Source organism: Carettochelys insculpta, chromosome 3 (assembly GCF_033958435.1).
Source record: "Carettochelys insculpta isolate YL-2023 chromosome 3, ASM3395843v1, whole genome shotgun sequence".
Taxonomy (NCBI): Eukaryota; Metazoa; Chordata; order Testudines; family Carettochelyidae; genus Carettochelys; species Carettochelys insculpta.
In genome coordinates this window covers 107,765,625-107,890,778 of record NC_134139.1, presented here as the reverse complement: position 1 = coordinate 107,890,778, position 125,154 = coordinate 107,765,625, and the positions used below count along the sequence as shown (strand labels likewise).

The 125,154-nt window shown below is 44.3% G+C and overlaps 1 protein-coding gene across 1 annotated transcript; it reads left to right on the top strand.

The window, feature by feature from the left end:
• Positions 1-3,502: 3,502 nt before the first annotated feature.
• On the top strand, positions 3,503-108,037 carry ENPP1 (ectonucleotide pyrophosphatase/phosphodiesterase 1). The gene is made up of 25 exons (XM_074990556.1): positions 3,503-3,694; positions 29,935-30,007; positions 33,500-33,616; positions 34,128-34,253; positions 34,968-35,028; positions 46,320-46,417; positions 57,587-57,666; positions 59,697-59,816; positions 61,053-61,162; positions 63,534-63,599; positions 65,823-65,895; positions 67,931-68,039; positions 70,376-70,507; positions 72,764-72,795; positions 76,146-76,273; positions 78,860-78,929; positions 85,163-85,250; positions 86,867-87,039; positions 87,786-87,837; positions 96,386-96,540; positions 98,623-98,758; positions 101,254-101,334; positions 102,144-102,276; positions 103,207-103,363; positions 104,962-108,037. Exons 1-25 carry the CDS (start codon positions 3,533-3,535, stop codon positions 105,127-105,129), a joined length of 2,700 nt encoding a protein of 899 aa, XP_074846657.1. The 5' UTR covers positions 3,503-3,532; the 3' UTR covers positions 105,130-108,037.
• The last annotated feature ends 17,117 nt before the right edge of the window (positions 108,038-125,154 follow it).

Genomic DNA, 125,154 nt, shown 5'->3' with positions numbered 1-125,154 from the left:
GTGTAGCCCTAGCCTTAGTGTATTAAGCTGAACTGGCACATTTTATTTTTGATTGGTAAACTTATTTTAATCTATCCACTATCACTTACAATCACTTAAATACTACTTTTTATAATTAATAAAATTGCATTATTTAACACAGTGGCTGCTATCTCAAGTCCTTTTGACCGAGCCCTCCCACAACTGAGGGGATCATGGTTCTGTATTGTTGTGCTGTGGGCTGTGACCTCCAGTTCTGTGTGATCACTGCGGGGAAACCAGAATTTCTGGCTCAGCAGGATGGAGTGATGGGGTACCCCAGAATGCAGGCAGACAGGCAGGCTCAGTGATATTTTCTGCACAGCAGGTGTTGGTTTCAGGGGGATCTCTGTGGCCCAACCAACCATATGGAATATTGGGGAACAATGGATTTCCTTATAATTTAACTGGTGTTGGATTACAAATCACTTGACTATTGAATGCCTGGGTAGTGTAATGCTGTTATCAATGTATTTATCATTATTGTATAGAAGAAGGGGATCAGAACTGTGCTTAACTGTCCCTAATATGGGGTCACCTTCAGCAAAAAGGACTGTGTTGAGCAAGGGGCTTGAATGGCAGAGGTCTGTGGAAGCAAGAAGGTGGGGACAGACATCCTAGCCAAGCGGTGTGGACTCTCCCTAGTGGTCCCCAGACTGGTTTAACTTGTTTTCCTCCAGTGTTCCAAGCACTAAATACTTCATTAGAGGCATCTGTTGTTTTAAATGTTATGGGACAGTGTTTCTGTCCAACCTTCCAAGAGCTGAAGATTACTAAGACTGATGTGTAGAGGTCACAGCAAGAGAGGCAGGTGCTAGCAGAAGGTGGTTGATAATCAGCTGCGGAATAAGTAACTTGTGACACCATGAGCACAACAAGCATCTGGCACGATAGCCAGATAAAGCACATGCTCAGATGGCGGAGGAACGAAGGTGTCTTCTTCTCTGTGCCGGAGGTGAATTCACACAGATGTGCCTCTGAATTCTGGGTCCTTTCTGACCAAGGACAACCACTGTGAGTGGAGTATGGTGAGGCAGCAGAGATGGATACAGAAACAGAACTTTTATTTGAAGAACATCTGCTCTGGAATGGGTGTCCTGCTCACAGTTCTGTTGTTATGAATCCTGGTTGTGGTATTTTCCTTAATTAATGTTGGACAACTTCCCTAATTCATTAGAAGTTTCTTTTCTACACTCAGACTCTGTGTTTGCATGTGGGTAAGTATTGCTTCTCAGAGATGCCTAGGGAAGTATGTAATTTTTCCAGGTCACTGGGTGGTAGGCTTGAGTAGATTCTATGCTTCAGTGGAAAGGAACCCTATATATTGAACCTGGCTCTAGTTGTTGTTGGATCCATCTGGCAGAAGGGTTACTTTACCTACCACTGTAAGTGTCATTTACACAGATACTCACAGCTGACAAACCTAACATTTCACACTGGGCTGCTTCTGTATTGAGTACTGGTCCATCTCCCTTTGGGTTTTCAGGGTGGGGGAAAGTGCTCGTGAAGGTGTCTGAGCGCGGAGCCGGTACTAGGCATAGAGACTGCCAGAAGTAGAAACTAAAGTGTTGGCAGACATTGATGCTGACCCTGTGGCATTGGAACACTGTAGTGGAAGGGCTGAAAACTACTGAACAAAACTATAAGCCCTGTACATGATGGAAATCACTTCAAGACAAGGGATGCTCTGCACTCCTAGGTTCATCCTTCCTGCACTGACCCATAGGTTGGGTTGTGAGGTTGGATGGAACTGGCATTCCCTTCCTACCCCCTTTAGTCTCCAGCCCCCTCCTGCCACTCAGGGCTGGCATGAGTTGCCTGGTGTTACTGCTCAATTTCCCCCACCCCCAAATTTACCCCATGTGCCCTAGGTGTGTACACCCCATCTCTTTTCCTTGGCACTATAGCAAGGCAGAAAAGTGGTCCTGTAGCTCTTTAAAGGTTAACAAAATGATTTGTTAGGTGATGAGCTTTCATGGGACAGACCCACTTCTTCAGATCTGGAAATTCTCTCTGTGACTGTAGCAAGCGTTAGCAGAGAATATCTCAGAAGAATTGCTCCTAGGACAAGGGTGGGGAAGCTCCTGTCCATGAATCGGATCTGCCCCAGTTTAATTTTATCCACCCCACATGGCAAGTCTCTGCACTAGAGCCTGGAAGACCTGAGCCTTGGTTTCTCCTACCCTGAAAGAGCTGGAAATGTACCACGGGCAACTCATAGTGATCTGGAAAGCTCAGCACTTGGCTTGCAGGCTCTGTCCCCACAGCTCCCATTGGCCAGGACTGTGGCCAGTGGGAACTGTGAGGGTGGTGCCTGCAGGAGAGGGTAGCATGTAGAGCCACTGGCCCAGACCTCCAGGGTCCACAGAGAGGTGCTGGCCATGGTCTTCTGGGAACCAGTATGGGGCCAGGGCATGCAAGGAGCAGCCTGCCTTAGCTCCTGTGCACCACTGAACAAGAGCTGCCCAAGACAGTGCCCCCATCGCCTTCTGAACCTCAATGCCCTGCCCCAGTCGAGAGCCTCATCCTGCACCCCAACTCCCTCCTAAAGCTTGCACACCCACAACCCAGCCCCCTCTCACCCAGACCGCACATATCACCCCCGCCAGCTGCTTGGAGCTCCCTCTCCCTCCCCAAACGCCCCAGCCCCAGCCCAGAGCCTGCACCCCCAGTCAGAGCCCTCAACCTCTGTCCCAGCCCTCCGTCCCGTCTTACACCCAGACTCCCTCCTGGAGCTTCCGCCCTCCGCTCCAGCACCCTGACTCCCACCCAGACCATGCACTACCCCCTCCAAAGCCTCCTGTCTGGAGTCCCCTCCTCCACCCCAATGCCATCCCCAGCCCCACCCCACAGCCTGCACCCCCAGTCGGCGCCCTCATCCTCCCTCCCACCCCAGCCCTCTGCCCCAGCCTGGAGCCCCCGCCTGTACCCCGAGCCCCTCAATCGTGACCGCCCTCCTCCCGCCGCATGTGGCCCGCACTGGCTCTGACAGGACAGAGGGGCCGGGTCGCTGCGAGCAAAGCAAAGCCAAGCCCGTCTCCAAAGCCTGGGAGGCTGGCGCTGAACCCCGCTCCCCGCCTCCCGGTAGGGTGGACCCGCAGCGCCAGCGGGGTCCTGGGCCAGGCCGGGCCGGGCCGGAGGAGGCGCCCCGCGAGGCTGCCGCCTGAGGGAAGCGGGTTGCCCTCCCCACGCCTCTGCTCCCGGGCGGGCCGCGGAGACCTTTGCGCGCGACGCTACAGCCGGGCAGCGCGCGCCGCCTTATCTCACCCTCGCGGGCACCTGCCTGGGGCGGCCCCGCCCCCCGCTGGGGCGGCGGTGCCAAGCGGGCCGCGGGGGGAGGGAAGCGCTGCCCCCGAACGCGCCTGCGAGGCGGCAGAGCGGTGTCAGCTGCTCCTGCTGCCGCCGCCCGGGCCGCGAGGAGGGAGGCGGGGCCGGCCGGCCCCAGCTGCTCGCTCGCCCTATGAATAGCGGCGGCCGGAGGCAACACGGCTGGGGAGAGCTGCCCGCGGGGACGATGGAGAGGGACGGGCACGCCAAGGGGAGCCTGGGCCAGGGCGGGGAGCGGCAGGCGGCGGCCGTGCCTATGATCCCAGCCATGGAGCTGGCCCAGGAGCCGGGAGCAGCGCCCCGGGCCGGCGGCAGCCGGGATTCCAACACCTATAAAGTGCTCTCCCTGGTAAGAGGCGAGCGAGGGCAGCAGGTGCTGGGGGCTCAGGGCCAGGCGCCTCCAGGGCCGGGCCCAGCTGCCCTACAGCAGGGCCACGAGTAGCCCGAGCTAAGCCCTGGGTGCCCGGCTTCCCGGGGCTCCCCGACCGCCCTGGCCTTAAGCGGCAGCGGCCCTGCACGTGCTGGGCCGGGGAGTGCGGCGGTGGTGCCCGGGAGCGATGGGGGAGAAGAGGCGTCACGCGGCAGTGTGAGGGAGTAGCAATTGCACGGCGCGTTAAATGTCCAACATGTGCTTGGCACGTGCGCGGCACCCGGGGAGACGGGCCAAGGGACGTGACCTGGGGGTACCTCTGTGAGGCTGTCGCTTTAAAACGCAGCTGTCCCGCAGCACCTTGCCGACTAACGTCGTTATTGGGTGATGGGCTTTCGTGGGGAAGACCCATCTGAGGCGTCTGGCTCGTGTGAAGGGCTGTGCCCTGTGTTCCCTCGGGGCATTCAAACCAGCCTTCTGGCCCACGTTGAGAGCCCTGTATTTGGAGAGCAGGAGGGGGAGTCCTGAACTGGAGTTCTCCTCCTCTGGCTTCAGAGAGCCAGAGGCACTTCTCTAGCGGTGCGGGAGATCGACCCGCTGTTGGCAATCCTTATCTGACTGCGGAGATCATCCTGTTCTGTAAAAGGTGTAAGCTGTCCTGTGTGAGTCATGGAACAATTTTCAGCCTTACCCACTCCTCAAGAACCCTCTGAAGGGTGGTGCTGACTCTACCATCCTGCTTCAGTTAGCAATTCCGAGAGCGTCTGAAAGTATTTTATCTCTTCTTTCTATAATACCCTATCTGAAAGAGTTTAGAGGGGGATTTTTTTGTCCCCATATAATATTCTTTGTGCATTTAATATCATTCATCTTGCTGCTTCCCTTCTTCAAAAACTGTTGGTTTTTCCCTGCTGTGGGTATTTAGCACTGCAAAGAGGGGGAGGAAATAGCCAAAAATATGATTGGAAAATTTTCAGTGGACAAGAAGAATAGGTGAAGTTTAAAGAAACTGCTTTACTTTAAATTTATTTAAGATTATGGTTGTTAAAAGTTAATGGTATTCCTTGAAACCATTTTCAGCCCTGTTTTAGGGAGATGCATTGCTGACTGTGGTTCTTACTAATGGGTCAATTTCCTAGTATAAAAACAACAAGAAGTCTTGCGTTGCCTGATAGACTAACAGATATTTTGGAGCATAAGCTTCCATGGGCAAAGACCCGCTTTCATCAGAAAGCTTATCTTCCAAAATATCTGTTAGTCTATAAGGTGACACAGGACTTTTTGTTGTTTTTGAAGATACAGACTAACATGGCTACCTCTCTGATACTTGTTTCCTAGTATAGCTGCACCTGCTGTGCTCTTGCTTTTGTCATGAGTGCAATGCAGATAGTAATAACTTTCATATCTCACAGGGTTAAAATGATTAGTGTATAAAAAGAGATTTGGTGTCTTGGGCGGAAGGCACTTTAGAAATACAAATTACTGGTTTTGCTTGTATGGCCTAAAGCAGTAATTTTTAAATATGTTAATGCCTGTGGCTTTGCAATATCTTCTCAGGTTTGAACTTGCAATCTGTTTGATAATTAGTACCAACATACACTGCTTACATTTCTAAATGAACTGTGCATCACTTCCCAATTGCTTTTAAACATCTGTAATTATACATTGATCATATGCACACCTGTCTGATGTGAGAACTGTGCATAATGTGCACATAACTGTGTATAACTGTGTTTTGGAGGATAGTGTCATAACTCGAAAAGGTCTGAGGTAAGTAGGATGAAGCTTAATAAGGACAAATGTAAAGTTCCGTATTTATGAAGGAACAATCAGTGTTGCATATACAGAATAGGAAGTCACTGTCTAGAATGGAGTACTACAGAGAAGGGTCTCAGGGTCATAGTGGACCACAAACTGAATATGGGTCAACAATGTGAACCTATTGCAAAATCAGATTCTGGGATGCACTAACAGGAGTGTTGTGAGCAGGACATGAGAAGTAATTCTTTTGCTCTGCTCTGACTAGACCTCAGAGTTTTGTGTCTAGTTCTGAACACCCCATTTGAAGAAAGATGTGGAGAAATTCGAGGGGTCCAGAGACGTACAACAAAAATGATTAAAGGTCTAAAAATCATGACCTATGAGGGAAGACTGAAAGATCTGGGTTTGTTTGGACTGGAAAAGAGAAGACTGAGAGGGGACAGGACAGCAGTTTTCAAGCACCTGAAAGGGTGTTACGAAGAGGAGGGAGAAAAATTGTTAGGCCAAGAAGCAATGGGCTTAAATTGCGGCAAGGGAGGTTTAGGTTGTACATTAGGAAGAAGTTTCCTAACTGTCAGGATCATTAACCATTGGGATAAATTGCCAGAGGAGGTTCTGGATTCTCCATTATTGGAGATATTGGTAACAGGTTAGATAAATATCTATCAGGGATGATCTAAATGGTGCTTGGTCCTCCTGTGAGGGCAGGGACTGGACTTGATGGCGTCTTGAGATCCCTACCAGTTGCAGTATCCAATGATTCTGTAATCACTTGTGAGCCATTTTAAGTCGTTTCGTAGCTAGTATAACTATATTACATGCTAAATTCACCCAAATCTGTGGCATTTTTTTCGGGTGCAGAACTTACTGGCAAGTCCACTAGAGAAAAGCCTTCTGTGTGGTTGTTAGATGGGGGGTGGGAGATGAAGGTGGTTACATCATGTTCTGGGTTTGTTTATGGAAGGGCAGCATATCCCCCAAATTGTTTGGTGCTTGTTGGAAAGGGCTGATGGTGAAAACCTGCTCACTTTTTAAAGGCTCCTGACTTGAGGCAGATTCTAGCTCTTCCGCATCTCACGCCCTCCACCCCCAGTAAGTTGAGAGGTTCACTTTTTAAATGATCACACACAATTTACAAAACTTTCCAAAAAAATAAGGGGTGATGTTGGACTGAGGAAAAATAAGAGTATTTGTAGCTCAAGGGTCCTGCAGTTAGAAAGTTACAGTGGCTGAAAAGTGAGATTAGGAGTGAGTGTCTCACTTGAACATGACTGTAATGGAGAGATTGTGACTCTCCAGTGCTTTTAAGGAGAATATTTCTAGTTGTAAAAAGTTGTGTTCCTATGAGCTGTAGAGAAGCACTTAGCAAAGGCTCTGTACAGTGACTAGGGATATACAATCCCTGTTTAATCAATCAGTTAACCAGTTAAACAATGTTGAACCACTTAATTAAATGGGGGAACTCTCCAACCCTCCTGGGGTGGAGTGTCCCCACTGCCCACCATGGACACGCTGGCATGGTCCTCCTCCTTCTCAATGGCTGGGGGTTGTTCAGGACAGGTTGGATCTCCCCAGGCCATAGTGTACTGCAGACTTACTGTGGATGAGGGTTGGTCTGGCCATGCTGGAGTGCTCCTGCCCACAGTGCCAAGGGGCAGGGCCTGCCATGGGCAAGGGGATGGTAGAATCTCTTGAGCCAAGATTGCTGGCTGACTGTTCATTTCGGTGGTTTTAAGTTTGAAATAAGCAGAGACTAGTAAATCCAGGTTGTACTGTATTGTATACAGTTCTGCTTTCTGTATTTTTAGTGCTGCACGCTTAATATCAAGTTTCCCCCTCCTGCTTCCAACAAGTGTTAAGGGAAAAAGAAAACCCTCTTCCTTCATGTGCTTTCTTGAGCCTGGTGGAAGAGTCTGGCTCCTCGGTGAGACTAGTGTAACGATTTGAAAAATGCTGATTCTTACGTTAGTTGAACATTCAGTTTTCTTAGTACATTGCTGACTAACATCTGGGGTAAGAAGTGCCTGTTGCACAATTTTTTGAATTTGTATCTTGTGAGCTGGGCATTGTGTACATACCATGCTTCTGCCTGCTTACAATTAGTATCAGTTGTGTCATGACCTTGATTATATTCTTTGACAAATCTTGCTAGTTGGAACTGATTCTCATTTAATACAATATTGTAATTAAATCTTTCAAAAATAACTTCTGTGGGAAAAGGCAGGTGGGGGCAGAACAGGGGTGGGCCAATGGCCTCTGCCAGAATCCTTGCACTGGTCGCCTCTAGTCTTCAGTTCTTGGAATAATCAAGCTAAAAAAATCCAGAAACATAGCCAACATCGCTGCACTATTATGAACAGTTTGTTTCTTTCTGTCAATTTCCAACATGTTTAAATACACTAGCAAGTGCTGGTATCTGTCTTTATCATGTACTAGAAAATTTACATGGACTTGGGACCTTAACTTGACTGATGTTTTGTTTTTTTTTTAGAAAATAAAATGAAAATATATGTGGTTAATTTAAGTAACTGCTGTGAGGTGGGGATGAGGGATTCAATATGCAAACTGTCCTGGGGAGAGGGGGAAGTTATAATGGGACTAGCTCAGCTTGCTCTCACTGTAGCAGCTTGAGACCAGATGAAAAGCAACTTTCCATGGCCACTGCAGCAGGCACAGCCAGGGGAGGGATGCAGGTCCTTGACTGGAGCAGGACTGAGTTCATCTGACCCCTGCACTCCCCAGCCACAGTGAGGAATGCAGCAAATTGTGCACTTTACCCTAGCTCCCTGATGAATGCTGCTGCCTGTTTCCCTTCCTGTATGAATTGGGGAAGGGAGAGGGAAAGAGCAGCAGCCACCTCCCCTAAAGTGCACCTGGGGGTGGGAGGCTAGAGATGAGGCAGAGAGGGGAGTGACCCCCTGCCAGCCCCTTTCATCTGTCTGGCAATTGTCTCTTCTGTATTGTTTTTTGAGAAGCAGTCCTACTCCAGGCATATCCCATTTTCCTGGCACAACCAAACTCTTGCCTTGCTTTAAGTTATGATAAAGGGAAGCTGTGTACCATATTTGGTGGTCCTAGATCTTACCATTTAGGATGAGTTCTTGAACAAACAGACAAATGGACAGATAGACAAACTCTCTCAAATATATGTAGTTTGAACCTCTCTAGTCTGGCACCCTCAGGACCCTACCAGTGCTGACCATAGAACTTGCTGGACCATGGGAGTTCAATATGGTCTAGTAGCATTACCAAAACTTCCGTTGGTTACCTGGGCTCTTAGAAGACATTTAGGGGTAAATTGTAGCTGAATAACAGCACAGAACACTGGGAGCCAGGACTGACGGCTGTAAACAAACTTTATGGTACCACAGGAAACTTGGCCACACCCATGATAAGTGGAGGTTTGGCTAACTAAAATCATGCCACATTACGGATGTTGCTGAATGAGAGTGCAAGACTAGAGACGTTCAACCTGTAGTTCTGTGGGGGAGCAACATGAACCTTGCCTCTCCAGTGGGGGGAAGATCACACAGAAACAAAGTCCAAACTCATGGGTTTTCCAGTCCTGCACCTAAAACTGACCCATGTAATCTTGGCGCTTACTTAGGTTTGGAATTAGAAAAAAAACATGGTTGTGAGGAATCATGTCTTTGAGCCAAAAGACCTTTGAAGTCATTTGGAATAGATCCACTGATTTTAGTGGGCTTTGCATTATGACCATGTTGTGTAACTGTCAATTCTGCTGAAGTGGGTCTGATTAGAAGATTCAACGAAAGCAATCTAGAGGCAGTGTGGAACAAGATCTGCCAATGGCCTTCTGTGTGATCCAAGCAAAGGGAAAGCCTGTGCCAGGAGTCTTAAGGTGCTTGGCTTGTTGAGGGGAGATAAGATTGACATCTATAAATATATCAGAGGGATAAATACTAGTGAGTGAGAGTAGTTATTGAAGTTAAATTCCACTATGGACAGAAGAACAAATGGCCATCAACAAATTTAGTCTCAAAATTAGATGAAGTTTTCTAATCAAAAAGAGAGGTTCTGGAACAGCCTTCCAAGGGGTGCAGTGTGGTAACAAAAAGCCTAACTGGCTCCACAAATGAGCTTGATAAGGTTTTAGAGTTGATGGTATGATGACTACCTACAATGGCATGTGATCCGTCAGCAACTGCCAGTAGAAGGGAAAAAAAATCCCCAGCTGCTGGATTTGGGACACTACATGGGGAGAGCTTGAAGTTACCACAGAGAGTTCTTTCCCAGGTGTTTGGTGAGTGGGTCTTGTCTCCGTGTTCATAGTCCAGCTGATTGCCATGTTTGGATTTAGGAAGAAATTTTCTCTCAAATCAGAACATCTGAGATCCTGTGGTTTTGTCGCCTTCCTCTACAGTGCAAGGCCTGGGTCATAAACTGGTGTCAGTGGTGAATTCTCTGCAACTTAAAGATTTTTAAACCATGATTGGAGGACTTCATTAACTCAGCCAGGTGCGAGGGGTCTAGTGTAGCAGTGGGTGAGGTTTGGTGGCCTAAAATTTACAGGATGTCTGACTAGATGGTCACAATCTCTTCTGGCTTTAAATTCTCTGAGTGAGTCTGTGAATCTTCACTTTCCCTCTGAGGAGCAGAAACAGATTCTGTCCTTTGTTTGTTCCTTTTTTAATTTTAAGTTTGCTGGGACAAGTACATTCATATTCTGTATTTGTACAGCACTAATCACAATGGGGCTTTGCTTTCTGGTGGGGCTTTTAGGTGCTATTTCAATACAATAAATAATAATAGTTATGTGTTTGGTCTCTACAAAAGGATGCCCCGATAAGTAATAAGTAGGCAAAACAGAATGTCAGAGTAGCTAATGCGGGGGTACGAAGTGGCATTTCAAATTGCTGTTTCCAACTACTCATTAAATCTCAGTGATATGCTGAATTGTGAATTACTGTGTTCTTATTGAAGGAGTCTCCATTTTAAAAATATTGCTGATCTTCCTGAAGTATTCTTTTGTTTTTTCATGTGAGTTGAATAGCAAGATGTGGGGGAAAAGGACATGTAGTAATTTTTTTCTTTGTTTTTGTTTTTGCAACATGACAACTTTATTGCCTCAACAATAATTTCATGTTTGCGTTTTAATGATGTTCATTTTTACTGGAAAAAAAAAAAAGGTACTAGTTTGAAATGGAATGGATCCTCTGATTCCTTTTTTTGTTATATCCCTCAACATGTCCACATACAATATTACCCTTTAGGAGTTTTAAGAACATGGTCACTTTTTTTTGTTTTTCTAGTAATCTCATTTTCCAAAGGTGGCTTTGAATGTAACACAACCTACAAAATGTGTTGTAGCTTCTCTGTCTAAATTTACAGAAATCGTGTGTGTGTACAATTCTGTACTTTGGGATGGAAGATATGTGAGTTGGATGTTGGAGGCACAAAGTTAAAAAACAAGTAATCGTTCTCCTTTGGAGTAGAGAAAGTCTCGGAAAGCTAATTGTTTCTCTAAGTTATGACTGCTTTTCAGCTTTGTATTTATTTTTCAGTGTTTACTTGCTCAAACGAAATAGCTTTCCCATATATCTGATGGTAGAGGGCAAATGCTGATATGAAGCTGAAACATTGGTTGAAGGAATATTGATAGGAGCTGACACTTTATGTTCAGTACGTTGACTGGTTCCATTTCCTGGTCTACCACAGCCTTCATGTATGACTTTGGGCAAGTTAGTCACCTTAGGGTATGCCTACATTGTGAAATTAGGTTGAATGTATTGAGATGAATATTGAGCACCCAGTTTATAAACTTGAAGGTGAATGTCCTCACTAAGCATATTCAGTCAACGGAATGCATTCCCGCAACCATATCAACCTTCAACTCAGACAGTGGTGCATTGTGAGTAGCTGTCCTACAGTTCCTGCTGCCCATTTGAATTCTGGGTTAGGTTCCCAATGCCTGATGGGACAGAAACCTTGTAATGGATGGTTGAGTACATCTTGTCAGCCTCACATGATGCATTTACCTGCTCCCTTCCTCCCTGCTTGAAAACAATGGCTAAGAATCATTTTGTGCCTTTTTCACTGCCCTTTTCTGCTGGTTATTTATGCAGATGCCCTAGCACGGTATGCATGGACTCTGCTCTAATGCACGCTTCTGTGCCAAGCATTGCTAACATCTTGCACATTATCCTCTGGGTTGTCCACAATCTTGCTAGGAGCTGCCTGCGCAGGGAAGAATGTGAGGAGGACATGCATACAGACATGCAGGAACCCACTGAGTGGAGCAGTTGGTATATACTGGTGGCATTTGGGCATGTAGGGAGAGTGGAAGCCCAATTCTGGTCCCAGAAATTAATCACAGACTGGTGAGACAGCATAGTTATTCAGCTATGGGACAAGGACCAATGTCTACAAAACCTTTCACAGGTGTAAGGCCGCTTCAGGCAGGGGAAAACAGTTTGCAGAGTTCCATGGAAGTACTGCAATACCAAAATGAGACCCACTGTTGATGGTTAATAAATGAGTGGCATTTGCCCAGTGGAAGCTTGCAATAACTGACAGGTAGGAGTCTCGCAGGAATCAATTCAGAGTGAGCAAAACTACTGGGATCACAGCAGCCCCCACTGTAGCCAGAGCAGTTAACTCCCTTCTGCTAGGAAGGACAGCGATTCTGGGAAACGTGCAGGATATAGCAGGTGGCTTTTCCATGAGGGGGTCCCTAGCTGTGGTTAGGTGATAGATGGAATGCACATTCCTATCTTGGCACCATACCACCTTGCCAAAGAGCTCATGAATCATGAATGGGTAATTCTCAATGATATTGTAAGCACTGGTGGATCACAAGGGCCATTTCACTGACATGAACATGAGGAGGTTGGGAAAGGTACAGGATGTGTGCATCTTCAGGAACTCCGGTCTCTTCAGAGAGCTGAAAGGTGAAACTTTCTTCTCAGATTGGAAAATTACTACTGGTGACATTGAAATGCCAATAGTTATCCTTGGAGACCCAGCCTACCCCCTGCTCCCATGGTTCACAAAGCCATACACAGGCAACCTGGACAGCAATAAGGAGCAGTTCAATTACAGGATAAGGATTTGCAGAATGAACGACGAACGAAAAGTCAAGACCCTGGTATTCGGCATAATGGACGGCTCGAATAGGAGAGGCAGACCACACACAGAATGGTACAGAACTACAGAAACTAAGCCACGCCGCACTGGACAGGGAAGGATGGAAAGGAATAGCGAGAGAGGCATCAGACACCAATGGGTGCTGAGCCCACAGTTATTGATGATGGTGAAGTGTAGAATGGTGTTAGAAAGTGCCTTTAGGTGTTTATAGGGATGCTAGTGTAGCTTCTTGACTAGGTTAGGCCTCAGAGAAAACAATATTACCATTGTTGTTTCTTCTTGCTGTGTGCTGCATAATACTGTATCTGAAAATAAAGGAGGAAAAGTTTTTGGCAGCCACTTATGAGCAACTGGAGCAATAAGAAGAGCATATCAAAGTGCACTGCACATGAGAGAGGATTTGAAAACCATTTTCGTGAATGACCAGACACTGATGGGACAGTTGTGTGTTATATATGTATTGCTCTATAAACTGCAGTTATAATGGTGAATAAAGAGCCTATTGTTCTGAAATCATGCTTTTTTTATGTAGGTTACACAGTGAATGCAAAACTGTCTGAATAGAAATAGAAACATGGCAGTAACAAAGGTCTGATAAAACCGTGCTTTTCTCCACACGCAATGTCACAGGGCAAGTTACACTCGCTTTATGTAGTAACCAGAGGCATGGGAATTACGACCTTCTGCTCCATGAGCCATGCCTCAGAGCTGAATGAAAGGCTTCCCAGACACTCCTCCTCTTTCTTTCTCCCTCCCCCACATTACAGGAGATCTGGAAGAGGAGGATATGAACTGCATGAGGATATCGGGGTGGCTTATCAGTGAGTGCAGCAGTGCTCTGTGCTCAAGTTGCTTTTCCTACATCTCTACGAGGTGCCTCCTCAGGTCTGTTAATGCTCATGAGGGAGCAAACATCTTGTCCTGTCTTCTGCTCATGTTTCCTACATCCTTTCCTGTCTTCCTGTAACCTGTGCATGACATCTAACAACATGTGCCTCCATGCATTGAGCGGGTGGATTGCATGAGCTGTTTAAACAAGTCATCGCATACTTATTTGCCTTCTAATCTGAAAGCCTAACTGCTGGAGTAGAGGCAGGTACCACTGACAGGCCTTCAGCAGCACTGCTTATCCTTTCCCTCCCCCAGCCCCCAAAACAAAGGCAAAACAAAAAAAGCAGGGTACACTTTACAGATGATACATTGTTGAAACAGAAAGTTAACTCTTCTATAGCTAGTTAAGCACTTCATAGCGGAAAACACGTTAGATATAAGGCCGAATTTTGCATTTTAAATTGAGTGCTGGCTACTGGTAATGTACAGCGCATAGCAGATCTCTGGGCAGCAGAACTCAGTTTGCAGGCAGACCTGGTAAGCAATATGTTTGGAAGGGTCTTTTTACTTCCATTTTGAGAACATGTGGGAGAGGTGCTTGCAAACTTCATCCCTTGTTTCCCACATCAGTCTGGAAGGGGTGGAGGGCTGCTCCCCTTGATGTGGACAGGCAGCATGGGATCACCTCCCTCTTGCATAGCATGGCTGTTCTCTGGGATGATCCCATCCAAGCAATTGCAAACAGGTCTGCAAACCTGGAGTCGTAATTTTGATGAGGGATCAGCAAACCAAGGCAGACTGCCTCAGTGCTGTCAATTACAAAACTTCCCCCATTTCACCCAGGTCACTGTGCATGATATCAGTTTTCTCCAAATCAGAGTGCAGAATAGGGAGTGGATGGTGCACGAATGTGGACAGAGACCTGGACTTTACGCTGCTCTACTTTGTGTTGTAATGATGCCAGATCACTTGCTGCTGGCTTGCCATGGTAAGGTATTCTACCAGGGAGGACAGAATAAAGCAGCCTTTCCCAGAAACCTGAGTAGAATTGCAGAGTACCTCACTGAGAGCTTTGTAGAGATGTGTAGGGAGGATTCCCACTCCACTTCCAGGCAAGTAAACTTTTTCAGGGAGCACCCTCTGTGTAGCTGGACTGTCCGTCAGTGTTTCTCCATTGTTCAGGTCAGATCAAACAGTAAAGCCAATTGCATTTAACCACTGTTGTGCAATGGCAAAAGTGCACTCACGAGAGGTGCCCTCCCCTCAACAGGGTCTGACAACAATAGGCCTTGGGAGGGGATTTGTTCCAGAGTTAGGAAGAACTCCTGGCTATCCATGAGATTGGATCCTTTACTTAACGGGTTGCACATTCTCTTCCCTCCTCCTCCTCTGCCTGATTCACAATGTCTTCTTTGTTGGTGCTCAAGGCTGCCTGAAGTGTTGCTTGGGTGGTATCCATGGACAACTTTGGGATACTCGTTGGAGCTCCCCCTCGAATCCCATGCAGATGCTCTGAGGAGTGGCATGTCTGTGGCTCTGACCTGGAGTGGCAGTTTGCCTCCTTTTGTGTCTCATATGTTTGTCTGAGCTCCTTTGCTTTCGTGCTGCACTGTAGCCTTTTCCCACCATGCCCTGTGCAATTTTTTTTTTTTTTTTTTTTGGCAAGGATATTAGTGTTTCTTCTGCTGGTTCGGAATTCTGCCTACACAGATTCTTCTCCCCACACAGCAATCGGATCCAGCATCTCCTGCATGCTCAGTGAGGGAGCTTGATTGCGACCCTGGGCATTGGTGGTTTGGTATACTGTTGAGCTCGCTCTTTTGACCAAAGAGGAAATGAAATTTAAGAGTTCACAGAGCTTTCCCTGTGTGCTGGAAGTGTAGCAAAGTCAGGCCTGCCTATGGGAGAAAGTAGAGGAACATGGCAAATGAGGCAGTTGTGCCAAGGTCCTTTTGAAATGCCACTGAGCGCTGTGCTGCCGCTCTGTGCATGGCTCTGAGTGAGATCTGGGAGGGTCCCAGGGGTAACTGCCCTAAGCCCTGCCACTTCCAAAGCACAGAGCTGGGCTGCCTGCTTGCCTCGCTCTGGGGCCCATGGCGGCTGTTGGTGGCACTGAACAGAGTTGAAAGCATTGTTCAGAGCAGTCTCATTGGAGCACTGTGGGACACCTCCTAGATGCCAAAAATGTCTAGTGGGACTGCACTGTGTCTGCACTAGCATCAGTTCCATTCTGGAAAGTTAAATTTAGTGCTACTCTTCTCATCATGGTGGAGATAAGTCAATTTCTGAAAGTCCTTAAGGTCATTGGAAGGGACTTGGTGGTGTAGACACATTCATTATAACGTCATAGTGTAGGCCAGGCATTAGTCTGGGTATGCCCACTGCGATAAAAGTCCCCTACCACAATAATGCCTGGCCTAGGTCAACTTACCCAGACTCTGGGGGGCTTTGAAATGACAGGATAGACATTCAGGCTTGGGCTGGAGCCTGTGTCCTGACACCCTATGACACCAACCCTGAACATCTACACTGCTGTTTTTGGCCCTGCAGCTGGAACCCTGTGAGCCTGAGTCAGCTAACGTTTTTTTGGTCTCAGGGTAGACCAGTGTTCCGTGTCAACTGAGTGCTTGGGTGGCTACCCAGGAGAGACTCAGGCGCTGATCAGCAGAGTTCCTACAGCCACCCACAGTGGGCAGCTTATGTTTCTATTGGTGGTGTGCATCTGCATGTGCCTTAGTTCACATAACAAAGTTTATTCTGTATGTGTATGGAAAATATTAAAGGGAACAATGGTGTAGACTTATACTCTGCCTCAGATCCTTATCTGTAAAATGGGGGCAACAGACGTTTTCTGTCTCGGGTATTTTGAGCCTCTCACATACTACAGTAATGGGGTCCATACAAATATCTTGGTTTGCTATATCTCCACAGGGGAGGGGATTGCAGTTTCTACACTGCTGCAATTTTTCTAACATGGACATGGTCTGAAGAGAGAGAAATCTAGTTCATGCAAGGTTTGCTTCTGGTTTACTGCCAAGTCAAATTCTTCCATGGAGGGACTCCTTGGCATCAGTGGAAACACACCAGGGGTGAATTGTTCCTATTCATTTTGCAATGGAAGAGGGATATCAGCTGAATGACAGTATAGTTGTTGGAGCAAGGTCAAAATTCTTCCAGGTTTTTCAAACCTCCTTGCTGTTGACTTGGCAGTAGAAATTAATGTGTATGTTCTAAATAAACAATATGGATGACATCCTGACCTCAATGAGAAGTTTATCGTTAACTTTGATGGGGCTAGGATTTTTCCCCGTATCTTTAAAGAAGCTTCCCTAACTGTATGTCATGAAGTAAGTTATCAGATCAGTTCCAATATGTATTTAACATTTTGAGTATGTAGAACGCTATGTAAGCATTATAGTTACAAATAGGTTGGGTGAACTTTATAAAGTAGTATTTGTGTATATTAGTTCAAACAAAGAACGTGAAATTTAGTGGGATTTCCAAACCCTTTTATTCACTCTGTGTACATTCAAATGAGTTACCAGACAAAAATTCACAAATACTAATGTAAATACATATTTACGTACTTTGATGGTGGAAACTCACATAGCAATCTTGGACACTGTTGGATTGAAATAATCTATTTAGGAAGCAGAAGCAATAACTTTAGATAATCAGTCATGCAGCATGAAAAGCTAACTCACTATGGGTTCATCTACATTAGGAGCTAACTCTGAAGTTAGGCACTACTTTGAAGTGACCAGCAGACAGTGTACACACACTTACCCCAACTTTGAAGTCATTACGACATACCCTGGACTTCCCAGGAAGTTTAACTTTGAAGTAGGGTGTGTGTAGAAACTCAACTTCGAAGTTGTACTTTGAAGTTATTTTTGTAGTGTAGACACAGCCTATATGTAGCAAATTCTTGAAATAATAGTGACAGTTAATAGCTTCTGAATAATTCAGGGACAGAATTGAGTTCTCATATGCTATTTGCTTAGAGTGGTAGACATGCTAATCTGTAGCTTCACAAATAACAAGCAGTCCTATGGCAATATAAGGACTAACAAATGTATTAGGCCATGATCTTTGTAGGTAAAGCCTACTCCCTTATCTCCATTCAGCAGAGGAAGAGGGTTTTATCCCTGAAAGCTCATGATCTAATAAATCTCTAAGGTGGGGGGAGGGATAGCTCAGTAGTTTGAGCATTGGCCTTTTAAACCCAGGCTTGTGAGTTCAGCCCTCGAGGCGGCTGTTTAAGGGTCTGGGGCAAATAGGTTTTGAAAAAAAAATGGTGCTTGGTCCTGCCAAGAGTTTAGGGGACTGGACTCAATGACCTCTCCAGGTCCCTTCCAGTTCTATGAGATGTTTCTATCCACAGGACTGCTGGTCCTTTGGCCCTTTGTTAGATGGCAGTGATCAAACTGGTTTTTGTTTTTGTTTGTTTTTTTCCCACATTAAGATTCCTATTATTCTTGCTGTCAGTGGAGCTGCACTGATATTAGAAAAGTTATGAAATGTTAGGGAAAAAATGGTAAAGTGAAGAAGACTGCCCTACTACAGAGCACTGTTGTACCATTTGAGTCATTGCCCTAACCATACAAACTCTTTGAAAGAGACAAAACTGGTGAGGTAATATCTTTTCTTGGATCAACTTCTGTTGGTGGAAAGTATAAGCTATTGAGCTATACAGAGCTCTAATTCAGGTCTGGGGAAGGAAGCTGAGCATCTGAGCTAAAAGCAAGTTGGAAGAGATTGTTAGGCAGAAGGGGAAACGCAAACTGGAGGTGAAAAGAAGTGACCAATTGGGGGTTAGAAAAGACAACCCTATGTGTAAAAGGTTTGAAGTGAGCATTTAAGGGTGACAGGCAGTGTGATGTGTTGTAATGAGCCATGAAACCACTGTTTACATTCTTTGAGTAATGCTGTGTCTATACTGCCACTTACGTCAGCAAAACTTATGTCACTCAGGATGTGACATAACACCCACCTGAGTGGGTGTCACTCAGGATGTGAAAAAACACCCACCTGAGTCCGATACGTTTTGCTGGCATGTGTGGTAGTATGCACGGCACTATGTTAGCAAGACAGCTTCTCGTACCAGCATAACACTGTGTGTAGGGGCTGTTTAATTATGCTGATGGGACAGCCTTCTCCCACCTGTAAAGAGTAGTTACAGTGGCACAACTGCCTTATTTCAGCTGTGCCACTGTGAGATCTCTAGCATATACATAGCCCTAATCAAAGAAATAATGGGCAGGGGAAATGAGGGGGGTGGACAATGGTGTGAGGTAATTTATTTTTATTTATTTATTTTTTTTTTTATTGGCCCAACAAATTCCACAGACCTTTGTTTCAGGTCTTCAGGTGTACGCATTTCATCATGTAATCATAAAAAAGAGAAAAAAGCACAATAGCACTCACATTCATAGAGTTGCTAACTATCTCTTTTTACAAGGCATATAGTTTCATCTCTGTGCAACAAGATCAGGAGTTGCTGAGTGCTGGAAAAAAAAAGCAGCAAGTAACAACTGTGAGTATATGTGACTGCTTATTTATTGGGAGGTGGTGGGGGAGCAGTGCTAAGAAAAGTCTGTTTTTGAAGTGCAGGTTGAACCTTTCTAGTTTGGCATATTATTGTCTGGAAACATCCATAATCTGGCATGATTTTAGTTATCCAGACAACCACTTATCATGGATGTGGCCAAGTTTCCCTCAATTCCATTAAAACAAAAAAGCAGTCCAGTAGCACTTTAAAGCGTAACAAAATAATTGATTAGGTGGTGAGCTTTCATGGGATAGACTCACTTCTTCAGACCATAGCCATACCAGAACAGACTAAATATTTAAGGCACAGAGAACCAAAAAAGTAATGAAGGTTGACAAGTCAAAGTTGATAAATCAGACAAATCTCTGATCTGTCAACCTTCATTACTTTTTTGGTTCTCTGTGCCTTAAATATTTGTCTTTTCTGGTATGACTTTGGTCTGAAGAAGTGGGTCTGACCCACGAAAGCTCACCACCTAATAAATTATTTTGTTAGGCTTTAAAGTGCTACTTGACTGCTTTTTTTTGTTTTGATAGTATACAGACTAACATGGCTTTCTCTGTGTTACTAGCAATTTCATAAAGTTTGTTTACAGACATCTGTCTTGTCTTAGAGTTCTGTGCTGTTAATTTAGTTGTAATTTACCTCTAAATGGCTGTGTCTACACTAGCCCCAAACTTCGAAATGGCCACACAAATGGCCGTTTCGAAGTTTACTAATGAAGTGCTGAAATGCATATTCAGTGCTTCATTAGCATGCGGGCGGTCGCGGCGCTTCGAAATTGACGCAGCTGGCTGCCGTGCGGTTCGTCCCGATGGGGCTCCTTTTCGAAAGGACCCCGCCTACTTCGAAGTCCCCTTATTCCCATGAGCAGATGGGAATAAGGGGACTTCGAAGTAGGCGGGGTCCTTTCGAAAAGGAGCCCCGTCGGGACAAGCCGCGCGGCGGCGAGCCTCGTCCATTTCGAAGCGCCGCGGCCGCCCACATGCTAATGAAGCGCTGAATATGCATTTCAGCGCTTCATTAGTAAACTTCGAAACGGCCATTTGTGTGGCCATTTCGTAGTTTGGGGCTAGTGTAGACGTACCCAATGTCTTCTAAGAGCCCAATAAACAATGGAAGTGTTGGTAATGCTGATAGACAATATTGACCTCCTGTGGCCCAGCCCATTCTCTGGTTCAGCACCAGTCCTGAGGGTGTTGGACTAGAGAGGTTCAACCTGTGCAATATTGGCAAGCCTACTTACACACAAGACTGTTTCTAGAATATTTTATTTATGTGTGTATAATATAAAGGATCTCAAAATCTTTTAATTGTATATAAACATGGAAAGGCTTTCCTTAGTTTGAATATGCAGGCCAGATCTTAGCCCCTGGTCTGGCTGTTTCATCGTTCCAGGTGTTCCCCACCCCAGGAGTCTATCTTTGACCTTAGTTGATGTAGACCAGCCACAGTGTCTCCTATGCTGTGTCTTTGGGGCTGGGGGCAAGGCCAAAGGCATATGCTGATGCCCTGCTGCCAGAATACACCCTGGGGATTGTGTGCAGCTATGTGTACTCCAAATCAGAACAACTTCCAGGCTTATGCTGGCGAGTGGTTTTAGGACCAGTAGGTTGTAAAGATAGCTTAAAGCCACATTTCCCCTTACTTCCCTCTCCATTCAGGCATAGAATGCCTGCCTGAGTGGCTGGACTAGAGAGTTAGAATCAGCAGCACGTGCTGCTGTGTATTATGTTATTACTATGGAAAAAAGGTGGTGTGCAATGCTTTTTGTTTGTTCTTTGGTTATGATTCACTGTTATTGGAGTTAAGGTTAGCCTTTGAACAGCATATGAATTTTTTTCTGGTACATAAGTCGCTTTTCAGCCCTGTTTTCATTGAAGTTTCACCAGAATGTTCCTCGTGACTAAACAGCACCACTTGCTGCTTTTTCCTTTTTACAATTAGACAGGAAATAAATCTTTTTTCCTTTTCTCAATTTCCACAAGAAGTGGATGTGGGAGAAGAACGGCTGTAATGTACTGCAGGACGTCACTAGCTGTATGGCCAGCACTTTAAATATTGACTTAAGTATTTATTTAACTCTTCTTATTAGCAGTTTGTTTCTTTTCTGCTGAAATCAGTTTGTCACTTCTCCGACTGACAAAGCAGTCTCTGATGTATCTGTGATTAAGTATTTAGAGAGCTCTGTGTCTCCCACAGGTAAATACAAAGAACTTTTCATTTGATGGGGCATTTATCACTCCTTGGTGAGGCTGTTTATAATGGCTGACAATGACTTCCGCTAATTTTTAAGGCTTCTTGCCCCTCAAGTGACCGTGAGTAGAAATAGCGTGTAATAACAGTGTTTCAGTGTTTATTTTAGATGCTAATAACAGTCTTGGGAAAGTTCAGTTGAGATGCTAAGACTAGTACTTCTCCATGTTGCTTTGTGATGAGGAACTAACAACTATGCATCTGTTAAAATATCCCTCCCTTTTCAGTTCAAAGGTGATTTTGGACACGTAAACTTCTGGTTGTGCCTGAGGTTTTTGCATATGGCTATCAGGTAACCCAGCCACTGAAAATGCGTTCCTTTAGGGTAACCAATATCACCAAAGGCACAGCTCCCTCATGTCAGATTGGAAGAGCTTTCTTGTGGTCAGCCTTTAACATCTGGCCTCTCACCTCACACTCTTTCTGTCCCCAAAGAGATATGTTTTAAGGAGGAGGAGGAGTAGTAGTAGGCATCCTTCGATCCCGAGGGATCAGGGGTTTGCGCCCCAGTTGGACTGATTCGAGCAGCGTCTCCTGTGGCTGTGCAGTCCAATGTGGGAGTGGCAGTCCTTTCCGCACTGTGATCAGCAGTAGACAGATGTCGCTCTCGTATCACGGGCACGGATCTTCCTGAGGGCTCTCCTGTCTTCCACTTCCTTCACCAAGGTAGTTTCATACATAACAAGAGCTTCCTTCACTCCCTGTTTCCAGGCATGCCTATCTGAGGCGAGCGAATGCCAGGTGTTCACACTGATAGAGAGAGCGCTGAGGTCACACTTGCACATGTCCTTGTAGCGCAATTTAGGTCGCCCTTTCAGCCTCTTTCCAGACACCAGTTCGCCGAAGAGGAGGTCCTTCAGTATTCAGCCATCCGTCATGCGTGAGACGTGGCCCAGCCAGCGCATACGCCTCTTTTTGAGAAGGGTGAACATGGAGGTGGTGCCTGCCCTCTCAAGTACCGCGCTATTGGGGACCTTGTCCTGCCATGAGATACCAAGTATGCGCCTAAGGCAGCGCATGTGGAATGTGTTGAGCCGCTGCTCTTGTTTTGAGCGCAAAGTCCATGTTTCACTGGCGTACAGCAATGTGCTACTGTTATAAGTAGACAGTTAATATGCACCAACAGTATGAATTTGTCTGAAGATACTTCAAAAACACACAGGATCCTGAATTAAATATTACATTTACATTGGTCTGATACATTAACATAAAGCAAGCATGGGCAACAAGCAGCCCATGGTCTGAACATAGTTCTCCAGGGGCTAACCTTGGAGAACTACATCTGGCCTGTGGGCTGTTTGTTGCCCATCCCTGGTCTAAAGACTGTGTCCAGTGAACTACTCCTTTCTAGCACATTTACAAGACTGCCTCTCCCTACACATCTCTGTGGCACATGTGTCTTTTCACTTAACTTCAATATACTTGGTTGGCATGATGCAGATGTTGCCAAAGCAGAATACAGCACAATCAGGTATCTTCCTGAATGACATATAGAAGTATTGAGCCATCATTCAGTTTTCTTTCGCAAGTTATCATGAAGATAGGCTTTGTCTTGTGTTAAGTGGATGACTCCTCAGCTTCAATAAGATCATAAAAAGCAGCCCATCTTCTATGGCAGGTTGCAGAACAGGTTTTCCTCTTTGACATGACTATCTGACCTTGCTTCTTGTTCATGCATTCAGTTGTGCTATCTCTGTTTACATTTTACTGACAAATAAAAGAAACAGTACCATTCCCAAGGACTCTCTAATCTGACGTTCCAGCTGGCATCTGCTGCACAGAGGCTGTGTCTACACTACTGCCCTACTTCAAAGGGAGGATGGTAAGTAGGGTGTCAGGAGATTATTAATGAAGTGCTGCTGTGTATATGCAGCACTTCATTATGGTAATTCTCTTCCCTGTGGCAACTTTGAAGTGCTGGCGCGTGTGTAGCTGCGGCTAACCCACTGGTACTTTGAAGTGCCTGGGCAAGTTTGAAGTCCCTTTTACTCCTCACAATTTTGAGGAGTAAAGGGACTTTGAAGTTGCCCAGATGCTTCGAAGTACTGGCAGGTTACCTGCAGCTACACGTGAGCCAGCACTTCAAAGTTGCCTCAGGGGAGAACTACCATAATGAAGTGCTGCATATGCACCGCAGCACTTCATTAATAATCTCCTGACACCCTACTTACCATCCTCCCTTCGAAGTAGGGAGGTAGTGTAGACAAGCCTAAATAGCACAAAGCAGTGGAAAAACTAGTCAATCTTCCCTTGTTAGGATTTCACGTGTGTTGGGGAAATTCTCCTACGCCAGCTCTACACCACACAGAGAAAGTGTGAGATTCTCAGGTCTAGCCCATCTGTAGGGATGGCATGACATTTAGGGAAAGTAATCGCTGGAGGACAAGAGCTAAAACAAATGAGCCTGCTTTGTTAGGTATTCAGGTGTGTCTTGATTGGCATTTAAAAATTATTTAAGAAGGCTTGGGGCTGAACTGGGGAGAGGCTGAATTTTGCTGGGAACAAAAATACTAAAAAGGAGGAAAGACCATGCAATAGAGAGTGAGAGAGAGGCCCAGGAAGAAAGGGCAACAGAGGTAGAGTGGAGAGTTGGAAGGGGAGGAACGGAGACATTTGGTTCAAAATGATGATTAGTAGAAATCTCTAAAATCATAGTAAATAAAGAGCTAGCAGTGCCCAAGAAGGGGCTGAAGAGAAAAGTGAAGAGAGAGGAAGAAAGATGAACAGGTAGCGGCAGAACAGGTTAAAAGTTAGATCCTGAAAGAACTAGGAAGCGAAGGAAGGAAGTGCGGCAGGAGGCAAGCAATGGTGAAGAACTTAGTAGATCATCCAGTAAGTAGAACATTGTCAGGAATCGGAATTTGCAGCTGAACCTGAGAGTAGCCAGTTGACCCAAATCAAACCATGATCAGCCAGACTCCCTCAGAAGTACCACCAGCTCTGCTCTTTATCCCAGCAGCAGCCCAGGCCAGTGACTATTCAACATTTACACCTGTATCCATGATGACTTCTGTGCCTTGTTCCTAGCAATACTCCTACCCAGCCTTGGTCTACTCCAGCCCTGCTTGTTTTCGAACTCTGTGTCTAACACTCAGCTCTGACTCCTGGTTCTTGACTCCAGCTTTCATTATTAGGCACGACCACACACAGCTTGGCTCATGATTGTGGTGCTCTGAGTCTAAGCTCTCAGCAATTCCAGGGTGTCACATCTGCAGTTTGAATATTATCCCTATCTTAGTCCCCATTTTTGCTTCTTTGGAGTCAATGGTGAAGCTCCCATTGACTTCAGTTTGGCAGGATCAGGTCGTTAGTGAGTGATACGTGTGAACCTGCTACCTAATCACAGTGTCACTGTGCCACCTGTCACACTCAAAATAAGGATCTTTTGAAATGTCTTGAGGATGACAGCTTTGGCAGCTGTCCATCCATCTGTTGACAACACCCATCATTGTTTATAGGCTAAAGCTTTTCCTGTGTCCTCCCACATAAAGGAAGCAGTGAGGAGACAGAGATTCTTCCTTAGAGGAGGATACTGTTTTATTCCAAAACAAACATATTCAAATGCCTCTTTTAAAAAACAGCTTATTTTTTCTGACTGCTTCTTGTTTTGTTTTGAAAACTTTCCTCAAGTACATTTTATCATAGCAGAGCTCTCCGACATTTGGGCTAAATGATAAGTCAAAGGACATTTCTCCTGATGTCAAGTTCTGTTTTTGTCTCTCTATTTTCCTTCTGTTTTTGGACTAGATCAATGTGATGCTCCTCCCCAGTAAAGTCCTTTTTAAAATAAAAAAAAAACAAAACTTTATTTTTGACATGTAGCTCTCACAAAAGGTGCAAATCTGACAGCTCTGTACACTTTATCCACAGACCAGGCACAGGGGAGCAGTAGTGTCCTGGCAATGAGCCTCAACTTTTATCTGAAGGTGACATCTTTATAAATTGAAAAAAAAAGCTGTTCAGTGTCCAGGCTTATCTGGTCCTTGGCCTCTCAGCTCAGATTACCCTAGTGATGGCAGTTTTATGAATGACATGGGACCTTTTCCCCCAGAGATCATGCAATGGGGCCTAGAACTTGGCCATAAGTGGTACACTGAGTAACAGTTGTAAATGGTGTGAAAATAAGGCCCTGATCCAAAGCCCACTGAAGTCTGTGGAAAGGCTCCTAGAGACTTTGCTGGGTGGTGGGTCAGACCCTTAATTCAGCACCACATAATGTACTTAATATTAATTGGCAACAATTTCCTTCTGCTGTGTTGGAGTTAGCTGGCATTTTGTGGGTGAAGTGTCCCTTTACCACACTACTGTGACATCAGGTCTCTTCAGAAAGCCTTGCTTTTTAAGCTGTGGGAAGAAAATGTAATAGTATTAGGATTCTATAATCAACATGATTCCTGTACAGTATCACAGGCCTGAAATTTTTATGACATCGTAACTTAAAAAGAGATAATGAGACTAATTTAAAAAACCCAGTAAATGAATATTGAAGGCATATACACATTTGCAGATTGTCAGTTTGTGAACTGGGCTGTTTTTTTCCATACTGTGTGCTAACTGAGAGTCTCTGGCTCTTAAACAGAAGACTATTTTAGTAGTGGGTTTGTGGTGCTGTGAAGCTACCCAAATGTGGCATGCACAGGGACCCCAGAACATGAATCAGTGCAATTCAACAGTAACTCTGTTATTTGAGTTAGACTTCCTGACCACAGGGACGGATTCATTTTCTCTGCTGACCAGGCTCATACTGGGGATACTGCTTATTAAGATGAGCTATGTTCATGTGTTTTGGAGATTATAAGATGGGGCAGTTAGCTGCCAAAATCACACCAATGATTTGTGAGTGGTGATGTAGTTTTTATGCTTTGTCTAGGTTTTAGCTAAACAGCTGCAGATTGTTGTTTACAAATTGTAATATTACCACTTTAGATCTAGCAGTACTGCATTTGAAATTATTTTCTACAACTTGAATGCCACAATTAAATTGTTTGTTTGTTTCTTTCTTTCTTTTAAATGAATATCTACTTATATTGTCAAGTGCCATCAGCTGGGGGCTGGGTAAACCTTGACACATACTGTACAGCATCAGTGTATTCTTTTTAACTGTTGTTTCTTAATAGATCGGACATCATAAATCCAGAGTGATTCTTTTTTTTAAATAGATATTCTGAATTTTTGTAAAGGGCACTCATGCCTCACCAATCCCCTAGAACTATCTGAGGGGGTCAACAAGCATGTGGACGAGGGAGAGCCAGTGGATATAAAGTATGTGGGGTAGGTCTACACCACAACCTTATTTTGAAATGGTTATTAGCTAGGATGAGCAGGGATGGTGCCCTTAGCCTCTCTTTGCCAGGAGCTTGGAACAGAATGGATCACTTGACGATTATTTGTTCTGTTCATTCCCTCTGGGGCATTTGGCTTTGGCTACAGTCAGAAGACAGAATACTGGGCTAGACAGACTTTGGTCTGACCCAGTATGCCTGTTCCTATGTTCTTATGCAACAAATTCAAGAGGTTGCCTTCTTAGCTGTCTGTGTTACCTGTTTTGTGAAATTGAATATCTATAGCTCAGTATAAAAATGTTTTTCTTTCAGTTAGAGTTCATAGTTTACTTTACATGCTCATGACTCAGTTATTAAAAGATTTGTAAAACATGCAAAGTATAATACATAATGTGTAACCGTTTGATTGCATTTCCTAAAACCAAATAGAAAAGAGACAGAATCATCAGATCAAGTATAATCCTCAAAATTGACATAAATGAGCAAATGTTGAAAGATACTGAACAAGGTGATCCAGAAAAATAGGATGAAACTGGAATATGATTTGTTTCTCAATAGACCTTACAGAAAAGAGATAATGTGGAGAAATTTGAAGTAATGCTCTACTACGGCACAGCTAAATCAGTGCTTAAGATTTAAAACTTAGAAGGCAATGTTATTGGAGATCAAAATGACCATAGCCCCTTTTTGGTTAAAACATGATCAGAATATTGAGAGTGTACAGGGATGAAGAAAAATGTAGTTGGTGGAATTCCCCTTTTAAAAGCCATTGTTAAAATCTGTCCATTTAGTTTTTAAATAATCTGTTCTTAAAGAAATCTGAAATAAAAATTAACTTAATAAAAATAACACTTTTTGAAAAATACAATCATTTAAATAAAGCAGTACATTTTCCTTTTAGTCCCCCACCCACCCAAAAAAATCAGTTGAATTGAGTACCCTAGCAGTGTGGGATAAATGGGCTAGTAATAAATAAATGGAGTATTTTGGGCAGGTCTACACTTGGGGAGAAAGTTAACCTAAAATACTCAACTCTAGCTATGAGAACTGGAGCCAACACACCTTAGGCTGACTTTCTCCTCCATCCTCACAGTGAGAGGTCAATGGGAGGAACTTTCCTGTTGACTTCCCTTACTCCTCATGAGTGGGTGTAGGATTGAGATCGATAGGGATGCCCTTGACATTCAATTTAACACTTCTTTACTAGAAATGCTAAAGTAAACCCTGGAAGATTGACTTCTGCAGTGTTACTCTTTCTGTAAATATAGGTATGCCCTTAGTCTTTGGTAAAGGATATGTGGCTTTTGAGATTTGTAGCCAGTGGGATGGCTTAGCTGTGCACCCCAAAGTGGATGAGCGGGTTGGAAGGAGAAAACCTAAAATGATGGATTTTTATGGGGAAAAAAAAGATACAAAACTGAAAATTAAATCAAAGTTGCTGTGCTGGCAAACCAGCTAACCTGTGTATATCCCCTATATGTAACAACTTAGCAAGAGAGCCTGCAATTGTAATCAGGGCAATTCACTTGGGTGTAGATATCAAATCTTAATTAGGCTTGCAACCTCCAACCCATTTACTTGTATTGATAAAAATCAAAGTGTAGAGGCTACTTGTATTTGACTGTGGTTACCAAAAATAAAATATCTTGTAGGTGCAAAGTCCTTTTCATTGGTTAATTGCCTTTTTATTATATACATGTAAGGCTGTCATCAGCAGGAAGGAATGAACCTGTGATCTTGGAGTCTAAAGCCATGTGCTCTACTGTTTGTCCTAAAAGCCAGCTGCCTCTCAGCTAAGGCTGTAGAGCAGAGACTTCACTCTCCCTTGTCCGTAGTCTCAGTGCCTCTGGATTACATATACAACAGTGATCAGTTAAAGTGAAGATCTGAGATATGGGATGCAGTCAAAACTCGTAATATTACCAGTCGTGTCTTCAACTTGTCTATCCCTGTTATAAAAGACTAACAGGCCCATCCCCTTTGTAAGTCAGTGCAACTAGATTAGCTGCATGTGTACACAGAAGTGGTATGTTAATGTTAAGTGTCAAAGAACGTGTCCATGCTAAACTAGGGAAAGAAGGTGCAGTCACAGGTTGTGTGCAAACACTTAACAGCCTGTTTCAATTGCAAGACAGAAACCTTGGCCTGATTTCTGCATTTTTAGTCAGGGAAAAGTTAAGATGTGGGACTAAGATATTTTAATAAGTTGTTTGTAACATACAAATGTATCCCAAAATAGAAATAATCATGTAGCCGGAGCCTTAGAGTCTTCACATTCATGTCCCAGGGTATTACAAACAATTTACTGGAATATCTTAGTGCAGTGGTCAGACTTCTTAGTCCAGTGGCCAAGTATCTGAGTCCACATGGCCAAACACTGCTCTCAAAATAGCACTGCTATTTTGAGTGCAGTGTTGCATTCCCAGTAACCCAGTTTGAAATAAGCACTTATTTTGAACTCTGCTGCAGTGTAACCTGCACCAGGTTTGAAATAAGATGTGTCATAACTTGCTTAACTTATTTCAAGCTAGGGCTACAATGTAGCCCTCGCCTAACAAACTCTTTGGATTCTGATATGTTGGTGTGTTTCTGCAGAGGCTTTTGTGCAAACTAGCAAATTCACTGCTACAATTCTGCCTGAGGACTGGACAATTTCTTGCTATGTATTTGATACTTTGATTATTCAATAACTCTAATTTTCTTTTATTAATGCGACTCTTCAGTTAGTATACGTAGATAAATTCTGAAATACATGTTGACCTGGGGTAAGTGTCTGTCTGATCCTTTGGGACTGGTAGGACTTCATGTATGGTGAACATTTTTTCTCTCCAGTAGCCTCTCATTATATAACACCAGTTTTTCTCAATGGGAACAAATGGGTAGAATACGTAAAGGGAACTGTGTTTTAGCTTCTTGTGAGCCTGTGGTGCTACAATGCTTGTTTTGTTAGTGGTTTGGTATATCTAAGTATATAATAAACCACCACTTTTTGGGTACATATGTCCTGTTTTCTTGCAATCTGCCATGAATGTGGCATTCTCGGTGTGGTCCATTCCAGGCACCAGTCACAAAAACATTTAAAAGTAAACTTTTTTTCATTTTGGGAGAAGAAAAAGCATTTTAAGCATTAGCACTCTTCTATGTCAAATATTTTATAAGGAAGACAAAAGAAATAAGGGGCCAGCCCTGTTATCTTGACTCATGTGAATGACCTTAGTGAAATTAGCAGGATTATTTGCACAAGTAATGACTACATGTGTGAGTAATGGCGATGTGATTGGTCCCCTAATTTGTACATTTTTCAGCTTCTGCGGGCTGGCATGCTTTCATATAGAAGGAATAACTATGTCTTCATTGTCTGAAAGAGGGGTTTCAGAATTATCCTACAGTGACATTTAACTTAGTTTTTTATTTTCTTTCTTGTATTGCAGGTACTGTCTGCCTGTGTGCTAACCATAATCCTAGGATGTGTATTTGGACTGAAGCCTAGCTGTACAAGAGATGGTAATTAATGTAATTCTCCAATATAAATAGTCTGAACAACTCCTTTTAAACAATTCACCATGAAATTATCAGAGTATCATCCATATGTTACAGGGAAAAGCAACTGTCTCCCTGCCTGAAGTAGTTTCAAATGTCAAACTTTCAGTCCGAGGACTTCGTATTCCTATAGGTGTCTTCTGATTCATTGGTGTCACCACACCCTCCTTCCCCAGCAGCATTAGAGGGTTTGTTCAGATAGGAGACTGGGAAGAGGTAATCTAGGGCAGTGGTTCTCAACTAGTGTTACATGTAGCCCTGGGAGTGCACAGAGCTCTTTCAGAGCATGCATTAACTCAATGTTCCTCAACCTTTTTTATGAATTAAAAAATTGGACTTATTTTATGTTCATCTAATTTGTTTATTTATACTTTTTGGACAGTCATATGTCTGATGACAAGATTATTGCCCATGGGCAATTTCTTCCAACCCACCAGTCATGACTAAGTTGTTTACAACACGTTTGTTTAATGGTAGAAAAAAATTGTGTGTCAGAAAATGGTAGGTTCTAGGGGTACTTTTGAAAAAGGGGTACTTTATTTTAAAAAGAAAAATAAATAAAAAGGTTGAGAAATATTGATGTAGGGACTGGAGCACATGAGGAAACAACTTCACTGGTGAAATGAATAAATCCTCCATGAAAGAAATCCAACATGGGCTACGTCTACACGTGCACGCTACATCGAAATAGCTTATTTCGATGTAGCGACATCGAAATAAGCTATTTCGATGAATAACGTCTACACGTCCTCCAGGGCTGGCAACGTCGACGTTCAACTTCAACGTTGGGCAGCACCACATCGAAATAGGCGCTGCGAGGGAACGTCTACACGCCAAAGTAGCACACATCGAAATAAGGGTGCCAGGAACAGCTGCAGACAGGGTCATAGGGCGGACTCAACAGCAAGCCGCTCCCTTAAAGGGCCCCTCCCAGACACAGTTGCACTAAACAACACAAGATCCACAGAGCTGACAACTGGTTGCAGACCCTGTGCATGCAGCATGGATCCCCAGCTGCAGCAGCAGCAGCCAGAAGCCCTGGGCTAAGGGCTGCTGCACACGGTGACCATAGAGCCCCGCAGGGGCTGGAGAGAGAGCATCTCTCAACCCCTCAGCTGATGGCCGCCATGGCGGACCCCGCTATTTTGATGTTGCGGGACGCGGATCGTCTACACGTGCCCTACTTCAACGTTCAACTTCGAAGTAGGGCGCTATTCCCATCCCCTCATGGGGTTAGCGACTTCGACGTCTCGCTGGCTAACGTTGATTTCAACTTCAAAATAGCGCCCAACACGTGTAGCCGTGACGGGCGCTATTTCGAAGTTGGCGCCGCTACTTCGAAGTAGCATGCACATGTAGACGCGGCCATGGAGTGGATTGTGACAGGTTCCTTCCAGACTCAGAACATAAAAATGCCATTGAGTGTAGGGCCTTTGCAAGTTTAGTCAATACTCTTGCAATAGTATTTACCCTGCTATTCCAATCACTGGTAAATCCCCACTGCAGTATGTTTGGTAATGCTCTTCCACAGTGGGGCTGTAACAAGTCCAGAAACGCCCAGCCCCTTGGCCTAGGGCGGGCGGTAGCAAAAAGGGGGTTAGAGCACCAGCCCGTACTCAGTTCGGGTGGTCAGCGGCTCACTGCTACAACACCATACAGGCCCCAGCCCTCAACCTAGGGTGGGGCCGCAGTTCACAAGAGTAGTATAGTTCTGGGCCCAGCCCTCAGTCCAGGGCAGGGCAGCAGTTCACAGGTAATAGTACAGTTCTAGGCCCAGCCCTCAGTTCAGGGTAGGGCAGCAGTCCCAAGTACTAGCACAGTTCTGGGCCCAGCCCTCAGTCCAGGGCAGGGCAGCAGTCCCCAAGTACTAGCACAGTTCTGGGCCCAGCCCTCAGTTTGGGGCGGGGCAGCAACACAAGGGTTTAAAAACAAAGCCCAGCCCTCAGTTTGGGGCGGGGCAGCAACCCAAGGGTTTAAGTGCAGGCCCAGCACAGGCTGGCCCTGTCAAGGGGCGGGGGGGTAGGGGGTCGCAGGCCCTCCCACTCCACTGTGACCCGGCCCGGGGCCCTGGGGGTCGCTCACACGCAACGCCGGCAGTGGGGATCCAGACCGCAACACACTGCCATTGGTTCGTGAGCGTCGTTCCCCGGGCCACTTCCTACCTCACCCTCTGCTGGCGGAAGGTCCCAGTCCATCTGGTCGAGGGGGCCCCCTAGGTCGGTCTCCTCCGGGTCATCCACCTTCGGGGGCTCCGGCCAATCGTCCATAACAATGTCGCTAGGGTAGTCAGGTGGCGGCAATACAGGAGACGCAGGGCGGTCCTGGGTCTGAGTGCTGTAAGGATCCGCCAGGACTCTGGGGCAGCCCACTCCCGGGGCCTCTTCCAAGGTGGGGGGTCTCCACCGGCGGGAAGGTCCTGGTAGGTCTGGGAAGTCCGGGTAGTCTCCTTGGGGCATATGGACCCGGGATTGCTTGGAGCCGCTGGGGGCCTGCTCCTCTGGCCTGGCCGGGCGGCCGCAGGCCCTCTCCCTTTGGTTCCGAGGAGCTCGTGCAGGCACGTCCTCCCTGCCCGGAGGCCCAGGCCCGAATGGGTCCTGAGTCCTGCCTTTGGCTCTTCTAGCCCTTGGCCCCGCCCTCTGAGGGGCGGGCCTCTGGTCTCCTGACTCCGGCCCCGCCCACCAGGGCCTCTGCATAGCCTCCCCTGCCTCTGGGTCTGCAGGAGGCCATACTGACTCACTACAGGGGCCAACAGTCACTGTGGGCCCTGGTCCAAAGTGGGAGGGAGGCATGACCCTGCATCCCTGAAAGGGGTGGGACCAAAGGCAAAAGGGGCAAGGCCAAGCCAGTCACCCTTAGCGCTGCCAGAACGTGGCGCTGGCTCCCCCTCAGCCACGCGGATTGATGGAGCAGCACTACTGGCACTTCAAAAGGGCCTGGAGCATGTTTTTTGTTTATGTATAAACCAGTTATACATAACATTTAGTACACAAGTCACCATGATCTGTAACTTCAGGCAACCACAGCTTCCTGGAAAACTAGAATAATATATCTAGCTAAAAAGTGATACAGTACAGTGGTACCATTTCATATAACGATCTTACTGGTGTTCCACAGCATATTGACCAACTTAGTACAGCATTAATGTTTAGCCATTGACATCTAAATGCTCACCTCGTATCTCTACCAGCATCCCAATAGTCACACAGTGCTTGTTTGAGAGAAATAGAAAAAACATGAAGGAATGTTATTCATAATACTTTTAGTTCCTTAATCATACCCATAGGTGGAATAATTATAATAGTACAAAATTTGTGTCTAGAGCAGGCTTGAGTTTTATGCCCTTTGCAAATATTTGTCTTGTTGCAACTGTTTGAGTTCTGCCCTATTTTTTGCTTATACCTGCCAAGTGCTTAATACTGAGATTACTGAAAGCAATGACGCTGTCCAATATTTCAGTCAAAACTTGCAAAGGCCGTTGCTTTGAGAGGACATTTGGAAGCTGCCGCTGTGATAGAAATTGCGTTGAACTTGGAAACTGCTGCTTGGATTTTCAGGAAGCATGCATACAGCCAGGTAAGGGGGCAATGTTGGAACGGCAAAGGGAGAGCCATTATATCAGCTGCCTAATAAGGCAGTGCTACCTGTTGGGGGTGCTAGTGAAGAAATGTCAGCAGCAGCTACTGGCAGTTTAAACACCATTTTGGTTAGACCTGCTGTAAGAACATGGTAGTTAACATGCCATTGATCTGTCTATAGCTCTTGAACTGAACACTTTTGGGAAATCGGCTTGCTACGAAGGGTATAAATTGCCATGCTTCAGAAAAGCATAAAAGGCTGCCTTTTATTGTCCTCCTTGATCTGTGGCAGTATAATGATGTATAATGGTGTATAATGTCATGTGTTATCAACTGGACATGTCTTACTGCTTTTTGAAAGGTCAGATTCTGCTCTGTTATGCATGTGTGGACTCCTCAAAACTCATCTTATGGATCAGTTGGCAGAATTTAACCCTTAATGTTTGTTACTTCTAAGGGTAGACAAGAACTTAAAAATGGTGGCTTTGACATTTGATTTCTAATTGTAGCTCATATATGGACCTGCAATAAGTTCCGATGTGGCGAAAAGAGGCAGCCGGGGAATCGTTGCTCCTGTTCAGACGATTGTGTGGAAAACAAAGATTGTTGTGTCAATTATTATATAGTTTGCCAAGGTAAATTCCCACCTTATTTTCCCAACCACACTCTAGTTGTTTGAAAAGAACAATAGACAAGTTAGGAATCAATGTTAATAGTAATGCTTTCAGTCTTGATCTACCCCACCCCCACTCTCCCCTGCATTGATTTAACCTACGCAACTTCAGCTATGCAAATAGCATAGCTGAAGTCAGTATATTTACCATGGTGTCTCCCACGTGGTATGTTAAGTGGAGGTTGCTCTCCCATCGACGTCAGCTGCTCTTTTGTTGGTATAATCCCATAGTCTATGGGAGAGCACACAGAAGTTGATTTATCGCATCTAAGCAGATGCGATAAATCAAGCACCATTGAATCCACCGCCATGTAGCAAAGACAAGCCGTTAGTCTTTAGATTTGCCCTTAACAGGAATAATAAGTGTCAAACTTGTGTCTAGAGCATGCCCTAATTTTCTCAGTTTTTTAAATCTTTAGATCTTGTTACCACTGTTCGATTTCTGGCCAACTTTTTGCTAATGGCTGCTAACTTTTTCCTATTAAGACTACTACAAGTAATGATGCTATTACCTGAGAGACCCTGTCTTTCTGTCCTAAAATGGTGTGAAAAAGAAAAGGGTTTTGTTTTTTTGTTTTTTTGTTTTTTTTTCAGAAATCGATGGGCATTTAGCAGATCAATTTTAATTAATGTGAGAATTACACAATATTTGTTAACGCAACTGTACCTATTTTAGGAGCGAAAAGTTGGGTTGAAGAAGAATGTGAGGACATTAATGAACCCCAGTGCCCAGCAGGGTAAGGATAGTCTCTCTTTATTTGGAAGCCTGCTTTTAAAACAATATTTTTAAGGGTAATATTATGTCAGTAAACAAACAAGCTGATAAGTTCTCACCTCAGCTGTGTCTGAATAATAATTACACACCATTATTAGTTATAGTGTTTCAGTAACAGTACAAATACTGATGTTTTTATCCTGGTAAAAGGTGCAAAGACTACTTTATAAGAGTCTCCCATATATGTCCAGTCCTCATAGGTGCTAGGTTCTTACTGTTTTGTGTCTAAACACAACTGCTTGGTGAACAGTATATAGACTATACATGGACTTTTATGATCACATGCAAAATGCAAATTAGTTAAGTAAAATATGCATAAAATGTCCTATATGGAACAGACAAGATTTGTGTAGTATAGCTTCTATAGTTATTAACATTTGTACACTTTATAGATTAAATCAGTTCAAGTTCTCAGAATTTTTGTTCCTTTTGGTTGTGGGCTTTTTTTTTTTTTTTTACCTTGGAAGATCAAGCCACGTCTGGTAATTTAGTAACCTGGCTTTGAAAACTAGTGCTCTAGACAACAGCAAATTAGTTACTTAAGGTTCCTGGTATTCTGCCATCTGGGGCTCGTTTGGATCCAGTCTGGGCTGTGAGAACTGGTTTCTGGAACCAAAATAGCTGTGTTTTGTATTTGCTATGGCTATGCCATGCCACATGTCTGGGGGTTTGGGACCACTGTGCATATATCTACAGAGTTCCACAGATCCAGAAGAGGTGTCCCCCCCCGCCCCCGTAACATGTGGAGAGTCCTTGTCCTACTCTTCTCTACTCACTCTAAATGAAATAATTTTTGACCATTTCTTCTGAATTTGTTCCAATTATGTGGACCATCTGGATTATTACCTATGAAATATTTAAATTGTAAGGAAAATGCTGACCTTTATAAAATAGTTTTAATTAGAATCACTCAGATTTCATACTGAAAAATCTGTGTGATCAACATATCTCAGTATATCTCTGAGGCAACAGGTAGGCCACATGGTCCAGCCTCCCCAGCAGTTCTAATTCTGCAGTCTTTCTGTAAACCACATTCCAACTATGAAGGGAGTAATGGATCAAGTCTGACATCAACAATGAGCATGAGTATGAGTTGCAGATGCCCATGGGTAGTAAGAGAAAAAAAGACCTACAATTAACGCACATATTTTGACTGAGATGCTCACAAAATCAGCCTTATAACTGAAGTTAGTTTACAATTCCATCACGACGTCTGAATTTTGGCTTCCTCCAAAGAGGAGTCCAAATATATTTAGTCATAAAACTGTCAGAATTATCTGTCAGAAAATGCAATTTCATCTAAGTCTAGGTAGTAGGCATCCTTCAGTCTGCATAGACTATGGATCGTGCCCTTTAAAGTTTCAATTGAGGACTTCATTTACAGCATCTATTGTGACTATGAAGACCCACACGAGAGTGACAGTCCTTGCTGCATCTCTTGCAGATGTAGTGGGTGTCTGGCAAGTCCTTATTGTGCTTTCTGTGCACTCGCTTCTCCTCTGCTAGCTGTCTGATCTTCATCTCGTCCTTCTGAAGGCCCTTGTGTAACCCCTGCCTCCATCTGCTGCGGTCGTCTGCTAGTTCTTCCCAGTTGTCCAGCTCGATGTCTACCTCTCTGAGGTCTCTCTTGCAGACATCTTTGTAGCGCAACTGAGGGTGTCTGGGAGGTCTTTTGCCAGAGGCTAGCTCACCATACAGGATGTCTTTTGGAATCCTTCCATCATTCATCCTGTGGATGTGGCCAAGCCAGCAGAGTCAACGCTGCCTGAGGAGGGTGTGCATGGTTGGGATTTCAGCTTGCTCGAGCATATGTTTGTATCCCAAAGTAGAAACTGCAGAGCCAAACACTATAGCAGGGCTATTTCAAGTGTGATATTTCATTTCCAGTAACCCTTGTCACATGAGGGTTATTGGATTGCTTGAAATAGCCCCTTATTTTGAACCCTGGTGCAGTGTAGCCAGCACCCGGTTCGAAATATGGGAGCTCAGGATTTGTGCAAGTTATATTGAGCTAGGGCTACAGTGTAGCCTTAGCCTAAATGTTTTATGCCGGGCGGGCGGCGGGGGGGTTGATTTCAATGGAAAGTTGTCAAAATCACTTCAGCTTGTTATATTTAGATTATGTCTTCATTGTGACTTTTTTACACTGTTTAATTTTATCACGTTAAATGTACGTATAACAGTTATAACATTTATTTTATGTACAGCCATTACTGAAAATTGTTTCCCCTCATAGAATCATTTCATTTCTGAAATATTTAAATCATATATGGGGAAAAAATGTTGCCAAATCAAGTTTTTGGGGAAATTCTGTTCTATGTAAGACTTTTTTAAAAAAATTTTATTTTTGTGTTCTAGTTTGGAACAGAATAACTTAGGAAATAAATTCCAGTTTCTAACCAGTAATAATTCCACCTCTCTTTTGGCCCCCATGCTACTGGCATGAAGAGGCCTTGTGGAGTCAGACAACAATCTGAGTTTTGAGAATTCATTCCCATCCAGGGTTCAGAGGCAGTTCAGGGTTGTTGCTACCATCTGGAAGCTGAGAGTATATCTTTACAACAGGGAAGAGTCACCCTGCTACGGTTATCTTCTGGAGCTTGATCTAGTGTACCTAGTGGGGACAAGCTAAATTGAACTTAGAGGGCGCCCCCATGGACTGTGGTACGCACTCTTCTTCTTCGAGTGGTCCCCGTGGGTGCTCCACAATAGGTGTCGGGCTCGCCCGGCACTGCAGATCGGAAATCTTCCAGCAGTTTCTCCTGGATCGCGCATGCACCGGTGCGCGCTGCCCCCCTGCGCGCCCCCGGCCGCGTGCATGATCCGGTCCCCGCCAGTTCCTTCTCAACCGCCATCGGCCGCAGACGGAATCCACTCAGGCTAAGGCCAGAGTCAGATTACTTAGTGGGTTTTTTCCACGTGTAATTTGTTGTTTTCGGTTATTAAACAGAAAAAAAAAAAAAGAGAGAGAAAGCAAAGACAAAGAGAATATCAGCAAGAAAGAAAAAAAAGGGAAAAGAGAGGAGCGGAGAAGAGAAGAGAGGACGTGAAGGCCATTTAGGCAGGCCGGTGATCACTATTGGGGGTGGAAAGGCACGGATTAAGTGCTAAGTACCCTATTAACAATAAAGGACTCACCGCAATGGCCTCTTCAGGTTTTAAAAAGCGGGAGTCATGCCGTGAAGATATGCCAGGCTCCGTGGGGCATAGCAAAGGCATCCGATGCCTGAGGGAATTACAGGCTACCCAGACGCATTCTCACTGTGCTAAGCTCACAGCCAGGGCCAGGAAGGACAGAGTGATGAGGTGTAAAGTGCTCTTGTTGATAAGGCTCTCCAGCCGGGCTTGCCGGAGAAGCCTCACCGAGAAGGCCCTCTGGGTTGCATACGAGGAGGGCAGCTTTTCTCTGACCCCCTCAGTGCAGAAACGGAGGAAACTCTCCCTGGCTTGATCCTTGCCGTGCGTTTGCAGTGAGCAGGACAAGCGGAGCACACAGCCACCAGCCACATACTCAGGCAAGCAGCAGCGCATGTGGCAGAGGCTGAGCCTCCGGCTATACAACAGCCGGCACGCGCGGCGCCTAGAGCGTCAGCCAGGCAAGCGCCGGAACCGGCGGCACCACCACAGGCGGCACAGACCCCCGCGGCACCAGCGGCGCAGGGTCGCCAGGCACAGAGCCTGCAGGCACCGGAGGGGGATACCTGTGCAGCACCACAGCTGACAGTGCCGAGCGCAGGGCTGAGATCCCCGGCACGGGAGGGGGCGGTGCCGGCCCCGCAGCGGAGGGACAAGGCAACATCAAATGCCCGGCACCGCAGTCCATCTCTGGACAGGGCCGTGCTGCTGTTAGCACCAAGCCCTCCCCCTGTGATACACACGCCGCACCGAAGGCCTGTGTCTCCACCGGCCCACCCAGAACCTCCTTCTCCGTTCCTCCAACCAATGTCACCATGGCTTGGGCCACCTTCACCATTTCTGGGATTGGATCCCCTGGAGTGCTATCACAAGCTAGTTTCACCTCTATCTGTGTTGTCGCGGAGGCCTCGCTCTCCCAGACATCGGGGGTACACACCCCGTGAGTGGTCCAGGTCTCTATCCCCGGACCCTTGCCCATGCTGCCATGGTCGTCCTTATCACGCTGGACACAGACAAACCACAGGCCTACACGCAGGGGCAGGTCCCCCCCAGCCGCTCAATACCCCCGTGGGCACTTCCGATCGGGGATGGAAACACAGTTGTCTCAAGGGGAGTTAATGTTAGAACCCCGAGACTTTCCTTCACAATCCTCCAGCGAGCAAGTGTATCATCGACCGCAGGAACCCGAGGGTTCGAGGGAGGTTTACCTTAGTGGTTCCTCCTCATCCTCCCCAGATGAGGCCATGGCCCCCGGGGATGTCTCTCCCCCGGATGACCTTAAACAGTTTCAGGAGCTGTTTAAAAGGGTGGCTTTCACGCAAGACATTCAAACGGCAGAGGTGCAGGAGAAACATCACAAACTCCTGAAAAACTTGAGACCCCCGGCTTCATCCAAAATTGCTATTCTGCTGTACGAAGACATTCTGGAGTCAGCCACTACTATATGGCAGACTCCAGCCTCTGTGCCGCCTACGAACAAGAGAGCGGATAAGAAATACTTTGTCCCGGCAAAGGGCATGGAGTTCCTCTTCAGTCACCCACAACCAAATTCTTTGGTGGTTGGGTCGTCCCAGCAGAGGTCAAAGGCTTCTCAGTACAAATCGGGGGATCGGACAAAGATGCTAAGAAGCTAGAGCTGTTTGGCAGGAAGGTATATTCCTCTCCTATCCTGCTTATTGAGAGTGGCAAATTATGGGCACACCTAGCAAACCATAATTTTGATAATTACTCCGGGCTTACTCCCCTCATGGATTCACTTCCGGAAGACAAAAAGCCGGTGTTAAAGGCGATTGTTCAAGAGGGCTACGCAGCATCGCGGACGGGAGTCCAGATTGCCCTGGATGTGGCGGACACGGCAGCATGTTCAACGGCTACAGCCATGGTCATGCGTAGAGAATCCTGGCCCCAGACGTCGGGTATCTCGAGGGACCTACAGGCGAAGATCGTGGACCTTCCCTTTGATACACAAAAGCTGTTTGCAGACTCAACCGACTCGGTCCCTCACTCCAGTAAGGACTCGAGAGCTACACTTAGAATCTTGGGCATTTATACTCCCCCATACAGGAGGGAAAAATTTTATCCTCAGCAGAGACGCTATGCTTACAACCACAGCGTGCTCAATATTAATGGGGCTACGGCCAAGGGTGCTATCAATAGCGGCAACAGTACAGAACTCCTAGGCGACGTTCTCAACAAAGCCGTACGCCCTCGGGTCAGGCCCAAAGGCAACAAGTTTGATGGGTATGTTGGGGGCTGCACTATCAATACCCTCGCTCAATGCCACTCTCCTCTCACGTTCCATCATCGCCTCAGACCGTTCCACTCCCAATGGCAAAAGATCACCACAGACAGATGAGTGCTGGAGATCATAGCCACGGGTTACGCGATCCCCTCCCAGTCGCTTCCACCGACGAAGCCTCCCACCAGGCCTCACCTCAGGGACGCTGCCACGAGGCGAGGCTCAAGCAGAAGGTGACTCACCTTAGGTTCATAAGGGTGGTGGAAAGAGTGCCGGAATAATTCCAGGGAAGGTTTTTATTCACGCTACTTCCTACCAGAGAAGAAAACAGGACACTGGAGGCCCATCTTAGATCTTCGGGGCCTCAACCGTTACTTGCGCAAGCAACGTTTTCGGATGATCACAGTTGCTTTGATACTCACAGCACTGGACGATGGAGACTGGGTTTCAGCAGTCCACTTACAAGATGCTTACTTTCATATAACAATCCACCCGGCACACAGATGCTTCCTCTGCTTCACGGTCGGCCAGGAGCACTTCCAGCACAGGGTTCTTCCATTTGGCCTCTCCTCGGCCCCCAGAGTCTTTACCAAAACTCTGGCAGTGGTGTCAGCCTACCTGCACAGACAGGGGGTGTTTATTTTTCCCATATCTGGGCGACTGCCTGCTAAAAGGGACCTCAAAGGCAGAGGTCTCACGCATGATACGCATCACAGCGGACACGTTTCTTCGCTGGGCCTAGTCATCAACCTCGCAAAGTCAAAGTCCGAACCCACATAACATATAAGCTGCGTCTACACATGCACGCTACTTCGAAGTAGCGGCACCAACTTTGACGTTAGGCAGCGAGACGTCGAAGTCGCTAACCTCATGAGGAGATAGGAATAGCGCCCTACTTCGACGTTCAACGTCGAAGTAGGGACCGTGTAGACGATCCGCGTCCCGCAACGTCGAAATTGCTGGGTCCTCCATGGCGGCCATCAGCTGGGGGGTTGAGAGATGCTCTCTCTCCAGCCCCTGCGGGGCTCTATGGTCACTGTGGGCAGCAGCCCTTAGCCCAGGGCTTCTGGCTGCTTCTGCGGCAGCTGGGGATCTATGCTGCAGGCACAGGGTCTGCAACCAGTTGTCAGCTCTGTGGATCTTGTGTTTAGTGCAACTGTGTCTGGGAGGGGCCCTTTAAGGGAGCGGCTGGCTGTTGAGTCCGCCCTGTGACCCTGTCTGCAGCTGTGCCTGGCATCCCTATTTCGATGTGTGCTACTTTGACGTGTAGACGTTCCCTCGCTGCGCCTATTTTGATGTTGAGCTGAGCAACGTCGAAGTTGAACATCGACGTTGCCGGCCCTGGAGGACGTGTAGACGTTATTCATCGAAATAGACTATTTCGATGTCGCAACATCGAAATAAGCTATTTCGATGTTGGCTGCACGTGTAGACGTAGCCATAGAGTTCATAGGGGCATGCATAAACTCTATCACAGCAAGGGTGTACCTACCCGACGCCCGCTTCCGCGCCATCAGTTTGCTGGTGCAAGTCATTACATACAGCCCCACGGTACCGGTCTTAACGTGCCTACAGCTGCTGGGCCACATGGGGGCAGCGACGTTTGTGGTACAGAATGCCAGGTTGCACATGTCCAGCCTGTAGCATTGGCTGGCGAGCGTTTACAAACCGGCATCCCACACTGTCCACAGGATGGTGTCGCCCACCACAGAGGTGCACAGATCCCTGGCGTGGTGGGAAAACCGCGAGAATCTGCTAGTGGTGGTGCCTTTTCACCAACCACAAATTTCTATTTTTCTTACTACCGACACTTCCCACATGGGATGGGGAGTGCACATCACCGACAAGGTAACGCAAGGGCTATGGTCCCCTGCGGAACAGACACTGCCCATATCCATACTGGAGCTCAGAGCAGTGTTCAACGCCTGCAAACATTTTCGAGATTACCTACATGGCAAAGTAGTCGGGATTCAATACTGGCAATACCTCCACTATGTTCTACATCAATCGACAAGGAGGAGTACGATCCCATGTCCTACGTGCGGACGCACTCCGATTGTGGAATTGTTGCATCGCCAACAACATAACGTTGAAAGCCTCGTACTTGCCGGGTGCTCACAACGTGAATGCAGATCAGCTGAGCAGGCACTTCGCACTCACGCATGAATGGCAGATCCGCTTCGATCTGCTACAGCGCATTTTTTCGTACATGGGGGTTTCCCCAGATCGATCTGTTTGCCACCCAGTACAACAAAAAAGTGTCCCCAGTACTGCTCCAGGGCAGGAGTGGGGCGGGGGTCCCTGGGAGACGCATTCATGTTTTCATGGAAGGGCTCCCTACTTTACGAGTTGCCCCCGCAGCGCTTATCCACAAGGTCTTGCAGAAAGCCAGAAGGGAGAGAGCTCGCATGATACTCAGTCCCACTTGGGATCAGCAGCAGTGGTTTCCCTTGCTTCTGCACATGTTGGACCACCCACTGCTCCCTCTGCCGGTGGCACCGGACTTACTCACGCGGGCTCAAGGGTCCATAGTGCACCCGCACCCTCAGGGTCTGCACCTATAAGCATGGCTAATCCATGGCTCAGCTCCTTAGAGAGCACATGTACGGAGGGAGCACAACAAGTCCTGGAATGTAGCTGAAGGACCTCCACCAGGAGGACTTACAAGCAGAAATGGACTCGATTCACAGCCTGGTGTTCCGCCAAGCAGTTAGCTCCCCTTGACGTTCCTATACCTGTAATACTAGAATACTTATTGGACCTCAAGAGGTGGGCTTTCTCTATCCTCGCTAAAGGTCCACCTCGCCGCTATATCAGCCTTTTGGCATACAGAGGAAGGGCCCACGGTATTCACCCATCCTGTCGTTACCAGGTTCTTGAAGGGGCTGGTAAACCTGTACCCCCCTCCCTCGGAAACCGCTTCCACCATCGTGGAATTTGGACTTGGTGCTCAGCACGCTATTGGGTTCACCTTTTGAACCATTAGCCACAGTTCCCATACGTCTCCTTATGATAAAAACAACCTTTCTCCTTGCAACTATGTCAGCCCGCAGGGTGAGTGAGCTCACGGCAGTGATGGCAACGCCGCACTGCACAGTATTCTCAAAGGAGGCGGTAACCTTAAGGCTGCACCCAGCCTTTGTTCCAAAAGTCTCTTCGGAGTCCAATCTTAATGAGCCAATAGTTTTACCCTCGTTTTACCCGAAGCCTCACAGCTCCGGCAAGGAGGCACGCCTGCATCTCCTAGATGTGAGGAGGGCGTTGGCCTTCTACACAGACAGAACTAAGTCCTTCCAGAAAATGGACAGGCTTCTAGTCTCTCTCTCTCTCCCAGGTCAAAAGGAGAAGGTCTCTCTTCACGGAGAATCTCAAAGCACATTGTGTCCTGTATAACAATGTGCTTTGAACTTCGAAAGACTCCTTTGCTGGCCCCTCCCAGGGCTCACTCCACCAGGGCGGTGTCGGCGTCAGCAGCCTTCTTCAAGGGCATCGTGTTAACAGACATCTGTAGAGCGGCGACCTGGTCATCCTATGACACCTTCGCCAAGCATTATGCCCTGCCTCGGGTATTCTAAGAGGATACCCGTCTGTCGACAGCAGTCCTCTTGGGGGCAAGCTGCACGTAAACCGATTACCCACCTCCTTACTTGGGTTACTGCTGGGTAGTCACCTATTGTGGAGCACCCACGGGGACCACTCGAAGAAGAAAGAGCAGTTACTCACCTGTAGTAACGATGGTTCTTCGAGATGTGTCCCCGTGGGTGCTCCACCACCCGCCCATCCTCCCCGCTTCGGATCTCTGTCTAGTGTTTTTCAGGAGCATCCGAGGCGATTGGTCAAGGAACTGGCGGGGACCGGATTGTGCACGTGGCTGGGGGCGCGCAGGGGGCGGCACACGCTGGCGCATGTGCGATCCAGGAGAAACTGCTGGAAGATTTCCGATCTGCGGCGCCGGGTGAGCCCGACACCTATTGTGGAGCACCCACGGGGACACATCTCGAAGAACCATCGTTACTACAGGTGAGTAACTTCTCTTTCCCTCCCCCTCCCATTAGGAGTAAGGGAAGTTGATGGGAGCACTGGCTCCTGTTGACCTGCCTTAGAGGAGATGACAAAGAAATCCAAATTAAGGTAGGTCAACTCTAGTTACACAATTCCAACTACTTTAATTATGTATCTTAATTTGACCTTCCCCTGTAGCGTAGGCTGCCCTGAGTGATGCTGAGCTGTAAACCTTAAAATAAGGGGTTGTCCGCCTCAGATGAAAGACAAACAAGGAGGGGGGTCCAGCTGGTCAGAGGGCCAGGCAACGTCCTACAACATAGGCTCTGCTATTCATGATTTGTGCTTTTTGTTCTTCCAATTGTTCATTTACTGCATGGAAGGAGTGTGTAGGTAGAGGCTTCTACCAAGACGGTGTCTTTGTGTTCAACCAGAAACTCTCCCATAAAACTGAATCCAGAAAGGGTGATGTGTGTTCAAGTTTGAGACAAAGCCCCCCTCCACCAGTGATAACACAAGAAAACTGCATGTTCCATTCCTTTGCTGGGGATAGACAAGAATACAAGTGAATTTTGCTCAGTGGTCACTTTGAGTTAATAAAACTGCTCTCCGCATTCTACAGCAACTGTACCTTTTTTGTATTTTGAGTATATGTATATTTTGAGTGCTTCCTCATGTAGCCTTACTTGAGAAACAATAATCAGCGTTTCATTGTTATACTAGTATATTTTTGTTCTTTTAAATCATTCTGAATTCTTTGTTTTGTGTTGCATTGGGTGAATTCCAATGGTCCAGAGTCTAGGTCTGATCCTGTAAATTCTTGAACATATGCTTAACTTTACTCACCTGAGTAATCCTACAGACTTCAACAGGGTGTCTTAAATGCTGAGATTTAAGCATGCACTTCAGTATTTGCAGGATCTGAGCCTCAATTATTTATGCAATGGGATAATTTATTTTCCTTTGCAAAGAAAAAGCCTTGTTTTTCCCTGTGGGGAAGAAAAAGAATGAGTGGGATGTCCTTAAGTTTCAGGTTAGGCTAGCTCAAGAGGCTAGGATATGTGAATTCCAATATTTTCTTTGGCAGATTTGGGGGAGGGTATTTTAATTCACATCTCCTGCCTCTAGGACAAGTAGTCTGGTGATTAAGGAACATGGTTATTGTTGCTATTTGGTTCAATTTGATTTTTAAGCATTTTATACAAAGTTGACTAGCTTCAATGGGAGAGATAGTGATCTTTATGGTCTGTCATGATCTGAATGATCTGTAGCTTGAGTGTTAGGCTGTGTCTACACATTTGAGGCATAAGAGACTGGCGAGAGAGGGGGGTTTAGCTGGCAGAGGCTATGTGCACATAGCCTCTGCAGTGCAAGCACCGCCTTCTGCCAGCACCGAACTCTGGCTATGGCAGTGAGCTTTGGGAGTATGCAAATAAGCCATCTGCAGTCTCAAGAGGCTCACTTTGCATAGCTCTGCTGGCAGCAGTGCTGAGAAGAGCTCCATGTAGACCCAGCCTTTGAGTGCTGGTCTGGAGGAGGAGGAAGAGCTGCATTTAAGCCTCTGTCCCAGAGCGGGGCTTCAAACCTACATCTTTAATACCGCAGGGAAGTATCTAATCACTGGGCTAAACCTAAAGGGTCTGAAAGACAACCTTTGCTGACCCTGAAATACTTTTCTCTAGCTGTCTGGTAAAATAGATGAATAATTTCTGGTAGACTAAAAATGTATTTTTCAGCTAACAAATGTTGGAAAAAATTCTCCTTAGCTGTAATTGTGAACATTAATGAGCACCTGTGTGGCTCTTTACACCTAAAATCTCTGTACAGCTGTTAAATCTCATGTTTTCTCTTTAACATTCTTATTTCTAATTGCTCAGGTTTACAAAACCCCCAGTGTTGTTGTTTTCTTTGGATGGCTTCAGGGCAGAGTATTTGCACACGTGGCGTGGACTTCTTCCTGTTATTAGCAAGTTACGTGAGTAGATTTTTTTTTTGTTTAAACAATAACAAGATGCTTAATTAGAAGAAACATCAGCTGTCTTTTCTTAAAAGGACAAGGAGAACTCCTTTAAAATATTTCACTGGCCTCTCCTAACTTTGTCACAAATAAGGAGCTTTGGAACAGAGCAGGACAAGAACCACTTGATGGCCAAATCAAGAGAAGAAAGTGGGGATGTTTATGCCACACTCTCAGAAAACCACCATCCAGCGTAGTCTATCAAGCTCTCATATGGAACCCACAAGGAAAACACAGAAGAGGAAGACCCTAGACAATGTGGAGAAGTGAAGGACAATAACTGGGGTGCTCCTGGAGCCAGCTAGAAGTTTAGTCCCAAGATAGAGTGAAGTGGAGGAGACTTGTAGATGACCTATGCTCCACTCAGAGTACAAGGGTGAAATAGTAGTAAGTCTCATATGTTTACAAATTATCATCTCTCACAGGGGCAGGCAAGATAGTCTGCAGGCCAGGTCTGACCCATAAAGCCTTTTAATCTGTCCTGCCCCTGCAGCACGGAGCAGCACTATTCAAGGCAGCTGGCTGCTTCCTGTGGCTCTCTATACTGTGGAGGCAGAGCTTTGCATGCTGTCCCTGTGCTCAGCAAAATCTCTCAGCTCTTATTGGCTGGAAGCTGGGCAATACGAGCTGAGAGATTTCTTCTGGAGGTGGGGACTGTGTGTGAAACCCCTCCCCACCCCGAAGTACAGAGAGTACCATGGAACAGCCAGCCACTTGGAGTGGTCTGGGGCTGCTAGCTTGCCTGAGAGTGCTGCCGGATGGGAGCTGCTTAGGTAAATGCCTTCTGGTCAGAGCCAGCTTCTGGCACCCCATTCCTTCCATACCCCAACTCTCTTCTAGATTCTTCATCACCTCCTATGCATATGCCCCCTGCAGGACCCTGTACCTCAGGCCCCTTCCCCAGGTTACAACCCTTTCCTTCACCCAAACTCCCTCTCAGACCCCACACCGTCTCCTGTACCAGTTTCCTACCCCAAGCTCCCTTCAGCACCCAAACCCATCTCAGACCCCACACATCCTCCATAGAGAAGTGCAGCCCTGGACCCTTATAAAATCTTGGAATGCCCCCCCCCATCAAAAGTTATTGCCCACTCCTGATTTGTAAGATGGTGATTGTATAGCAAATGGAACGTGAGGTGTGGGAGCTGGCCTAGTGCTCTTTGGGCTCTCAGTGAGAGAGTGAAAATGGTTGAAAAGACCTTTCTTACTGCAAAATTACTCCTGTTTAACTAGAGTTTACACTGTGAGTTTACATTGTTGTGGAAAAATAAAAAATGTAATGAGCCATGATGTTTGCTTCCATACTATTTCTAAAATGTAATTCAGTCTGCAAAATGATTTGTATTTAGGTAGGGAAGTAATAAAATTGTGGAGCGGTAGAAAACACTTGGATTTTGAAAATGAAAGTGGGGTGGAGAAAATAACTAATAAAATGTAACAGCTGATACACAGTAGGAAAATAATGAAATTTGAGAGAGGAGTTTAGCTTTGTTAAATGAACAAGTGGCAAAACCCAGTCATAATCTTAGTGCATTTTCCCACAGGTTTTGTGGTGTTTTACAGAACATAAACTTCTAGTTGTTGTTTATTTTAAAATAAACAATCTCCATGCTTTTCCCGTTGAGTAACTATAAGGATAATTTAACATCAGGCTTACAGCCAAACTCTTGACCATTTGTAACAATCCCCTGGTACCTCTTGCCTGAATAGCAACATCAAGCTTCTTGCTGTCCAATTACAGTCTGGAATGAATACATTGTTTATCTAAAAATTGCAATGAGAACATTCTCTTCTTGACTGGGATATTCCTCACAACTAGAGCTGACTGGAGGACAATTCCATTTCCCAGCAACTTTCAAGGTTTTGAAATTTTGTATTCATTTTTGTCCTGGAACCAACTCAAAAATTTTTCAAACACTGTAATTCAGTGGAATTATGTCAATATTTAATTTTTGATTAAAAGCTACACTGATGACTGAGACTTGCTTTTACATATTCTAGTCTAGTGGCATGGGTATTGGCCTGAGAGGTGGGTGATTCAGATTTGAGCCTACTCTGGCTGATCCAAAACAGCACTTCTCATCCCACGTCACTCAGAACTAGACAGAGCGGGCTTGAAGGTAGGTCTCCCACATCCAGGCCAATGGCCATACCACCAAGCTAGAGAGTGCAAGAGCTTTAATCTTTTCTGGTCACTTTGAACCAGAGACTTGTGGGTCTAAAAACCCTTGTCAATGAAAATTTAAAACTGATTCATTTAATTGCAACTGCTGTGACCAGCTGAAATCACATCCTCTTACATAAAATAGTGAGGGCCATTTTTCAGGGACTGACCCTTATTGGCACTAGCGTTTCATTTGCAGGTTACATTATTTATGGTATGTACACACTGGCATGTGGAATGGTTGGCAGTTTAATGCAGTGGGACACAAGTTGGATAGGATATAACACAAGGAAGCTTAGCCTCTCCTTTTATACCCTGTGAAGGGCATGACCATAGTATAGATGGGGTGCAAGCCCTGTGTTAGCCTGGAGCCAGCAGTAGCATTATCTTGCCAAAGTGTGATGAAGTTGGGGTGCACAGTCCTCACCTCTGTACTGAGCAGCAGAGCTGGGGCAGCATAAGAAAGAAAATACACAGAACCTGCCCCAGATACAAAAATGTGGATCTGTATATGCCAGGATCCACTCCACAAATTGTCAGGCAGGCTTCGTTTGTCGGACACGTTCATTTATACTGCTGGTTAAATGAATGATGAATTTTGAAGGTTTTTATTGTGACTCCCCCCCACATCAAATTTCATCAGACAAATTAGCTAAGCAAACCAATAAATATAGTTTCTTTCCATGAGCCATACTCTCCAGCTTGTCTTGATTGCTTCTTGTCTGAACAGGGTAGGTTAGTAGGCTACTCTATCTTCATGGACAAGGTCAGCTCCCAGACTACTGCACTAGGCAATACAGTATGGGAAGGAAGCGGTCAGCTGTAGGTGGGGAAAGAACAGGTTAAGGGCTACTTAAAAAAGCTAGATGTACACAAATCCATGGGTCCAGATTTAATACATCAAAGGGCACTGAGGGAATTGGCAAATGCCATTGCAGAGCCTTTGGCCATTATCTTTGAAAACTCATGGAATTTGGGAGAGGTCCTGGATGATTGGGGGGAAAAATATAGTGTCTGTCTTTAAAACAGGAAAGAATGACAATCCAGGGAACCTTATTCCCTGGAAAAATCATGGAGGGGATCCTCAAGGAATCCATTTTGAAGCACTTGGCACAGGGAAAAGTGATTGGGTCATCAACATGGATTTGCCAAGGGCAAGTCATTCCTGACCAATCTGTTTAGCTTCAATGATGAGGTAACTAGCTCTGTGGACGTGGGGAAGTCAATGGATGTGATATACCTTGACTTTAGCAAAGCTTTTGATACAGTCTCCCACAATATTCTTGCACATAAGTTTAGGAACTATAGATTGGATAAATGGACTGTCAGGTGGATATAAAGCTGGCTAGATAGTCAGTCCCAACAGGTAGTGATCAATGGCTCAATGTCTGATTGGCAGTAGGTTTCAAGTGGAGAGCCCCAAGTATTGGTTTTGGGGTTGGTATTGTTCAACATTTTATTAATGACCTGGATGTGGGGATAGATTGCACCCTCAGCAAATTAGCAGAGGATGCTAAGCTGGCGGGGGGGACAGGTAGATGCATTAGAGGGTAGGGATAGGGTCCAGAGAGACCTAGATAAATTGGAAGGTTGGGCCAAAAGTAATCTGATGAGGTTTAACAAGGCAAAGTGCAGAGTCCTGCACTTGGAATGGAAGAATCCCAAGAATTGTAACAGGCTGGGGACTGACTGGCTAAAATGCAGTGCAGCAGTAAAGGACCTAGGGATTACAGGGGATGAGAGGCTGGATATAAGTCAACAGTGTGCCCTTGTAGCCAAGAAGGCTAATGGCATATTGTGGGGCATTAAGAGGAACATTTCTAGCAGAGCTAGATAAGTTATTATTCCCCTGTATTCAGCACTGGTGAGGTCACATCTGGAGTATTGTGGCCATTTCTGCACCCTCCCCCCAGTATATCAGGGATGTAAATGCATTGGAATGGGTCCAGTGGAAGGCAACAAAATGATTAGGGGGCTGGAGTACATGACCTATGAGGTGAGGCTGAGGGATTTGGGCTTATTTAGTTTGCAGTAGAGAAGAATGAGGGGTGATTTGATAGCAGCCTTCAACTTCCTGAAGGCAGAGCTCTAAAGAGGATGGAGAGAGGCTGTTCTCATTAGCAACAGATGGCAGAACAAGGAGCAACCGTCTCAAGTTACAGAGGGGGAAATGTAGGTTGGATATTAGGAAAAACTATTTAACGAGGAGGGTGGTGAAGCACTGGAATGCATTACCTATGGAGGTGGTGGAATCTTCATCCTTTAGAGGTTTTTAAGTCCCAGCTTGATGAAGTCCTGGCTGGGATGATTTAGTTAGGGTTGATCCTGCTTTAGGCAGGGGGCTGGGCTCAATGACCTCCTAAATTCCCTCCCAGCCCTAGGATTCTATGAAACTACAATACATTATAACAACTTTTCTTTCAGCAAGGTTAGATATGAGTTGAGCACATAGCACAAAATGGATATTCTAATCCAAAATGGAGGTGACAAATTGGAGTTTGCAGTTTGACCCGGATATGTCCCACTCTGTCACATGTACATTTTGGTTGGGAAGAGAGATTAGATTTCTTTTGCTTCTTTAATAAAATATTTTTAAACACTTCCTCTTTTTGTCTTTCACTTTATCTGGCTTTGAAATATGGCAGGTTAGTCAAGAAGAATAAAAGACAGAGTAAAGTCCCAGCCAAAATCCCCTAGGATTTTGGTTTTAGAAATCCCCACAAAGTTTCTTTCTTCAGGTTTTAGAAAACTAGCAGCTGGGGTGCTAGGCAAGACAGGAAGTTTGGAAATTCTTCAAGGTGTCATTAAGTCACCGAGCACCAGAAAGATTTGGACAGGAGGATGTATTTTTCTACTATATACCTGAGAGAGTTTGTGCATGTGTGAATCTGTTCAAGAACTCCTCCCGAGCGGTCAGAGCTAGGACCACCAAATTTGGTGTGCGGCTTCCTCTTATAACCTAAAGCAAGGTGAGGGATTGGTTGTGCCAGGATAATGGGATGTGACAGGAATGGGATTGTTTCTCATCCAGTGGAAAGGGAGGGGTCTGATAGCAGGGACAATTATACTTCAGAAGCTGTGTCTACACATGCACGCTACTTCGAAGTAGCGGCACTAACTTCGAAATAGCGCCCGTCGCGGCTACACGCGTCGGGCGCTATTTCGAAGTTAACTTCGACGTTAGGCAGCGAGACGTCGAAGTCGCTAACCTCATGAGGGGATCGGAATAGCGCCCTACTTCAACGTTCAACATCGAAGTAGGGACCGTGTAGACGATCTGCGTCCCGCAATGTCGAAATTGCTGGGTCCTCCATGGCGGCCATCAGCTGGGGGGTTGAGAGATGCTCTCTCTCCAGCCCCTGCGGGGCTCTATGGTCACCGTGGGCAGCAGCCCTTAGCCCAGGGCTTCTGGCTGCTGCTGCGGCAGCTGGGGATCCATGCTGCAGGCGCAGGGTCTGCAACCAGTTGTCGGCTCTGTGTATCTTGTGTTGTTTAGTGCAACTGTGTCTGGGAGGGGCCCTTTAAGGGAGCGGCTTGCTGTTGAGTCCGCCCTGTGACCTTGTCTGCAGCTGTGCCTGGCACCCTTATTTCGATGTGTGCTACTTTGGCGTGTAGACGTACCCTCGCAGCGCCTATTTCGATGTGGTGCCGTGCAACGTTGAAGTTGAACGTCGACGTTGCCAGCCCTGGAGGACGTGTAGACGTTATTCATCAAAATAGCCTATTTCTATGTTGGCTTCACGTGTAGACGTAGCCAGAATGACCAAAAGAAGCAGCAAGCAACCGTACCCCAGATAGCTGCTCTGTGGTTCTCGGTGGCTGTCAGCTGTGCACTATTTGGAGCCTTGAGGGGTGGTTGGGCATAAGCTTGCCCCTTCTAAGGTTTGTCCCCCAGTCTAGCGGGAGGACCCAGGGACCAATGCATGCCATGGGACAAGTGACAAAAAGACAGGGTCGGGGTGTAGGTCGCAGGTTCAAAATGAGGGAACCAGAGGGGGATGCCAAGCAGAGAACCTCAGAGAGCACCCAGTATTCCCTGAAGCTCTCTGGGGAAGCCAGTGGACACCACCCAGAGGAACTCTGCTCAGGTGAGGGAGGAGCAGGAGTAGGCCTCACAGTTTCAGAGCACCCCTTGTCCATCCTCCTTCTCCAGCTATTATACATGGCAACCTTAGCCAAGACCAGGAAGAGGTTAACGTGGAACTTCCATGACTTTGTGGTGCCACAGATGGGGTGTATCTAAACAGAAAAGTGAGGGGAAAAATGCAGCCATCCTTTCAAGAGGAAGTTCTGGAGGAGCTGAAAAAGGGGCTGCAACCTGGTGCACTTAGGGTTGGTGTGTGCCAGGTTCTTCCTCATGCTGCAGAAGGGGGAGGCGTTGGGGATGGGAGTGGACCATGCCAGGTAAAAGCCTGTGCTCACAGCTTCGTGAAGGAGCTGCCAGATGCTATCCTTGGCAGGCCAAGGTAGAACAGAGGCTGGCCCACCAGGGTTCCTCACACTCCTAAAGTGCCAGATAGTCACACCATTTGGTATCGGGGTAGGATATGAAGGTGAAGAAGTGAAGCATGAGTGTGTATAGGTGGTCTCCGGGCACAGTCTGGAAACAGATTGCAAGGGGTGGGAACTCACGTCTCATGGAACAGGGGCCTGATAACAAGGACAAGGGTTTGCAGTGTGTGTGAGGGGCACACCCTCCAGCTGAGCAGTACAGTTTCCACCACCCTGCCTGGCCCACGGCAGCAGCTGCTGGCAAGCCAGTGTGGCCCCCACCACCTCTGGCCAGCCTTTGGGAGCAGCCCTTGCTGCCATGGGCCAGCCCCAGGGAGAATATAGACTCACAGAACTGGCAGGAGCCTTGAGAGGTCATCAGGTACAGTCCTGTGCACTCATAGCAGGACATAAACCTCTGCCAGCAATAATATAGACTGTGTTATCTAACCTACCCCTAGGTACTTGAAAGCTGTTATAATTTGAGGACCCACCAAGGATTGGGTATATAATGCCTGGTTTACAAGGCCAGTGCTCTAACCCCTGAGCTATTGACTTAAACCCTTGTACTTTGAGTGAAACATACGTAATCTGCAAGTCTCCTTCACTTCACTCTGTCTTGAGACAAAACTTCTTGCTGACCCAAGGAGTACCCCAGTTGTTGTCCTTTAATCTCCATAGATCTTCTGCGCGTTGTCTGTCCAAGGTCTTCCTCTTTTGCATTTTCCATGGCAGATGCTGGGTGGTGTTTTTCTGAGAGTGTGGCTTAGCCGTCCTCACTTTCTTCTCTTGATTTGAGCATTAAGTGGTTCTTGTCCTTCTCTGTCCCAAAGCTCCTCATATGTGACAAAGTCTTGCCATTTGATGTGTAGGATGTACCTCAGGCATCAGTTTATGAATGTCTATAGCTTGTGATTTGAAGACTTTTAGTATGCCAGGTCTTGGATCCATATAAGAGCACACAGCACGTTTGTGTTGAAGAGCTGCAATTTCATCTTTACAGCTATTATTTGTGAGCTCCATATGGGATGAAGAGTCTTGAAGGCAGCTGCTGCTTTCCTTATCCTGGCTTCGATATCCTTATCTGTTCCTCCATATCTGCCCATAATACTCCCCAAGTAGGTGAACTGCTCCACCTCTTCCAGGTCATCCCCTCCTATGTGATGGTGGTGGTGGAATAGTTGATCCTCATTGTCTTGGTCTTTCTTTTGTTAATGCCAGTTCCAGTCATCAAAGCAGTTTTGTCTAGTATTGCAAACTTTTCTTCTATGCTTTTGTGTTTGGTGAGAAATTTAGAGAATTTAGAGACAAAAGCCGGTTTCCAAGTGGAGCCGTACAATAGGTATGCACTTTTGACACACCTTATTCTGGAAGATGCTACCGTGGAACAAATTTGGGAAGACTTCAACACACCCTGGAAAGAGACCTGTGACAAAACATTGTGAAAGAGAATAAGGCATGACAAAGAATGGATCACAGCAGAAACTCTGAGATAAGTAAAGGAATGAAAGGTCAGTAAAATCAGCAACAGCAAAACAGGAGCAGCCAAAGTGGAAGCTCAGAGACTAAATTCAGAAGCTAACAGACATTAGAAAGGCTGTAAAACAGGACAGGATGAACTTTGTGGAAAATCTTGCACAACAAGTGGAACAAGTTGCAGGATAGAGAAACTTTAAAGAGCTGTATGACATCCCATGGAATGTTTCTGGGGTCATGATGTACAGTGGATCAGCCATTACAGGATAAGAAGGGCCATGTGCTAACGAACCAAAGTAAGCAGCTCATTAGATGTAAGGAGCCCTTTGAAGAACTACTGAATTGCCCTGCCCGCATAGAGCCGCGGGGGTTACCAGCTGCAAATACGCTTCTTCAAATTAATAATAGACCTACAGAAGAAGAAATTCAAAAAGTGGAAAAGCACCTGGTCCAGACAACCTCCCCATGGAAACAATCAAGGCAGTTAGTGAGTCATCAATCAACATGATGTATAATCTCTTTGGAAAAATTTTGGACGCTTAGGAGAGCCCAAAAGAATGGAAACATAGCTACCTTATCAAGCTTCCAAAGAGAGGCAGCCTGAAGAAATGCAAGAACTGAGGGGGGCATCACGTTACTATCTGTTGCAGAAAAAATGTTCAATAGTTTTCTGCTGGAGAGAATGAAGACAGAAAGTGATAGGCAGCTCGGGGAAGAACATGCCAGCTTCCGAAGAGAGAGGTCTCGTAGCGACCAAACAGCAACTCTCAGAGTGATCACAGAACAGTTGGCTGAGTGAAACTCACCCTGTACATAACCTTCATAGCCTACAAAAAAGCCTGTGACAGCACTGATAGAGACACTTTGTGGAAACTGCAACACTATGACCTGCCATCCAAATTTATTAACCTGATCACTGAGATATTCTCTGCCCCTAAATCCTATGTACCCCACTACTTCCCAACTCTCTGCCCTGACTCCTACAGCTGCTTATCTCCAAAACCCTGCCCTGATTTCTGCACCTCCCACACCTCCAGCCCCCTTCCCTGAAGGAAATGAGAAACACGTGGGTAAATTTTCTAGTTGCACTCTAAAACTGGAATTTTATTAATTTTAGGAGAGGGTTTGGTCGATTCTTATTTTATCTAATATTTTCCCCCAGTTGTGGCCAGTCCAAAGCCCATTGAAGGCAACATGAAACTTTTTTTCAAATGGAGTCAATGTGTCTTAGACCAGGTTCAGCTAATGTAGCAAATTGGCATTTTAGACATGAAGATTTCTTGAAATCTGCTAACATCTATGATATATCAAATGTGCATGAAAGAATGATTCAAGTGCATACCTAGATTACAGAACAAATCAATTTGATGAATCATTAACTTTAGGCTTATCAATGTTGTTTACACAAAACTTTGCGTGTGTGTGTGTTTTTAAATACTTTATTGAGGGTTATTGTCCTAATTTGAAAAGAAATGAACAGTTGGTTCGGTGCCTGAGTATAGATTTGGGTGGCTTTGCTGCGGAGGAATCTTTTTGTTTAGGCCAAAAATGTGATACTGGATTTATTTTTTCATTATAATATTGGTGATTTTTTTTTAGAGAGAGCTGGAATTATGTGATAAGAACATTCAAGTTAGAGTATCAGAGAGGTGGCCGTGTTAGTCTGTAGCTTCGAGAACAAGAAGTCTTTTGGCACCTTATAGACTAACAGATACTTTGGAACATAAGCTGTCGTGGCCAAAGACCCGCTTCATCAGATGCATGGGGGTGGGGGTGGTTTCAGAGGGGTTTTTAAAGAGTGAGGTCCCGGTAAGAGGGAGGGCCATGGTTTATGGAGTCAAAATTGAAAATAAGTTGCAGCTCAGAGATGTTTCTCTCCATTTGATTTTTAAATTTTTTTTGTTTCAGGACTGTCACCCTTAAATCTGCCACTGAGTGTCCAGGGAGATGGAAATGTTCTCCCACAGGCTTCTGTCCATTACCGTTCCTGATGTCTGATTTATGTCCATTTATTCTTTTACGGAGAGACTGTCCAGTCTGGCCAATGTAAATTGCAGTGGGGCATTGCTGGCACATGATGGCATATATTATATTAGTAGATGTGCAGGTAAAGGAGCCCCTGATGGTATAGTTGGTGTTAGGTCCTGATTTATGGTGTAGACACATCTACACCAGTGACATCATCACAGAACCTAACACCAACTATACCATCGGGGCTCCTTTACCTGCACATCTTCTAATATAATATATGCCATCATGGATTAAACAGAGATTGGGAGTGGCTCGCAGTTTACAAAGGTAGTTTCTCTGCTCTGGGTTCAAATATCTCCCCATTAACTCTGACAAAGGCTCACATCCCCCTGTCTGATCTGACTTGTTTTTATCTCTTTTGATAAGTGCTATTGACAGTGGGCCATTTCCACCTTGCTGAATAGACCTTGTCAGCTGTGGCCCTCCCTCTTACTGGCACCCCACTTTTTAAATACCCGTCAGAAACCACCCCCCTCCACTCATGCATGTGATGAAGCGGGTCTTTGCCCACGAAAGCTTATGCTCCAAAATATCTTAGTCTATAAGGTGCCACAAGACTTCTTGTTATTCAAGTTAGAGGTTATGGCTAGAGAAGATGATAAGCATTTCTTTTTATGGAATGTATATATAAACTGAAAGCAAAGTAAATAGCAGTTTTTCAGATGACTGTTCAGGGAATTGGGGCAAGAAAGCATTTATAGCCTTCAGTGAAAAGCCACTTTGCTTCTGGGAACTCCCAGACTAAAATCATTATCAGCACTCTCATGAGCTGCCAGATCTGTGTTATAACTGGAAAAGCACAGCTTCTCGGATAATTCATACATATGCACCAGGTATTGTATCAAAAGCCTTATTTTGTGACTGCTGACTTCAGTCTCAAAGAATTAGCCCCATAAGAAATATATAGAAGTTTTACATCCCGTGATTTTTTTTCAGTTTTGTAACTTTGTGTTTTCTTCCACCAGAGGAATGTGGAACATACACGCCCAACATGAGACCAGTGTATCCAACAAAAACCTTTCCAAATCATTACACCATTGTCACAGTAAGAACTTCTGTGTTTTTCTCTCTAGAAGAGACATTGTTCAGAATTTAATTTCAGGAGAAACAGGATTTGTGGATTGTGAAACCTAACAAAAAACAATGGTTAAGATTTCCAACAGGATTGTGACATCTACATTTTTCACTTTTCTTCTTTTCATACTTAAGATCTGGCTTAATGTATGATAATCTTTATGTAAAAACTACTAATGCTTGGTCAAATCAACTTGAGCCAGCTAATTAATAAACTCTCTAATACCAGGTGCAAATATCTCTGTGGCATTATAAATTGGCACGCTTCCTCATTTTGTGCACTGGAATGTGACTCATCTGCTGAGTCACAATTTTTGCGGGTGGAGTAGAGGCAAGCTAGGTTCTTTTCTTATTCATTTTATTTAGGAAGATGTGTGGCTTATAGCTCTCCTTTAGAACAGCAATGTGGCATTAAGTAGACATAGGTGAGATCTAAACTGAAATCAGAAATCTGAAAGTGTCCTGAATTTTGAAGGTGGGAGGAGACATGAAACTAGCAGAGATGTACCTGTGGTTCAGAGGCAGTCTGAGGACAGAAGTGTCACAAACAACTGGTTTCTTAAGATTTTGTCATAAGTATAACCATTTAAAAAAAATTCCAAAAACTGAATTGTATCTTACTGCCTTCTGTGATATGCCAGCAGACTTCTTTGGACTGTGTGGTGCAGAGTTCAGAAACTCAAATTAAGACTGATAGAATCACAATCTCTTTGCCTTCTGCTCCTGACTTGTCAATGCTGTTGTCTCTGCATGGTGTGGCACTGGGTGCTGTTATGTTCTGGATCTTTACAAATTTTTTAAAAAATTATTTATCCCTTCCTGTGGCTTCTAGCTGCCCTCAGGCCCCAGTGGCCTAGTCTGTATCCCCTCAGTCAGGCCCAGCAGCCTAGTCAGTAGTGGCAAGCCAGTGCTCCCTTTTCCTTGGGGGTCACAGAAGTGGAGGCAGGGGACCTTGGGCCCTGCCTCTCCACCAGGCTCCAGCCCAGGGCCCTGTTTGTGGTAGGCATGTCTTCCCAGCTCAGTGGGGATTCCCACCGCAACACACTGAGCTCCCAGGACACCTCCCGGCTTCCTGCCCTGGGATACTTCCCACCCCATTCCAGATGAGATGCACGGTCTTAAATCCAAACCCTTTCTGCCTCAGTTCTCCCACTCTTAATGAAAACTAGGGGACAAACTCTCCAGATAGTGTACAAATAAAGCTTCCTATTCATTCCCTTTTCTGAGGCATGTATTTTTTCAATCATAAACATGGTTCAACATCGGTCAAAATAGCTAAACCACGCAGAGAGGAGGTATCTCCAGCCTGGCCTTTCAGGTAACTGCAGAGATAAGCTCCCTTCCAGCTCCTTGCCCTATCTCAAGGTCTCCTCCAGAGATACCCTACCTCTAGCAGCTCCCCACTTCCCACCGATAAGCTACCTGTTGGTATAAACTTCAAAGACTAACAGATTTATTTGGGCATAAGTTTTGGTGTACAAAGACACATTTTATGAGATGCAAATAACTTTGTTAGCCTTTAAGGTGCCACAGGGACTTGTTTTTGCAGATACAGATGATCATGGCTATCCCTCTGATACTTGCTGGTATGTTCTCTCACAGAGGCATCTAGTCAATCACAGGTAGGGCTCCACTCAGCTGCTTCATGAGAAATCAGTTGTGCAATCCTTAAAATGCCAAAAAGTCTGAGGTTATGCCATCCAGTTAGGTTCTGTGTGTCATGGATAGCAAATGCCTCTCAAAGAGTATAACAGGAGACTTTGTAGCAAGCAGGCTGTAAATTGAGCCTGAAATAGCCAAGCCAAATTCAGACTTTGTGTAAATTGATAAAAAAACGCTGTGTTACCTTTGTGAAGTATCACACCGTATTTGATCTTTGTAGCCGTGAATTGTGACGTGGTTAGATCGTTCTATGGCTTGTAGCGTTTATAGTGACTTTTACATAAGAATTTATGTAAAATGGATTTTCTTTTGTATAAAATGGTACAATCTTAATTGTAGGGGCTCTATCCGGAATCCCATGGTATAATTGATAACAAGATCTATGACCCCCATAGAAATGCTTCCTTCACACTTAAAAATGCAGAGAAATTTAATCCTCGGTGGTACCAAGGACAACCTGTAAGTATTAATAAGTAATATATTGCTATGAGACATGAGATAGTGATTATGCTGTTTTAATTTTATTTCTCAGGAAAACGATGATACTGAGAAACAATGTTGCAGAAAGTTATTTCCAAGGCAGCCAAGAAATGTCACTTGGCATAAATAATGATTAAATTGTTGCAACTAAAAATGGATTTTGAAATAGTTTAAATGTTATCTGCCATAAGGAAAATATAGCTGGCAGGATTTTCATTAATTACTTTGTGTATATGATTTTTATGGTAATTTCCCCTGCTTAGAACATTTTCATTGTTCACTGTCAGCCTCCCTGTGACCCCAAAAAAGTGTAATTTTATAGAATGAGTTCCAGACCAAGGTCTCTGTAGATGCTTGGTACAGTCCCAACTCTTTGGACGCTTAGTCCTTGAAAAGTCATCTAGCTCCCGCTATGCTTCAGCCAGTGGCAGGGGCCAGGAGGAAGGGGGGCCCAGCTCTCCACCCCAGAAGGGGCCAGGTTTAGTGCAGTCAGCTCTGCCCTGCCCCCACTCCCTCAGAGCCCCATGAGAGTGGTGGCACAGGGCCTGGAGCTCTGACTGAAGTTCTTGATACTTTGAAATGCTGGGCCCAAGGGCAACTGCCCCATTGTGCCCCCTCCCCGTTGGTGGTTCTGACACCAGCTGCAGTGACCCAGAGATTCCTACTCTTACTTCCCCTTGCTTTTCTGCCTGGAATATAATGCATTAGAAAGAAATAAAACTATATATTTGTGTGTTCTTGACTTTCCATTTTTTACATTTCTCAGCTTTTATATCTGTCTGACTCTTCTCTGTCTATCCACCAACTCGCACTATTGTTTCCTCTTCTCCAGCCTACGTTACTGACCTTCCATCTTCTCTTTACCAGGTCTCCCATTTATCTCTCCCTCCCAAAAATAGTTTCAGCTTCCTCTTTTCCCTTAACTTGCTATATTATTGCTGCTAATCATTCGAAAATCATGATCTTGGCTTGAAAGTCATGAGTGTGTGTGTGTGTGTGTGTGTTTAATGTGGTTTTAGTTTGTGTTATTTTCCTTCTGAGGGTTTGAACCTTTAGATTATGCCCAGTTCACCTTTTCAAACTTTTTTCCACAACTATGAATGCTAGAATTGTTTTTTTAAAATGACAAGTGGAAATTCTCATAAAATAACAGGATTCCAGGAACTGGGACTTTATGACAAATATTAAATAAAGATGCCTGTTCTCATTCCACAGATTTGGCTAACAGCTATGTATCAAGGTCTAAAAGCTGGTACGTTCTTCTGGCCTGGAGCAGATGTAAGAATTAATGGAACTTTTCCAGACTTATATAAGATATACAATAGGTATGTAATGTAATATGTGTGTGCGTGTGTGTGTGGTTCCCTTTGGGAGAGCAATAAATTGCGGCAGAGGTAATCGATTATTTTTGTCAAGCTCCAAATGTCTTGATCAAGGTTTGTTCATTATCCAGATTCCAGAGCAAATGACAGCAAAATAATGATGCTAATGATAAATACAGTAAACCCTTGTTTTACGTTGCTTCATGTTACGCAAAACTCTCATTAACGTGAGTTTTGCACAGTGTGAAGCTGCTGGGCTATTAGCTTGCCTAGCTTCCTGCAGCTGCGGGCAGCCAAGCAGGTGAAGAGCCCCTTCCCCTACCTTCCCAGAACGGCGCTAGGCACTGCTCTGGGAAGGTAGCGGGGAGGCTTTTAGCTCGCTTAACTACCTGCCCTTGCGGGCAGCCAGGCAGACTAAAACCCACCTTTTCCTCTCCCAGATCCCCAGGGAAGCGATGGCTGTAGGCCCCCTCTGCCCTTGACCCAGGTCCCCAACCCATCCCCCTAGCCCTCTCCAACTTAGACGAAATTCAAGGTACGTGAGGGTTCCGTGGAATGCAGCCCTCACATACCTTGAGGGATTATTGTGCAAAGATTTGTCCAAAAAAAAAAATTCAGAACAGTATGGCAGTCTGGATTAGGCTCATGTTCTGCCTGTTAACCGCCTGTGCATTAGAATGTGCGTGTGACAGATGAAATTGTGTGTAGACTTTGTTCTGCTTCCTTTCCTGGTTTTGGGTCAGATTTTGCAAAATGATGGATGTTTACATTCTGTTTTGTCATTGTCCTGTTTTTAATATAGCCCTGCACATTGTGAAAGAACACAATTCTACTAGCCAGGACATGCATTTTCCATTATGCATATTGTTTCTTGATGAGAAACCTTTTATTCTATAACACACTACAGAAAAGTATGTTTATGATAGAGGCAAGTAAAATATTTCCCACCCGTTGATTCTTTTCTTTACCTTGGTGCAAATATTTCACAAATACCTAGATTCTCAGGTTGATCGCTCAGTCTGAGCACTTCTCTTAAATGAAGTGGAAAAATCTGTATATAATATTGTCTGTCAGTGGTGTCCTATAAGAATTCAAAGATCTCCACACCTGTGAATGTTGTCCTTCCATATTTGCCACAACCCCTCACCCCCAATAAATGCCTTCCTCCTCCCCCAGAGCCAGGCACTCCCATCCGCTCTCTAAATAAATCCCTTCCCCTCCACCAGAGCTAGGCACCACTAGCTCCCCCATTCTAAAGCAATGCTGGCAACTCGCCAGAGTGGCTGGGGGCACCTGGCCTACTGCCACTGCCACCACACACTTCTCCCACCACGCAGTGGGGCATGTGCACAGAGCAAGCTGATGGCACCTCCCCGCGTACAGCTCTAGGAGTAGCCAAATTTAAATGCTTCATGAGCCACCCACATCTTCAGAGCGGCAGTCGCCACGCTGCAGTGTCCTGTTTGCTACATGTGGTGAATGTATTGGACACTGCAGGTCTAAGTACTTGAAAAACTGTGTGCAGTGAGATACAGGTTGAACATCTGTAATCCAGAGCTCTCTTGTCTGGCAAAAGCTGTAATCCAGCATTTTAGTTAGCTGGACAACCACTTTCATAAGTGTGGGCAAATTTCCCTTTGTCCCAGAAAGTTTGTTTACAGCTACCAGTCTTGACTCTCTGTGTTCTCTGCTGTTGTTTAGCTGTAATTTACCCCTAAATGTCTTCCAAGAGCCCAGTAAGCAGTGGAAGCATTGGGAATGTGCTAGATAATATTGACCTTCTGTGGTCTGGCAAATTCTCTTGTTCAGCGCTGGTCAGGTCCTGAGGGTGCAGGATGAGAAAGGCTCAACTTGTAGTTGTGAGAAACTGTCAGATAGCCCTTATTGTAAATTTTCAAGTTATTTCACAGTAAGGCAGTAGCTTTCATGGTCAACTGTTATTTCTACCTATGAATAAACATATTTCTGCAGTGGAGAAATATGTACATTTGACATTTGTACAATAAACCAGGCTAGGTTTAAAAATACAGTATATGGGACAAATCCTTCTCACTTTACGTGAGCACACTTTTTGAAATTAGGAGGACTGCTTGAGTGAGGAAGGCAAGCAAGATTTAGGATCTTATCCAAAGCCCATGGAGGTGAGAAACTCTTTGACTTCAGTGAGCTTTATGCCCTTGGCCTTGTGTTTGTAAATTTTGCCATCATAGTAATACTCCAAAGAATTGATCTAGTTATGTTTCATGGATGTTCAACTTTATTATTGTCAGGTAATTTCAGTGATCTTTGTTGAAATGAGAACAGGTTTCATAGTTACCTACTCAAAATTTTTAGTTTTTTGAAATAGAGTTGCTATTGTTTTTTTCCAATACAGTTCAATCCCATTTGAAGAAAGAGTGATATCTATTCTTCGTTGGCTGCGGTTACCTGAAGATGAAAGGTAGGTATTTAATTTCATATGTAAATATCCTGTTTACAGTGTTATAATGTATTTTAATCATTATTTAATTATTCTAATATACATATTTAATACAATACCCTGTGTGCATTATTTCAATCATTTCCAAAGGACATATGAGTGGCTATACTGGCTCAAACCAATGGTCCATCTATCTCAGACTGCATCTACACATGCCCCTCCTGGAGGAAGAGGCATGGTAATGAGCAGCCTGGAAGATGCTAGTGAGGCATGGATGTAAATTTTCCACGCCTCATTCGCATATGGCCACGTGATTCAGGGTCCAGAAGAAGCTTTTCTGGACTCCAAAATAGACATGTAGATGCGTGGCCCCTGGGGATCTCCCAGAAGGAAGCTGTCCTTCCGGAAGTCCCCTCTTCCTCAGGCTTTCCTTCTGGAAGATCCCTGGGGGCCGTGCGTCTGCATATCTATTTTGGAGTCTGGAAGAGCTTCCTCCGCACTCTGAATCATGCGGCCATATGTTAATGAGGTGTGGGAAATTTACATCCACACCTCGTTAGCATCTTTCAAGCTGCTCATTGCCATGGTCCTTCCTCCAGGCATGTGTTAGACACAGTCTCTGTCTTGTCTTCTGACAGTGGCAATACCAGATGCTTCGAAGGAAGTGAACATAGCATAGACTGTGTCTAGACTAGCTCTGAACTTCGGAGGGGGCATGGTAATTAGGGTGTTGGGAGATCACTAGTGAAGTGCTGTGGTGCGTATGCAGCACTTCATTAGTCAAAATCTCCCCTGGGGCAACTTTGATGTGTGAAACTTCGAAGCGCTGGCTTGCGTGTAGCCGCGGGTACTTTGAAGGAGTGCAGGCACTTCGAAGTGCTGGCTTGCGTGTAGCCGCGGGTACTTTGAAGGAGTGCAGGCACTTCGAAGTGCCGGCTTGCATGTAGCCGCGGGTACTTTGAAGGAGTGCAGGCACTTCGAAGTCCCTTTACTTAATTTTGAGAAGTAAAGGGACTTCGAAGGAGTGCGACCACTTCAAAGTACCTGTGGCTGCACGCAAGCCAGCGCTTCCAAGTTTCACACTTTTTGAAGTTGCCCTGGGGGAGGTTTTGACTAATGAAGCGCTGCATATGCACCACAGCACTTCACTAGTGATCTCCCAACACCCTAATGACCATGCCCCCTTTGAAGTTGAGGGCTAATCTAGACACAGCCATAATCTGGCGGTCCAAGGTTTATGGGGTATTCATACATGGGATTGCATCCCTGACTACCTTGCCTAGTAGCCGTGATGGACTGATATTCTAATTATCTAATTCTTTTTTTAACCCAGTTACACTTTTTGTCCTCATGGCATTCCCTGTGATTTCCACTAGTTGACTGTACATCGTGCACAGAAATAGTTCCTTTTTGTTTGCTTTAAACCCGCTTCCCTTTAGTGTCAAGGACTCTGGTTCTTGTGTTACGTGAAGGGGTAATTACCTCTTCCTTATTCTGTTCTGTACACCATTAATGATTTTAATAGACTGCTTTTGTATTCCCTATTAGTGATCGCTTTTTCAAGATGACTAGCCCTTGTCTTTTTAATTTCTCCTCATATGGAAACTGTTGTATACTCTTAATATTTTTGTTGCCCTTCTTCGTACTTTTTCTAATATATCCTTTTTGAAAGGGAATGGCAAGAACGACATGCAGTATTCAAGTTTTGGCCAATATTGTCCACCCCTTGCTTAATGATTGCTGACGTTAATTTTTTCTACTGCTACTGCACGCTGAGCAGATGTTTTCAGAAATCTGTCTATGATCCCTTTCTTGTGTAGTAACAACTAATTTAGACTCCATTGTTTTGTACTGATAGTTGGGATTATATTTTCCCATGTGTATTACTTTGAATTTATCAACATTTAAATTTCGTCTGCCATCTTGTTTCCCAGTCACCCTGTTTTATGAGATCTCTTTGTCACTCTCCTCAGTCTGCTTTTGGCTTTAATTCTCCTGAAAATGTTGCAAATTTTACCACTCCACTGTTTTACCCCTTTTCCTAGATCATTAATAATCAATAAATTAGTTGTTTCAAGTCTGTTCCTAGGCAAATTTTCTATTTCTTTTCTTTTAAAATGTTCCCTCCATAAATGATGCACTGCTTTTTTCTAATAATTGACATCCATTGATGAATTATAATTTTTCCAGACTATTTTTCAATGTATATGTAAAATATTACATTTTTGGTGCTGTTTGATATAGACCACACTTTTACACTCTGTATTTAGAAGAACCAGATTACTCCGGCCATCGTTTTGGACCAGTCAGCAGTCAAGTAAGTGAGTGGTTTGGTTTTGTTTCATTTTAAAGATATATACTGAGTTATGTACTGAGGCTTTTGTAACAAACGATCAGTTAATAGCTATAAACTAGAGCATCTATCTGCAGCATATTTATTAGAATATGGATTTCATATGAGGGTGAACATAACATACATAGTAAAAGGGCATTTGATTAATGTGCTGTTTTGCAATGCTAACAAATTAGGCGCTGCCTTTTTACAATTAAAAATTGCAAATGTGGGCAGAGTTGAAAATGGTGGGTCTTTTGCCTTCATCTGCCCCTTCCCCCTCTTCCCCCAGTCATTGGATGCAATTCTCCATTTTGACAAAAAATATCAAAAAAATTTGGAGAAAAAATAAAGCTTTTCAGGCACCATATCTTAGGAAAAACCCAAACTTTTCATTTAAAAAAGTGACTAGGCAGAGGTGGGGTAAATGAAACATTTCAACCAGCTCTAATCCTAGTCCACTTCCTGCAGATGGCTGTTCATGTTGTAACTGGCAAAGTTGCTGGCTGTTTCAAAACCTTATTTAGGTGGGTATGAGTCATATTTCCCCTCCATTGCAGACTTTGACCACTGTGGCTTAGAGAAACAGGTGCAGGTTGAACCTCTCTAATCCAGAACTCTCCCATCCTGCAGACTCCATAATCTGGCATGATTTTAGCTGGATAACCACTTCTCATGAGTGTGACCTAGTTTCCCGTGGTTTCATAAAGTTTGTTTAGAGCCACTAGTCCTGGCTCTGTGATCTGTGCTATTATTTAGCTGTAACTGACCCCTAAATATCTTCTAAGAGCCTAGTAAGCAGGGGAGGTGTTGGTAATGTGCTAAAAAACATTGACCTCCAGTCATCCAGAAAATTCTCTTGTCCAGCACTGGTCAGGTCCCAAGGGTGCTGTACGAGAGCAGTTCAACCTGTTCTACCACTGCCTGTACTATACCCATTCTGTAAATTAACAAACGCCTTCAGTTTCCAGGATGGATCAATCTTACATCCTTCTTAAATGCACTTTACTCTGCCCCTACCCCCCCACCCAAAAAAAAAAGATGGAAGGGAGAAAAAAAAACTATTCAGTAATTTGAAAATGTTAGATAATGCTACTGTCTTGAACTCAGGAAAAGTTTTTGCATCTATACTTGAGTTTTCCATTTTTCACTGGAGTTATCGGCAAAAGGCTTTCAATTTCTCTGGGTAGGGGGTGGCTTTCATAAACTAACCAGTTTCTGTGATAATACTGAAAGATGAAAGTAGTTCTTTAGTTGATTAACTACCGATGAGAGCTCCACAGGTGTGTATTTGTCTTTCTCCCTCCCCATGTGCACTTCTTATAAAACTAAGTTACCCTTATCTTTGGTCACTAAATAAAACTTAGGTTACTGCTCAAAAATAGTTGGTGTGTGGACTTTTGACTAGCTCTTTAAGAGCATAATTCTGCAACTCTTTATCACACTGTAGATTCATACAAGTAGGCCGATCGAGTAATGTAACTAGCACATCATAAATGTTAATTGCTTGTATTGACTATTTGTGGTACTACTGGCAAGAATAATTTAGTTGCATAGAGTATTGTCCCTAAGTACTAAATGCAAAACAGGGTGAAGACTTGAGCCATAGGATAGAATTTCCTTTGATTTAAAATTAATTTTTCAATGAGTGATCAAGATCCCCTCTAAGTCACTAGTACGTTCTTCTGTGCCAGTTAAAATGACCCAAATGATGAAAATGTGTAATTTACCTAAAGACTAAACTGACTGGACTACCTTGTTGCAAGAAATTCTCATTTTAAACTAGCCCATATTTAGACTGAAATGAAAACTTGGGTATGTCCGTACAGTCCCTATTCACAGGAATACTTCCATTGAAACCTATAGGAGCACTGATGTGAACAGAGTCTGCGGGAAGAGGTCATTTATTTGTATATGGGTTAGACTGTGTCTTACATTTTACATTCACCAAATACAGATTTATGAATTAATTTTTAAATGCTCAACATCTGTTTTACTTCAACACATTTCTATTCTGCAGGTCATATGCGCACTACAGAAAGTGGACAGCATAGTTGGGATGCTGATGGATGGTCTCAAACAAATGAACTTGCACAAATGTCTAAACATTATTCTTCTATCTGATCATGGTAAATTCATGCATAAGCAGAGGGAAAATGAGAACAGGTCCATGCATGGAATTAAGTGGCAGGCTGCCATTTTTATTAGCAAATGCTAAGATTATATTATTAAATTTTATCATAGGTGAGTAGTTCCCCTCCCCTATCACCCACGCTTTTCTGTGCCAGTGTGGAGGTTACCTATACAATCCTTAGCCTGGGGCAGGCTCTTCTCAGCCTATCTACCAGGACTCAGCCCTAGCACCATCTCTGCTGTGAGTGGGATAGATGATGCATAAGAGTGGGGATCTGAGCCTGGGAAGGACATGAAGTTTGACCTTGGCCCATAAAGCCCACAAGGTCTCCCTTGGTCCTATAAGCCAAAGGCCCATCACCAGAATCCTAGGTTTTTATATGTATATTTTATCTCTGGAAACTGTTCATTTTATCCTCATAATTGCACTGGAAACCTGCCGCAGACTGTGATGAATTAATAATTCAACCCAAGTACCTCAGTTATATACAAATCACATTCCTACCTTGCACGATGGTGGTTCAAAGATGCCTGTAGGAAGGTGGAAAACTCCCTGATCCTCTGCCAGTTGGCCCATGGGAGAAACAATTCTTTCCCATAACCCTTGAATCAGCTGGATCCATAGACTCTCTGTCAGGCTGTCTTCCCATTCCTAGTTTAAGGAAAGTACCTGGGAGCTGGGGAATTCTGGCCAGGCAGCACCCCACCCTCTCAGCTGGCCAGTAGCTTCAAGAACTGTGTTGTCCCTCAGCAAGTGTTTTCCTTTCTCACTGCTTGGACTGTGCGTTTTCACCACTGGCCCCATCAGTTCCCTCAACCATTGAGGCAGGTGGTGACATCTTGTTTTCACAGAAGACATGCTTAAACTCAGGTGTTAACTTTTGTTAAGAAGACTGTTCTGGAACTGATTCTTATTTACATGCCCTTTACAGCTCTCTGGGGGTATAAGTGGGTCTTTATGTAAATTACACTTTACAGTGCTAGAACAATGTAAAGAGTCCACATTGTACCTGAGAATCAGGCCTTTTACTGTTAATTTGTGGAGTTGGTAGAGTGGAATGATATAGTTCACTTTCTTTTGATGTGCGGCATCCAACTCTCTTCCTCCCTTATCATTTTATGTGACTTTACACCTATGGGCTACGTCTACACTAGTCGGCTACTTCGAAGTAGCCGGCACAACGTCAAAATAGCACCTGTTGTGTCCACACGTGCTGGATGCTATTTCGACGTTGAAATCGACGTTAAGCGGCAAGACATCGAAATCGCTATTCGCATCAGAAGATGGGAATAGCACCCTACTTCGACGTTCAACGTCGAAGTAGGGCGTGTGTAGACGATCCGCGTCCTGCTTCTTCAAAATAGCGGGGTCCTCCATGGCGGCCATCAGCTGAGGGGTTGAGAAACACTCTGTCTAGCCCCTGCAGGGCTCTATGGTCACCACATGCAGCAGCCCTTAGCCCAGGGCTTCTGGCTGCTGCTGCTGCAGCTGGGGGTCCATGCTGCATGCGCAGAGTCTGTAATTGGTTGTCGGCTCTGTGGATCTCATGCTGTGCAGGGCAAGTGTGTCTGAGAGGGGCCCTTTAAGGGAGTGGCTTGGGGCTTTGCTGGCCCCTTATTTTGATGAGGAGTGCTTGTGTGTGTGGACGCTCTGCACATCCTTCCGGGGCGGCTCCTTTCGATGTTCCCCATCGCTACTTCGATGTGGAACATCAACGGCACCAGCCCTGGAGGATGTGTAGACAGCACAAGTCGAAGTAGCCTATTTCGATGTCCTTACTTCGAAATAGGCTACTTCGATATAGCGTGCTAGTGTAGATGTAGCCATGGATTCTATTTTAAGGATGTAACTAGTTTGCATGTATTATAGCATTCTGTTTTCATTTTTCTTAAGTAATCACACTGTGATATGTGTATGCACATTGCACAAATGACGCTGAAAGCCATAGCTGTAGTCTGTCGTTTCCATAAGCTGCCTCTGATCTGTCCTTAGATTTCCAACTACAGCCCAGACGTGAACGGTTATCCCCTCTACTAATCCAGCTCCCACAGTATGCTGTATTCCCCCTCCCCCCCTGCCTTCAGTGGTGAAATCTATTTCTATTGTATTGTGATAAATGCCATGAAAGTGCTACTGGGCTGCTGAAAGGGTGGATGTATATGTACCGTATGAATTAACATTTCCTTCATACTGTTCAGATGTCTTGTGCTTGGTGATTAATTTAGTCAGGAAGGCTATATTTCCCCTTTGTATAAAACAGCTACTTGCTCTGTTATGTGTACTGCTGATTTGTTCTAACCTTTGTAAAACAATGCTTTCCCCTCTGTGCAGGCATGGAAGCAGCAAGCTGTAGTAAAACAGCATATCTGAGCACATATATGGAGGACGTTCAAGATTTTACAATAATTCCTGGCCCTGCAGCTCGCTTAAGACCTCAAAATGTTCCAGATGAGTATTTCTCTTGTATGTAGTTGCTAAACTAATTTGTGTTACTTCATTAGCTATTTCTACTCTTATTAAAATTAAGTGAGGATTAGTTTGTACAGAATATACCGATATTTCTCAGATTCAGCACAAGTTTGTGGAGAAGTTGAACCACAAGGATTGGGGAAACTGTTACGAGTTAGAAGCGTAAATCTTCTGTTCTTAAAGGCACATAAGACATGCTTCACTTACATGTGGAGCTGGAACCCTTAATTTCTGTATGATTTAACGAAACACAAGTTATTAGATTCAATACAGGGGTAACTAGGAGAAATTTAATGGTCTGTGATATAAAGATTCAAGTTAGATGATCTAATGATCCATTCTGGCTTCAACTTGTATGAGTCTTTCCTAGCCTGTAGCTTATCCTTTTCCAAGGAAGGTTGCTGAATTAAATTAATTTTGTTTCTTCTGATGGATTTTTTTTCCCCTTGGAAGTTTATAAGAAACACATTTATAAACACTGTGCCAAGGTTAAGTTTTATAAAGAAAACTCCAAGTTGACTAGCACAACAGTTACCGCTTCTCATGTGCCCGTTGCAACAAAATCTGGAATGTCAAATTCTAGTTGGCAACTTTTTCTTTTTTGTTAACACTATTTCAGTGATACTTATTTAAACATTATAAGTTGGGTGGGGAATCACTGGTGACCTGGCTGTACATGGTTTGTCATGGCTAACTGCTGGTGGGGATGCGGGATGGTGTTGACCCGGGTGAAAGGTAGCAAAATATACGGATATATAAATTTAGGAAGGCTTGCCAATCTGACTTGAATTTGAGGATTACAGGGTTCGCACCTCCCCTGAGTTATCGGTAAAGTCTGAGGCAGAGCCTCGGGTTCAGGCCGGAGGTGAGTTTTCGGAATTCCCAGTAAGTACACAGACAATGATTTTAGCAACACTTATGGTTTGTTTACTTAACAGCACAGTGGTATGTATGCAGCACTTAACCAATACACACTACAATATATATATATATCATGGCTAGCACTTAGATTACAATAAAAAGATCTCACTTAACAATACCTATTGTTTTACTAACTGCATTTATGGTTTAAACCTATGCTAGGTAAACAGGATGCAATATTCACTGACTCCTTTTGAGCTCTTTAGAAGCTAAGACCAGCTCACTTCCACCTGTCAGAAAAGGAGTTATTGCAGTGGTTCAGAAAAGGAAGCAGTTAGCAGAGGGTTCTAGGAAATAACAAAGAAGAGAGAGAGAGTTGGGGTGATAGGCACCTCGCTGGTGCGGATCCGTCTGGCACAGCTTAACACGCGTTGCATTGAGCGTTCTTCTGCGCTACCTTTTGTCTTTCCCAAAGGCTGTTTATACCTTTTTCCTTCATGTTGACTAAATTAGGATCTGACCTCATCGAATCTTGAATACTTGCTGAGACCCCCATGTTTTCGATGACCGTATTTCATCCAGCCTGTTGTTTCGAGAAAAAGCTTGAAGGGAAATTCCCGCTTGGACCCCTTTACCTGAATTTATCGGATAATCTTATGTTATTTCCTTTAAGTGAGGAAAATTTTGGGCGTATTTTGATGTCTGAGAGGTATTTTTAGATGGCACAGGCTGATATGACACACCGTTACTAGCCTGATCTTAAACCTATATATGGAAAATTATTTTGCCCAACCTTTCCCCCCTCATGTCCTATTTACCAGGCAGGCCCCTTGCGTTACAGCTGACAGGAAAAATAGATAGGCATAGATCCTTCTAGGCCTCAGTTAGCTAGACTATCAAGGCTTCTTAATATCTAACCTACATTACATACTATTAGCTAAGCACAGGCTACAGTGGTTGCTGCAGCTCCCATTGTTTGGAAATAGTGAACCAGGGTCACTGGGAGCTGCAGGGCACTGTACCTGCTCAGGTAACAAACTGTGTGGGAGCCTGCCAGTACCTAGCCCTGATGAATTGTGTATGGCAGAAGTGCCCCACCTCTGTTTATAAATAAATAATCCACGTGACTGGAGAAAAGAGAACGTAAAGGAAACTTCTCCAAAAAAGACAGTTTAAAAAGTGTGGTTTGAAAATGTTCTTACTGATTTTGTTTTTACCATTGGTTGCTTGGTTTTCAAGCATCAAGTTGCTTATGTTTAGAAATGATATTTTTAACCTGGATGAATGTGTTATATGGTATCAAATAAGCATTCCCTATTTGGAATCCTTTTATATTGCATCTTTTCTTTTAAACTTTAGGGGACTAATTTTTTCATCTGACTCTTCCAGTTGATTACCACCGCATTACCAGACAACTTACAGTAAGTACTGTCTTTAATATTTACTTGTGCCTCTTTATTCATATTGACATTTGTTTTTATTTTTACAGCATCATTATGCTAGGCTTCTTGCATGACATTTGAAAAGAAAGGGTCACTGCCCCAGACAGTTTACTACCCAATTCCAGATATGATACAATGGAAGGAAGAGAAAGGATAGAGAGAAAAGTGAACAAGAGTGACAGTATTATGGGCTATCAGGAATACCCAACATGTATTTGTCAAGAACAAATCATGCCAAACTTACCCAATTTCCTCCTTTTGGTAGAGTTATTAGCCTAGTGGATAGGGGAAAAACAGTAGCCATGTTGCACCTTGATTTCGGTTATCTTCTTGACACAGTCCCACCTGACGGTACCATAAGCAAACTAGGGAAGAGTGGTCTATATTAAATTATAATAATCTGCGTGCACAACTGGTTGAAAGCCTTTGCCAGACCCTGGACCAAGTGAGGAGCTGGCTCCAGGCCCCTGGCAAAGGACATGGTCTCAGGTGGAAGGGGCAGTACTGGAGGCAGGCTTCCCCAGCCAGCCCTCCAGTGCTGCCCAGGGCTGTGGCTGTGATTTAAAGATCCTGAGGCTGTGACATCAGCTGTCGCCACCGTAGCTGGGCTGTTTTAAATCACTGGGCCCTGAGGCAGCTGCCCCTTTATATCTCTTGTTGGTGGGCCTACAATACTCAAAGTTACCAGTGTTTTACAGTGGAAGTGGGAGGACATATGTAGTGGAATGTCAGAGAGGTCAGTCTTAGGTCCAGTACTACTAAGCATTCAGTATTTTCGCTCATGTTTATATTAGTGTGTGACACCAGGCTGGGAGGGGTCATAAGCCAATTGGAGGGTAAGAGTAGACTTCAGAATGACCATGACAAATTGGAGAATTAGTGTGAAATCATAAAGATTAAATTCATTAAGTACAAATGAAAAGTACTACCCTTAAGGAGGAAAAATCAAATGCACATCAGCAAAATAGGGAATAACTGTCGAGGTGGTCATGCTGCTGAAAAGGATTTGGGAGTTATACTAGCCAACAGTGTTGTGCAGTTGTTGAAAAAAGCTGATGTAATTCTGAGATGCATTAATGATAGCAGTGGATGAAAGATGGTGTGGGGAACCTATGACCTGTGACCCAGATACAGTCCCCAGCTTATTTGGATCTGGCGTGCAGCAAGACTCAGGGCTTCCCACACAGCAGGGCTAGCTGGGATTTGCACTTCAGCCCCACAGTAAGTCTCCAGGCTTCCATATCATCCTCTCCCTCCCCCAACCTGCAATGGGACTGGAGTGCGAGTGCCGACTTGCCCCACTGTGGGGGAAGCTCTGAGCTTGTTGGGAGTCAGGGCAGAGAGTTTTGGTTTCTTTTGTTGTTTTTGCTTCTCGCTTGTGTGTGGCCCCTGACTGATATTTTTTTCTCTGACTTCTCTGGGTCTCCGTTGGGAGGAAAAATAAAAGTTTCCCCCACCTCTGAGTGAGATAAGGGGGTAATGGTCCTGCTGTCCTCAGCAATGGTGAGGCCTTAGCTGGCATACTGTATCTAATTCTTGATGCCACACTTTGGGAAAGATGTGGACAAACTGGAGAGATTCCAGAGAAGAGCAATGAAACTGCTAAAAGTTTTAGAAAGCCTGACCTAAGAGCAAGGTTAATAAAATTGGGCATGCTTATTTTTGACAAAAGAAGACCAAAGGGAGAGCTGGTGACAGTCTTCAAATATGTTAAGGGCCCTTCTAAACAGGATGATTCTCCATTGTTGTCCTTATTCATAAAAGGTAGGACACGAATCCTTAATCTGTGGCAAGGGCAATTTAGAATATTATTGGGAGAAATTTAGGATAAGCTTTAGCATATTTAGGAAAAACTTTCTAAATATAAAGATAGTTAAGGACTGGAGTGAGCTTTCAAGGAAAGTTATGAAACCATGGAGGCTTTTAAGAACAGGTTGGACATACATCTGCCAAGAATAATCTAGGTTTATTTGGTTCTGCCTCAGTGGAAGTGGCTGAAGTTGATGACACTTTAGCTGTGTCTACACTAATGAGGTTTTTCGGAAAAGCCTGGGGTCTTTTGCAAAATCACGCTGAGCATCTACACACACAATGCGTTCTTTTAATATTACATTGGAAGAACATGGCACTTTTTCCAGCAGTCCTTTTCTGCTTCTGGATGAGGAAGGGCACCTTTTTGCAAAAGATCCTTTCAGGAAAAACAGTGTGTAGACACCCCCCGGGGCTCTTTTTTCGAAAAAGCAGTCCTCCGTGGCACCAGATGTTTTGATCTGTGGTGTTCCTGGTCCATTCTTTTGAAGGTGTGGCTTCTCTCTACCGAAAGAGCGGGTTGATTTTTTTCAGTCTGCTTTTTTGCTTGTGGTCATGATCTTTTGAAAGAAGTTTTTTTGGAAGAGATCTTCTGAAAGAACTTCTTTGGAAGGACTGCTGTAATGTAGCTGTAGCCCCTGACTTCCCTTACAGCCGTACAGCTCTCTGATTATGACCTCAGTGACTCACTTTTGGTTCATACATGACTTGAGTTTTGTCTGTCATTCATTAGACTTTTTTATATTTAACTCCTCTCTCAGCAGACATTATATCATATTCACTTCCCATGCAAGCCATGCAGAAACCTTCTGGCTTTATTAGAATTTTCTAGTCGCCTCTGTCCCCACCTTTGACTGCAAGCATGGTGGGAAATGGTGTCGGTAGGCTCTGGTAGCTACTGTTTTTGTACATCAGAGGTAGGACCCCCTAAGTGGCTCGGTCTGGTATTCCAGGAGCTGGCAAACTCCAAGAGGGGATCCCATAAGGGAAAAGGAAATGGTGGGGGAGAATATGAAACATCCATGTGTTAATGTATTAAAACCTTTGTATGTGTGAGAATTTCTGTAATGCAGTATTCTCAAACTGGACAGTTCAACATCACTAGACTTCGATATTCTATTCATGTGACACTTCTGACATTAAGAGAGACCTCAATGAATACATATCTTAATACCAGCTAGTGTTATCAAGTCCAACATGATTAGAACCTCATCAGAAAAAGTAGCAAAATATTAGTTATTTTTTTAAATTAGTTTACAGCAACCCTTAAATATAGCTGGCAAATTACATACTGGTTGGATGGAAGTAATTGATATTTCTGCACCATCCAATAGATTTTTTTTTTGAATATGATGGAAAGACTCCCGTTGATATTTTTTTACAGGAGTTGGAGCACAGCCCTTGTCATTAAAGCACTGCTGCACACACAGTTTCTGATATTCAGAAGAATGTATTCATGGTGGTCACTACTAGTTTTTTTCATACACTAATAAATATATATCTTAATTTAAAATTTTCAGTGCATAGACCCAGATCAGCATTTCAAAGCATATATGAAAGAGCTCTTACCCAAGCGTTTTCACTTTGTCAACAATGACCGGATTGAACCAGTACATTTTTATTTAGACCCTAAGTGGCAACTCGCACGGTAAGGTGCCATTTATCAGTACTTAATTATACTGCACAGAGTTTCTTGTCTTTTTCTTTTGTTTTTAGAGGGTAAAAATAAAACAAGGGGCTGGTTTTAGATTGACAGCCATTGGAGACAGGTCTCCATTTATGCTCAGAACAGGTGTACAGGGCCTCTCTACCAATATGCAAAATATGCATCTTCACAGGGCACCATGAAATTGGAGGCACCACATTTCTCCCAATTTCATAGTTCCCAAGGCAGCTGCGTGCTGCCCATTGCAGTACCTCTGGCCAGCACCATACTCTGCCTTCCACCACCATGAGCTACGCCCAGCAGAGCCATCCCTAAGGATGTGTAGGGCCTGGGACAACCCCCCACACCCATTCTGCCTTTTGCTCTAATCCTCCCATGAGCAACATGGCCTGGGGAACTGGCAGGGACCTGGTGCCAGCAGCGGGGGTTGGTCCTCCATGGCACTCACTAGCCGCAGGAAGTGGAACAACCTGGCCCCAGCCTGTTCTGCTCCACCACTTCCCAGCCATTGCTGTCCACTTTCTGCTGCTGGTGAGTGTGAGAGGAAGGTCCCACCACTTCCCCCAAGCCTTCTCCCCTCAGCAGTGCAGCTGGGAGCAGTGAGAGTGGGCTGGGGTTAGGTCACTCTGCTTCCCGTCTCTGCTGGTGAGTGTACAGGTGGGCCCAACCCCTGCTGCAGGTGCCAGCCCTCCTCCCCTCTCGTCTGCTGCCTTGGGCCCCGTGGAGCCCCCTGAAGCAGAGAACTCTGACTGGTTGTTCTGAACCGTGCTACTCAACATCTGTTTTCCTGGTGGAAGGGGAAACTGTCCCACCTGTGCCTCCTGTCTGCTCCCCCATCCTTAGGTAGCCTCCCTGCCCTGCCCCTGACCCCAAAGCTCTATCCTTTGGGGCCTGTCTCCCACAGCTCCTGCACCCAGAACCCCACAGCCCTAGAACACAGCCCTCCAGTATGGAGCAGCCATCCTGCCCCCTTGTGGGGGAGAGCGCAGGCGCTCAGGCTGCGTAGAGCACCACAGTTGATAAAGATGGCTCTGCAGGGGTACCACAAAGAACACTTTCTCCTACACTGCCCTTGTGTTCAATTTGTGGGATTCTCTTATATGAATTTCGCTTAGTTGAATATGCTTAACTTGGTGGTGGTTCTGTGATGTGGACACTTGTCAGTTAAGATCCCATTTTCAGAAAGACTTTAAGCACCTGCTTAATTCCCAAAGCATGCACTTAAATTTAACCATGTGTATAAGTGCTGAATCAGTGCCTGCCTGTCAGATGTGGTGGATCAACTCACTTCTGTGAGTTGCAGTTCCACCTACTAGCAACCCAGTCTAAAATTTTGCTGGGGACCTAGGGTGAAATTTCCTGAGCCATCCCCCATTACATCTTGTTCTCTTATTTCACTGTCAGAAATTGCATTAAAACAAAGTAGCAGAAATGTAGCCCTGTAAAGGCTAACAAAATGATTTATTCGGTGGTGAGGTTTCGTGAGACAGACTGTCCCACAAAAGCCCATCACCGAATAAATCATTTTGTTAGCCTTTAAAGTGCTACGTTTCTGCAGCTTTGTTTTGTTGGAGTACAGACGAACATGGCTACTTCTCTGTTACTATTCAGAAATTGCATTGTTTCTTCTGGCTTATACATGTGCCTTTGCCAGAAGAGTAGTATATATTGTGGAGTGGAAAAAAAGGTTTAATTTAGGAGTGGGTCAATTGTCCATATATAACATGTTTTTGATAAGAGTATCTATCAGGTGTATGTCTTGCAACCTTTAGCATAAACAAGTAAATGTAAAGCTAACTAATTCACTATATTTCCCTAAAATGCTAAAGAGTAAAACAATTAAACTGAGGTGACAATTAAGGTCAGAGGAATTAGTCAAAGAATTAACAGTCGCATACATTGTGGACTCAATAAGTCTATAAGAATATAAATTGAGATCAACAACTGGCCAAATTATTGAATGAACACAATCAAGCAAAGCACAGAACCAGTTTAACACTAACACTGGCAATCAAAAGGCGAGTAGCTTATTGCTGAACCCTGGCAAAGTACTATATTCCCTCAGAACACCAGTAATTAAATGAACTTAGGTTTCTCCAACTCAGCAGCTAATTTCTTTATTTTAAATACATTCCAATCAGCAACTCACAATCCCCCTTTTGAGAAAAGTGGCCTATGCTAACATTTTCACAGGTGCAGAGTGCCACCACAAGCATACTTTAAAGTAGGGCAGTCAATTAAGTTTCCGGCTATTAACACACAAATTTTTTTAACACATGTTAATGCAAGTCAACTGACAGCCCTAATTATAACCACTGCAAATGACAGCCTCTATACTTCAACATTTAAAGGCTTACTCCTGCAGCTTCCACAGCAGAAATGAACAGCCTAGGCTAGTGAGTGGGCCATATGAGTGGCTCTCCTTCATCTCAGTGGGCCTCTGGGATATAGACTTCACTTTAGTGTCCTCTTCTATACAAAGACAAACAAAACTACTGAATGTATTTTTACAGAGATGCGTGTTGTTAAGTATTATTGGTTGCACTCCCTGTGATTTCTTTTAAATAGGAAACCATCTGAGATCAAGACTTGCCAGGGTGGATTCCATGGCTCAGACAATCGGTTCATGAGCATGCAGGTAAGATTCAGAAGAAGGTAGTGCTTATGATCGCTCTTATTTTTTATTTTCCTTGTTCCTAGATTGCAAAGGACATTTGTACAAATGTTTGTTTAATCCAGGACACAGCCTGTGATGGGTTGTACCAAGCCACTGTGTGCCCTGGTTGCCATTTTGCTACACCCTGCCCCAGGAAGCAGAGAGGTAGAAAAAAGCAGCAGCAAAAGAAGGTTCTCCTGTCTTGCTTAGAGAAGCCTCCATAGAGCAACTATCTTGGAAGCTAGAGAGACCTCATCATCCAAGGGCTAGAAAGGCTAGCCACATCCAATCAGAGCCCAGCAGACTCAGATAAAAGGAGCTGTAGGGATTCAGTGGGTCAGTTCCTGTCTGGAGCTTGAGAAGTGAAGGAAAGGGCACCCCTCTGGCCTGGGGTGAGAAAAGAATTGGTACATGCTTGCCCTGAGATAGGAATGGAGATAAAAAAGGACCTGGTAGGAAGAGGCCCAAGGAATTAGCTGTCATGGATTAGAGTGAGTAGCATGTGGCTGTGGTTTATAGGTTTCCTGGGCTGGAACTCGAGTCCCCTACCAAATACACGTAAAATGGGATAAATTCTAAGAAGGAAATGAACTTTTTTGAACCCGAACAAAGGACTGAATTTATAGGGCCCAGAGGCAGGACTGAATACAGTAGAACTCAAAGATATGAACAACAGAGTTATGGCTTACCAGTCAACCAGACACCATGTGGAACTGGAAGTCCTCAGCCAGCCAGCAGCATAGACATGAACAAAAGCGGATATTGCGCTACATCAGGGCTTCAGCCTATAATTCAAGAAGGAGGTTGATAAATAGGAGAGGATTCAGAGCAGCATTCCCTCTCCCACCCATGAGCCAAATGAATTTTGTTGTGCACATCAATGTCGTGGTGTTGTGTAACGCATCACTATCATCTCAATGCACGTAACAAAATTCATGTGGTGGGAGTGGGGCCAAGAGGCTCTGCATGTGGGAGGGAGCTCAGGCCTGGGGCAGAGCGTTGGGGTGCAGGAGTGTGAGGACTCTAGCTGTGGGGTATGAACCCTGGGATAGAGCTGGGGCTGGAGTGCGGGAGTGTGGGGGCTGTGGTGTGGAGCCAGATATAAGGGGCTCAGGGCTGGGGCAGAGGGTTGGGGTGCAACAGCTCTGTCTGGGGGTACAGACTCTGGGGTGGGGCTGTGGGTGAGGAATTTAGTGTACAGGCTGCCCTTGGAAGAGAGGACTACCACAGCAGCTTGAGGTCATCTGAGCAGTTCTTCTTTACAGCTGCTACAGCTCCAGCAGGCACAACTGGGGGAGTGGGAGCCTGTCTTCTAGTCAGGGAAGATGCACCTGCTCCCTACTCCCCCTGTCATGGCAGCTCTGGGTTGGGCACCATGGCTGGGGGAAGAGGAGAGGCAGCCTCTCCTTTAGCTCCACCACAGAGCAGACATGGCCTCCGCACAGATCTGCCGCAGCTTGGGGAGGTGGCCCTTCACTCCAGCCTGGTCCTGAGCTGCAGGTGCAACTCTGTGCTGGGGCCAGTGCACAGAGATGGCACTTTGTGTGCCTACTCTGAGCCCCTGTGCAGGGCAGCTGTGTAATTTAGAGGAAATTTAGGTTCAGAGACTTATTAGAGGCTTAGAAAACATGTTCTATAGCAACCAGAAGTCCTGTAGCATGTTATTGACTAACAGATATTTTGGAGCATAAGCTTTCATGGGCATCATGCATCTGACTAAGCGGATTTTCCCTCGAAAGCTTATGCTCCAAAATATCTGTTAGTCTGTAAGGTGCCACAGGACTTCTTGTTCTCGAAGATACAGACTAACGCGGCTACCTCTCTGATACATGTTCTGTAGCAGGGATTCCCAACCTATGGGTCACCATTGGATTTATTAAAGGTCACCAGCTGGGCAGTTCCCAGCTGCAGGTGGCTGTCAAAGAAGCCATTTGCAGTTTTTTAACATTGTTGCCTCAGGCAGATATCTATCAATAGCGATAACACTTACCTTATGTCTTGGTGCTGAAAGCTTAACACTTGAGTTAATTGGTTTTAATGACTGTTACCTGCTGGGAGCAGGAGGGCTGGGGGAGCCACCCAGCCTAGCAGACCTGGTGAAGAGACTGCAGGAGGAGGGTGTGTGTCTAAGGCTGGGGCCAGTTAGGGCTGCAAGGAGGGATCTAATGCTGGGGGTGGTTTAGGACTGCAGGAGAGGGGTCTAAGAGTGGGGGAAGTTTGGGACTTATGCGGGGTAAAAGGCTGGGGGTAGTTTGGGACTGTGGGGAGGGTCTAAGGCTGGGAGCAGGGGTGTGGTCGTGGTCGTGGTGGCGGCTTGGGGATATTTTGTGTTCAGCCCCTGGAACATTAACACATTACCATTTGGCCTTCAGTGGAAAAAAAAGTTGGACCCCCCCCACCTTACGCATAACAAAGACTGCTTTCATGTCTTTGATACTCCTAGTGATCCCAGGCAAGCCATTTAATAGTCTCTGGCAGTAATTTTTGCTCTCACTCCTCCCTTCCCACGTTTTGTCACCCTCTTCTCTTCTACGTAGCTGATTTCTCAGTTTTCTTTTTTTTTTTGTTTGTGACTCCCCCCAGCCCCTCCAGCCTCAGAGTGTGGAGTTTGAGCCAGGGGGCAGGGGGAAGGTTTGAGGATGAGTCTTTTCCCCCACTGCAACTCAGATTAAGTATAATAAACTATAATAAATAAAGTGTTACTTTCTTATTCATGTATTTTCCCTTTTTATGGAATAACTAATATATAAACCTGAGGGGGCACAGTTTTATATTCTTGCCTCAGGTGCAAAATTAGCTAGTTATGGCACTACTGCCCCCATCCCCCCCACCATTTTTGATTTGCCTTCGGTCACCAAATCTTCCTGAATTGTCAGAATGGGTCCCCAGCTGGAAAGGTTGGGAACCACTGTTCTATAGAGACTCAGAGTTCAAGCTATTAGGTTTACCAAAAAGGCTAATTGTTGACTTGATTAGCTTATAAGTGACTAGATGGTGAAGAAATATTTGTAACTTGAAGGTAGTCAAATTTAGATGGAAAATAGGGCATACTTTTTTTTTTTAAATAGTGAAAGTTGTTAACCATTGGAACACTGTTCCAGGGTGTGTGGTGGATTCTCCATCATTGCCAATTTTTAAATCAAGATTGGCTTTTTTTCTAACAGCTATGCTCGAGGAATTTCTTTGAGAGAATTCTGTGTCTGGTTTTACAGGAGGTCAGACTAGATAATCTCAGTGGTCCCTTCTGGCCTTGGAATCCATGACTGTTTGTGTTCATTTCTATAGATCTGGAGTTAGTAAATACAATGAAAATATGACTTTACCCCAGAAGCCTGTTCTTGCCATCAACAATTATGTATTGCTGAGATCAAACTTTCTTAAAAGCCACAGTTAAACACATGCAATTGGCTTTACCCCATATTTGTATTACCCCAGTTCAGTGGGACTCACAGCCACTTCAGGTGCTGGGGCAAAGTGGGAGGGAGGACCAGCTCTCTGCTTCCAGAGGGTATGGGGCCTAAGATAGTGAGCCCTTAGTGCTGTTCCCACTGTGGCCCTGAGCATCCCTACATCCCACAGAGCTGTGCACTGCAGTGAAGTAAAACTGCCGTAGGATTTCAAAGGGATCTGGGGCAATTGCCTCCTTTGCCTTCCCACCGCTCTTCAGTGGGCCTTTCTCAACTAGCCTTTCTAGCCCCCCAGGGAGATTGTTTTAGGTTAATTCAAAGGGACTGACAGCTACACTTGATTTCTACTTTCTGCTCTGCTTCAGAGCTTGTATGACCTAGAGAGTGACTGAATTTGAGGTTGTGATCCTTGTTTGCAAAGAGCTTTTAGCTCTGCCGAGGAAAGTGATCTAGAAGGGAAAAAGTATTCTATCTCTTCTGCAAAGAAGGGAAAGATTTACTAGATGTGTAGTTTTCATACAAAAGAGTTGAACAGTGAGTGCCCCTGAATAAGACTTGAAAACAACTTGATGAGGTGACATATGCCGTTCATGTGAAGCCAACTATTACACTAACTTCCTTTATGTAATTTTATTTAAGCAAACATATGGAAGTTGAATTGATTGGCTCAAAAGGAGGTAAGAGAGCAGGGATGTTCATGGATCACATTGTTCACTTTTGCTGAAGATAATTTTTTAAAGCCAGCTGTGACTCAACCTCACATTTGCTAAGGCTTGTCTACCTGCCCCACTTTCTGCAAAGGCTTCCTCTACCTCTTCATATTAGCTTCATGACCAACGTTAGGCTATGTCTACACTACGAGATAAAGTCAAACTTACATCAGTTAGCTCGAATTTTTTTTTTTTTTTAACCAAGTCACTGTCTTCACCGTAAAGACCATTAGCTTGATTGGGTGCACTAATCTTGATTACAAAATCGCAGTTACCTGACAGGTATCGTATTAAGCTCGAATTCAGGAGTTCAATTAAAGGCCAGTGTGGAAGCACCACGTCTTAAAAGCAAATTTATTAGCTTCCAGAGATGTCCCATATGTAATCCATAATGCCCCTGTCACTGCAGAGCAGCGGCCAGAGCAAAGCACTAACAGGAAAAACGTGATTTTCCAAGTGGGAGCAGTGAGCCTTTAGCTGTGGGCTCATGTTAGTAGGACAGCCTGAGAAAATGGCTTCTTTCTTTCTATGCTATTGGCACTGTGAGTGCATCTACCTGTTCAAATAGCCCCTGCGGGGAGTTTGCAGCTCTGTGTGTACATGTGCAATTTTTCTGTGCTGTCTGGTGCCAGCTCCTGCCTCACTGTATTGCTGTACCACGTGTCAACAAGGCTGTGCTGGGGGTTGTGCTTGCATGACACACCAAAAAACTTCTCAGTAGTTTACATTTGTGTGCAAACCCTCTTTTCTTCTCTACAGGCACCACATGGTCTGGGTCTTTCCCACGCTCAGCCATATCACGTGGGTCGCCCCAACCCAACCCAGTAAAAGGGTGCGCCTGCCGTTTGGTGCCAATCATGCTACCAGTCATGTGTTTAGGACTCCAAGGGCAGGAAAGATATTTTGGATGGCTAAGATACTGGGGGCTTTGCTGCCGCCATGGGGCAGGACCACCTCAACTGGCCCCCCAACACCTCCCCCCTTCACCCATACCAGGCCTCTCTGCCACTGGGGAAAATTTCCCCAGGCAGCTAAGGGGCTTACTGCCACCAGGGAAGGACCACTTCAACTAGTCCTACACTGAACCGCCCACCTCCCTTGGCCCATACCGGGGCTTGCTGCTGCTGGGGAAAAGTCTCCCCCAGCAGTTAAAGGGCTTGCTGCTGCTGGGGAAAAGTCTCCCCCAGCAGCTAAAGGGCTTGCTGCTGCTGGGGAAGAACACTTCAACTGGCCCCCCCACTGCACCCACCGAGTCCACTCCTACGGGGGCTTGTTGACGCCGGGGGAAAACCAATATTCTTTTTTTCCTGTACTTTTCTATCCTCTTTCTTCTAAAAACCAGTCTAGGACTGAGCATTAAGACTCTCCCCAACACCAGTATAGTGTAGGGGGAAACCAACAATTCTTTCTTCCTTCATTCTTCTCAATTTAAGAAACATTCCGGGCCCCTACATTATTTTCAGGGCTCACATGCATGCAGTGATGGGAGTTGGGATACTCAGAGGATAGCCAGTTGAGAATACAGTCACTGCACCCGTGTTGGCAATGTAATGTGGGGAAACGAAAAATTTTCTTCTAATTTTGAGGGTCTCTGCATTATTTCTAGGGATTGACATATTTCCAGGGTTCGGGAGGGGAATGATGAAAATGCAATGGGGGAAGATGACATCAAGACCAGTGAGCATACCCAGAATGCTACAGGGATGTGGGAACTGTGGGATAGCTTCCCACAATGAACTACTGCAACAGTCGAAGCTAGTCAATATGTGTTTGGCAGCAAGAACTCTACTTTGGGGGGGGCACAGTAGAAGTGAGGATGGTCAAAATCGAACTTATAAATTCCAGTATTAGAAAGTCAATATAAATAAATTCAGTTTTATCTTGTAGTGTAGATGTAGCCTTAGTCTTCAAGGTAGCATAAAAATCTGCATCAGTTCAGTCCATGGCACATTATATATGTTTGTCATCAAAGGTGTGTTGGTTAAAACGTAAATGGATAAAAGTCATTTAGGTTTATGCAGTAGTATGTGCACTTTTTTTTCCACTGTAAATATTCTTTAAAGACAAAAGTAAAATTGGAGTTTTGTTTAAACTGTAGGCTCTCTTTATTGGCTTTGGACCTGGATTCAAGTTCAAGACTCAAGTTGACCCATTTGAAAATATTGAAATCTATAATTTAATGTGTGGTAAGAATAAAGCAGTTGTTCTTTCATAAGACTGAGAAAACCTTTTGAGCTTAAAAACAAAAATCTTAATTACCATGTTTAAATCTCTTATGAAGCTTCTCCTCTATAGCCTATTGCATTTCATAAACTTGAAGTCATCTGTGTTCCTGAGAAAGGCCAGGCCCATGAATTAAAAATAAGATTAATATGAATGCTCCGTAATTGGAAAAAATTACTTTTGACATAAAGGAATTAAAACAATCCTTTCTGCGCCTGCCTAAAGTAGCTTTTTTTTTTAAACTATTTGATTGATTTGGTTCCTGCGCTTCCTTATGTTCCTGTACATTCACTTGAGAACACCTCTTCATGCTATAAACAGAACACTTGTCACTTTATTTCCTATAACATTACCATTTATTGCACTAGCAATATCAGCCTAAAGTCCTTTTCTGTAAACTGGATGCCTAATTTGCTTTTTTGCTCTTCCTTCATAGTGTAGGCTGTGTCTACACATGCCAGTTCTTCTGGAAGCGGCATGGTAATAAGCCATCTGGAAGATGATAATAAGGTGCAGATGTAAATTTCCTGCATCTCATTAGCATATGGGCACGTGGTTCGGAGTCTGGAATAAGCTCTTCCAGACTCCAAAATACATGTGCAGAGGTATGGCCTGCAGGGATCTTCTGGAAAGAAACCAAAAAGGAAATCCTCCTTCCGGAAGATCCCTGCAAGCTGCACATCTCCATGTGTATTTTAGAGTCCGGAAGAGCTTCTGCCAGACTCCGAACCACGTGCCCATATGCTAACAAGTTATGGGCAATTTAGATCTGCACCTTATTAGCATCTTCTGGATGGTTCATTACCATGCCGCTTCCAGAAGAAGTGGCATGTGTAAACACAGCCATATTGTTTCTTCTTCTCTTTTACTCTGACCTTTGTTTCCTTAGCTCACCACAGTCTTCCATTGTCTGTTGATTAATCCTACATGTATCCCTCTCCATCTGCTAGTGTCCTGTGTGCTCCCTGGGTTGTCCACCTGTCTTTCACCTTCTGAAGCCCTCCCTGGAACCTCACTCCTTCCCTTTTGTTCGCTGGAGTTCACCCTTGCCCTCTTCCATTGCCAAAGGCTTTGATCAAGAAAAACCTGTAAGCCTGTGAATCGGCCCAACAAAGTCAGTGGGAAAGTTTCAGGGCCTAAATGTTTTAGTGGCTCAAAGCCAGTGGCAGGAAGCCATGTCTCTTTTCTTCTTATTTGTGGGTGTGTCATTGCTTCCTTCTGGGACTATTGCTATCATAATTGATGAAGGATATAGGAGACCAGTTAACACTGAATCACATTTCAACATCCACAAGGTGCCAGTATTTTTTTTTCTACATGAGGGAGCATGGGTCCTTCCTTTTTCACTCTCAGGAGGCAGGTGGATGAGAAATAGTGTCCTCCTTTTTCACTACAAGTCACTATCACAAGTGGTAGCTAGTTAGGAAAGCCCCTGACTTAATTTGACTGTATGGAGTAATAAGAGGCAAACAACCAATGTTGCAATCATGGCACTTCCATGTGTATGGCCACAGCCAAAATGTAATACTGCCATGTATTTTTGGGATCTCCCTTAATATTCCATTTGAACTGTTCATAGATTTGCTTGGTTTAATACCAGCCTACAACAATGGAACACATGGAAGCCTAAACCACCTTTTAAAGAATCCTGTTTACAGTCCAAGACATCCAAAGGAAGAAAGTCATCCTTCTGTATATCCACTTGTGAAAACCACCTCTTCATTGAACATTGGTTGCTCATGTGATTTGGCAGTAAGTATTCAGATGGATAATGCTGTTGAGCCAAAATAATTTGTTAGTAACGGGGTCTGAAACTGTGTACTTCCCAGTGTTATGGCTACATACATCCCATGATTTTTTTTTCATCTATAGGCCTGATAAAGTGCCCGTTGACATCAATTAAAAATTATCTGTTCATTTTAATGGACATTAGATATAGAGGCCCTGAGAGATCTTTTCATATAGGACCCAGTTCTTTCATTGGAAGGCAAGGTTTGATGGAGATGCCTTGGAATTCTTGCCTTCTTGACTTTATCATGTGGAATTTTTCTCCTGTATAGGACAGTTGTATTTAAAATTGAAGACTTTTTTTCCTCTTAATTTAAACCTTGATCATGCATGCCATTAAAAGGTAGCCCTCCAGTTGATGTCACTGGAAGTTCCATGTGTGGAGGGCTTGTGGAACAGAGGGCTTGAATTCGTTATCAAAAGATTTTGTATATTTATTGTTAAGACCTGCTGGCAGGGAACTGTACTCTACCAAAAAATTAGTAGCAATTAGTAGTGGAGGGTAAAACAACTTTGTTACTAAATGTTTCAACCCTAAATGCTGAAAGTAAAGCACATGTGTTATTACAATTTAAGACTTGAATATCCAGAAAGCAATTTGATGGTATTCTGTAAAACCATGAGATTGCTATCCCAGCCTAAGAAAGACTAGCATCACAAAGTTACTTTAACCTCTACAACTAATTGTTGCGTCTGTGTTTATTTAATAGGACTTTCACATAAAGAATTTTCAGCAACCATTAAATTACACTGCATCAGAAGGTAAGCATTTTATTTTACAGCACAAAATGGAGTTCTTCTTTTTAAAGAAGTAAAAACATTATTTCATTTAAAAATCTGACTATCTAGATTTATCCTGGTTCCTACTAAAATGCATGTACTAAACTAAGCACCTCATCTTTTATTGTTGTGCACCTGAAAAATGTATCTTTATGTGTAATTTTCCCCTATCTTGTAAACTGCTGTTCTTTAAAACTCCATTGCTATGTGGGATGTTTTTTACAGGTGCAGTATATATTTGGGGGCATTGCTACATGATTCCTCTGTTAGGGTATGTCTACACAGCAAAGTTTACTTTGGAATAACAGCCATTATTTCAAATAACTATCCTAGTGTCTACACAACACAATTACTATTTCAAAATAATTTTGAAATAGCAGTTACCTTATTTCAAAATTGGTAAACCTCATTCTATGAAGAATAGCACCTATTTTAAAAATAACTATTTCAAAATAGGTGCGGTTAAGACAGGGAATAAAACCTATTTCAGAATAAGCCATAGTGCATCCAATGGCTCTGTTTTGAAATAGGCTCTATAGCTGTGTCTACACGTGCACAAAACATCAAAATACGTGGCCCTCTTTCAAACAATGGGAGGAGCATCTACACATGCAATGCCTCCTTTCAAAAGAAAATCGAAAGAATGGGGCGCAGATATTGAAATCTGAACTCCCATCCTGTATCAGGAAGATTGTCCCCTTTCAGAAAACTAAATTGAAAGAGTACATGTGTAGACTCTCCACATCCCACTTTTTCAAAAGAGGGGTTGCCATGGCGCCGGTCAGCTGGAGTGCAGGGCCACTCCAGCCAGCAGCGTCGGGGCTCTATGATCCCTGCAGCATGCACACAGGAACCCTCTGGCAGGAAGCAGAATGTGTGCTAGGAGCAGCCCCAGCACAATCTCCAGCTGCACGCTCTGAGCAAGTCAACGATGGCCAGCACACAGCCCCCACATGAGCCCCAGGGCTCCCCCCGAGATCTCGCAGGATTCCCAGGGTTTGGGGGGTGGGGGGAGAAAAGGGCCCGCCCCTGGATAAAGCGGGAGCTGCAGGACCTTCTGGGCCTCTGGAAAGAGGAAGAGGTCCTATGTGAGATGGATGTCAAGTGGTGAAATGTGGCAGCATTTGCCTGCCTGGCCTGGGGCCCTTCTCTCAAGAGGCCATCCTGAGTGTACGGCAGAACAGGTAAGCAGTAAGGTTAAGGAAATGCCGCAGGGATATTCCTGGGCCCGGGACCAGACTGGCGGCTCCAGCACAACACTGGCGACCTACCCCTACTTCCAGGAGCTCCAGGGCATCCTGGGACAGCTTCCTGCTCTTGGTGATCCTGGACACATTGGCAGAGGGGCCACAGCTGGAGGCGGAGGAGCAGCCTGGACCGGGGACCCAGGAGGCTGACGTGACCACTGAGTGGTTGAGCGAGGAGGGGGACCTTGCAACTACATCCCCTCCTGCTCGTCCAGCTGGGTGACTGGGAGTCGGGTGCCCCTGGATGTTGCTGAGGGACCCTTCGGTATGTACGCGGCGGGACGCACACCCCAGTCCGTGAGATGGGACGATGCACTAGCCAGGGGGCCAAACACATGACCAGTGGTCCTGGGCCACACACATGCTGGCCTGCCATGGTACCCGGCTCCTGTTGTGGCCTGCCAGCAATGGCCAGCACCCACCCCTACTGGACAGCGCCACGAGCTGCACGTGTCCGGGCCAAGAAAGGCCTAAGCAGCCACCGCCTGGCTGAGGTGGCCAAGCAGCACCTGCGGCTGATGGAGGCTGAGCTGGAGTGGCGGAGGGCAGCATGGGAGAGACTGCTGAACACCTTGGAGGGCATTGGCATGATGCTCCAGGAGCATGCTGCCAGTGTTGCCTGCCTTCTGGCCACACTCAGGGGCAAGAGATCCTGAGGCTGACGGGGCTTGTGGGCCACCACCCCACCCCTGGAATGAGCCCCCCGCCCTCTCCGGGTTCAGACCCCCCCTGCTTGGTTAGGTGCCCTCCCACCCCCCTCCACACCGTGTCCCCCACCCACCTGTACATAGTTGCACATACCGTACAGTTGTTCATAACTGTTTATTTACCATACACCCCCTCATGCTGTGCTCCTCGGAGAGGGATGGTGGATGTGCCGGTGCAGTGCTGGTGGGGGTCGTGGCAGGGTGGGGGTGGTGGCAGCAGGGATGGCAGGTGGTGGAAGTACATGGGGGATGTGGGTGGGTCACAGGCAGCCATCCACAAAGGCCTTCCTGAAGGCCTCCCTAATGCTGAGGCTGTCCTGGTGAGCCTGGCAGATGGGAGCAGCGCCGGGCTGCTTGTAGCAGGGGCCAGCCATATTGCCCTCCACCCACACATAGGTGTCCTCCTTGCCCTCCACAGTGTTGTGGAGGACTCAACAGGCATCCACCACCTGGAGCATGTTGAGGACCCCAACCTCCAACTGTGCATGGAGGCACCTCCACGACCCCTTAAGGCACCGCTCCACGACATTGCAGGCATGGTTGAGGAGCTGGTTGAATGCCTCCTGGGTGAGGTCGATTGTGTCCATGTATGGCTGCTGGAGCCATGGCTAGAGGGGGTAGGCCGCGTCTGCCACCATGCATGCCACCCCCACTGGGATCTCCCGCTGGGGGATGAATGTGCTGGCCCCCATGCGCTGGCAGAGCCCGGAGTTCTGGAAGATCTGGGCGTCGTGGATGCAGCCCACGCAGCCCATGTAGATGTCTGTGAACTGGCCCCTAGCATCCGCCAGGGCCTGGAGCACCACCGAGTGGTAGCCCTTCCTGCTGACGTACTGGCCGCTGCTGTGTGCCAGGTCCTGGACGGGGATGTGCATGCCATCCAACATGCTGAAGCAGTTCGGGAAGGCAAGGTCGTCAAAGCCCATGATGGTGGCATCCGGATCCCCAGGCAGACTGCTCTGTGCAGCAGCATCACATTGATGGCTCTGATGACCTGAATGGGGAGAAGGGGGATGTGTGCTCCCCTGAGGGTGTGGCAGGCCTGCCCCCAGCCCTGGCTGGCCTCTCCCAGCCTGCCCCCTCTTGGCCTTTTCCCTGCTTGCCTGGCTCCTGCAGCCGGGGGTTCCACTTGCCCTGGCCTCCCCACCTACCTGTGGGAGGTACGTGACCAGGGCCTGCCTTACCTCCATAAGCACAGCCCCAACACTGGCCTTGCCCACCCTGAACTGCTGTCTCACAGAGTGGTAGGAGTCTGGGGTGGCCAGTTTCCAGATGGCGACTGCGACCCATTTCTCCAGGGTGAGGGCTGGCTGCATGCCGGTGTCCTGGTGCCGGAGTGCGGGGGCAAGCCAGTGGCAGATCTCCTCGAAGGTCTGCCTCGACATGCGGGAGTTCTGCAGCCACCTTTCCTCGCCCCACTCCCCTAGCACCAAATGCTCCCACCAGTCAGTGCTGCTGGGGTGGCTCCAGAAGCACTGAGGCACCCGGGAGGAGCCTGGCAGTGTCCGGGGTAGGGGGGCCTCATGACCCCCGGGGGATTGCCCAGTAACCCGAGTAGGTGGGAGGTGGCTGCAGCGACAGTGCAAAGCACTGACAGCAGGGTCTCTGGGATGAGGGTGTCCTCCTGCAGGAGCTACTGCTGTGCTTCCATCCTGGAGCACGAGTGTGCTCTGCTGGGCTGGGGACAGCTGGGCAGCACGCAGCTTGTGTGGGGTGGAGGGAGGGGCCCTTTAAGGGAGTGGCTGGCTGAGGCCCCGAAGGGCTTGTTGGCCATGGGACCCTGTCCATGGCATTTCCTGCCTCCCTTCTTTCAAAGGAGAGTTTGGAGCCATGTGGGCGCTCCCTTTCTAAAGACCACGGCAGCTCTTCGAAAGGGTGGATAGACCTGTTGATCCTCTATTGGTGGGCAGTTGCTCCCTTTCAATGGCTGCTATTTCGACCTCCACATGTTGATTTTCACCGTTTGAAAGGGGTGCTCACGTGTAGAACCAGCTTATGTGTGTAGGTGCTGTATTTCAAAATACAGCGGGTGCTGTTTCAAAATGCATTTTGTGTATAGGAGGTTTATTTCTAAATAAGCTGTTATAGAATAGTGCTTCCAGAATAGCTTATTTCAAAAAAAAAAAAAATTGCTGTGTAGCCATACCTTTAAATACAGAACTGGTGTGGCATATGTGGCAATTTATTTCTTTATTATCTGGATATATTTTAATTCTCCTATGGTAAAAGTTTACATTTGAATTTGAATTTTACAAGATAGGATACATGAGAATTTCATGAAGGAAAAAGGAGCTAGGAAACCCCACAAATATTAAGCCTTGGTACCTGCATATATGATGAAACATGGAAGACCTTTGCTTTGGACAGTGTAGAGTATGGTATACCCTCTCTTTACGCCGACTCGACTTACGCATTTTCATATTAATGTGAGTCGAGTCCGGGGAGCGGAGGGGGAGCATTTGTAGTTCGCCTCCTCCCACACTTGCTAGGATCCAATCTGTAATGTCGGGAGTTATTTTCAGCAACCCGCTTTGCTCAGAAGAAGGTTTGCTTGGAAGAAGCCTCTGAAGTGCAGCTGTGAAGGGGGATGTCACCCTGGGGCAGCAGTGCTGGAATGCTGCTTCTGCTATCCTGGCATGAGGCTGGGCATGGGGCACAGCCCAGGACCTGAGGAGGGCTGACCCTGCCCCCCAGCCTCACCTTGCCTGCATGTCTCTCCAGCTGGAGTGATTGTGGGGGCTGTTGCTGAGCAACAACACACTGCTTCAAACTGAGTTTTGACTTCAGACAGCAGGAATGATAAAGTATTTCTCACTTGATTAACCCAGGACGCTGCTGCTCAGTTGGGGAAAGCTGCTTCTCGCCTCATAGCAAAGGCGGGGCAGAGAGATCCACAGCAGCTTGTGGACTCAGAGTGTCCTTGGCAAAGGCAGATAATAACACACAAGTGGAAACTGTGGACCCTTCCCCTTCCACCCTTACCTGCTACACCTGTGCTGCTTGGTGCACAGCAGAACTAGGATGGCAAGCTCCAGGCGAGAAATTCCATTGTGTCCCCATGTATCAGACAGCAACAAAACAAACCCTGGCACTCCTGCTGTCCTGGAAGTGCTGAGGAGGCTGTTGTAATGCCCTGCTTTTGTTATTTGAAGGGGGCGTCTTTCCCCAGCTGAGCAGCAGTGTCTCTGGCTATGGTCTGAAGAAGTGGGTCTGTCCCATGAAAGCTCACCTAATAAACTTTTTTGCTAGTCTTTAAAATGCTACTTGACTGCTTATGGTTTTGATAGTGTGTAGACTAGCACGGCTTCCTCTCTGTTACTATCCAGGTTAATCAAGTATGTTAAGTATCGGAGGGGTAGCTGTGTTAGTCTGGATCTGTAACAGCAATGAAGGGTCCTGTGGCACCTTTTCTGTTAGTCTATAAGGTGCCACAGGACCCTTCGTTGCTGTTACAAGGACATTAAGTGGAACTTGTGGAGAAGGCTTATCTCTAGGGTAGCACTTTAAAGACTAACAAAATGATTTATTCGGTGATGAGCTTTCATGGGAGAGGCCCACTTCTTCATAAATCATTTTGTTAGTCTTTAAAGTGCTACATTTCTGCTGCTTTGTTTTGTTGGAGTACAGACTAACAGGGCTACCTCTCTGTTGCTATCTCTAGGGTTGTTAAGCTAAATTGGGAGCAATTTGTAAAGTTAATGGTATTTAGTAGGCATATCACCAGCTGCAGGGAGCCAGGAAATTGACTAGCCCTGGTGGTCTGGTCGATTTCCCAGCTCCTACAAGCCCAGGGGCACCATGAACCAGGCTGCAGCCTGGTTCCCATCTCCCCCAACTTGTGCAGAAATTCGAATTATGCTGGGGTTGCAGGAACGCAACCCTGCCTAACTCAAGGGTTTAGTGTGTTAGTCATTAGTGTAAAATAGGTTTATTTACATGGTCAGCAGCGTATCTGCATTACTGTGATGTATTCTGTTATGACCATATTGAAAATGTTTTTTACCCTCTTAAATGAGCCCTAGACTAGTCGATACTAAAACCTAATGTGCGACTCCTCTTTGCCACACCCTGGTGTCCAGTTGTGGTGAATGGATAACGTACTGGACACCCTGGTTATAGTGACTATACTTAATAAATAATGACAGTCGATACTAAAACCTAATTAATGGTCATGTGGAATGTATCTGTTGGCATTAATACTAGCAAAAATAGATTCAGGTTGGTCAGAATATCAGGAGTATCAGTACATTGATATGAACTGTATTTGGTGTTTGTGCTCAAGACAGAGACTCTATTCTGCATGAAAATAAATGCTGTACCTGTGAGTAATAGTAATAGCTAAAAGGATTGTGTCCCCACTGAAGGCAGGATTCAGGTTTTTTTGTCCACTCCTGAATAACATGATGCTTTGGTAGATTTTTGTGGACTGAAGTGATGTAGGTGGTAGGCTAGAGTTTTTCATAAGTCTACACAACAGTAACAGATACTTTAAAAACATACCCAAGAGCATCTTAAAATTCTTGCTTTTAGTAATTTGTAGCACTCATGAAGGTGGCCCAACAAAATTAGATCCACTTAGTAACTTTTTAGGCCTGATCCAGGGAATTTTGCTCAAAGCCCCAATTCTGCAAAATATTGAGTGGGTGATCCCATTGAAAATAGTGGGACTACTGACTTGCTTAAAATTAAGCACATCCTTAAGTAGCTTGCTGAATCAGGACATAAATACTGACTGTAAGATCAGGCCTGTAATTCTAATAGACTCACTTTTGTAAAGATGTAAGTCTAAGGGCCTGATCCTACATTTACGGAAGCTAATGGGAGCTTTGTCGTTGTCTTCAGTGGAAGCCAGACCATTCTGCATGTTTCATAGCTTATGTAACAAATACTCTTGTAATTCAGATCTTGATATTAAAAGTTATAGTGCAGTGGTGTCCAGAAGAAATTTCACTGTTGCCACAGTGCCCCCCACCCAAGCCAGGCTCCCCAGGATTACTTACCAGAGCCGCCCTGCACTGGCAGTGCCACACAAACTACAGCTGAAAGCACCATGCATGCCAAAGCTGCCAAGGCTGCTGGAGCCCACGCCTCTGCCACCATGCGCTTGTCCCACCAAGTGGTGGGGCACAAGGGTGGAGCGGGCAGAGGGTGTGTCACATGTGCAACTCCTCTTCGCCACACCCTGGTGTCCAGTTGTGGTGAATGGATAACGTACTGGACACCCTGGTTATAGTGACTATACTTAATAAATACAGTAGAACCTCAGAGTTACAAACACCAGAATTACAAACTGACTGGTCAACTAGACATATTCTCTGGAATGAGAAGTACACAATCAGGCAGCAGCTGAGGAAGAAAAAGAACAACAAATGCAGCATAGTACTGTATTAAATGTCAAGTATTAAAATAAAGGGAAAGGTTTTTTTAAAAGCTGTTTTGATGAGGTAAGGAAGCTATTCCTGTGCTTGTTTTAAGATAGTTTAAAAGCAGCATTTTTTTTCTGCATAGTAAATATTCACCATGGTATTATGTGAATGTTGAACTGCAAACGTTTGCTATAATATTTTGTTTCAAGGCATGAACATTTCAGAGTTACGAATAACACCAGTCCTGAGGTGTTTGTAACTTTGAGATTCTACTGTGCAGGTGAAACATGTCACTACTAAAAATACATTGACCATCGTGTAACGCTTTGGGAAGCTAGCAAGGGTATTTTGCAGAAAGCAAACAGATTAGTCCCTTCTGGATTCTAAAAGCAAAGAAGGCTTCATAGCCATACAGAGAAAGAAGCCACACACAATACATTGGAATGCATACGTTAAAATGTTCACTTCCTGAATTCGCTTCATGAATTTACGTCATTTTATGGAAAAATATTAGTTACACTTGTTATTAGAGTGACTGTAATTACCCTGTACTGTAGTTGCATGGTTGTTACATTGCGATTAGATTTTAATTGCCCATTTTTCTGCTTTCTCAAGTCAGTTGGTGGAAAAAGGGTGCAAGCAGCCAGTGTCTCTGGCTCTATCAGTAGTGCACTGTGGAACTCAGCATACATGCTTACAGCCAACATTTCACTAAGTCGTTGCTTGATTTCAGTTTATCTCTTGGGAGTCCTTGAATTAAATTGCATGCTATATAGTTGCTCTGCGTCACTAAATCTGAAGTCTGTCCCTAGTCTTGTGAAACGTATCCAAACCTATGAATCAGTCATTGTCTCTTGTAAGCACTAAGCATGGTGTATTCCAGGAGAAACACTGAAAACTGAAACACCCACTCAGATTTTGGGGAAATTTCGGCCCATCTCTAGTTTTTTAAATAGTTACTCTGTACTAGCAAATTCAGTACTTCCCCACTGAGTTTAATTGTACTGTACATTTAAATATCTGATGTTGGTTATCTACCGATTAGTTGCATGATCATGGAGGTGCTCTGTTGGCATGTACTTTTCTCTTACTCTTGTTCTTCCATGTGGTGGTTGGAAATTGCCAGCACCAGAAATATGGTGCACTGCAGAAAATCTCAACAAATATGCAGCGTATATCACACTTGTAATAAATCTTGTTTCTGCTCTAGTAAAGAATATAGAGAAACGCAGTTTGCCTTATGGGAGGCCCAGGGTTCTGCAGAAGAGAAGCACATACTACATCCTTTACCATCAGCAGTATGTGAGTGGATACAGCCAGGATCTCAATATGACTTTGTGGACTGCCTACACTCTTAGCAAACATGTAAGTATTTGCTAGCTTCTGTAATGCTTTGTTCTTCCTACTATTACCCTTTCTATTTTTGACCAGCGATTGGTGCAGGGAATGGGGATTGTGCTTTGTAAACTAGAATTTCAGGGCTGGAAGCAGCTCTGCTTTAGAATATTGGTAACCCTAAAATTCACATAATAGCTGCCTACAGCAGCTGCCCCATGAAAACACCCACAGGAGAGGGAACCTGGGGAGGAAAACATACAGTGGCTCTTCTCCCTTCTCTGAAGTGAGCTTCAGTTCTGCTTCCAGAAACCAGCAGATGCCCAGGAACTGTGGCACTCTCCAGTGAGCAAAAGCCTTTGGTGGAGAGGCCCTGTGAGTCCACTCTGGCTTTTGGCCTCTGGATGTCTCAGCTCCTTGGCAGTGTCTGGCAGCCTCTCAAACCTTGATATTAAATATTCTTTCACAGTATGAGGGGGCCTTTTCTAAAGGACATCATATGTAGTTTCCATGTGGCTGTGTATGATGAGAAACCCTGGGGGTCCTTGACCTGCTCTTTCCCTTTGCCAAAGCAGGGAGCCCATCTATGTAGTCTGAGGAAAGGAGAAATGGTGATGAAGGCTGATAACCACTGCTCTCTCTCTGTACATACACATGCTTTCCGTGCGAAAGAGGGGAGATCTGCTTGGGAATCTTGTGGATGCAACTAGCCCAAGGCTTTCTAGAGTTGTCATTTCTGTTTCTGAGACTATTTAAAAATCAAAAATAGCCACCTTTTTTCCTGTATGCCACCTGGTAAATGAGCAGATTCATATTCATACTTTGTAAGTCCAGAAGGAATCATTAGATAATCTAGTCTGAATATCCATTGTGAAACACACAACTGAATTTCACCTAGTTATCTCTGCATTGAGTCCAATAATCTGTTTGACTTGAGATACTGACAATAACTAATAACCAGAACCCAAATCCAATTCTTACATATTGAATGAGACTAACCATAACTCTTTGCCAAATACAGAGATCCCTGGTGTCATCTTCTAAATACTCACCACTGAAATTACATTAAATATTCACCTGAATCTATGGAAAATGAGTCTTTAAAATAAAATAGATTGAAACAAATATGGGGGTATAGAAAATTACTTATTTCCTAGAAATGTTTCTTAGGCTATGTATACACTAACAATTTTTTTCAAAAAACCTGGGGATCTTTTGAAAAATCCCATGGAACACCCAAAATGTGTTCCTTTGATATTAAATTGGAAGAATGCAGCACCTTTTCTGGCTTCCCTCTTCCTCTCCCAGATGAGGAAGAGTTCCTTTTTCTGAAAGATTATTTCAGCAAAAAATGCGTGTAGATGCCCTGAGGGCCCTTTCTTCAAAAGAGCAGTGGTCCATGGTGCTAGATTTTTTCAGTCCATGGCCCATTCTTTTGAAAGAGCTGTGGCTGTGTGGACACTCTATCAAGAGTGGATCAATTTTTTTCAATGCACTTTTCTGTGTGTGGATGCACTCTTTTGAAAGAAGATTTTTCAAAGAAGAGATCTTCCGTTCCAAAATAATTTCTTTCAAAGGATCGCTGTAGTGTAGATGTAGCCTTAGAGTGACCTTTAGATTAAAAACAATTTAGGATTATCCAGGAATATTGTTCAGTTTGGTTACTTCGGGGAAATTGCAGAGTTTTCAATAAATGTTTAGTGTTTTAAATGCCAGTCATAAAAAAACTATACCTAAGAATAAGGTACAGGCAAACAGATACTTCACAAAAATAAAGAACTGGGACTGCTAAATCACTTCATTACTGTTACACTTCCCAAGGGATCTCAGATGCCTCTGACATCTAGGTTTCCTTTTGATAAGAGAAATGCTTCCCATAGCACTTGGAATGCCTCAGCTCTGTCATCTTATTTATAAGATACAAAGTAATTTTTGCCTCATCAAAATAAGGGCATAAGATTATTTATTCCTTCTGTAACTCAGTTTCCTCATATAAGTTGGAGGAATTGCAGACAATTATTTAGGGTTTTGTAAACATGAATATTGAAGTGAACCCTGATGGTGACTCGATATTTTTATACAGCAAATTATTATTCTGTTTCTGTTCAACAGGATAACCGGACTGCCTCTGTGGAGAACGTGCCCAGCTGTTTACTTGTGGACATTCGTATCCCTTCTAGTTCTAGCCATACTTGTTCATTTTACAAAAGTCACCATCAACTGAACTATGGATTCCTTTTCCCTCCAAGTAAATTCACTGTCATCTTTGTGCAACTTGTCAGAGTTCTGTCTTCTCAATATTTGCTAGTGCAATAGTGGAAAGGGAGACCTTTGCAATAAAATGATCCAGGGAATTAATATAAGACATCAGGTTGCTACTGCTAAGCCATTTGCAGCGCAGTCCATTTCAATTTACGATTTATGGAGTAGATTTCTCCATACTTTGGCAGTTGGCAGGATGCTCAAGATGTTCTTACTCTGTCAGCCACCAAAGATCAATCAGGGTGTCTTGAATAAAGCAAAAGAGGAAAATCACTTAGAAAACAGGCTTTAGCAGAATGTACAGCTAAACCAACACTAGGTGAAATTCTGGCTCTACTGAAGTCAGTGGGAATTTTGCCATTGAATTCCCTCAGGCCAGGTTCTAATCAGTTGTGAAATGTGCAGTTTGTTAGCCCTCTTAGAGTGTAATGATTCACTAGATGTAAACTTTTCTAGGAGAACATTCTTCACCCCTTTAAACAACAGCATGGAATTATTTCCACAATCTCTCTGGATGTTTCAAAACAAAAAACAGTCAAGTAGCACTTTAAAGACTAGCAAAATAGTTTATTAGGTGAGCTTTCGTGGGGCAGACCCACTTCTTCAGACCATAGCCAGACCAGAACAGACTCAATATTCAAGACACAGAGAACCAAAAACAGTAAGCAAGGAGGACAAATCAGAAAGAGATAATCAAGGTGAGCAAATCAGAGAGTGGAGGGGTGGGGGGGAAGATCAAGAATTAGACTGAGTCAAGTATTCAGACGAGCCCCGATAGTGACTCAGAAAGTTCCCATCATGATTTAAACCATGTGTTAATGTGCCGAATTTGAATATAAATGTCAGTTCGTCCACTTCTCTTTCTAAAACGGAGCGATAATTTCTCTTCAGTAACACACATACCTTGAGGTCATTGACAGAATGGCCCATTCCATTAAAATGTTGACTAACTGGTTTGTGGATCTGGAGTGTTTTGATGTCTGTTTTGTGCCCGTTGACCCTTTGTCTAAGGGAGTTAAAAGTCTGTCCAATATACAAAGCATCCGGGCATTGTTGGCACATGATGGCATATATGATGTTAGCAGAGGAGCATGAGAAAGTGCCCGTGATTCTGTGAGTAACCTGGTTAGGTCCAGTGATGGTATTTCCAGAGAAGATATGTGGACAAAGCTGGCAGCGGGCTTTGTTGCAGGGAAAGACAAAGCCCGCTGCCAGCTTTGTCCACATATCTTCTCTGGAAGTACCATCACTGGACCTAACTAGGTTACTCACAGAATCACGGGCACTTTCTCATGCTCCTCTGCTAACATCATATATGCCATCATGTGCCAACAATGCCCGGATGCTTTGTATATTGGACAGACTTCTAACTCCCTTAGACAAAGGGTCAACGGGCACAAAACAGACATCAAAACACTCCAGATCCACAAACCAGTTAGTCAACATTTTAATGGAATGGGCCATTCTGTCAATGACCTCAAGGTATGTGTGTTACTGAAGAGAAATTATCACTCCGTTTTAGAAAGAGAAGTGGACGAACTGACATTTATATTCAAATTCGGCACATTAACACATGGTTTAAATCGTGATGGGAACTTTCTGAGTCACTATCGGGGCTTGTCTGCATACTTGACTCAATCTCATTCTTGATCTTCCCCCCCACCCCTCCACTCTCTGATTTGCTCGCCCTGATTTTCTCTTTCTGATTTGTCCTCCTTGCTTACTGTTTTTGGTTCTCTGTGTCTTGAATATTGAGTCTGTTCTGGTCTGGCTATGGTCTGAAGAAGTGGGTCTGCCCCACGAAAGCTCACCTAATAAACTATTTTGCTAGTCTTTAAAGTGCTACTTGACTGTTTTTTGTTTTGATAGTGTATAGACTAGCACGGCTTCCTCTCCGTTACTGTTCTCTGGATGTTTGTGAGAGAGCCCAGTTGCTAACATGGCACCTGGCACATGAAACATGAAGGTGTTTGTGAACTCTGAATCAGGCTTGTGAACTGGAAAAATGCAAGTAGTGTGCATTTCAAACTTTCTACCTAAGTGGCTGTTAATAACACACTCTACTATTTGACATGAGCATTCTGGTGCAGGAAATGTGGTGGGTTTTTTTAGTAGTAAGTGGAAAACTTATTTTAATCAACTACAATGAAACTCCTTTTATGTCTGAAACAGTGTTCCACACCAGGTCTTCAAATAATAATTTATTTTACTGCCCTTAAATGTATTGGGCCTGATTCTTGTGTAGCTAGCTCTACCTGTGCAGGCCCACCAATAGCAATTCTGCGCCCTGGGAATAGGTCTCCTGTTTCCTTCCTTTGGCTGGGCCACAGCTTCCCCCACAGAAGCCCCAAGAGCCCCATGCCATAAGAGCTTTTTAACATTTTTAAGTTGATCTGTTTAACTTCCTTGAAATCATTTCATGGCTTTCCAAGTAATCCTGCAAAGTAATAAATAGGTTTTAATAATTTCATTATTTTTTAGATCTAAGAAAAGACACAAAGAAGAGGCCCTATGAAGCACTGCTCAACAGCAATATTGTGCCAATGTATAATGAGTTTAAAGGTAATTGCTATGTATATTTATTTATATGCAAAAACATTGCTGGTTTGTCTCAAATCATTGCACAAGGTCCCTGGCACAGCAGCCTCTGTAAATTAAGTCTCGGCCAAGAGAATTGATGCATTCCTTGCTTACATGGGTGAGGCATTTATTCATGTGAGTAGTTGCACTAACATGAGTGGAACTGGTCATGTGAATAACCACTCACCCCATTGAGTTTGGAGTTCCCAGTCTCTGGTCCCATGTGAACAAATGCTTAGCATTCATTCCTTAATTAACATTTTACAATGTTTTGTTACTTATTTTTCCTCTTCTCTGAATTTCACCTGCACATATTTTGGCCAGAGTGTCTTTAATAGACCCTGATGAGGTTAAATAATTGACGAGTTTCCAGTTAGGAATGTTTTCTAGACTAAAAGATGGCTTTGTGCCTGAGTTTCTTATCTGAAATCTGTTCTGCTGTAGTAATAAGAGCAGCAATCTCATGTATAGCAGAGAAAGAATATGCAAGCTAGAGCTGCATGAGTGAGGTTGAGCAAGAGGTACATGTAGGGCACAGGAAAAGTGCGTTGATACAGAACTTCTCCCTCCTGATCAGCATGTCTGCATCAGTCTAATACGGTTATATTTTACATGGGGAACATCAGGTGTCTCACTCTTAACTGGGACTATGTCTGAGACATGGGAAGAACTTTGGAGACTAATGTTAAACATCCCTTTCTATCGTTATCTGTATACTGATAAATGCACAGTGCAATGAGTTTCAAAAATTCTTCTGACATAACATTTTTCACTGCCATATTGTATTCCAGTGATATGGAACTATTTCTGTGATGTCCTGCTGCCAAAATATGTTCTGGCGAGGAATGGTGTCAATGTAGTCAGTGGCCCTGTGTTTGATTATGACTCTGATGGGCTTTATGATACTCCAGAAAAAGTGAAGAGGTGAGAATATTCTCCTTTTGTATTGCTGATTTTTTTTAATTCTTAAAAATAATTTCATCACAATTATGATGATACTAGTTGCAAAGAAAAAAAAAATTCCCAAGAGACGGTCCTGGCAGGTTACATCAGCTAGTGGGAAGCCAGTCACATCTCCAAACATATCACTTTAAAGCTAATAGACAAGTGAAAGTTTAAAAAAACACCCTAGAAGTATGGAATCACCAACTGTGTACATTAGTGCATCTGATGAAGTGTCACACATCTGATGAAGCGGGTCTCTGCCCATGAAAGCTTATGCTCCAAAATATCTGTTAGTCTATAAGGTGCCACAGGACTTCTTGTTGTTCCTGTACATTAGGTGCACTTTGGAACTGAGGCATCCATAAGAATGGGGTTTCAGTGTGCTTTCCGCTAGAACCCCGGAGGAAACAGGAGCAACAGAAGGAGTCCATCATCCCTTGTAATCTGATTCTTTCCTGATTCAGAATAATAGTCTAAGTTCTGTGGTTAGACTTCTCTGTAAAGATTCGCTGTTTTCTTACAGTTAGCACGATTGGTTCAAAATGACAGATTAGCTGTGTATTCCTTGAACTCAGACAGAACACTGAATTCTGCCAATAATATAGTTTAGATTCTCACACTTTCCTGAAAAAATCAAGGTTTTCCCTTTTGAGACCCTCATTAGACCTGCTCTTCACACAACTAAGCCAGCTGAACATGAGTGTTGTCACAATAGCCTAGGATGCCACTCAAAGTATTTTATTGGCACATTTTAGTGCCAGGCATCTGAAAGTTTCTCTTGGGCCAAAGAGGTTCATAAAACCTGTTGTCAAATACACCAGGCGTCATTATGCCCTGTGTCTTTTGTGCTGCTGCAATTTGACAGGTTAAGAGAAGGTAGATCTAAAACACTGCCTCTTTGAATTTCAGATTAGCCCGTGACCCAGAAGTCCTGGTTCCAACTCACTACTTCATTGTGCTGACAAGTTGTAAAAATATTTCCCAGACCCCTCTGCAGTGTGGAGGGGCTCTTGATGCCTTATCATTCATTGTACCTCACAGGCCAGACAACAGTGAAAGCTGTCCAGTAAGTAATCTTTGCTCAGCTCTGCATGAACATCTGAAGCTAGGCCAGGCTTGCACTGCAGACAGAACAGTGGTGAATTACTTAATGGCTGTAAAAAAATCTTTGAGGTATTTTAACATGGTGTCCCAGAGCAAAATTAAACAATTTATTTTACAAAGTCAGTTTATAGAAGTGTGGTGCATCCCTTTAAGTGTGAAAGTAGGTATGTTGTGTGTTTTGCCTTTTTGAATTGCCAAGAGTTGCTGGGACTGAGCTGGTGGGTTTGAAGCACAATCGAATGAGAGACTCTTATTATGACGCTTAAACAGAGACATCTGTAGTATCAACACCAAATCACAAGAGCTGACCAATCCATTTCTGAATCTAATCTGAAGAGGTGGGCCTTATCCACCCTAATAAATCTGTGAGTCTTTGAAGTGCTACAGGACTGCTTGTTACTTGTAAATCTGTTTCTGTTCCCATGATCTCCTCCCCTACCACTGCATTCCTTATTTCAATAACTCAGTAGGTTAAATCAGTTGCATTTTGAATTTACAGGATCACTTTGCTAAATTAATATTGCCTAAAATATAACACAGCCAATGTTAATTTTTAATTTTAATATTTGATAACAGGCTCTTTGATCTGACTGAGCAATAACATGGTCCAATGACTGGGAGTTGAAGCTAGACAAATGCAAACTGGAAATAAGGCATAAAATTTTAATAGAGAGTAAATAACATTGGAATTCTGTACCCAGGATTGTGATGGATTCTCTGCCACTGACAGCTTTTACATCATGATTGGTTACTTTGTCTAAAAGATCTGCTCTTTGGACGAGAAGTCTTTTCTTATGCAGCCTTATGCAGGAGCTCAGACTAGATGATCACAGTGGTCCCTTCTGGCCTTGGAACTTTTTGAAACTGAAAACAGGATCAGGTGCTGCCTTTAGCTAATTACAGGCTGAAACTCTGTGGTCCAGGACTGGCTGGTCTGGCAGTATCCATGGTCCAGCAGGACCTCAATTGTTGCTGGACCAGAGAGCCCCAATGGCAGAGATTGCTGGCAGCTTGGAGCAGGGCCAATCGGAGCAGCCCAGGGAGGAATGGAGCCTGGCTAGCTGGCTGGGAGTGGAGCCCTGCTGGTAGGAGGGTGGCAGAGAGCCACACTGGGGACTAGGAATAAGGAGCCCGGCCAACAGGCCAGTAGCAGGGAGTCCCACCATCAGCCCCATGGCAGGGAGCCTGGCTGGTGGGCTGGGAGCAGAGATCCTCCCTCCCCTGCCCCCAGCAGACTGGGGGCAGGGAGCAGAGCTGAGGGCCAGAAGGGAAGCTCAGCTGGTAGTCACCAGGGAGAGCCCAGAGGCCTGGCCTCCCCTGATCTGGCAAGTTACCTCATTCGGGATCTCGTGGGTCCTGAGGGTATTGGGCCAAGGAGGTCCTAACTGTATTTCTAAATGCGTAATATGCACTGATTCCTTCAACTCCTTGGTTAGATGTTGTGACAGTTTGTTGCTTTAACTCTACAAATCAGCCTCCTGCTAGCATATTGTAGGTGTGATCCTTGTGACACAATTGTGCAGACTAACATTAATTTTTCCCATTTCCCTGCCCCCCCAGAAACACAAACGTGACTTTTTGTGGGTTGAAGAGCGAATGACGTTTCATACAGCCCGGGTCAGAGATGTAGAACTTCTCACTGGACTCAGCTTCTACCAAGACAGAAGACAGCCAGTGTCTGATATTTTACAGTTAAAAACCTATTTGCCAACTTTTCCCATGGAGTGAAATGTTTCTAGTTTACAGCAGATTTTGTAAATACACTATTTTATCTACAGGAAGAAAATCTTTGATTGAGCTGGGACACTTACTGAGACCATACTGAGAATTGGAAAGAACCTGTTCCACATTCATTTCTCAGGGATATTGATGGACTAAGTAAAACACAGGAAGATGACTCCTGTTGTTCTTATGCCCATTTGAATGGGGTAGATTGTCTGTTATTAAAGCTGACCTGCCAGCATTTGAAGTTTATATAGAGAGACAATGAGGAGAAAAATTAATGGCATGTCCCAATTTTTTTTATCTGTATGGCTGTGTCTACACTAGCTCCCAACTTTGAAGGGAGGTTGGTAAGTAGGGTGTCAGGAGATTATTAATGAAGTGCTGCGGTGCATATGCAGCACTTCATTAAGTTAATTCTCCCCTGCGGCAACTTCGAAGTGCTGGCTTGTGTGTAGCCGTGGCTAACCCTCCGGTACTTCAAAGTCCCTTCACTCCTCAAAATTTTGTAAGTAAAATAATTTTGAGGAGTAAAGGGACTTCAAAGTAGCCTGGGCACTTCGAAGTTGCCGTGGGGGAGAATTTGAAGTTGGGAGCTAGTGTAGACAAAGCCTATTAGAATGGGAGAAGATTGTAAATTAGCAATAATGACAATATGTTGATCAAACATTTAAACGTACTCACCAATTGTTTCTATGCTGGAAATACATTTAAAATCCTGATTCATTTACCATACACAATGATTCCTTTTTGATCAGGCTTCTGGGGTTGTGGGGTGGGGGTACAGAACATCTGGACTATGATTACACTGTGGTTTCTATTTTGGGATACATTTGTATCCCGAACTAGAAACCACACAGCCAAACACTGCACTCAAAATAGCAGAGCTATTTCAAGGGCAGTGTTTCATTCCTGGTAACTCATGTCGTACGAGGGTTACTGGGAAGTTTGAAATAACCCCTTATTTTGAACCCTACTGTAATGATTGTAGCTCATAAGCCAAAATAAGGTAACACAACACAAATTGCATCACGTATTTCAAGTTAGGGCTACAGTGTAGCCCTAGCCCCAGTCAATTAGACTTTGTGCATTACACTATATACCAGTGTTTCTCAACCTTTTCTTATGAAGTACCCCCCTTTGCAAAAAAAAAAAAAAAAAAAAAAAGTATAAGTATCCCCAGACTTCTCTCGCATACCTCTAAGGGCATGTGTACTGGTTGAGAAACATGGTCCTAAGGTAATCTGAGGTCTTGAAACAAGTACCATTCAACTTTTACAGATTACTGTGCCATTTTTTAAGAGCCAGATTTGTTTTGCGTACCACCAATTTACACCTCACTTAAACTACTTACTTACAAAAACATCGCAGAAGACTACTGCTGAACACTTGCTGACTTTGTACCATCTTCTCATCAAATAAATGAATTGGTGTAGAAATATTATGCTTACATTTCAGCATGAGGCATATGAAGCAGTAGAAACAAGTCATTGTCTGAATGAACTTTTAGACTGTACTGACTTAACTAGTGTTTTTCTATGTAGCCTGTAATAAAACTAGGCAAATATCTAGATGAGTTGATGTACACCCCTGGAAGACCTGGGTGTATGTGCAAGAGTATACATATCCCTGGTTGAGAAACAATGCTATATAGTGTGTAAAGCTATATTACATGTGTAATGGCATCCACCTCCAAACAGGTGATCAGTAGGAGAAGGGTGCAAGACTTCCAGCACCATGACTCTGGGCTCTAGTTAAAAGTATATTTTCTTTAAACTGGTAGCTATGGTAGGTTATTATCCTGCAGTGGACCAGGAACTAAAGAAAAATGTATTACATACACATTTTGTGACTCTGAAGGGATATGGTGCTTCAGAGATCATATATGATAAGAAATGAATCAAATAGAATCTTAGGACAGTTTTGGGGTATTGTCTCACTCCAGATGAACTTAATTTGATTCATACATTTTGCTTTCTTAAAGGTTCAAGGTAGCTTTCGGAAGCCTCTGGGAGTTCCATGCCAGGCCCAAACCTGGATAAAGGAGGAGGGTTGGTCAGATGAGTGATGATGCGCTGACCGTGAAACAACAATACAAATGAAATCTGATGCCAGCTTTTAGATTTGCTGGAATAAAATTGTCATTTTGAGGAAAACTGGCATTTTGCCACAAAAAATGCCATTGCCCAGAGAACCATTGATTTCATTTGCATTAATAATGAAAGATGATTCCCCCCCACACACATAACATTCAAAGCTGATTTTGCCTGAGCCCCTTTTCAGCATAGTATATCTCTAGAGAGGCAGCAACTGACTAGGTCCCCTCTGCATTTCTGGCTGTGCCCTTTATCCCCAATGCACGTAAATTGCTGTTCTCTTACTTTACGTGCCAGTACTACCAGATGCAAAGCCACCAAGGACAGCCAGTCAGCTCTCTTCGAAGCTGTAGTGCTCCACAGCCAGCTACAGGTGATGTGATATGCCATCACTTCATAATAGTCCCACTTCATCTCCTCTAGTCTATAAAGGAGTGTGCTCTGTATAAAGGGTTTGTTAATAGTCAATTATATATTTCTATTTTTTATATCACAAACTACATTAAAAGAATGTAGAGTCTGTGGCAGAGCATTACAGAGCTTATGCTCTTGTTTAGCTTAGAAATGTAGTCTTGATCCAAAGCCCATTGAAGTCAATGGCTCCTTTTCCAGTGACTTCGATAGAACTGGATAGGCATCTGACTGACTTTTCCTTTCGCTGTGTGTATCTTCTTGGTTTGTCACAAACATAACGTTCTCCTAAAGTAGTTTCACTGTGTGAAGTGCAGGTTGTTGCAGCAGCACTGCATCACAACTGTGTTAGCATTATTTAGCTTTGTAACATCAACTTTGACAAATAAAAATTATAGGCTATTGCAGTTTGTCTCCTTTTTTGTGTCAGATACATTGGTCAGATAAATACTAATTATGATATAAGGATCTCCTTCTTAACACGCTCAGTGACTGAGCCCAAAAAAAAGGAAAAAAGCCATGGGATGGCAGGGGGCTAATAATGTCCCTAACCTTCCAAAGGAGGTGTGAAAATAAATTCCTTAAGGACCATTAAGCACTTGCATATTGTAGAAGTGTAGGGAAAAAAAATGAGGAAATGAATAATTCTGTCTTCAACTCAGGGTTTAGAAGCACTGGATGCATGGGACCACCTACAGAACTAAGGGAGAACAAAATCTTGAATATCTGTTATTCGTTAAGGCTGTGTCTACACTTATGAAAAACTTTGAAATGGCCATGCTACCGGCCAAATTGAAGAATACTAACGAGGTGCTGAAATGAATATTCAGTGCTGGATTAGCATGCCGCTAGCCACGGCACTTCGAAAGTACCATGTTTCGCTTGCGCATGGCTCGTTTACCTGGGAGTTCTTTTTTGAAAGGACCGTGCAAACATCAAAATCCCCTTATCCCTATCAGCTGATTCTATCAAAGTCACTGGAAAAGCAGCCATTGACTTCGATGGGTTTTGGATCAAGCCTCTGTGTGTCTAGGCTAAACAATAGCATAAGCTCTATAATACTGAAAAGAATAATAAGAATAAGGGGATTTGGCTGGTGGCATGCTAATGAGGCACTGAATATTCATTTCAGTGCCTCATTAGTATTCTTCGATTTGGCCATTAGCATAGCCATTTTGAAGTTTTTTATAAGTGTAGATGTAGCCTGCTACTGTTCATTCTGTGCACTGAACTAGGCTGGGGTTCTCTAGAAAATATTAGTATAAAAGATGGGGGCTTAATGCATAGACACAAGGGTGCTGAATTAAGGTTGCACCTTAATTCTGGACTTCGCAGACTTTTATGTGCTTGACTATGCAACTTTAGCACTATTCTTTTGATGTAGCTTTTTACAGTGTATATTCTACATCAATATCAGTGGTAGGCATCTGTTCCTGTAAGTTGCACATTTACCCAGGAAAATTGAAGTGAGGTAATGTGTGCAGTTCACCAAATTTGCATTTACTTGAACTATTAAAATGTTACTGTATAGATACAGGCTTTTTTTTTTAACTGAGAAGTTCCCTACAGATGCTGAATTGTGAAATAAGGGCTCCTTAATCTAAATTTTCCGCTGCAGCTTTCTAGTTTTATCATCCTCGATTTGCACTTAAATAGCAGAGCATTTTATTTCTTTTTGGGGAATAACCACAGTAAGTATCATCAACCCTTCCATTCTGCTACATGAGACTAATAAAAATAATTTTGTTGCTGCAAAGAATGGTAGAGTATGAAAAAGTCTCCAGGAAACCTTTGCCAATGAACAAAATAAAACGAGTTTCCGTTCCTCTTGCTATGTAAATGTTAAAACATGACTCTAATATAGACCCTACTTGGTGATCCCCTTGAAACCTACTCACAGCCCCCGGGGGCCCTGGATTCCTGGTTGAGAACCACTGCACTAGAGGGCACTCTCCTTTAGCATCAGAAATGGATCTCAGGATTTCTGAATCTCACTGTACCTCAGACACAAGCAAATATTTGTGAAAGCCTCTGTCAAAATGTGTATCCAGTGCAGGCCCACATAGGAGGGGGCAATCTGCTATTATTATTCGCTTAGTACCATACTGCAACAAACTGATTTTTTTGAAAAGACAGCCTACAAAAGGGGAAAGTAGCTTCTTTGCAAAGTATGAGAGGACTTGAAGGTGTGTTTGTTCTTAAGTTAGTTAGCATCACAAAGGGAGGGATAGCTCAGTGGTTTGTGCATTGGCCTTGTAACCCAGGGCTGTCAGTTTAATTCTTGAGAAGACCATTTAGCACTCTGGGGAGAATAGATAAAACTTTAAAAAGAAAAAAAATTGTTTGGGAAGGTGCTCAGTCCTGCTGAGAGAGCAGAGGACTGGACCCAATGCCCTCTTGAGGTCACTTCTAGGTATATGTCTGTATTAGCAAATTAAGTCTAGTTGCTGGCAGATGCCAAAAAAAAAAAGACACACCATCTTTCTACTAATTCCTGGTACAAGAGATTCCCCTTTGGTGAGTAGGGGGAAATCAAGAGCTTTTTCTGGGCCTGGCTCACTATCCCAGGTCCCCTCTTTCAACTCATGCCACCTCTGCACAACGCTGTCATGTCCTAAAATAGTCATGCTACTCAAGGCCTGATCAGCACTCAGACCCCTCAAATTCATACAGGAGCTATGAACAAGAAAGTCTCACATTATCAATATAGGGATTTGTTTTAATTGATAATTTAATATGGGAACTTTGGTGGCTAACATTTCTAATGTGGTTGTTTTAATAATATAAATTACTAGAAGTTTTAACCCAGCATCGCTTGGGTCCTTTATTCAATTGTTTTCTTTTGTTTGGGTTTTTTTGTTTGTTTTTGGTTTTCTCCATTTAAATCATTGCCCTGGGCTGGGGCTGGGGTGGGGGTTCAATATGCAGCCACTCTAGGGAGAGAGGACTAGCCCAGAACTCTTTCACCACAGCAGCTTGGGGCTAGATGAGAAGTGCCTCTCCATGGCTGCTGCAACTCAGTGGGCACGTCTGGGAGAGGGGTGTTTGTTCCATGCTTAAGGGACAGACAGACACAAAACCAGACAAACTCTCCCAAATATATACTAGATATCTGTCCTGCTGTCTCAGTGAGGTGATTGCTGTCCTGTTTCTCATCTCTGGCCCCCTCTTTCCCTCCCACCCCCACGGTCATTATATTGTATAGCTGTCCCTGCTTTCCATCCCATATCCTCTGCTGCCCCCCATGTGGTCATTATGCAGCAGAGTCCTCCCTTTCTGTTTTATGAGAAGAAATCCCATTCCAGGCACATCCCATTTTTCCTAGCACAGCCAAACACTTACTTTGCTTCACGTTCTAATGAGAGGAAGCTGCACACCAAATTTGGTGGTCAAGGTTCTTACTGTTGAGAAAGAGTCCTTGAACAGACAGAAGGACCCTCTCAATTAGATAGTAGACAGGACCCTGATGAAAAATCTATAGGATAAAACTTAAAAACTAAACAAATGCTAACAGAATGTGACCATCCTACTTCTTGGGCAAGTGTATTAGCAACCAGACTGAAATATGTGAGCTAACAGACTTGACAATTGTGGTTAACAGAGATATACTTTTAATCTGTGAATTCCAGGAACCACTGTCACTAGAATGGAAAAATACAAATAGTATTTTAAAGTTCTTTAAGGCTATGTCTACACAACATGATAAATTCAGATTTAAGGCAGTTATCTCAATTTTACAACATCTTCACTGTAAATACCATTAGCTCAATTTTAGGGAGTACTAAGATTGATATAACATCATCCAAAGTGGGTGGGTGTGGTGTCAAGTTCAAATGAAGCTTAGAATGGAAGCATCATGTCTTTCAATCAAATTCCTTAGCCTCCAGAGGTGTCCTTTATATATCCCACAATCCCCCACAATCCTCTGCTCTAGCCACTTCCATCTCAAAACAAGGTACATCTGAATATCGTAAAGAAACCATCTCAAAGCACAAGAGATCAGCTTTGACATACAAGATCTGTTCTTCAGAGAGAATTCAGGCTGTGGTCGAACAAGTATTGGGCCGATCTATGTTCTAATATTCAAAAGGCATCTGATTTGGGCAACCTGAAAATCATGTACGATGGATTGAAGAAAGCACTTAGACCAAACATTACCAAAGTTGCCCCACTGAAGCATTTAAATGGACAGGTGACCACAGACAAAAAGCTGTAGATGTCCAGATGGGTGGAACACTACTCAAGTCTTTATTCTCACAAGTGTACAATACCACCTGAACTTGACAACCTCATCCTACCTCTTCCAGAAATGTCTGAGCTAGATGCAGAGCCTGTGGAGGAGGAACTTTCTCGAGCTCTTGATGCTCTCTCCAATGGAAAAACACCAGGAAACAACAGAATTCCAACTGAAGTCCTGAAGGCAAACAAGGCTGTGCTCTTCCCCTTCCCCTTCCCCTATGATTTATTCCTAAAATGTTGGAGAGCAGATGTCCCACATGACATGAAGGATGCAAACATCGTCACTCTATAAAAACAAAGGAGACAAGGGTGACTACAACAACTACAGAGGCATCTCATTGCTGAACATCACAGGCAAAGCATTTGCCCATGTCATTCTCAAACAAATGCAAAAAACTCACAGATGAAGTCTATCCAGAAACACAATGTGGCTTCAGGGCTGCAAGGTCAAAAATGGACATGATTTTCTCACTTCAACATCTACAGGAAAAACGCAGAGCACAAGGAAAGCTGTTATTCATAGTATTTGTGGACTTAACAATGGTGTTTGACAGAGTTAGCAGATCAGGACTATACAGAGTATTAGCCAAGATTGGCTACCCACCAACCCTACTCAACTTCATAACATCCTTTCATGAAAATATGGAAGCAACAGTGCAATATGATGGATCTACATTGGAACCATTTGCAGTGAACAGTGGAGTCAAAGCAGGGTGTGTTCTTGCCTCTACCCTCTTCGGCATATTCTTCTCTAAATTGCACATTTCAAAACTCATGCAGTGATATCTTTCTCCACACAAGATTAGATGGCTCTCTCTACAACCTGGCAAAGTTCAAGACCAAAACTAAGGTCAAGAAAGTCCTCATTAGGGGACTCCTCTTAACAAATGATGCAGCTCTCATCGCTCATAATGAAGACATGCTACAGTCACTGATGGATTCTCTATCCAGAGCCTGCAAGTTATTTTCCCTTGACATAAGCATGAAGAAAACTTTTGTATTCACTCAAAGTATACCTCAGCAACTCAATGGCATTCTGGATAACAGCCCATTAGATGTGGTTCAACAATTGTGTTATCTGGATCTACTGTCACCACAACCCTATCCATGGACGAAGAACTGAACATCAGGCTTACCAAACGAGCATGGAACAATCCTAAACTGAGAGTGAAAACAAAGATAGTAACCTACTAGGCATGTATAGTGCATATTCCGCTATATGGATCTGAGGCTTGGACCACCAACTGGAACCAGGAAAAAAATTGAACAGCTTCCATCTTCACTGCCTCTGCAGACTTATGAATATCAACTAGCAAGATAAAGTTTTAAATAAATGCAGATGTCCTGTCAAGATCTGGCATACCCAGCATCAAAGCGATCCTCAACAGCAGAAGACTATGATGGCTTGGTCATGTGAGAAGAATGAGTGACGAACATCTTCCCAAAGAAATCCTCTTCGGTGACTTGTCATGTGGGTTGAGAACAAGAAGAAGACAAAAGCTATGATTCAAGGATATGTGCAAAAACACCATGAAAAAATTCAACATTGATCCAAAATCCTGGAAATCTACATCATCAAGTTGAAATGCCTGGTGATGATTGCTACAACAGGGCACATCATCCTTTGATAGTATATGTGCAAGCCACACAAAAGAACTTCATGTTAGAAGGAAAAACTCGGACTCAAGAATTCGTAAATAGACTGACATGTGGTTATTGCAATTGACCATGCAAATCCAGTATTGGATGGATAAGCCACGAGAGAAGCTGCAGACTCAAACAGTGCCCAGAGATCCTCACCACAGCTGCTAATCGCTGTCTTGTGATATAAAAAGGGGCCATATTATAGACATATATATAAAGGAAATACAGCAGTGAAATATAAAGTATGTATCACCAAACAGTGCATGCTGTTTTACCATAACCATAAATCTAGACTCATAACAAATGTTAGAAAATATAAGAAACCAACTTTTAACATTTATATACTTAACTTGCACTATTATTGTAATTCCCAGATACATTTCACAATTTTCTACCAGTGGTTGCAGCTTGAAGAGTAAGCACTGTGTTATATTTCTTATATGTCTCTTAAAAAATAAGAAACAGCAACTGAGAAATGGGTTTTGGAACATAACAGCTCAAGTGTAATTGAAGACAACAGAAAGAGTGTGTCTACACTTTCATTCCTCTTTCAAAAGAGGCATGCAAATGAGGGAAATGGAAAATATAAATGATGTGCATATTTGCATATTCAGCACCTCATTTGCATATTCTTATTTTGAAAGAGCTTCTTTTGAAAGAAGAAAACCAGTGTAGAATCTGCTCTTTCGAAAGTAAACCCCATCTTCGAAAGAATCCTTCTTCCCTTTATTTAATGGGAAGAAGGAGTCTTTCAAAGATGGGGTTTACTTTCGAAAGAGCAGGGTCTATACTGGTTTTCTTCTTTCAAAAGAAGCTCTTTCAAAATAAGAATATGCAGATGAGGTGCTGAATATGCAAATCTGAACATCATTTACCTTTTCTATTTCCCTCATTTGCATACCTCTTTCGGTGTAGACACAGCCAAACAGTCATGAGCTGTTTTCATTTACCTTTGTAAATGAACCATTACACTAAACGTGGTTCAGACCTATTACAAATGTGCTGCAGTGACCACAAGGCGTCAGTACAAACTAAGAAGACAAGCTGCTGTTCCAGTAATTTGAAAAACTGTTTCCTGAACTGTAATCTCTTAAATTATAGGAAGAGATTTGAATGAGAGGTCACTGAACAGAGATACATAACGTGATAGCTACATAGAATCTTAGACTCCTCGAGCTGGAAGGGACCTCAGGAGGGCCTCTAGTCCAAACCTCTGCTCCAAGCAAGACCAACTCCAAGTAAATCATCCCAGCTAGGGCTTTGTCAAGCCTTGCATTAAGAACCTCTAGGAAAGAAGATTCTGCCACTTCCCTAGGTAACACATTCCAGTGCTTCACCATCCTCCTAGTGAAATAGTCTTTCCTAATACCCAACCTCGACCTCCCCCACTGCAACTTAAGATGATTTCTTCTTGTTCTATCATCTGCCACCCCTGAGAACAACCTGGTTCCATCCTCTCAGAATCCCACTTCAGGTAATTGAAGGCTGCTATCAAATCCCCACCTCACTCTTCTCTTCCACAGATGAAACAAGCCCAGTTCTCTAAGCCTCTCCTCCTAAGTCACGTGCCCCAGCCCTCTAATAATTTTTTCTCTCTTTTCAGTTCACATCCAGAGGTGAAAGTGAGGTGGTGCACTCTGGTGCACTGCTCCAGCAAAGAGATGCTGGGCTCTGGGGGCTTGCCTGCAGGCTACCACATGAAGTAGCAGCCCAACTGATGAAAGGGGCTGGCTGGGGGCATGTCCCCCACACCAGTTTGGAACTGACCCAGCTCTGAGTCACCCTCCCCACCAGTGCCATTTAGGGAGGATCAGGGGGGCTGAAGCCCCTCCCACCCCAAAATTCCTACTAGGATGTTGCTTGCTGTTCCCCATCTCATCACTCTCAGGGGTTGAGGGGAAAGAACACAGCACGCCTACACTCCTCTCAGTCCTTGCTGGGGAAGAGAGCGGGCAGAGGAGTTCGTGACCCACACTATGTGCTTTCCTCTGGCTTCTGACAGTGAAACTTATCAGATTTCTTTTGCCCAAGTCTTCCAATATGTCTAAGTCACTCTGGATCCTATCCCTACCCTCCAACACATCTACCTCTCCCTCCACCTTACTGTCATCTACAAACTTACTGAGGGTGCAGACCCATCTATCCAGATCATTAATGAAGATGTTGAAAAAAATGGCCCCAGGACCAGCGACAGTGCTGACAACCTGGGAGCAAGACGGGAAGAGGTGCCTGGCTCCCTAACCCCAAAGTGGTCAGGATGAAGGGCAGAAGGAACAGGGCTTAAGGCAGTGAGCCCTGATCCCTGCCCCCACACTCACCTCACCCCACCGGCTGCTGAGTGGTGGCATGGTAGCACAGCCCTCCACTACATTTCAAAGGAGCACGTCTCACTGCTACTGCAGTGGAGGCTGGAACTCCAGACCCCTTTGAAATGCCAGGCCTGGGGGCAGTTGTCCTCTTTGTCCCCCATGTTGGCAGGCCTCCCCAGGACGCACCTCTGTGATACTCCACTTGATACCAGCTGCGAACTAGATATTTAGCTAGTGCCTTTGAGTCCATTCATTCATAATGCTCCTGGTATGAGCATAGGAACAAAACAAAAATCAAGGATCTGTATAATGGGGTCTATTGTTCTGATGGATATAAGATACACATTTTTAAAAGCTTCACAGAGAACACGCGGTGAGTACTGCTGAAAATTTGGAACAAATATCAAACTCTCAGAACTCCTTCCAAAATGAGATATAGCATTAGAAAGGTCACATCAGCAGGCTTTGCTCATTTGGACTGGGTTACTCTTGTGTAGCTACCATGTCTGTCTGCATCCAGTCACTTGCTAATAAATGTGCAATTCATTGCTCCTAACTTGCCTTGTCACTTTCCATAAACTGTCCTTAATTTTGTCTTCAACTGCATGAAACAAACGGTGCCTAAAAGCAAAATAAGAGAACTTCCGTTTGTGTTCTGTTTACGAAAACTCCTCTACAATGCCTGGACCTAAAATATTTCTACTGGTTTCTAGTGGTTTGATGGAATTTCTTTTATATCTAAGGGGACTACTGTTAGAATGTATAAAACTTTATCTTAGTAAGCAATAATTACTGAAAGACAAATATTAAGTAATAACTCCTATTCTCTAGATTTTTCTCTGCCTGTATTACTACAAATGATTTATACCGAAACCATAAGGTTATTGCCCTAAAAGGCTTCCAGTCAAAGAGTTTGTCTACATAGAAAGTGCTGCCACTTGAATTATACCAGGTTAATTAAAGCAGTGAGTCTCCTTCAGTGTGGGTGTAGTTATAATGGTATAACAGTGTGCACACTGGCACATTTATTGCAAGCCACGCCTGTATTACAGAGCTTTGGCCAGTATAACTGTGCCAGCAGAGCCCTCTTGTGTTGATGTAGTATAAGCAAGCAGAAGGAGTTCTGCAAGCAGAGCTGCACTGCCTCCCTAATGACATTAGCTCGGCAAGTAGACACATACTTCTGTTGGCATAGTTGTGTACAGCAGTGATTTTGCTGGAAAACTATTTCGGGTGGGGGGGGGAGTTGTGATTTCCACCCCCCCTCACTCCCAGGTGACATAGATGTGACAGCAATATTTCATAATGTAGACCAGTTTGGGATGTGAAATAAGTTATATGCTGTAAGGTAGTACCTTTATTCCTCTATAACCACATCATGCATCCACACTAGGGTTTACACCAGCATAACTGCTGGATTTTTAAGTCACACTCCTAGCAGATTGCAATACCAGGCACCCTGTCAGTGCATCCCTACCAGGTGTGCTAAATTGAATGCTGGAAGATCAACCTTGGCAGGATTGATCTTCCCTGTAGTGGAGACATACCCTTAGCATGTCAATGTGGGAGCACAGAGGAGGGAAGGAAAGATTTCCTTTCTGTGACACCAGGCTGAGACAGTTGCAAGCAACACTGACAAAACCATGCAAGCCTTTTCTATGGTGCAGCTTACACCATTGCTGTCAACAGACAGTAAATTGCAGTTGCAAATATGTTAGTCTAGACAAAGCCCAAGAAGAAGCTGATGGAAAAATCCAGTGCAATTCATTCACAGGCAGCCACAAAGATAAGACAAGCTAGCTTGCATCATTAACTCTCGTGCAGACAAGATGAGTGAGGGATATCTGTTATGGGACCAAATTCTGTTGGTGAGAGAGAGTTACACAGAGCTCTTCAGGTTACTTTAAGCCTGAAAGTTGGTCCAACAAGAGACATTACCTCACCTACCTTGTCTCTGTAATATCCTGTGAACAACACAGTTACAACACTGCCTCCTTTAACATGGCATATCAGATGTTGCAAAGAGATAATTTAATTCAATAGGTGCAGGTATCCATTTCACCTGGGCACAAATCTAGCCTTAGGAAAAGGGGGCAAATGAACAAAGGGCAGATGCTATTTTTCCCACTGTAAATGTCTCACACTTCCATTTAAGAACATAAGAACAGCCATACTGGGTCAGCCCATAGGTCCATTTCTCTGTGTCTTCTCACATATATGGTACCCAGGAGAATATATGTTCAGAAGAAAAGTCAAAACAATGCTACTTAGCCAAGGAAAACAAGGAACTCAACTGATGAAATAGCTTGTGGGGAACTGTCAAGAGAGTAGAATTTTTTAATGAGATGGAAATAAAACAAAGGCCGTCATTGTGCTGTGTATGAGCAGAGCATCATGAAGGGAGTCAGAGAAGTGCATTGTGAAAGAGGGAGGACTAAGGGGCAAAATGCCCCCCAGGGGCTTCAGGATACACCTTTTCTGTACCCTATTCTCGGATGCAGCTCCTATTCCCATACTATGAGGATGACTGTCAGAGGGACCTATGGTCCTGCCTCTTCCTTATCCTTTCTCATCCTCAGGCTGTGTCTACACTTGCATTCCTCTTTTGAAAGAAGAATGCAAATGAGGCACTGATTCACATATCTCATGCATCATTTACATAAACTCTTTTTCAGAAGAGATTCTTTTGAAAGAAAACAGGCAGTATAGATGGGGCTCTTTCAAAAATAAATCCCATCTTTGAAAGAACACTTCTTACTGAAACAAACTAGGAAGAAGGGTTCTTTCGAAGATGAGGTTTATTGTCGAAAGAGCTCTGTCTGCACTGTCTTTTTTTCTTTCAAAAGAATCTCTTCCAAAAAGAAATTATGCAAATGAAGCATGAGATATGTAAATCAATGCCTCATCTGCATTTTCAATTTCCCTCATTTGCATTCCTCTTTCAAAGGTGGAATGCAAGTGTAGACACAGCCTCATTGAACTACTGTGGAGAGCTAGGACAGAAGAGTCCCTGTGTTCCCTCAAATAAAGGGACTCTAACTCTATCTGACTTCTCATGGTGATTTGGGGGAGGCTGTTCATGATCTTCCCGTTTCCCCTCCTTTCTCTCCTCCTCTGCTCTGCATTTAAGGCCAGGCACAATTGGTCCAGAAGTTCTCAGGGTGTTTAATGCTGGCTAAAAATGCTATGACTCTTCAGGGTTAAAGACTAAAAGAACAATCATCACTCCACTCAAGTACCTGGTAACTCTTTTGGAAGAGCGCCGAGACACGACTGGTCATGGACACTGAACTAACCTCTCGCATCCAGCATCTCTAATTCAGCAAGGCACCCTGCTGATCAGAGTGTGCATGCTTACTACACATGTGCCTATGGTCTACCTGTTTGTTGATAAACAACGAGCTTCCATCTTTGTGGTCATCAGTCTGGAACCCTTCAACAGCACTATACTAATAAATTATTGAGCATAGAGTCTATTGGGACTGGCCATTTAGATGTCAAAAAGGACTGGCCATTTACAAATCAGAAACAGAATTGTAAGCTAATGGATTTTAAACAGACAAGCCCAAAGCAAACCCTAAGAGTTCTTTCTGAAAAGCATCTGAAATACTTGTGCTTCAAGGCATGAACCAAGGCGGTAACTTATTCCATAGCTAAAACGCTGGTTCTGCCCTCTGTCAGGGAGAGGATTTTGGACTAGATGAACCATTGATCTAGTCTAGGCTGGCAAGTCCTGTGTTTCTAAATGAAAAGTGAATGCAGAGTTTGGGTGGAGGAGAATCTTATATTGAGACAAATCCTGAAATTTTTACTCTGTGAAAACTGAAGCCACAGGGTGCCTTATCTGATTAAGGATTGAGTAAAAATGTCAGGATTTTTTCCACTCTAATTGACAAATAAAGGGATATTTAGCACTGTAGCATAGTACAGTATCATTCTTTAATAATATGTCTAACATCTTTCTGGATAAAGACCCACTACATCAGATCTGACGGAGCTTGCATCTGACGAAGTGGGTCTTTGCCTACAAAGCTTACGCTTCAAAATTTCTGTTAGTCTATAAGGTGCCACAGGACTTCTTGTTGTTTTTGAAGATACAGACTAACTCAGCTACCTCTCTGATATCTTTCTGGATGGCACATATCTCTAGACAAAGCTTGAGTGGCATATTCATATTTCACAGGGTTATCTTCTGAATTCCATACAACTACCTTTTCACTTATCAGCCACAAAACTTCTCAGTTGCACAGTAAGTTATAATTTTAGCCATTCACGATGTGTTTTCCTATGTAACTCAGCTAAATCTCCAGATTTATGTGTTCATCTCAATAACTTATTGCCCTGCTTATCCACTAGATGCCAGTGTCTTTCCTTTCGTGGTAGGAAAGTACAGCATTAGACAGTGCAGAGAAGCATATGTGTGTTATAGTCAGATCAAATAAGACCTTCTGTCAGCTGGTATGAGCTGATGAAGCTCAACTGAATTCACTGTACCTCTGGTAGTCTAAGCAAGCTGTGGATCTAGCCCCTGCTGTAAATCAGTCACATGCTCTTTTCTTTTTTTGAACAGGAGAAAATTCATGGCAGCTGCTGGAAACTAGTAAAATCTGTCTCTCTCTGACCCAGTCAGTTTTGCCTGAGTGATAAATGCTAGCACAGTGAATCTAAACTCTTTTCTGCTCCAGAGAAATGCACAGTGTTAGGAATCTTTTGTTCCTTCTAGCTGGATTATAAAAAGGCCTTGCATCCCTGCACACAAGTGTTTCCAGCGGCATATAAATCATACCAGGCTGGGCTTGCTTTGTGCCCACTGTTTCAGTGCTAGTGCAGATAGCTTGCTGGTGTAACAGAGCAAACAGTTAAATATTTCTCCTCTTTCTGTTGTCCAGTATACCTGAAGTGTTACGATATCTTCCAGAATGCTCAGCTTCTGACTGTATTCTGGGAACTCAGAACAAAGTACTTAGAGGGCACAAGTGACGGAAAAGGCATAGAGTCACATCAGTGGTGGTGAGGGACAAAACAGCAACAATGCAGAACACAAATCAGCAGGATGAATGTGAGCAGCCTCCATCTCGAAGAACTGCCTACATTAGACATGGCCTAAGTGTAATTAGCAGATGAAGGGCCAGACTTTATAATCTCTGTCTTAGGCTACGTCTACACGTGCACGCTACATCGAAATAGCTAATTTCGAAGTAGCGACATCGAAATAGCCTATTTCGATGAATAACGTCTACACGTCCTCCAGGGCCGGCAACGTCGATGTTCAACTTCGACGTTGCTCAGCCCAACATCGAAATAGGCGCAGCGAGGGAACGTCTACACGCCAAAGTAGCACACATCGAAATAAGGGAGCCAGGCACAGCTGCAGACAGGGTCACGGGGCGGACTCAACAGCAAGTCGCTCCCTTAAAGGGCCCCTCCCAGACACACTTTCATTAAACAGTGCAAGATACACAGAGCCAACAACTAGTTGCAGACCCTGTATATGCAGCACGGACCCCCAGCTGCAGCAGCAGCAGCCAGAAGCCCTGGGCTAAGGGCTGCTGCACACGGTGACCACAGAGCCCCGCAAGGGCTGGAGAGAGAGTATCTCTCAACCCCCCAGCTGATGGCCGCCATGGAGGACCCCGCTATTTCGATGTTGCGGGACGCGGATCGTCTACACGTCCCTACTTCGATGTTGAACATCGAAGTAGGGCGCTATTCCCATCCCCTCATGGGGTTAGTGACTTCGACGTCTCGCCGCCTAACGTCGATTTCAACTTCGAAATAGCGCCCAACACGTGTAGCCGCGACGGGCGCTATTTCGAAGTTACTGCCGCTACTTCGAAGTAGCGTGCACGTGTAGACGCAGCTTTAAAGTCCTACAGTCTCATCTAGTCATCTAATGGGCAATCCACACTACAATTACAGCTGTATTGAAACCTAATAAATTATTTTGTTAGTCTTCAAAGTGATACTTTACTTCTTTTTTGTTCTAATCGCCAAGTTATCTTTTGACACACAAACAATACAGTTTCATTCTGCTTGTGTAGAAGTGACCTTAACAAGGTTCCTGACTTCTATTACAGCTTTGAATGTGTCCAGCGTTCTAGTACACTTTGAGAACAGGTTCCCTGAAGAAATTTCTGGTATTTCCTGGTTCCAGTCAGACTGAAAATACTGTAAGAATGTGGTGGTTTGGGGTACTTCCATTTATGGGCATGCATGATTTAAAGGAAATAGAGGGAAGGGGACAAGTGGAAAATGGAACCAAAAAGTAAACTGAACTACTTTTCTCAGATTCTCCTGGCCTTTGAGGCAATGCATTGCACTGGTATTTCATCCTAATTGGTTGGACCTTTTTTTTTTTCCAGTAACTACTTCCATATGGAGATTTAAAGCATAGTACCCTATGAATTAAAGTCCCATTTTAACTTTATTTCTAAAGAAGCTGTGGATTCAGGGCAAGGGTATACAGTCAGAAAGGTGGAATTAACTTACAAGTTGAGGGACTATTTCTTTTTTCTTTCTCTTGTTTTGTGACTTTAATTTTTAGCATAACAGCTAAGAGTGCTGTCTTAAAGCACCCTGTTTGGTAAAGCCCTTACACTACAGGAAAGAATGCAAATGATCTAACTGCTGTTTATGATTTCAAGTTGTGTGTCCAAAAGCCAGTTTTCTCAATTGACTCCCTTTCTCTCTGATTCAAACAGCTGGATTCTGTTCAGAAAACATATTTGTTCCTATGTGGTTACAGCTCATCAAAAGTGGCTCATTCTTGAAGAGTTTCTTAATGGGTGTCTTTTGGATCTTTGTTAGTTACGAGGAATCTGACAAAATTCCCTCTGAAGAACAATGCCTGCCTCATATAATGGAGATGTAATCCACGTCTGTTGTTCACATCTGTATTGTGTTAGAATGCGGAACAAAAAAAATCATGCAAATACATCATGGTTGCCCAGGGTACAAAACACTGAAATGAGGGAAAAAAAACTCATATTTTTTGACAGATCAGTTAATACTCTGGCTTGCTTCTTCTAAAGGCAACCTGAATGGTGGTCATTATTTTAAATACATGGTTGAATTTCAATTGCTATAGTATTAATATAGCTGAACATTTATTTGACTGAATATATTTAAATACAATACAATATATTTAAATACAATAAACAGATGTTTTAAAAAATGCTATCATATCAAATCCATGTACAGGTTGAACCTCTCTGGGCTGGCATGCTCTCGTCTGGCAACATCCATAAGCTGGTATGATTTTAATTAGCTGGATGTTCACTTAACCCTGGAGTGGCCAAGTTTTCTGTGGTCCAGAAAGTTTGTTTCCTGACATCAGTCCTGATTCTCAGTGTTCTGTGCAGTTATTTAGCTGTAATTTGCCCCTAAATGTCTTCTCAGAGCCCAGTAAGCAGTGGAAGTGTTGGTAATGCTGCTAGAAAATATTGACCTCCTGTGATTCAGCAAATTCTCTCATTTGGCACAGGGCAGGTCTGAGGATGCCAGACTAACAAGGTTCAACCTGTAGTAGAGTTTTCGGAAGAAGCAAACAAAATGGAAACTTTTTTTTTAAAGAAATCTATTATTTCCCTTCTACTGCCACATTCTTAGAATGTGATTCCTGTTAGGGTCACTTTCTGCTTTTACTGAGCTCTATATCATAAGTATGAGGGCAGAAAGGAGGGAACAATATTAAGGTTGAGAGGCCTAAATTGGTATCTAGTTGTACTTTTAGGATTCCGTATCACTGAAACACTGACCTCTTGATTCTAGAAAATGTAGGTATCTTCAGAAGGAAGTGCTATAACAATTACATTCCCATGATGAGTCCCTGCAACAGTACATTCAGGGATACTTGGTTTCTCTATTAATGTGGCTGCACCTATCTACATTAAAAAATGTCAGTCACAAGTGGTGTTGGGGTGCCAGAACTGCAGGTCTTCAAATATTGCAGTTACACAGTAAATTGTTGACTTTACCTAATACTTCAGCAGAGGGTCACAACTTGGCAAGTAACTTGTAAGCAATGCTTCTGCCAGTTCTGACCTACAGTAACAAGTGTTCATTAGAAATGGAATAACATAGGAAATTTTAATCAATTTACAGTATTTTACATTTGTTTTACTAAATTTGAGCATGTTTTGAGTGACAACACTAACAGTGTCAAACACTCAACCGCTAGGGCCACTACTACCATCACCCTGCTTGTTAGACATGATCTTTTAAACAATCTAATTCTTAGAGTATTTACAATGATAACTTTGGGCTTTTGTCTTTTAAGTAGGAATGAAAGTTCTGCTATTACTGGGGGGAGTTGGAATGGAACTGAGGTAGTGGTTAACTAAACAGTCCTTCTGGTTATTTGAACGTAGAATGTTTTCAGGGTGGCCCAAGCTGCTATACCAGATTCACAACCTGCAAGGAAAATACTGGAGAGAAAGAGGATACCCAAAATAGTTCAGATGGGCACAGAAAACCACTTACTCATGCTAGGTGAATTCCTTGCATTTTTGAAGGATGGGGAAATGCTTCTGGGGCCCTGGTGTGTTTCAACTCATCTCACTGGATACAGTGCCATTCACTTCAACAGGTTTAGATTAGCTCCCAGTTAGTCCATCATTAATGCAGACTTGGTATTGTCTCCAACTGACCTAAGTGCCAAATGGAAGCAGTGGGCATTTGAGGGTGCTGCTAAGCATTGGTGCAGACTCAGACTTTTGCTGTCAACATTCTTCTGACTGCCTCAGGGAAGTGCTGGTCTAAACTCAGCTTCTGAAAGTGATTCTTGTTGGAAAAGATCCTCACGTAGATCTCCAACCACTTGCAGAATAATTGTGTGCAGAGGCACGTGTGAATGCTTACCAGTATTAACAAAAAACTAGCTGGGCAGGGAACACTGGTGGGGATGTATCTGAATCTCAAGAAAATGCTTCAGATGCTGAAGTTGTTTTTACATATACTTGATACCTACTCTTAAAAGGCTATAACATGTCTATTACTCCAATGAAGGAAATAAATACGTCTATTACTCCAATAAAGGGTTGAAGTGTCTCACTAAAATTTGGAGTACAGATGACTCAACTCCTCACTTACTCTGTTTGCTCATCTAAGATAGGTTGTAAGATCCTGTCCTGCACCTTTTAATGCTACCTAGCTCCCTTTACCAGGTGATTTGAGTGGTTTATCAAGGTCTCTATCATGATCTATGGGGAAAAAAACAGAGGCACAATACAAAGTGACTTGCTAAAGGCCACCCAGTACACCAAAGGCAGAACTAGGAATAGAATCAAGGTCTTGAGTCATAGCAGGTGCTGATATGCCTGACAATAAGCATG

Bases quoted from the DNA above. Each gene is read 5' to 3' on its own strand.
- ENPP1 (XM_074990556.1), top strand. From the start codon at position 3,533: ATGGAGAGGGACGGGCACGCCAAGGGGAGCCTGGGCCAGGGCGGGGAG. The intron at 33,617-34,127 runs GTAAGGGGGCAA...TTCTAATTGTAG, and splicing joins GGAAGCATGCATACAGCCAG to CTCATATATGGACCTGCAAT. The intron at 96,541-98,622 runs GTAAGTATTTGC...TCTGTTCAACAG, and splicing joins CCTACACTCTTAGCAAACAT to GATAACCGGACTGCCTCTGT.